Below are 139,932 nucleotides of genomic sequence, written 5' to 3' on the forward strand. Positions count from 1 at the left end.
CGCTGGGAGGCGGGCCCGGGGGTTCCCGGCCGGGCGCTGGAGGTGCGGGAGCAAGCCCAGGAGGGGGCGGCAGCGGCGGAGTAGCGAAGTGGCTTCGGGAGCATCTGGGCTTCCGCGGGGGGAGCGGCGGAGGAGGTGGGGGCAAGCCGGCGCCCCCGGAGCCCGACTACCGTCCCCCTGCGCCTTCCCCGGCCGCGCCCCCCGCGCCGCCCCCAGACATCCTGGCCGCCTACAGGCTGCAGCGGGAGCGCGACTTCGAAGACCCCTACTCCGGGGGATCGTCCGGCTCCGTAGCCCTTGCCACCCCGGTAGCCCCCGGCCCCACGCCGCCCCCGCGCCACGGTTCGCCCCCCCACCGCCTTATTCGGGTTGAGACCCCTGGGCCCCCAGCTCCCCCTCCCGATGAGCGGATCTCTGGACCCCCATCCAGCAGCGATAGGGTGAGTGCCGCGCCGGGAGGGGCTGGCCAGGAGGGGAGTGGTTGGAGGTCTGGAGGTTGTGAGAGGGACAAAGGTGGCCTGGCCGGGTCTCTTGCTGTCACGGCTCCTGGCGGACACAAGCTTAGTCCCTGACCCTGGGGCTCAAGAGTCTTAACCCACCTTTGTTCAAATTCTCGACCTGCTAATCCGAGATGGGGGCCCCCCCGAACTCTGCTCCTATCTCTTGATGAGACCTCAGGACTAGTGACCCTCCCCCTCTTGGGTTCTGCTCTTGGTTTCGAAGCCCCCAGGGAGCCTGATCCTTGAGCTTTTATTCTAACGGGGATTGAAAAGCACACCACCCTCCTTGCTGGTTTATGGCCTTTCTGCCCCTCAGAGCAGAAGCTCACTGCCCTTTGATCTCTGACCTCTCCCCCAGGGCAAAACCTGCACAAAGCTTTCTCCTCCTGTTTCTCCTCCTCCCCCTCTTCCTTCTCTCCTTTCTTTCCTTAGAGTCCAAGCATCCTTGCAGGTGCTGAAACCCCAGAACAGAGGTGAAGGCTGGGGTTTCTCCTTGTGGACTCTTTGCCTTACCCAGTGAGATTGGAACTGGACGGGCTGTTCTCAAGAGGCCAGGATGGGCACTGTGCAGCTCTTACCAATGATGTTGACCACTGGGGTCCAGGCCCACTCCTTCTCTTGTTCCCCAAGGGCAGTCCCTCTTCAGGACCTGTTGCCCAGATAGGGCCAAGTAGCTGAGTCCATGCTTTCTCTCCTCCTGCCCTCCTTCTATCCAAGTCCATTCTGAGAGAGACTGGAGTGGTTTTATGGATCTGCAGGCACTGGGGTAGGAAGGAGAGCAGGGCAGTCACTGTGCCCCAGGACATCTACAGTGTCTTAGAGTCCTTCTACCCAGTCAACGTTGGCCTTGGCCCTCCCTGACAGAGGAACAGTTGAAAGCCATGCCCAGGTCTCTTAGCTCTAAATCCTAGGACCATGACTCCGTGAGCCACCCTGGCCCTCTTGTCCTTCTTTGTTAAACCCTAGGAACTCAGTTCTGGGGCTTATTTCCCTATTTTCAGCAGAGGAGAACATTTTTATTTTTATTTGATTGGAGAGCAAAGTTGTTGTCTAAATCCACTGGCTCCAGGATTGAGGCTTTCAGCCGAGAAAGTGCCTTTCTGCCCAATTTCCTGGATGAGAGAGATGTGTCAGGGTCAGAACAGAAGCCTCAGGAATGTGAATAATTTTTTCTGTAGTTCCTGCCATGGGGCATGACTGCCAATCGTGGGCCAGGATCCTTAGTCTGCAGAGGAAGATTCAAGGGTACTTTTCCCAGGCTATGCTGTTTCCTTCCTAATTGTCCCTGTCGTTGTGTGATGTGCTGGTGGCGGTGAGGCAGACTGGAGTACTAGGCCTTATTTTTACCGTGGATCAGTTAGTCTCCTCCTCTCTGACCACTGCCTGTTGGCATGTGGGCCTAAGCTGTCCTTGGCCCTTCTCCTCTCCGCAGTGGCTTAGAATGGCCTGACATGCTACCCACCAAGCTGTGGTTCCTCCAGGACAAGGACTGTGTTCTCCTAATATCTGAATCTCCCAAGTGTTTGACACAATGCTTGGCATAAAGAGGGGTACATAAATATGTCCTGAATGGTGACTATACACTACCAGGGTGGCCTGAGGGTCAGGGGCTGCCTAGTAGCAACCCTTGCATGTTTTCCCAAAGATCCCTAAATAAGGGACTGTACCCACTCAGTCATGTAGACAGACCCCTGGTTTCTTCATGCCTTCACTTGGGTCAGCTCTGTGATCTGTGGGCTGTTCAGACCTGGGGGGGGCCAAGAGATGTCTGACTACTTTGTCAACCACAAGGACAGGAATGAAATCCAGCAGGCTCTCCCAGGAGCCACACAGTCTGTTGTTTCTTTAGTGGGTGTGATGAGAAGGACTCAGGATACCATCTGAACTGTCCTAAGGGCAAGGACACTGCCTCAGTGGGCCCTGACCTCGGGATTCTCACCACTTTAAGGAGTGGAGTTTGGGGGATTCCAGAGTCTTTCCCTAGGAAGAGCCCAAACAGGGTTCCTAAGCTTTTACAGTAACCCCAGCTGTCTAAGCACCCCTTAGGCCTACTGAGTGACCTGCAGATCGCACACAAGATGTTTCCCCTGGATAATGAGCACCCCTCTCTCCCTGCACCACCACCCCCCGCCCCTAATGAGCTAGTGTTTCTGTGGTGTGTGGCTGCTTTCTCCCTCCTCTCAGTTCTGCAGAGCCCTTTGACTTGTTGCTTTGGGATCTTTCCTTAGGTGAGATGGGGACTGGGGACCTGGATGTGCCTTGGACTGGCCTGTTCCTGTCCTTCTATTAAAGCCTGGCTACTTACTGCTGGAGGATGGGAGGGATCAGCACTCTGAGAGGGGTTGGTCATGAGGTTTGATGAAATGGGTGGAGGTATTTCTGTGATGAGACTGAGGGTAAAGGAGCCTTGTGCATGTGGGGGCAGGAGAGAACAGGGACCTGGACAAGACCCTGAGAAACCCAGGGGGCTCAGGACCATAACCTTTCTTCCCATGCAGGGTTATGGCTCCCGGCCCACCCTGAAATCCACTGCTGTAGTTGGCAGGTGTGCAAGGGTGACCATCTGGGCAAGCCTGGCAGGGCAGGTGTGGGAGCAGCAGGAGTGGCACCCTGCAAGGGGCAGGCAGGGCTCACCATCTGGCCTCAGGAAATACTCTCCCTCTGGTGCTGGGCCCTTGTCCCGCCTCCAGGAGGTGCTCTGGCAGAGGAACACGAGATCGGGGCCTTCCCTTGATTTGCTCACATTTCTCTGAACTTCAATAGGAAAAATCTGGTGTAATGAGGAAAAGGGATGGATATGGAAATGGTTGAAGCTCTGAGCTGCCTATGATCATCTGCACAGTATGTCCTTTGCCTCTGTCATGCAGAGATGTATGGGTTGGCAGGCAGGGAGTAACATGGCAATAAGATGGTCATGCACCCCATATTGAAACAAGTGCTCTTATTCTTAGCTTATGGCAGAGGTCCTAGGGTTCATGACCCTCTAGCAACTGTGTGTAAGTATATCCCATTTTTCTAGGGAAAGGCTTATAGCTCTCAGATTAGGGGTTTATAGCTCCCAAAAATACAGTCTTAACATTTAAAAACAGATATACCTTATAGATGTAGTCCACATGGATTTGGATCCTCCAGGCTCCAATTCAGAAAGAAGCGAGCAGACAGGTAGAAAGAGAAAAATGAGGGAGGCAGTCGGGAGTGTCTGAAGTCCTGCTCCGAGATTAGGAGGGTGGCTAGAGGCCAGCAATGTAGGACCATTAGCCAGTGTTCATTGGGTGTACTATGTCATTACGTGACACTGACCTAGATGCTTAAAGGGACACCTAGAAGAACTCGGTCCTTGCCTTTTTGTAGTTTGTTGCTTTCATTTGCCTTCTATGGCCTCCATATAGTCCAGATGTCTGATCTGCTTATCTTGCATGCATTCTCTGATAGAAATAGAGAGAGGAGGAAAATTGTAGGAAGGGGAGGGAGGAAATGGTAGAGGTCCAGGTAGAGAGACGTTTGAGGACTGGTTAGACAGCCCTCTGTAGCCTGGGCTGGCCATCTCTGCTATCATGGGTGCTTCAAGGATGGCTGAGACCTGTGGACTACTGAGAGATTATGTCTGGCCCTTCCACTCTACCCAGTACTGCGGCATCACACTTTGGCTCTCATTCTGTCTGGAAGACATCTGTACTGGTTTGCTTGGCTAATAAGTGACTCGTCATGCCTCATCCCTGGCACTCTGCCTGTTGGGAGCTAGGAACAGCTGGGACCCTGAGGACCATGAATTGCTGGCTGGGTCGAGCAAGCCCTGGCTGGGGTCCAAGACTTGAAGGGGTACCTACTGCATACTCCAGTTGCCCTCACCCCAGAACCAGCAAGATGTTATGTGAGAGTAAAGGTGGGGTCTAAACCCTGCATACTGTAGGCTTGTGGGTTCTCCCAGAGCACCCTGAGGCTCTTTAATCTCTTGGAGTTTATTTTGTGTCTGTATGAGCTCCTGAGGACTCCAAAATATGGTCTATTACTCTTTAATGATACAGTGACTGACATTTACTGAGCACTTACTTTGTGCGGTACCATTTTGAAGCATCTGATAGGTATTAGACCAGTTGATCCTTACAGCAACCCTAGGCCTGGGGCAGTGGCACACATATAATCCCAGCAGCTTGGGAGGCTGAGGCAGGAAGATCACAAGTTCAAAGCTAGCCTCAGCAGTTTAGTGAGGCTATAAATAACTTAGAAAGATCCTGTCTCAAAAAAGGGCTGGGGAGAGGCTAGGGTTGTGGCTCAGCAGAGGGGCACTTGCCTAGCATGTGTGACGCACTGGATTCGATCCTCAACACCACATAAAAATAATAAATAAAATAAAGGTATTGTGTTCATCTATAACTAAAAATATTTTTAAATAAATAAATAAAAGGTATTGTGTCCACCTACAACCCCCCAAAAAAATATTGAAAAAGGGGGGGTTGCTGAGGATGTGGCTTAGTGGTTAAGTAATCCTGTAAGGAAGACTCTATTACTATCCCTGGGTTATATATAGAGGAATGCAGCACAGGAATTTGAATGCATGATTTCTCAGCTAGCAGGAAGAAAACCAAGCTTCACAGCCTGGAGGACTGACTCCAAACTGAGCACTATGCCTAGGTCCTCAGTACTGATCACCAGGTGCCCCACAGAGAAGAACTGTTCATGAAGCATATGCTAATGAACAAGGGGAGAGGATCCTTAGAGAAGAGATGAGGGGCATTTTCTGTGATAAATTCACCATGTTCTGAATCCTGGAGATTACCAATCCTGAGATGGTCCTAAGTATCTTAAGAGTTGGTAGCATCAGTCACGTCTGTGACGTTTGAATGTTTTGTAAGCATGGCATTGCTCTTAGAATTAGAAAAGGAAAGTAACAAATCTCTTTCACAGTGAAGGAGTTTCACAGAGAAATAAAATAGGAGAGGGCATTCCAAGAAGTAGGAATATCAGCTACAAAAAGTTTGATCTTGGGAAAAGTAATCAAACTGATTGGTTAACAGTAAGGAAGGGTTCCCATGATTAAATATTTAGGGGAAATACTAAGTTAAACGAAAATTAGATTGATTTATTTGCTGCAGAACTTCTCAGAGGTAAAGTTTTTTTGTTTCATTTTTTCTGTGTGGGGATTGAACCTGAGGCCTTGCAATGTTAGGCAAGTACTTTACTACTGAGCAATATTCTCAGCCCCTAAATTTTAAATTAAAATTTAAATCTACAAGTAAAGAAAAAAAAAAGATGCTACATTTTTCAAAGTTTTAGAAAATCTATCACAAGGTACTGAGAGTCAGGAGACCTGGGTTGTAGTCTCATCTGCACTGCTGACAAGCTGTGTGCCCTGGGAAGCACCTAAACTGTAAGGCCTTAATACCAGAATATAAAAGATTATCATCAGAGCTAACACTTATGGAACACTCACCTCACTCATGTGCCAGCCTGTGGACTATGAATTGTTACAAACTTATTTCCCTCTTCCCTACCCTCTGATATAGGTATGATTGTCATTCTCATTCAACAGATAAAAAAGACAGGTTTCCAGACACTAAATATAATATAATGTTCACTAAAGAAGTGACAGAAATGCAGTGTGGGTAGTTTGGGGACTGTGCAGAACCAACATCCTGAAACATGTGCTCCTTGCTCTGCCTTGGACTTTTATCCCCTGGAGCCCCATGGGTAGGGACATGTTCCCATCCCAACTGCAGAGTGGAAGACAGAACCAGATGGTGGGCCTGCTGGCTACCTCAGGAGAGGCATGGGCAGGAAAGATGCAAAGTAGACAGCTGCTCTGGGAAGGGCACTGCCCATTTGAACAGAAGAGTAGGTCTTGGAAATAGCCTGCTGGGTTCGGAAAGGAGAAGGATATAGGGCCCTCTGGGTAGGAGCTGTTGTTACCCACTACTTTGAAAATATTGTTAGCATTTGAATAACATTCTGATTATACCAGAGGATATATGCCTAAATATCAATCCTGGTGTTGTGTACCTTTCCCAAAGACCTTTGGCTGACTGTCCCTCCCTCTGCCTTTGAGCTAGAGGCTTTGATCCTATTCTCCTGAGAGCCTAATGTTGCAGCCATTACTAGTCAGTCAGAGGTCAAAGTGAATGGGGATCTGGAAGTTGATGTCACTCCAGAGGATGTCGCCTGGGGAGAAGGAGGCCTTCTAGGCAGCCAGTAATTATGTCTTGAATATACTCTGTGTGGAGGGCCCTGGGTTGGTTGGATGGAGGACACAGCAGTGGGGACATCAGAGGGGGCCGAGGGGCCACAAACAAAATAACAAATTGTGGTAGATCTGAAGTCTAGGGGGCGGGTTCTCCCACTGAGCAGTTCACCCTCACAGACTTAGAAACACTGTGGAAGTAGCCTGGGCTCTACTGGGTTCCTTGGTGCCCTTGTGGTTGCCACATCCTGCTAGCCTTCCCAGCTGGCATCTCTGCTGCTGCTCCCTTTCTGAGCCCTGTGGGTGGCTCTTCTGGGCACTCCAGCCCAGGGCGAGGGGCCAGGGCTTCCTGGAGTAGGGTGTGGAGCCAGGAGTGGAACAGAGGAGCCATTGAGCTGCCCGCAGAGCTGCCACCTGGTTGCCCACAGGCACTGGGGAGGCCCCCACCAGCCTGGGAGGGGTCGCAGCTCCAGGAACTAGCCCAGGATTCCAGTGGGAAGCTGGCTGCTGCAGCTCTGTCCATATGTAGTGAGGGATGGGTGAAGGGGCTCTGTGTAGTGGTGGGGTAGGAGGGCTTGCACTAGGATCCTCTGTTCACCAAGGGGTGCAGTTTCACTTGGAAAGACAGTCCTCCTTTATGACTCCACCCAGATTTATGCTTCCTCTCTATTCTGAATGAACAAAGAAAAGAGTTTCATTGTCCCTTCTTCCTGTTTTATGTGAATGGATGTAACAGATAATTACTAAGAGTTTACAGGCACTGGATATTTAGCAATAGACTTGGGCCCTGCCCTCAGGAAGCCCACAGTCTTCAGGAAGATGTCTATTAAAACAAATATTTACCACAGTGTGACAATAGCCCAGCACAGAGGCACCTCACAGGCAGGCCTGTGTGAGCATGGAAGAGTTTTCTAAAGAAAGAAAATAATGAGTAAGGGTTGGTCATGCCAGAAGGAATACGAAAGAGATCTAGGCAGAAGGAAGGCCTCTGAGGTAGAAAAGAGCAGAGTGTTCAGGGAACAGTGATCCAGGGTTGGTAGAGAGAAACCACAAAGGAAAGTGGAATCTTACATCTCTGTTAACTGGATTTTTCTTAAAGCAAGAGAGCTATTATAAGGTCTAAGGATAACCCGTCAGATGATTCAGACCCTGTTGAGTACCTGCCGCAGATGAGTGTGAGGCTGGGTGCTGCCTGGCAGAGTTACCAACAGTGGGCTGACTCTAGAGCGCCCTTGGTCAGGGGTGGGGTTGTGGGTGCCATTGGCCTGGGAAGAAGCAAGCAATAGGGTGCAGGTGACAGGTAAGTGGATTTCATATTTCTGCTTTCTGGAAAGAAGCGGATTAGGGGTGAAGAGCTACAAGGGAAGATAGGAGGTGAAGGAATAAAGACGTTTTTCCTAGTGCCTACTATATGCCAGCTGCTTATTGGAGCTGAAGAGACAAAAATGATAAAGCGCTCCATGCTGGTGGATGATCTGGTGGTGGTGGTTGCAGAGGCAGGGTGTGAGATGGGGTCATTCCAGAAGTAGGCGGAAATGCAGGGGATGTAAAGGAGCCGAGGTTTGACTGGAACAAGGTGGGAGTGGAAGACCTGAGGGATGACATGTTAGCAGTCTTTGGGAACCTCAGAATCCTTTAGAGGGGCCATCAGGGGTTGAAGGAACTTGCCAAAGGGGTCTCTGGGAGTTTCCTTTCTCCATTTCTGCCTTTCTAGGGGTCACCATTCCTATATCCTTTCACCCAGGCCAGGGTGGTCATCCAGAGGGACTTCCAGCTCAGCTAGCTCCTACATCCCTGATCCAGCTCAGAACTAAAGTCTACTCTGTGATTTGGGGAAAGGTAGGAGTGGCCCTTCCTCGTAGCACAGGCCACAGAGCCATCTTGTGGAACCCAGTGATGTGGTACTCTTAGAGTGCTGACAGCCCTGAGTGGGTTGGGCTGTCTCCACCTCTGCTGGCCCATCAGGAAAAGCCCATACCTAGCTTGGAGAAAGACTCTATTGTCCTTAGCTGTGCCCTGCCCTGAGCATCTTGGGCACCTTGGGCACCTCTGCAGGGTGTGTAGCTTTTGGTTTGTTCTGCCTTGACTGGATATGGGGACAGAGATGTGGCCATGAGCCACTTGTATGGGATAGAGGGGCAGCTTGAAAAGTAGAGGGATAAGGTGGGGACTTTCTTATCTCTGTCCCTTAGTACCAAGGGAATTTCAGCATAGCCTCAGGGCTTCCCCAAGCCATCTCTCTCCTAGGTCAGCTGAGATGCCCACTGATGTCAGGTTGGTGGCCCTTTGCACAAAGGGCATGAGTTCCAATCTATTTCCCCACTTACGCAAAATGGTATTGGACATGTTACTCCCTAGCTGCCCTGGGCCTCGGGTGATAATGATACCCACATGACGGGGACATTGTGAGGATCAATCTATAGAACTGTGGCAAAGTGAATATTCAGCTTTCCTTCCTTGAGGGCTGGCATCTATTTATATTTGTTCAGCATCTGGAAGTGCAGTGGTGGGCATGGACCATGCTAATCTCTGAGTTGCCTCACCATTCCCTGCTTGCTTTTTAAACTCTTCTAATACCATTGTAACCAGTTCTCTGAATTAAATTCTCTCTGTTGAACCACTTGGCGTTAAGTTCTTGTCCAGCTTGGACCCAAAGGCATGGCACAATAACCTCACCCTGACCATTTAGGCTAGGACGTGGTCCAGAGGTACAAAATCAGCAGAAAAGAAAGATGCATCACTGTGGCAGCCTATTTTAGGACCCTGCAAAGGAAGAGTGATAACTAATCCCTATCTAAGCTCAGAAACTTCTCTTGGTAGCTGGGACTCTGGGTTTGAGGCAGCCTACCCAGGACTAGCATCAATGGATGGAGTTGGGAGAAGCAGACCTGCCTCAATTGTCTGAAGGCCCTGTCTTTGCCCTTTTCCCACAGTTGGCAATCCTAGAAGACTATGCGGACCCATTTGATGTTCAGGAAACTGGTGAAGGTTCAGCAGGACCTTCAGTAGCCCCAGAGAAGGTCCCTGAAAATGATGGCTACATGGAGCCCTATGAGGCCCAAAAGATGATGGCTGGTAAGTAACAGAGGGAAAGGGGAGGTGCTCCCTGAAGCCTGGCCTCTGTGAAACAGGCTCTGGGGCCCCTCAAGTCTAAGGACTCCTTGGTCCCTAGAAAATATGGAGAAAGCCTTTGCCAGGTCCTTAGGAGTGATAGCCACTGCCTTCAAGGTAGTCTTTTTTGGAGGAGGAGCTGTGACTTTTGGCTCTGAGGCCATAGAGGAGGCCATACAACCCAAGGTCAGATAGAGGCATTCGAGATAGGAAGGGCAATATAGTGGTGGGAGGTCAAGGTTCCAAAAAGGAATCTAAAAAGATTTGAAAAGAAAATCATGAGCTTTTGAGAAGGGTGATGAGTTTGAAAAATATTATATCAAAGTGAAACATCTTTATGGCATTGGAAACATGACTAGAAATATAGTGTAGGTGCCATGAGGCTGGGCAAAGAGTTAGGGTGGGGAGAAATGAACAAGACCTGGCCTTGGGGAAAAGAGGCCAAAAGAGGATCTGGAGATGGAGTCCAAATGGGAGTGATCAGAGAGAAAGACAATGATGGATCAATCTAAACCAAGATTCAAGCCAGGGTGAGAGAATATTGATTTAGGGGAAAATACTGTTAGTCCTTGGGCATATTGGGAGTTAAGATGAGATACCAAAAGGACAGTGAAGCACTTCAAAGGTAGGAATGAAGAGCTTGGATTTGGTTCAGAAGGGGGAATAGAGTCACTATGAATTCTTGAGCAAGAAAGAAATGAGATAAACTATGGTGCAGTTGTGCATGGCCTGTAATTCCAGCACCTCAGGAGGCTGAGGCAGGAGGATTGCAAATTTGAGGCCAGTCCTATCTCAAGATGAAAACTAAAAAAAAAAATTAAAAAGGGCTGGGGATATAGTTCAGTGATAGAGAACTCTTGGGTTCAATTCCCAGACTAAAAAAAAAAAAAAATGGTGGGGATAAATTGGGATTACTGAGGCTTTAGTGTGCAGAATGAACTGGAAGAACTGACATCAGTACGTTGAGCAAAGTAAGTTAGCAAACTGGTATGGAAATTGCTGGAGTTTTAAGGACCAATACTTTAGATCTCTTTCTTCCTTTCCTGGGCTTGGGAATAATTGAGGAATAAGATTAAAGAAACAGATGGAGATTAAAATGTCTATTACTGATAAAGTTGATTGGAGAATATTACCTCACTACAATCATCACAATGGGCTCCTTAATACTTTGCCACAGAATTAAACTTGCCCACTCAGACTTGGGCAACAAAGGACAGCCATAAGCCTCTACATGGAGGCAGGCCACTCACTGCAAGGAAAAAGTAGCCAAAGGCAGATATAAGTAAGAGAATGAAAATTTATTAGCCAATCAAACTGCTCTTCCTCCAGAGAGGTAGGTAGGAGGCAGAGAGCCTCTGGAGTGTTATCCCAGGAGTATTGTTCCCAGGAACCCTGAAAAAACAAGCCTGTGAAGTGGAGGTTCACCTTGGCAGTAATCTAGATATGTAAAGATGAGGGTGAAAATCATCAGGAATTGGCAATGAACCATTGGGATTTAGATAATGACAATGATGGGTCAGGTTCAAGGAAAATAGTATAGTGGACAGAAATGAAGAAAGTGAGAAGGTGGTACCTCGTTGAAGTCAGAGGGGTGTGGACCATGAATGCTCATATATATATATATGGTGGGGAGGGTACTGGGGTTTGAACTCGGGAGCACTCAACCACAGAGCCACATCCCCAACCCTATTTTGAATTTTATTTAGAGGAAGGGTCTGACTGAGTTGCTTAGTGCCTTGCTTTTGCTGAGTCTGGCTTTGAACCCATGATCCTCCTGCCTCAGCCTCCCAAGACACTGGGACTATAGGGATGCGCCACCACGCCTGGCTATATACATATTTTTTGATAGTAGCTATGTAGCTTTTAAAATCAGATTTTCAGTGGGGTCAGTGATCCTGAAAAGAGATTGACTAGTTTGGAGGAAGGTGGTGAGTTTGAAATGATATGATGTCAAAGCAAAACATCTTTTTGGCCTTGGGTATATGACTAGATTATAGATGCAGTGGGAGCCATGAGACAAGTAGTTTAAAAGTTAGGGCAGGAAAAAATGAATAAGACTTGACTGTCTTGGAAAACAGACCAAGAGAGGATCCAGGAAGAGTCCAAATGGGAACGATTAGAGAAAAGACAATCCATGAAATTGATTTGTGGAAGAGGAAAGTTCACAGTGGGGTTGGTCAGAGTGCCTGAGTAACAAAGAAGTGTTTCCTGGTTTTAGTGAAATAATGTCACTTGGGATAGGAGGAAATGAATGGAGCTGGGCAATGAGGAGAAGATGAGGTAGGGGAGGACCATGACCCAGTTTCCTAAACATTTCAACTTCATCTGCCCAGTCTTGCTGACTGTCATGGGATCCTTTTTCTGCCTTTCAGTCTGATGCCCATGTGCCTCTGTCTTTCTTGGATCCCCTGCTTGTAGAGCCCTGGAACTGTTTGACTTGGAGGGTTCCCCCTCTTTTTTCTCTTGGTGCTAGGGTTTGAGCCCAAGGCCTCATGCATTCCAGAAGTATTTTGAGGGTGAGGAACCCAGGATTTCTGACTCCTGAGTTCTTCCAGAGCCAGGACATCTCCTTTGAAAGAGACCTGGCTCATGGTGAGGAGCATTGCTGGAGAGGTGCCCTGGTCACAGGCATCTCTTCCTCCTTGCATCTCTCCCTCCTTCTTGCCCTGGCAGAAATCCGGGGCTCCAAGGAGACCGCAGCTCAGCCCCTGCCTCTGTATGACACACCCTATGAGCCAGAGGAGGAGGGGGCCTCCCCAGAGGGTGAGGGAGCCACTTGGCCCCGGGAGTCCCGCCTGCCTGAAGATGATGAGAGGCCCCCCGAGGAGTATGACCAGCCCTGGGAGTGGAAGAAGGAGCGGATTTCCAAAGCCTTTGCAGGTGAGTCTTGATGGGAAGGCAGATATGCTGGGGATTCTGAGCAGCTTCTCAGACTCAGGAGAATGAAAGGAATAGATCCCAGGAACCCAGGGAGGTCCAGGAATGGGTCTTCAGGGCAGAGTTGAGTTCTGTACCAAGGATAATGAGGACTTGGGCAGTGTAGACACACACTGAGCACAGGGTCAGGGAATGGAATGGGAAAAGGATGAAGGCATTTCCCTGCATCACCATCTCTCAGAGGACAAGGCCATTTCCATCTTTTAGGGGCTGGATATACTTAAAAATAAAGAAATTTCAATACAAAGCTTATAAAGCTTGTGGTGTATATTAAATACATTTAACAAAAGAGGGCATTTAATACTTCAGACAATGAAAATAGCTGTGGCAAAGTAACCTGAATTCTAGGACTGTGTCTTCCAGTGGTAGGCCCAGCCCCAGAGGGATCTCTGAGCTGCAGTGGAGGCTCTGAGAAATCCCCTGATTGCTGAATGAAGATCAGATTTCTCTTGTCCTAACCACACCATTGTTGGTTCTCAGTTGGGATTCCACCATGGAAAAGTTCAGGTTGGCTGTCAGAGATGGGCAGAGGTGGGTGGAGAAATACCCCCAGTAGGGAAAGGGCTTTCATTCATGAACCTTTGAGGGCTTAAACACCATTAGACTTCATTCTTGTTCCCATGTCCCCTCACTCCTCCTTGGACAAGAGGCTCATCCTGGAGCTGGACCCAGCCCTCCACTCTGCCCTCCCCACCCTGGCAGCCAGACTGGGAAACCTCAGTTTTCTAATTTGCTTCCTGTAAAGCACACACCATTGAGGATGGGCCATTTATCTCCAGAAGTCTCCTTGGAGAATCAATACTGTTTGGATTGCTTAATGGGAAAATCTATGCTGATCATTAGGAAACCTCGTTAGCAGTCCTGCAGCCGAAGGTGGCGTCACTTTTCTTGAGGTTGGGAGGGGCATTACATTTCAAAAAACATCTGCCCCCAAGTCTGAGTGTTTCTGACAACATGAAGCTAAGCTGTCACATTCTCACTGCCCAAGAATTCTCAGGCTGGGGGTGAAAGAAGAAGGGGAAACAAGGCTGGGAATGTCAGGAGGATGTGGAAGCCCGCGTATAGTACCAGAGGTGTGGGTAGCTCCTGATACCACTTTTTTTCCTTTTCTGGTCCCTTTGGGGATTGGGGGTTTAGATAGTTCAAATGAATGGGGCCCATGGGGCTGGCAAAGAAAGACTATGTCCTGCTGCTTGCCACTAAAGCCTCCCAGGCTTTGACCAGGGCAGCCTAGTATGTGGTCCGTAGTTGTTCTGTCCAGCCCCTAAGTGAGTCCTCTTCCCTCCCCAGAAGCTGCCCTTGCCTCTGCTCTCCCCCTTCTCCTTTCTAGGCTGTCCTATATCCTAGCTCTGGGTTTTGGTCTCAACCTCTGCCTCTTTCTCTGTCTCTGTCACTGTCTGTCTCTCTTCTTCCTTCTGCTACTGGCTCCAGTTGACATAAAGGTCATCAAAGACCTACCTTGGCCTCCGCCTGTGGGACAGCTGGACAGCAGCCCCTCCCTGCCTGACGGGGACAGGGACATCTCCGGTCCAGCCTCACCCCACCCTGAGCCCAGCCTGGAGGACAGCAGCGGTGGGTCCTGTGGGGGCTTCTGGCCAGGGTGACATGTCCTCACCTCTTAGACCCTGTGGGTTTGGGTTGGTGGAGCTGAGAAGTGGGGCAAGGTGTGGAGAATCCAGGAAGAATTCCTCTTGCCCTGGAGGGAGAGGGAAAAGATAAAATGCATATTCCTCCCTCCTCCCTCAGCATCTGTGGTGAAGTGTCTCCTTAGGGAGACCCCTTTCTAATATGTTCCCAACTGTGCCACAAAGATCTACTGTTTTTTAGTCGGCTTCTTTGGTTAGAGCTTTGCCTGATAGTGCAGACCCTTATGAGGCATGGGGGAGGTGCTGGCAGAAGAAGCTCTAACTGAATAAAGCAGAGGATCTGGTGACTGAAGGACAATAAAGGCTTGAAAGTGCTACAAGGAGAAAGAGCCTAAATAACGAGGGGGGGGTGGGCGAGGTACTGAATTTACCTTCTGTGTTTAGTTTTGCCTAGAATGGGCACCCAAGAGTGGGTATGGACATATGTGTATGCACACAAGTGTGAGCATCTGTTTGTACCCTTGTGCCCGAGAGTTGGAGGTCTTTTGTAAATGCAGGTGCATGTGTTCATGTGGCCATATGACCCACTGGGGTGGCCCTCTCTTGTGCAGGCTCAGCGGTCAGACTGCCTGGTCTGGGACAGGCAGAGTCACCTCCCTGGGTTTCCATGGGTGGGGGAGGGGAGCCCGTGGGCAGCGACCTTGGGGCGGGTAGGGCAGGCTGTCTGGTGGCTTTGGGCAGGATTAGCCTGTCAGGATGGCACCAAGGGGAATCGGATAATTGTTCTCAGATCGATAAGTCATTTCTACAGAATGGCTTGGCAGGGTGATTTGGAGAACGGTAATGAACTCTGAGGAGAAGAAAGAAACAATATTATCAGCACTGAAGCCACCCTGAGGGGGATGGAAGAGGGGAAGGCAGTCAGAGGCTCCTGGGAGAGCATCTGAGTGGTTTCTCGTGTTGCTCCCCTCTATCACCTCCCTGTGTGGCACTAGAGGCTACACCTTCCCCCCACCCACCCAGGATGGGCCCAGGATGATGTCCCTAAAACTGGTCAGGACTGTGAGTGTGTACCACCCTTCCAGAACATGCATTTGGCTCCTTAAAGGCTTGGAGGAAATGGGGCAGGGTAGTGGCTTTTCAGTAGGGCATTACCTCCAGGGTCTTCAGAAGCCATGACCCCTGTGTTCCCTACAGCCCAATTTGAAGGATCGGAGAAGAGCTGCCTGTCACCTGGCCGGGAGGAGAAAGGACGGCTACCTCCCCGACTCTCTGCAGGGAACCCCAAGTCAGCCAAGCCTCTAGGCCCAGAGCCCAGCAGCCCTCTGGGGGAGTGGACAGATCCAGCACTGCCTCTGGAAAACCAGGTGTGAGTGTCTGTGTCCAGCTGGGGACTCCCTCACCTCTCCTCCCTTCCTGTCACTGGCTTCCCTGCAGGGGACACCCACAAATGGGTGGACCTGGACAGCGAGGGACCCAGCAGGGATGCCCCCCTTCCTCTCTCTCATCCTCAGCTGGTACCACGGGGCCATCAGCCGAACAGACGCCGAGAACCTGCTCCGGCTATGCAAAGAGGCCAGCTATCTGGTGCGCAACAGTGAGACCAGCAAGAATGACTTCTCTCTCTCCCTCAAGTGAGTAGGGGATGCTGCAGGTGGGGGCACAACCCGTGGGGCAGGAAGAGACTCCAATATTCTCCCCCCATGCCCAGCAAAGCTGGAGAGGTTCCTATTCCCCTTGAACAACTGCTGACTCCATGGCAGGCATCCTGACATGTCTGAGACTCATTCCCTGCTCTCTCGGAGGAAACCAACAAGCTGCAGCATCCAGTTCAGAAGGGTTCTGTCATTCACTAGCTGTGTGGCCTAGGGCCCCCTTAACCTCTTCAGGCCTCAGTTGCCTTATAATAAAAAGGAATAATAATATTCATCTTATAGGGAAGGATTAAATGAAATAATATATGAGAAGCACTTAGCATGGTGCTCAATAAATTATCACCATCACCATTGTTAATGGAAGTACGAGATGTTCCAGAAGCACAGACAAGGAGATAGAAGAGCTTTGCCTGAGGGAGTCTCAAGGGTAAGATGGGGGGCTGGGGCTTGGGAGGAGGGCAGAGCAGTGGACACAGAGCTACTCCTGTTTACTCTGAGGAAGTATATGTTTGGGGCAGAGTCCTGGAAGAGGTAACAAATTGGGGCAGAGTCCTGGAAGAGGTAACAAAGGCTGGGCCCTCCGTTTCCATTAGCCATGCTCCCTAGGAGCAGATATGCACAGCCCAGCCTCAGCCTTCCAGGTTCCCTGGTGGACCAACCAACCTTCCTCTTGGTGACCAGGAGTACTATAGCCTACATAAGGCCGCTGTCCAGGGCTTCCCTGCTTCACCAGCAGACACCTACACCACTTCCTACTGCATTCTCTGGAGGCATTAGATAACAGGTATTATTCCCCCACCAACACCACCCCCACACCTCCCAACTTTAAGTAAATCCAATTTGTGGAAATGTGGGATTACTGAACCTTATACATTTAGGGGATGATTATTTAACTTTACTAAAAGATTGTGGAAAAAGTACAAAAATATGGTTAAGTAACCTGAGTTCTCTTCTTGAGTTTGATAAAAACTGTGTGACCTTAGACAAATCACTTAACCTCCTGGCCTTGGTTTCTCCCTTTGCAAATGTCTTAGAACACTCAGATTCCTTAAAGCTGTCATATTCTAGAGGTCTGCAGATTACAAAACCAAAGGAGCACTTTGGGAAAAATTCATTTGTCAAGATTTTGATACACATAACTTTAGGTGGTATATTTCTTTAAAAATTATAGTTAAAATTTATGGAGCATACCCAAGCAGCATGTATACCATCTCCAAACCAACTACCATCCTGCCACTTAGATCTCTTTTATACACATAGATTCAAGAGGTTTGTGACTTGGTCAAGGTCCCCAACAGGGAGGGCATGGTCATGCTCACCTATAGGCCCATCTATTCAGGAGGTAGGCTGAGGCAGGGGAATCAAAGACCGCCTCAGAACAGCAAGGTGCTAAGCAACTCAATGAGACCCTGTCTCTAAGTAAAATACAAAATAGGGCTGGGGATGTGACTTAGTGATCGAGTGCCCCTGAGTTCAATCCCTGGTACCCCCCTCCCCCCCAAAAAAAAAAACACAGTTGGGCTGAATGGCTCCACCCCTCATCAAGTGCTGTATGCCTGCAGTCTGTACTGTCCAGTGCAGGGAGAGACACCAGTGTCTGGCTCCCTGGAGTGGAACTAAGGAGTAGAGCTAAGCAGGAGTAGGGGGCTGCCTTTTACTGGGGAGTAAAGAGAAGAGGCCCTCCTGGACTCCTACTCCAGCCCCCAGCGTCTGTCTGCCAGAGCCTCGTTTGCATATAAATGGCTTCTCTGAAATACAATTATGGTTTCTCTTCTCTCCCTAATGGAAGGGCTTTCACTGGTAATTAAACAGCTTCCTCAAAAAGCCCTGCTAGCCTTAGCCCTGTGGTCAGCTGGTCCCACCCCAGCCCCACCCCCACCCCTGAGTGTCTGGCAAGGGCTTGGGTATGCTCCAGGTCCTAATGGACTCTTGGGACTTGTCCTGGAAGGTTGAAAACATAGTCACCCCTCTCCCTGTGAGGTCGGTTATGCAGGTAGAGCTGAGATCTCTGGCCACTTGTTGCCCTTCTTGGCAAATCTGTCCCTTGAGGAGAAAATATAATGTACAGTTTTGGGGAGAGGCCCCCAAGTAGACTGGGAGAGGGGGTCATTTCCAAACTGGGAGAAGGTGAGGGAAGGCCTGGACCTTGGCATGGAGCACACAGGGGAGGGTGACTGCTCCCTGCCTTCCCTCTCCTATTCACAAGGGCTCTACTAGCCTCAGGACTCCTCCCCTCCAGGGCTTGTGCAGTTAGTCAACCCCAGGCATTATTGCAGTTCCACAGATGACCTGACACACACCCTGGGGCCCCCAGCCTTCTCCCAGCAGGCTTCTAAGGCTTCAAGTACTGAGAGGAGGCAGGGATGGAGTTAGGGGTCTATTTTTCTCTCCTCAGTCTCCCCACTCCCTGATTTCTCACTTGTAGGCCTAGTGAAAAGGGTCCAGGCAGAGCCTTCTTTGCACCCAGGCAGAGAAGGCAAGCGGTATTCTTTTCAATCCTTACCTCTCAAAGAATGAAGGCCTCAGGATGGAGGTTATCCCCTTGATGTTTCTGCTTCCTACACTGGCTTCTTAGCCCTGTCCTTTTCCCCAAGTGGTCTCTGAGTAGGCAGCAGCAGCCAAGTCAAGCTTCAGGACTCCCCCAAACATTCCATTGCCTGTGGGTGAGTTTCAGACCTGGTGCCCAGCAGACCAAGTCTGTGATAGTTTAGACAAACATTTTTGCTGGCATGGTTTTGCAATCTCTCTGAAACTCAGAGTGCCCACCTGGACATTTAGAGCTGGCTAAAGTTTTGCACAATGACATCCCTGTCTGGAGGGCAGGGCCAGCACCAATGCTGTTTTCCAGGGTGGTACAGGGACACGAGAAAGGCAGTGGAGCCCCTCCTCTCTAAGAAAGGGAACAGAGCTACAGCCTGGAGGTGATGTCATTCTAGGCCCAAGGGCTGGATGGATGAGTTGAGGCCTTGGCCTAAGGCCCAGATAGCAAGAGGGGGAAGGGATGTCCCCAGGAGGAGTCAGCTGAGCCTTCCTAGATTTGGGAGGGGACTTCCAGATCAGCTTGCTTTCTCCCCCAGTCTTTGCAAGGTAGAGCCCCAAACAAGATTTGGTTACCACATCTGTCCACCCACCTTCCTGCCAAGGGCATCTGTGGCTCCACATGAGTCATCAGGAGCCCTCACAGGTGTCATGCCATATAGCTCAGGAAGAATGAGGCTAAATTGGCCCTGGTTCCAAAATCTGAAGAGCAGGGGTGCTTGGATTCCAGGGCTGGGGGTACTGGTCACTCCACTTTGCATCTGCACACACCCTGTACACTCACTTTATACACAACATTTATATGTTACCTTGATCCAGTGCCTAATGCTACTTACCATACCAGCAAGAAACCCTCCACACCCCTGCTTTCTAGACTCCCATCATCTCCCACCCTCAGCTGGCTTGCATTAGGACTGGGAAAGGTTACTGGATGGCCAGGTGGGGAAACTGAGGAGAGTCCCCACTCACCAGGGTGTCTTTCCCTTCCCAGGAGCAGTCAGGGCTTCATGCACATGAAGCTCTCCCGGACCAAGGAACACAAGTATGTGCTGGGCCAGAACAGCCCACCCTTCAGCAGCGTCCCTGAAATCGTGCACCACTATGCCAGCCGCAAGCTGCCCATTAAGGGGGCCGAACACATGTCCCTGCTGTACCCCGTGGCCATCCGGACTCTGTAGATGTGAGGCCAGGGCACCATGATGGACCTGGACCCAGACCTGTCACCTGGCTGAAGGCAGTGTCTCTTCCCAGGGACATGAAACCTTTCTTCTCCTTGCCCTGGGATCTAGTAGACGCTGGAGGTTCCTTAATTTATTCTAAAGGGGAAAGGCTACTGGGGCCTTTGAATAAGGGGTTGGCTGGAGCTGGAGCTGGAGCAAACCCTGGAGAGAAAGGATAACCCCTGGAGGAAAGAGACTCCAGAGCTGCTGGTCTCCTGGGGAGTTTTAAGATTGGCATTTCCGGCCCCTTTCCAACCCAATGGAAGAGGTAGCCACCTTTCTCACCACCCTCTCCCTACTGGGTCAGTGCGGGGTGAAACAGGACGTCCACCCTCTCTCCACCTCCATTTCCCCCTACCCCAAGCACCCGAGGGATCGGCCCAGAGTTTGGTGCCGGGAGTGGGAAAGGCAAACGCCTGGGTAGGAGACGCCTGGGGGTGGGAGGGAGAGATGAGGAGAAGGGTTAGGTCCAGAGGGAACTGTGCAGTCCCTGGGCCGCCCCGGCTCCCGGCCAGAGGCAATAAATAAACCCGATCCTGCCAGGCACAGCCGCGTCCGCGCCTCCGGCGCTGCCCCCGGGTTGACAGGGGAGGGAACGGGAAGAGAGCACAGATTATGTTTATAAATCAGCTCTGGAGCCGACACAGGCCGGCTGTGAAAAGCATTTTCGAAACATCAAGTTCCTTCCTTTGACGAGATGTCAAAACATCCCCCTCCGCCCCTACCCAGGCTGGGGCTCCCAGGGCCCGCTGGCCACGCGGCGACCCCTCCTCGCCGCACTGCCCAGCGCGGCTCCCCAAGAGCGCGTCCAATTTCCTGCCAACAGCCATTTGTCTGGGAGGAGGGGAGACGCGCAGAGACAAAGAGGCAGCGCGCCAGGCGGGAGGGAGTGGGGCGGCCCTGCCACGCGGAAGACGCGCGCCCGCGGAGGCGGGAAGGCGGCGGGGCGGGCTGCGGGGGTCCAGCCTCGCATTCTTTCCGCAGTATTCTGGGGCTGGCCGCACCTCCCTTAGCCCCTGATTGACAGGGCAGTGCCTGGCAGCCTGTGGGCCTCGGCCCGAAGCTCCCCACCTAGGCTTTTGTCGCGGGGTTGGCCGTGGGCGCCCCCTGGTGGTCGTGCTTCGAACCATCCGCCCGCGACGTGGTGCCACCCACACCCACAAGTTACCCTAGCGACGCCCCTGCCCGCGCTGACTTCTGGAACCTGCCAACGCCTGTGGGCCCGGACCTTTAGAATACCCACTGGGCCGTGGGGCAGAGCGGAACTGCTGGCCGGCTCTCAGTTTCCACAAGACAACTGAACAGAAATTGATGGACAAACACCTTAAGGAAAGGGCTCCCTGGGAGGGCAATTTGAGGACCTCTTCCACAACCCAAACATGCAGCTCCGAAGTGTGCTGTGAATCACAGAACTTGGGAGTTTCTCATTCTTTTGATCTGTCAAAAGTAGGAAATCCGTGGAGACGAAAAGAATCACTTGAAATTGGGCATTGTTTCAGAAATTCCCTCATAGAAGGCTGCCCTATCTTGAGGTAGACTGGAGAGCATCAGTCATTTTGCATACGAAAACAGAGTCCTGAAGAGTTTAGGTGATGGGTTCATCTGTCTCCCAGCTGTCATCTCGCTGCCTGGAAGATCCATGTAGGCACAGGTGCCCCACTATCCGTTGCTCAAAGAGGAGCAGGGAAAGATGAGGTTTTAGAGCAAGCCAGGCCAACTCTGGCTTCCTATAGGGTCAGATTGTGTCCCGTCCCCCTTCCTTCTCTGCCAAGCCCACCTCCTCCAGAAACCCCACAGCCTTTCTCTGCTCCTCCTGATCAGGCTTCAGAAACTTCACACCAGCCTCCCCGTGAGCCCAAACCAATAAGGGCACCCCTGGGCTGAGATAGGTTTCTCTGACTGGTACTTGGCCTTAAGTGGTTCCTTTATTCAGTGGATACTGGCTAGCTCAGAGAGATATCTGGACCAGCCTGGTGAGCCGGCTGGGTGAGTATTTTCCTCTGCCTGTGCCTCACCCTATCCTGGGGCAGAATAAAGAAATCTTAAATGTGGAAAAGTGATTTATTTTTAAAAAACAGAGACTACTGGATCTGGGAGAAGAGGGCTGAAGAGCACTGCATAGATCGGTATCAGGTCTGGGTTTGACTACACTACATATTTTAAAACTTGAGAGAGAAGGTCAGTTGTGCTGTTAGGCTGGGATGCTGAGGGAAAGTTTGTAAATTTCAAACTTCTTGCTATGGATCCAGCCTCTACCTGCTTCAAGGCATTTGCCAGCCCTTTTGAAATTGGAGAGCCTAGAAGAGGGGGAGGTCAGGAGTGGGGAGGGTTCTAAGATGCCAGCATCTGTGTCCCCACTTCATCTTTTGACTCATAGTCCCCTACACACTCTCTCTCTCTCTCTCTCTCTCTCTCTCTCTCTCTCTCTCTCTCTCTCTCTCCTTGTAAGCTTGTCTTCTGAGTTGTGGTTTTGTTTTGTTTTCCTTAGTCTGGAAGAAGAGGCTTCACTGCCCCAAACCAATAGCTCCCTTACTTCCCAACCTCTAATTCCTAGATAGTGTCCCTGATTCTCCAGGCTGAGGCTCTTCCTGAGCCTAGGGAAACAGCACGCATGTGATGATGACTGAGCCATCTGGACCAGGTTGGGAGGTCAAAATGAGGAGAGGGTTGAAGTATCCAGAAGCAGACAGGCCCAAACCTCTGCTTTGTTGCGCTGGGCAGTGGGCAGAGCCCCAGGGGATGTGGTCCTAGAAGTTCTCATAATGGTGGGAGAAATGAGTCCGGTCCTGCCTGTTGATGAGCTGACAGGCCTTTTCCACATTCTTGGTCATGCCAGGGGGACCACAGCTAAATACTCCAATCTTCCGAACCTATTTCAGAAGGAAGAGGTGAAGACTAACACATTGTTCAGAGGCAAAAACAGCTCAGTGCTCACAAGGAGGGCCCGATCAGTGTTCAGTGGAATGGCTAGGTTCATGTTCATGGTGCAGGCTAGTTCCTGGTTTTTTTGGTTAAAGACCAGCAAGAGCCCTTCCAGTGCTCCTGATGAAGGTTTACTTTGTACCATGCATGGTGAAATGTTTGTAAATCCAGCTTGGTTTGGGTATGTGCCAGACCAGTGTTTCTAAGAAGGGCTGGGTTAATTAATGTTCAACTTGAATGGTAGCTCAGTGTCTCACTGAGGTCTAGCCCAGTATTTAAGAGAGCAGTGGCTAGCCCAGTGTTCATGGTAAAGATTAGCTATGTCCAGGATGAAGGCTGACTCAGTATTAATGGAGAAAGTATCGCTAAGGTTATGCCAAGGACTAGCTTGATTACTGAGTTCTTGCTTTAGGACAGTGAATCTGGCTTAAGAGTCGGTTAAGTCCCTATTGCCAGAATCCTTCCTTTAGCATTCAGGGTGACCCCCACATCTGTCCTTTTCCATTCCATTATCCCATCCCAGGGGATAGATTCTCATCAATAGCCAACTCTCTTCCTGATACAGTAGGGGTTTGGGAGCTTTGCTCAGATCCCAGACAATAAAGGTGAATACAACCTGGATATGAGATGGACCAACCTGTGGGTGGACCTCCTGCAGGGAGTTGAAGAAAGGCTCAAAGGGGGGGCGGCCAAAGTGGGTGACAGAGCGCAGGCCCGTGAACAGACTCCGATTCAGCACTTTCTGGAAGTGTCGCTCACAGATGTACTGGGGAGGGAGGGATGGAGGAAGGTCACAGCCAGGCACACCAGGGTCAACTCCTAGCCCAAATGGTGGCTCACCTGGTCTGCCTGGCTGGCCCTGACCTTACCAACATGGTGGTCCTGAGGTCAAACTTCTCAGCCAGCTGGGTGATGTAGATGTGCACAGACACCAGGTCCTGGCAGTCATTCTCCTCTACCTCCCTGATGATGTCAGCCAGCCACTCGAACTGCCGCTGGGTCCGTGTCACCCAGATGAAGTAGATCTGGGGGCACAAGCTGGAGCTCAGGACCTCAGCTCAGGATCCCTGCATGCCAAGGTTCTCCTCATAGACAGAACTCTTCCAGCCTTAGTCAGCTTATGCCTCTTCCCAGACAGCCTGGGTTCTGAAGGTCAGAGGTGGAGTTGCCCCAAAGGATGGAGAGGTAGAAGTAAGAGGTAGCCTGGAGCCAGACAAAAGGACCCTCTGCAATTGAGTGCTGAAAGTCGGTTAAGTGGCAAGCAGCAGTCTCAGACTGAGCCTGTCCTAGCACTCCTTCCAGTGAGCCCTGCTCTGGCCAGAAGCTGCTCACCAGAGGTTTCCCAGAGGGAGAGCTTCCAGCTGAGGGTTTTTTGTTTGTTTGTTTGTTTGTTTTTTTCACAGAGCTGCCTCAGGGAAGGCCCACCTGCCTGAAAGGAATAGGAATGAGCTCAAAGACATTCTAGTGGGGGAGCTCACTCCAGCTTCTGAGGGGTAGAAGCTGGGCTAAGAGGTGTGAGTTTAGGAGCAGAGGCAGAGCTGACACTGAATAGAGGAAGGGAGCTGTCACTCTCTGAGTGCTGACAGCATATGGGCTGGGCTTCTGCCCTCCACATTCCCGCACCCCTGACTCACCTGCCAGGCCCAGAGAGACAAGCAGGAGCCTGCCACTGGGTCCAGCCTGGAGTGAAGAGGCCTGTGAAGAGGGGGCCTTAGGGCTTGGGCTGTGTTCCTGGGGCCAATCCCATCCACCAGCCCTGCCTTGCCACTCCCCCTCCTCTTCCTTTTGAGAGCTGAGTCAGTTTCACTTATGCCCTACCCCAAACATGTCCTTCCCTCTCCCAGCTAACAATGCTCCAAAGGCTGTCCTCCTTTGTAAGAAGGAATAGATTTGTTTAAGCCCTTCCAGTCCTTCTTGGAGAGAAACTCCCAGAAGCAAATCCTGTGTGGATCACCCCATAACGGAGAGGAGTCCTTGGAAACCAAGCAGGAACCTGCAAGCATAGCAAACCCATTCTGTCCTTCAGGATCTGGGGATACTCTGCCACTTCCCCACCTACCATCAACCCCTGGATTCAGGCCAACTTGCCCTTGCTCATTGAGTATACCAAGAATAAGAGGTCCAAGAAGAGAGTCAGGAGAGAGAAGCAAAGATGGGCCCAATGATGGAGGGAGTTGTAGCTGTGGGAAAGGGGCACTCACCTTCTTACAGAACACTTGGCAGCTGACCGATGACTTGAAGACTAGGTCTTTGAGAATGGAGGCAAAGGGGGTGACCCCAATGCCCCCTCCCACCAGCACTGACACCTCAAATTTATGCCACTCCTGGTGACCCTCTCCAAATGGTCCATCCAGGTACAGCTGTAGGGAGGGTAGTAGGTTCAAAAGGTTTTAAAGCCAGAAATGGTAAGCAAGGAAAGGCAGATAGGGTATGGAATGAGGGGAATGTGGAGGGGCAGTTGTGGCATTATCTAGGGAAAAGGAGGGACACAGTGGGGAGTCTGGTGCTACAGGACCTAAAGGGACATGGGAACATGTGGCACATCTGGCCTGGGTCTGAGCACCTTTGGGTATCTGGCACAGCTGTCACCCGTTGGGGGTGAGTAGATCTCCCTGAGGCGAGTGGTCCAGGGCCCGGCCACCCGGATATGCAGGCTGAGCGTGTCCTCATGGGGCGCAGAGGTCAGTGTGAAAGGGTGGTACTCAGTGGTCCCCAGAGCCAGGCAGGCAATCCGCACCCACTGCCCTGACTTGTACTCAAAGCCCCGAGGCCGCTGGAATTGCAGGTGGGTCACTCCTGGGGAGGGATGGAAATAAGAGGCTGCTACTCTGAGCCCAGTGACAATGTGGCCTCCAGAGTTCCTCAATTATTGTCTCAGATCTGCTTCTGGAATATGACAAGGAGGCTTCCCCTCATGAAGATGACTCTGAAGAGAAGGTGGGGGTCAGCAAGGCAAGGGGCAGCCTGGCCTGGGCTTGTCCACTCTATGGTGAGAGAGGCTCAGGTCCCCTGGCAGAGAGCATTTCTCACCAGATTCTTCCTACTATCACCCCCGTTCCCTGCTTCCCTTACTGGGCCTGGCCAGGAGACTGTGTCTCAGGATCTACCCCTGCCCTGTTGGCTGCCTCAGTGCTACCAATCTGGTCCCCTAACAGCTTCCAGGCTGGTACCTGAAGGCAGCAGCTCTGCTTTCACCACGCTGATCTCCACCTTCTTCCGGCTCAGGCTCACCAGCTTGTCTCCCACATAGATAAGTGCTGGGACCAGGAAGAAGATGTGGAAACGGGGCAGTTGGATCAGAGCAAAGCTGCCATGGATGATGAGCTGGAGAGAGCAAAGAGCATAGCTCAGACCTAACAATCTCCACAACAGGGTATGGTGCCAGCTCAGGCTTTAGACCCCACATCTCTCCCTGGTACAGCCAATACTGGTACACCCAATCCCACCTCACCATGCCACACTCCTTCCAGTTTCTAAAACCCAACCACTCCCAATTCCATCCTCCAAAGCATTCCATAGGAATGAGACTATTTTCCATGTCCTTGTCACCACCCTAAACCAAACCACATCAGCTCCCACCTGGACCCACGCAGTAGCCTCCTAACTGGTCTTACCCCACTTCAAACCACTCTCTTGAAGGCAGCCAGTGTGACTTTTTGGAATGCACTAAAACTTAGAAAGCCTTAGTGACCTTCCACTACACTCTGAGGCTTTGCAGTGTTCTATATCTGCCTGCCAGTCAGTTCCCTGCCCCGTTCCTCAAACACAGCAGGTCCTTTCTGCTTCAGGACTTTCACTCCTGTTGTGCTGTTGCCTGGGCTAACCTTCCGCTGGCCCATGACTACCTTCATCTGTCTTTTCAGGTCTCAGTAGAAATGCCACCTTCTAGGGCCTTCCCTTGGTCCTCACCATCACATTTCCCTGCCAACTCCCTTAGAGCATTTATCATCATCCACAGTCATCCACAATCGCTTATAGGTTTACTGTTGTTTTCCCCACTGGACTGAAGGGGTAGTGACTATTTGCCAGTATACTCTTAGCTCCTAGCATTTTGGCTGGCACGTGGTAGGTACTCAACAACTGTTGGAGAAAAGATTTTACCCCTTTGGCACTGGGAATTGAACCCAGGGGAGCTTTACCACTGAGCTACATCCTCAAGTATTTTTTATTTATTTATTTATTTTTTATTTTTGGTAGTACTGGGGATTGAATCCAGGGAAGCTTTATCACCGAGTACATTCCCAGTCCTTTTTATTTTTTCTTTTGACAGAGGGTCTCACTAAGTTGTTGAGGGTTTCACTAAATTACCCAGCTGACCTTGCACTTGCAATCTTCCTGCCTCAGCTTCCTGAGTAGGTGGGATTACAGGCATGCATCACCATGCCCGGTTACCCACCCCCCTTTAGACACTAAGAACACTAACTGGTCCCCTACTTTCCCTGAAATGACTGACAGTTACTGTCCAGCTCTGGTCCTTTCCCTAGTAAATTTTTCTGTGGTTAGACACTATGTGCCCCCATTCTTCCCACTCACTTGCTCCTGAGTCTGGCTGGGTCAGTGTGGCTCCACATCCACTTGTCCTTAAGATCTGCTCACTGAGGGCTCACCAGCCCCACAAATGGCCAAACTCCAAGGTATCCTTTCAGACCATGTCTGTTCCCATTTTTGGCAGCCTGTGGCACTACTGTCTACCACACCTCCTCGCTCCTCCCCCCATCCTCCACCACTTCTGTGACAATGCTCTACTGGTTCTCCCTCTTTGCTTCTCAAGTCACTTAATTTTCAGCTCCTCCACTGGCTCCATTCCTTCTGCTTCTCCCATCATGGGTGTTACCCAAGCCTGGTTTCTTCATCCTCTGCTGTTTTCTGTCTGTGTTCTAGCATATATGTCATGACCTCTGAGCTGAGCCACAGCAACCTCATGTCACTACATTGTCCTACCACCTAATGCTCTACAGCCATCCATGGCCAGGCCTGTTGCTGCCTCTGAATACCCTGTCACCATTCCCACCCCCACACCTGTGCTCATGCCTTTCCTTCTACCTGAGCCACTCTTGAAGTTCCACTCAGCCTTGTCACCATTTAGATGATCTCTCCTAAAGCCTTGGCCCAAGTCCAAGCTTCTCCCCCAAGTATTCCCTAATCAGTTTAGCCCAAGTGAAACTCTCCTCCCTGAGTTCCCATTCCTAATTGTTGGGAACACTTGGCTCAGCAATTAATCCTCTGTTGTGTGTTCACTCTAATCCTTTCAAATGTGGGCACTTACCTCTGCAGCAAATCCTAAATTCTGAAGGGTAGGGGTTAGAATTTCCTCCTCTGCTGGGCCTCCCACAGGTATATGTTCAACTGAACTCTGGTCTCTCACTCAGGAATCCCTTCCCCCAGCTGAGTGTTCCAAAATTCTTGAACCTTCCCCCATAAGACTAACCCTCTCTGAGCTCTTTGAACCGGCTCTGCTTTCTCCAACTTCCTCTTTCATCAAGGAGCACACACCCAGCCCCAAGGCTCCAAAGCCTTGGCTCAGTACATCCAACCAGGCTCAGTACAATGGTAGGGTGACTTCATCCTCCTGTTATACACCCCATTGTGTGTTGGTTTTCCTTTTATGCCATAAAGTGCTGAAGACCCCTGGCCGGCCAAAGGGCCTTGGTGGTAGATGGAGCACCTCTACTCTGATATGCTAGTCCCACCTGCAACAACCCAGATTAGGAGCTCCGACATTCTTCCTCAGGGCCTACTCTACATTAGGGTCCTATCTGCCCAAAGTCAAGTGGCCAACCCTGGGGTAAGTGGGAAGCAAGAAGGTGCTTTGCCCCTGACTCCACCTAGGTGAGACACTCTCAAGCTGCCTGAGTAGCCAAGTGTGGTGGCACATGCCTATAATCCCAGCAGCTCAGGAGACTGAGGCGGGAGGATAGTGAGTTCAAAGCCAGCCTCAGCAAAGGTGAGGTGCTAAGCAACTCAGTGAGAGTCTGTCGAAAGAAAGGAAGGAAGGAAGGAAGGAAGGAAGGAAGGAAGGAAGGAAGGAAGGAAGGAAGGANAGAAAGAAAGAAAGAAAGAAAGAAAGAAGGAAGGAAGGAAGGAAGGAAGGAAGGAAGGAAGGAAGGAAGGAAGGAAGGAAAGAAAGAAAGAAAGAAAGAAAGAAAGAAAGAAAGAAAGAAAGAAAGAAAGAAAGAAAAATACAAAATAGGGCTGGGGATGTGGCTCAGTGGTTGAGTGCCCCCTGAGTTCAATCCCAGTACAAAAAAAAAAAAGCTGCCTGAGTAGGACTGTCCAGCAGAGCTGTCTGTGCCTTTCTGAGCCCCTGAGACTTTCCTGCTGGCAGTAAAGGTGGTTCTGAACCCTAGTGATGCTCACAACCCAGGAATGAATCAGAAAGGGTTCTTGGCCTTAGGAGCCAAGCTGGCCACTCTTCTGGGTCTCCCCACTAGTTTAAAGAAACTGCTTGATCGCCAGGAACAAGAATGTTGTCCCCACAGCTAAGAAGCAGTAGTCAAGGATGCTAGGGCTCCACTCATCACTGCGAAGGTGGGATAGAGGAATAAATGAGCTATAGCTCCCAAAGAAGGCAAGCAAACATCATCAGTTCTCAGAAATATCCTAAGTCAAGGTTGGGTAGTTTCCTCAGAACCGTGAAGGGCTGAGTCACAGGCAAGATGGAAACAGAACCTCCTCCCAGCTACTAGGAGGAGGCAGGTCAGACAACAGGAGCCAGCCTGACCCAGGCAATGATGTACACTCTCTTTGTCTCAGAACAAAGGAGACCCCTGTGTGTAGTTCTGCCTAGAGATAAAGAGGGTAGTCATAGGGGCTCTGGGCCCCTTGAATGCTGCTAATCAAATCATCAACTGATGGTGACAGCTGGGGCCTTGGGACTTGGTTTAACTTCTCAGTGAGGCCCTAAGGGTGCTCCTTGGGAAACTGCCTGTGTCCCTGAGGAAGGCAGGTAAGCAGAGCTAGTCAGTGACTAGCTCAGGGGAGGGTGAAGGGAACAGGAGTAGGGAGGGAATGGAAAGAAAGTGTGATATGGGACCCAGGTTAAGGAGAGGGGATAGGTGGTATTTTAAGAATCTGTCATAACAGCAGTTCAACTGAAGTTGTTTTGAGGGAGTTTTATGGTGGCAATTATCTGGGTGGAATGGCTAATGTGCCCCAAAACAGGGTTAAAGCAAAAGTGGCAGAATGCATTTAAGTTTCACTGAAATGGTGAAGCTCTGTAAAGTGCAGGTAGTCTGTCTACCCACGAGCCCAAACCAGCCACCTAAAGGAAGGAAAGACTGGGCAGCAAGGATGTGGGCATATTTACAAGGAATGTAAATCAGCTTGGCAGGGCTGCTACTGCAAAAACCATGCCAGGAAGATCTTCCAAGGCTGCAAATTGTGTCAGCCTACTGGAGAGGCCCATACTGTAATCTCCATCTTCAAAGAGGTGTGTGGAGAAGTGAAGAGGATACTGGAAATAACTAAGAGGTGGAGAACTAATGTCTCAACCCTCATTGCCTCCCTGGGAACATCCTGCCCATACCCTGCTGGCCTGGCTCACAGCCAAAAGCTCTCACCAGGATGTAGAATAAGACGTAGAGGTGGTGGGTCAGCCAGAAGCCCCGGAAGCTGCGGCGGCGGAAGTGGTGGGAGGCGAAAACATACATAATGGCTAGGACCAGGAGCAGCACGACCCCCGTGAAACCTGCAAAGTGAATAAGAGTGTGAAGGGCAAAGGAGCAGTGACTTGCAGAGTTCTAAGGCATCCAGGATCAGGGTTCCTTCTCTATTTCATTAACAAAAGTAGGGGTGGGAAAGCCCCAGCATCTTCCTCTGTTCTTCTCCCTCCACACCAATGATCACAGAATCTTTCATTTCAACTCTACTTATCCTCCAAAACCCTTGTCACCATGGCCATTTTCCATCTGTGTCATAACGTTTTTTTAAATGTCTGTCACTTAGCTAACTCTCAGGTCCATAATCAAAGGGTCTGGCTAGGCTAGTTCATCATTAGCCTAGTGCCTACTGCAGGGCCAGCCACACCCTAGGCCTTGTATAAATATGTACTGAATGAATGCACAGGCTACTCTGGCTCTCTGGGCCAGATACTGGAAATTTCAGGCCCTGCCTTCTTGAGATCAAGGCTTGTTCCTCATCTCTGTTCCACTCCATGTGGCTGCCATAGCACACAGCATGAGTACTGGTACCATTAGTGTGTTTATGGGACCACACTGTCCCTGTTCATCACCAGAACGCCTGGGTTTAGCCCCAAGTTGGTAGGAAGCCTCTTTTTTCATAGAGAATCCCAGGCCAGGCCAGCAGTACATGGGAGGCTAGTACCAGAGCCAGGGTAGGGGTGGGAGAACAGAGAATGGTCCCTCAGGTGATCAAGGGAGAGAGAGGCAGAAATTAGGAAGATTAGAGTCCTGCAGTATGGGAAAGCAAAGGTTAAGAAGGGATCTATCCAAAGCCTGTAAAAGTCCTGATTGGAGAAGAGAGCATAAACACAGCCTTATCCACCAAATCCCAGTTTGCAGGAATTAGCCAGCAACTTCTGAAGTTCAAAGCAGAGCATTTTAGGATTAAAAAAAAAAAAATCCATGCTGTGTTTCACAGAGTAAAGCCAGTATAGAAAATGTGTTCCCCAAGGAGGGAATCAGTTGAAAATACAAATAGATTCAAGAGGAGTTTGAATAAATTCACAGCTAATAGCTCTAAAATGGGTGATTAAGGGAGTTAGGAATATGCCTCTAAACAGTCCTTGTGAAGACATTTTACAAGGAGTGGTGGGCTTCTGTCTGGCTTGACAAAGAGCCTGATCCCTCTCCCATTTATCTGGGGCACAGCATTCCTCAAAGTTGCTGACACAGTAGATGTGTATGTTGGAGGGAGGGGTCCACTCCCATTCCACTGAGAACTAGTCTACAGTAGGAGTTAGTTGGCCCTTACTAAGGGAGGAACTAGTCCCAGATAGGGGAGGACTGAAATGCAGAGTCAACCAAATCTCCTACTGCCCAGGAGGGTCCTCAAGGCCAGAGGGCAGAGCCTGGCTCACCTTGAAAGTGGAGTAAGTCTGGGCTGCCCTGTAGCAGGTAGAACCCAGGTCAGAAATTCACAGAGCTGGGAGGGCTCTCACCTGGTACAGTCTGGAAGAACCACCAGTAATACTTCTGGGGGAACTCAGACCTGTGTGGAAAGGACAGCAAGAAAGAACCCTGAGAAGAGTGCTCTGGGTCTTCCAGAAGGGACCCTCCAGAGGAGGCTCCCAACCCAGCCACCAGTAAACCCTTCTGCTGGGATTGAGGGCTCATGCTGGTTATTGTCTGCCCTGGAATCTGGAAGGGGACACTCTCCTCTGGGCCAGGAGGATTTGTTTCTTTTCACTTGCAAGGACTCCCCTCTCCAACCCCCAGTCCCACCTACTCACTGACCCATCATCATGGAAGAGGCCAGGAAAGAGGCATGAGAGGACACTGAGTGGGCTGATGGAGAACAGGTACACATTCACCACATGGCCTGCACTGTGTATGACTAAAATAGAGCAGACAAGGGGTGGTGAGGCCAGGGTCAGCCCAAGATGGAAAACCCCACCACATTTCAGGGGCCTGAAAGCCCTTAAGGGTCTGGTTGTCCAACCTGCAATCAATCTCATGGTCCTCCCCCAAGACTTCAATGAACACAGCACATGAAGCCAAAATTATACCATTAGAAGTTCATTCTTTTAGTTTCACTCACAGAGTCAAGTTTAGAAACATACTAACTGGGATAGATATGCTATGTACACTTTCTGGAGTGTAACTTGTCAGCTGGAGGCTGTGAGGTGCCCTCAATTGCGTGAGAAGAGGCACTCAGGGCAATGCGGGGCTCCTGGGATTACTTCACACCATAGCCAGGATTAACTCCATCTTCATGGAGGACATCCAAGATTTGCATTAGTTAAGTGCTGGTAGAAAGGAGGGTCTTAAAGAGGAGGGGAAGCCAGTAGGGGGCGGGAGGGCAGTAGAGAATCCCCAGAACACCCTGGCCCTGCCTGTGAGGACAATGGCTGTGGAGGCAATGAGGCGATGGAAGTCCACGGCGGCGTCGAAGGGCACGTATCGATTGAGGAAGGTCTCCCGCAGGAAGGTGATGAGGTTGCGGCACATGGTGAGCAGGATGTAGGAGTACATGAAGGAGATGCTGGCTGCCGTGCCCCGCGAGAGGATGATGCCCACTCGGGTGGTGTCCGTGATACCCACGTGGTGTGCTGCAAAAGCGTAGTCTGCGGATGGAGAAGAGTGCGGCCGACAGTGAGCTGGTTAGGGAGGTCATCAACCACAGGCCCTGGGCCGCTGCCATCACCACCGGCGGGCGGGCGGGCGGGGCCGGCCAGACGTCTTCATTCAAGCAGGCCCCACCCAACTGGTTGCCTTCGCCCAGGGCAGGCCCCACCCCAAGGCTGTCAAACCCAAGGCCCCGCCCCAGGGGTTGTCTGTCACTCACAACAGGCTCCACCTTCAAGGCCATCATTTATCTCCAGCCCCTTCCCCAGGCTGGCCATCACTCACAGTAGGCCCTCTCCAGGAAAAGCGCCCAGGCGATGGCGTAGAACACCGCCACGCAGCCGATGTGGCGTCGGTAGTTCTCGATGAAGCGCTTGAACTGCTGCACTGTCTGGTGGCGACGGCTGCGTTGAAATTTCTCTCGGTGAGCCTCGGTGAACAGCAAGGGCTGGAATGATGTTACCCTGGAAGACAGGGAGCCTTAGACCTTGGCCCCATCTGACTGAATGCTAGTGGGGCTCCCCCTTCCACAAGGGGAGCCGCCAAGCAGCGAGGGAACAGTTCCACTCCCACTTCCCAGGAAGGGGTGTCCAGTGACACACAGAAGCAGACGTCAGACCCCAAAGGTTCTAGCATGCTCTGCGTGTCAGTGGACGGCCAAGTCATTTCATCTTCCCCGGTGTCTCCTCACACTCAGACAGCTCCCTCCCCAGTCTGTAGCTCCAGTTCCCACAGGTCCCCTCCTTTACTGGAGGTTCAAGAAAACTTTCTCCATGAAGGTTTCTCTGACCTTCCAGGCAGACGTGAGACCTTCCTTGACCTCTGAAGCCCCTGCTCTTACCACCATTATACCATTCAGCAGGACATTGTAATTATCAGTGGACCAGATTATCTCATCAGACTATGACATTCTTGGACAGGGACTATTTATCTGCTTGCACCCCTATCCTTGAGCACAGTGCCTGGTATCAAGTAATAGATGTTGTTGTATGTATATAACATGTTGAGGAGGCAGATGGACTGCCTGGGCTTAAGAGGAAGAGCAGGCATACTTCTTGCCAAACCTCCGACGAATCTCCTGGGGAGGGTCTGTGTCCATTGGGCACTGCAGTTTCTGTGGTGTCAACTCAGTCTCCATGTTGTTGCGGGAACAGCGAGCACCAACTCTGGGAGAGGGACTAGGAAGGAATGGCAAGTAATAGGATCTTGGCCACCACAACCATTTGGATTTCTGAAGCTCCTGTCTAGCCTCCAAATCCACTGTGTCCAGGAAGGATCAGAGTACTCAGTGAGGAGGCAACAGGATTCCCATGGAGACCCAGAGAGAGAATGAGCTGGAGGTCCCACCTGAGAACTCTGCATATGCCTGTGCCCTGCACAAGGGTGTCTGGCCCAGGAAGCAAGGGAGTGCTGAAATCAGCAGGCTCTCTGCTTTCCCTGGTACAGGACTGGGTCCACTTGGAGTAAGGGTTGCCTTTTTTCTAATTTGTATGAAGGTGCTACATAGTGGTGTCTCCAATCCCGGCCATTCTGGGGAGAGAAATGGCAACTCCTCAACACTTCCCTTCAACATTCCCAGATGGAGGCTCACCAGATCTTCTCCTGGCTGATGTAGGAGGCTCGCCGGCAGAGGTCCTTGATAACTTCAGGTACCTCCACACCTACAATGGTGAGGCAGGCCAGTGAGCAGCTTAGAGCCCAGAGTCCAAGAGGGTATGGCGAATGGACAGCAACCCCACCTTCCCATGTTCAGACACCATAGCAGATCCCTGTCCAGTGGAGGCCCTGCCTCCAGTAGATTCAGCCCTTGTCCACAATGGAAGCTGGACCCAACCATAGGTGGGCAGAAAGAAGAAAGACCTGAAACTAAGTTGGCCAAGCAGGCTTCCCTGAGAGTAGGTCACCTTCAGTCCCACTCCTGGGGGTAGAGTTCAGAAACTGTATGTAACCTGCCTGCTAAGACCATTCTGCCACAAAAACTCTGCTTAGGGCCCTTCTGCTTAAACTCTTCCAAGAGTTAAGTGTAGAATTTAGGTGATAGGTATATGGGAACTTACTCTAAAATTCTTTCTACTTTTCTTTTGAAAATGTTCATAATAAAATATTGGAGGAAACCCTCCCAGGGGCCACCCCATTGTTTCTGTCTGGGTTGAGTGCTGAGGCTGGAGCAAGACTGAGCTGCAGATCCAGGTTCTTAGGGGAGTCCCCGAATCTCCAGGTTACTTTCAAGTGTTGCACCAACCCTGAAGATGACTCTCATCTGTAGCTAAGGCCAAAAGTAAGAAAGCTGATTTAAATGAAATCTGAGTGTTTAAAACAAAGTATAGCTTTCTATACTCTCAAATGGTTCAGCAAATAGTTGATGTGGCAAACAGCAAGCAATGGCAAATCTAGGTGAAAGGTGAAGAGCTGTCTGTACTGTTCTTGTTCCTTTCGGTTGTTTAAATTTTTTTTTAAATAAAATGTGGAGGAAAATATAAAATAGGGCTGGGAATGTTGCTCAGTGGTCAAGTGTCCCTGAGTTCAATCCCCAGTACCACCCTAAAATAAAACAAAATGTGGAGGAAACAATAAAGCATAACAATGATTAAAAGCCAATCAAGACAAGACAATACACAATGCTAGCTTTCAACTTAAACCTCATCAGTCCACAAGCCTGTTCCTATCAGGGATGAATGTCCCTGGGATTCTGTGGCTTTGTTCAGTTTCAGGCACCCTCCTTGTCTCAGCCCTCAGGCCCAAGTACCCGCTACCCTACTTGCTTGGAAATGGTGGAAAGATGAAGAATCAGGAGTGTTAGTCCCACACCCCCACCCCCACCTCCACCCCGTGCACCCGGTATCAATTCCCTTTACCCTAGGATCAGGGGAAGCCCTACCCAGAGGTTCATCTGTTTGCTGTCTAACTTGCTCCTGTCCCCCATGGAGGCTGCCCTGCCCTCCTCTTGTCATAATTCCAGGAGGACCTGGGTTTGGTCTGAATGTAATGTGCCCCAGTGAGACTCTCAAGCTAAGAAAACACTGTAACAGCTCAGAGCAGGCCACAGACTTCCCTGCCTGCTACCTGGCCCCTTCCTTACTCAGATTCTTTCTAGCCTCTGCCCACTTGAGTCAGAGCAGTAGAGAAGGTATTAGGCAGAAGGACAATAGAACTAGGTCTTGAGGCACTCAGCAAACATTTCCTGAGCACTTAACCTGAGGACATAGTGGCAAAAAATCTAAGAAATACCACCCTACCACCCACAACCAGACACCTCAGTTGAGGGGAACATGTCCTGGCCCAGCTACGGCTATAACAAGGAAACACTGTCTCTTCCCTGCCCTGGGCTCAGGGGGCAGGGGAAGCAGAGTTCCAGCCATTTCCCACCCATCCTGACCCTACCCACACCACCAGCAAGGCTGCATCGTGACTTCCATCGTTTTCATGTACTTTCACCTTCTTAGGCCACTTTCCACACAAAAACAAAAAATAAGTTTTATACTTGTGTTGGTATTAAAAAAATATAATCCAGGCTGGACACATTATAATACATTCATTATTATGGTCACCTTTTCTTCTGATTTCAAAAGAAATGAAAACAATTTTGTGAACTTCCAAAAGTATGTGAACATTGTGCCTAAGAGATAAGGCAGCCCCACCTTCCAGGCAGCCCCACCTTTGACGCAGAGCTGTGTGAAACGGAGCTCGCTGTCATGATCCCGCAGCATGAAGTGGAAGTCTTCCCATGTCAGTTCCTCTTTGTCCTGGAAGCCTGACTCCCGGAACATGGACTCTACCACCTCGGCCAGCTGGGCCTTGGACAGGCAGTTGTTAGAGATCTCAATGAAGGACCTGGAGTTGGGGGAAGGGCACCATCAGGCCCAAACACAGGGGCCTGCTGACCATCCCACCAGGCCTTCAACACCTATACGATGGGGCCCCAATTGGCTGAAGCCCAAATGCCCTACAAGTTATAATACACTCTGGTTTCAGGAGTAAGAAGTAGGTCCCTACTTACCCTTTACCTTTTTGCTCTCCCTTTCATGTCCCCTCCTTCCCCTGGCAGTCCTGCCCCAGCTTACTCTTCTGACTGTCCCAGAGGACCAACCTCAGCATCCTGATGAACTCCTCCTTGGAAATGAGGCCATTCCCATCAAAGTCATACATGCGGAACATAAGGCGAGACTTCTCCTCAGGGGAGCCTGGGAGAAGGATTTCATGAGGAAGGCTGTGGCCCATCTGCCTAAACCCCCAGGCCAGGCAGAGGGGACATACACTGGTGTAATGACCCATGTTGGACACAGTAAGGGTCACTCTGCTTCTTAACTGGCATCTGGGCATTCCTAGGTGTGACCATGGCTGGAGACCTGGCCCCAGTGCTCCCCACTTGGAACAGGTCAGCCACATTCCAGTCTCTGTCCAGTCTCTCCTATCTGAACAATCATTTTTCCTCCCTCACCTTTCATGAAGACCACCAGGATGTCCAGGAACTCCCGGAAGGACAGGTAGCCATTACCATCCTTGTCAGCCAGAGAGAACATGGACTCCACAAACATGTCCTGGGGCTTGAGGCCCAGGGACTCGGCAAACTCAGCCCTGCTCAGCTCACAGGTCAGAGCCTCCCGAACCTTCTGGGATGAGTCCAGGGGCAGGGTCCCTGCATCTGCCTGGTCGATGTCCAGCACCTGCACTTGGGCAGCAGCAGAGGGAGGGAGAGAAGGAGACAAGGCTTCCTTGACCTGAAGGAATTTATCCAGCATGCCTCCAGAACAGCCCTGTGAGTGGTCCCTGGGGCCATGTTTGTACTATGGAGTCCTGGACCTCTGCCTTCTATGATTGCACACCTGACCCAAGCTGGCCATTTGGCATTGGAACTAAGAGGTCCCAGATATGTCTTGTCCTGAGCACAAGAAAGTTCAGAAGATGTGGATTATTCTTTTCTTCCAAGTGCTCTGAGACAGGGTAAAGTAGAGGCACAGAGAAAACTGAGGCAGTCTGAGAGAGGAGTGACCTTGTTTTTGACAGCTTTCCTTTTCCCAGGCCTTCCAGGCCAGGTTGAAGTCCTCCCTGTAGAATTCCCAAGACAACCTGGATCCTCCGGGACAACTGTTCCTTTATATGGGTTTCTCTTACATCTAAAAGAGTTGTAACTAGGACAAGGGTTCACCTGGGTTTGGGAAAGGGAAATTCTCCTTACATGCCATCTCCAGCCCACCCATGGATTGCCCCAGCAGGAAAACAAACAGTAAGGGAAACAGGCAAGCCACAGGCCACAGTACCTGACTTTCCTGCCTATCAACTAGGCTGCTTAGATCAAGTCTGGTTGTGGTTCTGTGAGGCAAACATTGCAGCTTCAAACAAGATACTTTAGTGGAAGGAGCCCAGAGCTGGAGGCAAGAGACCTGGGTTCATGTGCTAACTCTGCCACCTGTTTGCTGCATGACCCCAGGCAAGTCTCTTCAGTTGTCTGAGATTCATTTCCTCACCTGCCCTACTTATCTCACAGGGTTATTATGAGAATCAACAAGAGAGGGTGTGTGGAAAGTATTTGGAAAGCCGAAAGCACCGTGCAGCTATCAGGGATTGTCAGCCACCTCCAGGGAGATAGCAGTCCTCCCACCTCCAAGCACCTCCATAGCTTGATGGATCCTGGACTGAGTGGAAGTGCCTAGGTCCCACTTTGGCCCTGGCAAGGAGCCCCCTACCTGAGGGTCCCTTAGTTCTTGTGTCTAATCAATGTTTAACTTGTTTGAGAGTTAAATTTGCCATAGGGTAAATGTTCATTAAATGGTAGCTTCCCACAAGAATCCTCTCCCCCAAAATGTTTGATTTTTCTCAAACATTAATATTTTGCCCTTCTGTGGAGCACCTTTGCATATACCTTCTGGCCCTTTCTTCTGAGCCAACACTTTTCCATCTTTTAGTTCTTGCTAAATCTCATTTCCATCATGACCTTATAGTGAAGGCTTGCTATCTTTTCTGAACTCCTAGACCCTGTATTTATTGGATTACTTTTTTTTTTTTTTGCAGTAATGGAGATTGAACCTAAAGGTGCCCTACCACTGGGCTACACCCCAGTACTTTTTTTTTGAGACAGGGTCTTGCTAAGTTGCATAGGCTGACCTTGAACTTATGATCCTACTGTCTCAACCTCCTGAGTAGCTGGGATTACAGGTGTGCATCACTACAACTGGCTCCTGGATCACTTTTGTAGCCTTCATCCTTTACCAGTTATCTTTCTTTCTATGCATATCTCATCTTCCCAGTAGAATGATAAACTTCAATGAGGGAACCATGCTGAATTTACCTTATATTTCCCATGTTTCTCTACTCCTCTGATCCAAGGCTGACTATATATTTATTTATTTTTAGTATCAGATATGGACTTCAGTCTTTGAATTTTTCATCCTCTCTTCTTTCTTAGATCCTCTCACTATCTCTCAGAAGTTTGAAAGTTAGACATTAATACTCCTTAGAGCACCTTGGCAGCTGTGCTCCCTATGGATGAGTGAATCACAACTCTCAAGGGCCCACACTGCCTGTCTTGCTCTGCCTCATTCCTGGGCTTTGCCTCCCTGGAGTCTTACAGCTGAGGACAAGATTTCAGTGGTGGCAGGGACACCTCCTTGCAGTAAAGTCTGGTGACTTGCCCCAAATTTTAACAGTTGATTGTCATTTGAGAACTCAGAATTGCTGACTTCCCCTGGAGCTACACCATGACCTCGTGCAGGTAAGGATGCTACCACAAGTCCACAGTCACATGGACAGATCTGATCCCATGTACACACCTGGGAGAAAAGGTGCCTGAAAAAGGTCTCTAGGAGATGGCTCCGCTGCTCCCGTGTCACAGCTGCCCTCATCAGCTCCTGCTCCCGCAGCTCCCACTCCTGGAAGCTCAACCCATTCTCCTTCAGAGCTGCCCGGAGGTTTTCTACCAGCGCTTGCCGCTCTTCCTCTAGGTTAAACAGCAGCACCTATGGGACCAGCGGGTGAGAATAACCATTTGTTAAGGCCTCTTGAAGTTAGACATTTTACATGGATTATGTCAGAGGGACTACAGACATACCCTTACAAAAGAGATATCTCATATCTCTTTTTACAGAGGAGAATATGGGCTCAAGTGGCTTGCTTACAGGTGCAGAGTGAGTTCAAAAGCAATTGTACAGCCAGTACACACACCTCCCAGTGGCTCAGGAGCCTGAGGTAGGAGGATCAAGAGTTCAAAGCCAGCCTCAGCAACAGGGAGGCACTAAGCAACTCAGTGAGACCCTATCTCTAAATAAAATACAAAAAAGGGCTGGGGATGTGGCTCAGTGTTTGAGTGCCACTGGGTTCAATCCCTGGTACCAAAAAAAAAAAAAAAATGTACAAAGTCATTATTCCCTCAATTCCATGCTGAAGAAGTGAGGGGAAGACAGGGAGACCAGAGGATAGAGGGGACCATAAGCCAGGCAGAGTCACAGCCCATGTTCGGCCTCCAATTTAGCTTCCCTCCAAAATATCTACAAGTTCACTAGATCCTGAAATAAGGGAATAGGGAAGAAGGCTCAGCCTCTTCCAAGGATTCCCATCTAAGATCTGTGAGGGCATCCTTAGAAAAGGAGGAAGCTAACTGTGGCTGCAAGAGTGAGAAGAGTAAACCCCGTCATTCAGCAGGCGCAAAGCAGGATAAACGTGTTAGGTTCACCTGTTAGTTACTATAGCCTGGGACTAGAGGCTAGCAGCCCTACCTCCTGGCCCAGTGCTTCTTCCCCTCCATCTGACTGCTTCCTTTGCTATAGCTTTGGACAAGCAGGCAGGGGCCACCTGGGCCATACCAGGTCATACTCCTTGGGGATCTTGAGCAGCAGGGTACGACGACCACGGTTGTTGGACAGGATGAGGTTGACCTTCTGTGGAGGCCGAAGCTGGATTGTCCGGAGCACAGTGAGCCTGCCATCTAATACTCGAATCTGTCCAGGCTGTAAGTGCACAAGCACAGGCCGGCAGGGCTCCTTGCGGCCCTGCCATTCCAAAGCTGAGGGAGAGAGATGGGGCTGGGTCAGCTGGGTTTGGATCAGCTGGGTGCACCAGAGGCACATTGGGAGGAAGAAGGCCAGCTCAAGGCTGGTTAGAGCAAGGCCTCCACAGCTTCCTGTCCCCTTCCTGGGCACTGAGAGTCATCCCTTCCCCAACAGTACTACTGTGCCTCTAGCCCAGGAGGAGAATAGTGAATACCATTTCCTAGTGTTAACTATTTACTCAGCAGAGTACTTTACATGAACTATTTCATTTCATTACAAACCTTTAAGGTAGGTGTTATTATTATTTCTTTTAAGAAAAAATAGGCTGAGAGACATTAAAACATCTGCCTAAGGTCCAATAATCAGCCTATAGTGGTGGAACCAAGATTCTAATGCCAGTCTGACACCAGACCTTCATTAGTCACTGCTCTGTTGCCTATTATTCCAGTATGAGATGCCACAAAGCAGCAGTTCTCAGGGATTTGTGAGTCATAGTAACCTGTAAAATCTAGGCAGAGTCCTACACCTTTTTCATGAGTCTATCACATTCTCTTCACTGGGATCACTGGGAGGAGCTATGGAGGTTGGAGGACTGCAGGTCCTTTCACCTAATGCCACTGTAGTTTTCCCCATTTGATCTGGCCTAGCCTACAGCCCTAGAAGAGGGAGCCCTTTTCCTGGGATAGAGATGGGGACTGCAGTCCTGAGTCATGTCCTCCCCTCCACCATCCTGGCCAGCCCCAGACCTACCTTCCACACCTCCCACAAGTTTCTCTGACATGATGCTCTGGCGTTCCTGGCCTTGAAGCCTCTTGAAATTTCTCATCCTGAGCCGGGCAACAATCCAGGCGTTGAGCAGGCTCACTGGGAAGGTGGAGGTAATAGGTGTTCAGGGGAAGGTGAGGCTCTGGGAAGATGGAAGTGGTTCCCTTCCCATCTCCTTTCTTTAGCAAAACCTCATGCTTTCTCCACTCCTGAATCTACTGATCAATTGTTTCAAACTGTGCAGCTCTGTGGGAAGAACTGCTTTGCATCTTCTGGTAAGCTTTGGGTAGCTTCTAAGATTCCTGTCCAGCCTCCTTAGTTTCCTCCAGTGAGTCCTCAAGCCACAGGCTAGACCCACCATGCCAGACTGCTGGTCCACCCAGACATAGCCTTGCCAAAGACTAAGTCCCAAGCCCTTGCCCAGCAACTCCTTCTGTCCCAGCTCTGGTTCTGAAAGGAAGTTTACCTCTGACAGTTCTCCAGGGCCAGACTTCTGCAAACAACTTAGGGTTGTGAACTTCCCCAGGTTTCTGACCAAGTTGAGCCCTGGTGAGTTGCAGGGGTCATGGATCCCAGGAGAAAGGGAGGCAAATCTCCCTGGAGCCAACTTATCGGCAGCTTAGACACTCCTTGTGTCCCTTCCCCTAATATTTCCTTCACCTGCCCAGGGGGGTACTCTGTATGGTTTATTGTCACAGATAGAACCACCCTGAATCACTCCCTAGCCTCAAACTGCCCACTCATCACTTTTACCTAAGGGGAAGCAGCAGAGGGTTCCAATGGTGAGCCCAAAGCCAAATCCGCTGCCCTCAAAATAGTCCCGGATGATGAGGGGGACGCAAGCTGGCAGGCCCTCCGTGTTGAGCTGTCTTGGCTGTGGACAGGGGTCTCCTGGGGAGGCAGAGGGAGTCAGTCCTGGGTGTTGGGCCACAGGCTCTGACACAGGATCACTGAGAAAGGTAGGGTGGCAGAAAGGGAGCGAGGGTGTTCTGGGTAGCAGAGAAGAAGGGGCTGCTTAACCTGTCCATGGTAGCAAGGTTGTCACATTTGCCTACTTGAGTAACAAGTGGGGTAAAAAGTGAACCTCTATCTCTTCCTATGTGCTTACTCGCTCTATCTCCTCTCTCTCATACACACACACACACACACACACACACACACAGATACACACACACAGCATTTCCCTCATCCTGTCATGGGCAGGAAATCCTCACAGCACTTGGCCTTCCTAATACTCCACTCAGCTCCAGCCCCTTCCCAAGTGAATGTGAGTCTCCTCACCAGGTCTCCATGGCATTCAGTTCTTCCTTCATTCAGATCCTTTCCTGAAGGAACCCACATATCTGTACATGGTAGCCCTGGCACCCAGAACCAAAGTTCCCAAGGGCAGAACTATAACTCACTGCCTGCTTGGATCTGCTGCCCAGGCATACTATGTCAAGCCCACAACCAAGGAGAGACAGGCTCCAGACCCAGCACCCCTCCAGCCCCTTGGGCACTCACCTGCAAGCCAGTAAAAGACATTGGGCTGCAGGGCACTGGGGTCCACATTGGTGATGGCCACTAGAATGTCCCTTAGGGAAGTGTTTCTGATCTCTGCAATCTCTCTCTCAGAAAACAGCCTGAGGGTGGGAGAGGTGGAGAGCTGAGGTGATGGGAAAGAGATGCAGGCCCCAAGCCTAGTGACCTGAGGAGGAAAGAGACTCAGAGTGGCTGGGGAGGGGGTAATAGGAGGGTCTGGAATCAATGTGGGTTGCCTAAGGCCAGATAGAGGGTCTGGAGCCCAGTCCAAGGTAAGTCTGAGGTGAAGGCCTTACCCATTCCTGGTATTTTCAAACCAGTAGCGGTCTCCATCCCGTAGCCGCACAAACTGGTCAAGGATGATGGTGCTGAAGAGGGGTCCAGGGTCCCCATGACTCTCCAGGAGCCCCCCTGGCAGCAGCTCCAGCCGAGACAGGTCCTGGTTGTACAGGGCAGCTGTAGCCTCCAACACCTGGAACCAAATAGGGGCAGGAGTATGTGAGAGGACCGGGCACTCAGCCTTGGGCAAAGAAGTGGCTCCCAGGGATTAGCCCCAGGAATAATAATAATAAATGACAGTAACAATAACTCTCTCCTCCAAAGTGCTTATTATGCTCCAGGCACTGCTCTGAGTGCTTTGCATAAGTTAACTCATTTATGAGAAACTCACAGCTGCCTGTTGTATGAAATTGGTATAAAACAGAGAGTCAACCCCCTACATAATTTGTTCTTTAAAAGGTGTGAATGTTCAAAAGGCAAAATTAGAATGTACAAAGTTGAATGATAGAATGATGTCATAAAAGGTTTCTATTTTTTTGGAGCAAAAAAAAAAAAAGTTTTTTTAAAAAAAATCAAATCCCTAACAGTATACTGCTTTTCAGGGACAGTCTTCAATAATATATCCTCTACATTTTATACCTGATTTTTTTCTTCAGTTCTTTTCTTCACAAGGTAAATAAGCACCTGTCCAGATAGTTCCAAGGAGACCCAGTGGGAGCCAAAGATTTGCTCCTTGGGGCATTCCAATCCAAGGTAAGTCTGAGGTGAAGGCCTTACCCATTCCTGGTATTTTCAAATTATATATCCATAGATATTATAAAGTTTGTGGGCGCCCTGAGCACATCAGTTCTTTATGGGCCTTCCAATTCTCTTCTTTCCAACAACTTTATTAATTAGTAAGCATAAAGTTCAGTAAAAGAGGCACTGTAGAAACACTGCTGTGCCAAGATAGTTAGGCAGCCAAAGCTGGTAGGTTGGCCCAGGCAACACCACTTGCCCAGGTGATAGCTCAGGGAGTGAGAGCTGACTCCCAAAAGGCAGCTGGGGTATGAGTACAGAAAAGTACAGCTTGTTTCTAAGTAAAGGACTTTCTATTCCCACTTGGGGGTTGTTGGGAAGAGAAAAGGAGATAATGTCTACTAAGTGCCTGGGATGCAGTATATGCTCAATAAACATTTGCTGGATCTGAGAATTCTGAGTCAAAAGCCAGTCAGTCCTGCTGCTCTGATAATCTCCATCCTGGTGTGTGAGATTGGGAAAAGTGACCTGGGAAAGCCGGTCCCTCTCACCAGGTGCTTATTTCTGATACCCTCATCTCACTACCCATTTCATATCTGGGAATGATGTGCCTTGGTCCTCCTATCCCACCCTCTGGGTCCTGACCCCTCCTCACAGTGCCATCGCTCTGGGAGAGTGCAGGGTTGATGTCCTTCCAATGGGAAATGGGAGGGAGGCCCAGTGCTGCCCTGGCCTTGGTGTAAGAGGGCAAGCCCAGATCCCGGCCCCTTTGCAGGCAGCTGGCCAGGTAGTCTGTGCGGGAAACCTTCAGTGGCCCAGGCCAGAAATCTGGGAATGAAAGACCAGAGGGTTAGAGGGAACTCAGGGCCAACCAATGTGGCCTGTAGCCCAGATGACTCCAGTCAACTCCAGGAGCACTTGAACCAAGCAGAGGGAGAGTCAGAAGCTCTCTCAGCAGTAACTGTGCTGCAGGCTCCCAGCTCTGGATCCCTCCCTTCCCCGCTCTAGAGATCCAGTCTAACTGAGATCCACAGCCTGTGGGGACAGCCGCAGGCTTACCTTGCACATCCTCAACTACCACATGGTCCTCTTTCTCAGCAATTTGGGAGGCCATGCCCAACAGCAGCGCGTCCACATCTTCAGCACTTTGTAGATTTGGGTTCTTTGGGGATGGGAGAATGGAATCAGATGTTAAAACAGCCAGGCTCCCTCCACCACAACTTTCATATCCTTGGGCCCATCCAGGCCTGTCATTAACTCCTAGTGGGACAACCCTTTCCTGCAGTCAATTCCCTACTCAGAGTGAGTGATGTTCCTATTCAAAGCCCATGTTGCTGGAGACAGGTCTCTACAAGCAGAAAGGATCACAAAACTCTACTTCTACCTCAGACTTAACTTTGTTTTGCAAAGGCTCTACAACATCTAGGTCTTCATTCTTGCTCTGTTACTAATCAGCCATGTGACCTTGGGCAAGTCAAATGGATCTCTCCAAACTCAGTGTCCTCCCCTTAATAAAGAGACTTGGGTGAAAGGTGCAACTTAGTGGTAGAGTGCTTGCGTAGGATGCCCAAGTATCTAAGGCTCTAGCTTTTATCCTCAGCACCACACACACAATGGGGAGGGGGTGGCACTCAGATTAGGAAGACACTGAGGCTTCTTTCAATTTAGCTGCAGGACTGATTCTACACCTTTATCTTCTCTCCTTGGCTCTCCCGCCTTCCTCCTGCCTTTGTAAACACTCACGCAAAATACCTGATTTTGCTTTAAATCAATGGTCAAAGCTCTTTACCCACTATCCTGGTTTGGATGGACAGATTTTCCCCCATAACTCTCAGAATCCCTTCTTCTTCCCAACTCCACACATACACACACATTCACTCACTTCCCAGGTTGTGTCTAAGTGGGAAGTTTCCTTAAGGGTCTGGTATGGCTGGAGTATTTTCAGACACCCAGATCTATCAAGGAAGAGGAAAAACTCTAGGAGACAGCAATAAATGTAGAATCACACCTGTGCTGCACAGTCTCTTACACAGCCCCAAGCTGAGGGTAGAGAATGGATTTTTGATCATGTCCCCCAGACTGCCTCCTTCCCCTCAGCCCATCCCTGCTACCTGCTCCAGCCCTCCTGCCCTCCTTACCTGCACACTCTCAGACACAAACAGACACAACATACACACATATACCCACCCATATATATGCCCCCAGCCCTAACCTTTCGATTCCAATAGCTGTTGCAGACACGAAGAGCTCTGGAGAAACTTGTGTTCTTATTGACAATCCTCTGGAAATAGCAGCTGGCATTTCTAAAATGAAATGAGCCAGGGAGTGGTGACTTGTGATACAAGATTCCAATGTCAGGCATTAGCTCTGGTCTCCAATACTATAGCTAGGGGACCCAGGCTTCCCTAAGGTAGTGACCATCTGACCTTGAAAGGTCATAGACAATCTGACTTTTGGAAGTTCCCTCCCCTCACATCAGACCACAAATCTAAAAATTAAGTAAGTCATAGGAAGTCTATACATTGGCTTGTTGGAGCATTGCCCATGAAACAAAGAAAAGGAGAGGAAAGAAATGCAGTCTGGTTGTACATTTTCAGTAGGGAAGCATCTTTTTAAAAAATATTTTCAATCTGAGGTTGATTGACTCCTTGAATGGGGAACCTGCCAATTTGGAGGGCTTAGAGTGTGTCTGCATGCAAATTTTTTTTTTTTCCAGATGAGGTCCTCCTATGTTGCCAAAGAGTCTCAATCTCCCTAGTAACTGGAAACATAGGCACAAGCCACTGTACCTATATGTACACATTTCTATTTGTATTTTCATGTGTGGTGCTGGGGATTAAACCCAGGGCTTCTTGCACACTAGGCAAGTGCTTTACCACTGAGCTACATCCCCAGCCCTATATACACATTTTTAAAAGATTTTAAAATTGTTCTTTTGAAACTACTTATCTATGGATAATTCAATTGTCTATAATTTTTCGGCTTTCCTCAAGCATACTCAGATATTGTTCTAGAGTAAGAAAATATAAGCTATCAATTGTTTTAAATTAAAATTCAATTATTAAAAGTACAGTAAATTAACATGCTTCATTTAATATATATTTGCTTTAATATGTATTTTTATTTTAAATTTCCCTTTGCATTTATTTTGAAACCAATATTTTTCTTCAGATTGCACACATTTTTAAAGCTCTTTCCAAAAGCTTGTAAACCCATGTTCTGGCTTATAGCTAAAAATGTCTCCAGCATATTGCCAAGACCTCATGTTCAGATGGTGGGCCTTATGACAGACACCCTTTTGAGCCTCAGTTGCTCACATTTAGTTGGGAGACAGATATCTACACACCAATTGCAGGATAATGTATGTCAATATTCTTAAAAACAATGGTATAAGTTCATAAAATTATTTTCTTTCTCCTTTATATTCACCATTGCCTCCACTTCAGACTGAACACCCTGTCTTGAGGGCTACTGGGGGAGTTTTCCCAATGGATAACCTTACTCCTCCCAAAACACAAACATTTGAGCCCACTCCCTCACCTCATGTAGACACCAGGGGGCACCATGGTGGAGAAGAATTGCTCAGAAGCCACCACGAACTCTGGAGAGATGCTGGGGTCCAAAAAGGAGCGGTATCCTGAAGTAAGAGAAGAAGGAGGGACACTAGAATTCGGTTTTTAAATGATTCACCATTCCAGCCCACAAAGAGAGAGAGAAAAAAATATATATATATATATACATATATATATCCCATCATCCTCCCTTTGCATTCCCTCACCTGCATATTTCGGGGGCGTTTTCTGCAGGAAACTGGGCAGCCACTCATACAGAGCGATGTTCTGAGGGTCAGAAAGAGGAGATGGGCTGAGGTGAAGAGGGCAGTCTGGGGGACATGATCAAAAGTCCATCCTCTACCCTCAGCTTGGGGCTGTGTAAGAGACTGTGGGACCTGTGCAGCACAGGTGTGATTCTACATTCATTGCTCTCTCCTAGGTTTTTCCTCTTCCTTGGCAGATCTGGGTGCCTGAAAATACCCCAGCCATCCCCTCCCCCAAGGAGACTTCCCACTTAGACACACCCTGGGCAGTGTGTGGATATTGTGGACCTGGTGGGGCCACCAGAGAGCTGAGCCCAAGGAAAACAGGTGCAGAGCTGAAGACTCAGCAGGGGCAGTCCCTGGAGAGGCAACGCAAACAGGAGAAGTACCTGGCCTGTGCCCCACAAGGAACGAGAAATGGGGGTGGCAGAGTCGGTAAAAATAATCACAAGCAAAATCTCTCCTGTAAGTAGCACTGGGCCTCCTTATCATTGATAGGGGCTTTTACTAGACATTAGCTCCCAAAGAAGAGGAGCCTCCAGGAAAGCAGCATTTCTGGGTGTGGGTGGTCGCAGGGTGAAAAACTGTGCCAGGAAGCAGAATCTCCAGTGGACTTTCACGTGGGTGGGCAGCCGAATGAGAGGTTGTGCTGACCTGGTAGGTGGCGATGACCTTCTTGCGTGCATGCTGGAACAGCTCCTCGTCCCCCCAGTGCGGGTGCTCCTGGGCCAGCCTCTGCGCGCACAAATTGTGGTAGCGGAACCAGAGCAGGCCCAGAGCCTGCAGGAAGGGCTCCCGGTTCCCTCGCTGGGCTCCGAAGGCTGCAGATGTTGGCATGCACACCAGAAGATGAGCAGCTGCGCGACCGCGGGGAGCCCAAACACAAACCCCGGCCCACCCTCGCTCCCACCGACACGGGGCACCCTGACGCCTCCACTTCGCGCCCCTATGAGGCCTCCACAGCCTCACCATACAGTCCCTGATGTCCCCGCTGCCCGGTAGCGGGGTCGGGTGCCGTCCACATGAGCAGCGGGTCCTGCGAGTCCCGGGGGAAGGCGGGGTCGGGCCCTGACGCCAGCTGTCCTCCAGAGAAGCTCCTCAGAGCATCGTTCCAGGAGTGAGAGGAGCCATAAATGGCGCTGCCGTCCAGCCAGCCGGTCACCTGGTTGGTCTGCGGGGGCACGGGGTGGGCGAGCAGGGGTCAGGGAGCAGAGATGGGCAAGGAAAGACCTGCGGGTGGGGAGTGGGAGCCTCTCCCTGGCCCATCCTGCCAGGCCTGAACCCCAGGGAGCCACCTGCCCCAGGCCTAGCCTTCCAGTTGGCAGCCTGGCTGGCCTCACCAGGTCCCGGGGTTTGCTAGGGCTCTGCCCCGTCTCTGGGTCCCAGCGGCTCCTTTGGAAGGGTAGCACCACATCCCCTCGCTGGTTGGGGTCGAACACAGGGTCTCCAGGTGGGACGTGTATATTGAGGAATTCGGCGGGACAGCCAGGAGTTTCCACACTCACCAGGTCTGACAGCACGTGGTAACCTGCAGGAGGCAGTGCTAGAGTCAGCTGTGGGCCACTCTCTTTCTTGCCTCAGGTATCTAGTCCTTCTGCCTCTCTTCAAGCTTCAAGAGTCAGTAGTAGCCTTTATGGGCAAGTCCAAGCCTTGACCTTCTTGCATTCCCTTTCAATCCTTTGTCTCTCCAGACCTGCCTGTGTCTACACCTGATCTAAGATGTTGTCATTGTCGGTTTGGCCTTCTCCTTGGTAACTGGGAGGTGCTCACTGAGTGTGCCTAGGCAAAGAAGGTGTCAGCACCAGCTCCAACATGCGCAGCTGGGAGCCTCCCTGGAGGGCCTGACAGCTTCTGAGGGAGGTTAGATGGGGGAGCTTGAAAGAGCAACCTGAATGGCCAGCAGGAGGCAGGCCTGCCACCTGACCCCTCCCCCACATCACTAAGGTCCTGCTGGCTAATACCTCTGTTAGCCCTCTCTGTTACAATGGGAACACTTTCCTGAGCCTGTCCTGTGAGCCACTGGGGCAACAGGGTTCCATGAAGAGTCCCTACCAAATGATTTTCATGCTCCTGCTTCCAGTTGCACCTCTATTCTATCAGCCCAATAAGGGAAGGATGTTCCTTTTCCCTCTGCCCACCCATCCTCTTCCTTCAGGGGACAGATTTATGCCTCCCCCCATCAGACTTCACCTCACATGGATCATCCCTCCCTCTGCCTTACTCTTACTCCATTGCCTCTTCCTCCATCTCTCACCCCCACTGTCAGACCCTCCCCTCCATCACTTCTATCCCCATCTCCTGACCCCTCCTCAGACACAGAGGTGTCCAGCTAACTCCCAGTGGCCTTCCTCCTGAGAGGCTGACTTCCTCACCAAAGAAGAGGCCCAGTACAGTTCGGTTTCGCAGAGAGGCCTGCCCTGCAGGGCCCCTCATGGCAGTGTTACTAAGGTCTCGGGGGTTGGGCAAGTGGGGTTCTCCCAAGGGCTGGTACACGCCATCTGCATAACTAGCTGGGACCAAACGCTGCAGCCGAGAGCCTGATGGAGGAGAGATAAGAACAAGGGTAAATTCTCAGGGAGCATACTTGACATCTCTCCTAAGCTTCCCTCCATACCATGGATCCTAAAACCTTAGAAATGGATGGCCTTTGCTGATACTTACCAGTTCTCACCCTATTCTAGTGAGTACCAGCCTGGCCCTGGGACACTGTCCCCACTTGGCTCTCACCTACCTTTGCTGCCCCATCTGTGTTCCACAAGGTTGTTGTACCATCCATCAAAACGCTGCACCTCCCACGCAATGGGTTTCTGGGCTCCTGGGTGAGAATGGAAGGAAGGGGATGGCTGGGCAAGTCAGTGTGTGAGAGGCCAGGCAGGCCTTGCAGGGACTGGGTCCTGTGAATCTGGCACTCAGGACAGCAGAACTTGGACCTACCCCAGAGGTGGGAGGTGGGCATAGAGGGAGAGACAAAGGCAAAGTCAGGCCAAACTCAAGCCCCATCTTTAAGTTGCTCAGTGGACAAGATACTACCACTAAAATAGAGTAGCTGGATGCAGTGCCTGCTGACAGGTGGCTTCAGAAAGGAAGAGAAGGCTAGAGAAGGACAGTGGCTATGTGGAAGAGGATGCAGGGGTCTCCCACTCCCTTCATGCTTCAGATCCTTGGTGATCATAGCAGGACAAAAAATATTCTCAGGCTGGAAGACACCATAGAGAACAATCATTTTGACTTCCTTAGAGCCCCCTCTGTTAAAATTAGAAACTTCCTTCAGATTGTCCTAGAGCCAGTGGGGCAACAAAATTCCAGAAGAGTCCCTACTAGATTATTTCCATGCTCCCGCCTCTACTTTCACCCCTACCCACCCCCACTCCCATCAGCCCAATAGGGAGTCAGTTACACCCCATACCTGGGAAGGACAAGTCATTCTGTGACCCATCACTGGGCATGGACAGTCTAGAAAGGAGCCTGGCCCTTTCCAGCTCAGCAGAGCCCAAGGCAAGGGTGCAGTACTGCTCTACTGGTCTTTTTCCCAGTTTCTTGGGTGGGACCTGAACTGGACTGGTCATGTAGATGACCTTGCCCTTTTCCCCTTCTGGGACTTTTTGTTCTGCATAAAATTCCTGCTCTTGATGCCATAATACTTTCCAAAAAGTAGGGTCTAGGAAGGAGCATTCAGCTACTGGGGGCAGAGCAAAGGGAAGGGGAGAAAAGGGAGGATCCAGAATCAGGTGTGGGATGGAGATCTTTCTGGTCAGTAAACCAGACCATTTCTCATCCCAGAAAACAGAATAAAGGCCTGTCATCAGCCAGAGAAGACAAATTCCTCTGATTATCCTCAGACCAAGGACAGGATCTCTAAGCCACCCTCCTGCCCACGTGTGTGCCTCCTCCGCCACCCACGACAGCACACTCACTTACCAGGGGATCAGGGAAGGAAAATGACTGAGGCTTTGATGTTTGAGCAAAGGACACAGGGGCAGGGACGAGGACAGCCACACACATGTGATCTCTAAAATAAGATGAACTGGTGGTAGAACATCCTTTAGGGGAGCATACAGGGTGAGTGTTTCTTAGAGATAAGAGGCAAAAGATAAGGAGAAAAGGAAACCCCAAAGCCAAGGAAAGGAGACGGCTGGAATGAAGGTGAATATGACTAGCTCTGGCAGGGAAGAAACTTCAGGGGACATGTCATCATCTTGTCACCTCCAGCTGGCACAGATCATTCCACAAATTTTCTCCAATTCCTATATTTGCATTTCCCATCCCTAATGATCAGATTTGCTCCTTTTAATCTAACCTGTGGCACCCTAAGCCCACTTCCCTCCTCACACACCCAGACTACAGAGAGTAGCCTCAGATTGTAGTAAGAAACTGTCCAAGGCTGAAGATTACAAGATTCAAATCTTCTGGGTCATATTGGTTTTGGTTTTAAATATTGTTTGAAAACACTAGTAACTCCCCTTCAGTTTGGGGCCTAATATGATCCCAAGACCCTTTATTGTCTTGTATCAATCAATCTTTTCCTATTTTGAATCAGAGACCCTTAGTTTATGAAAAAAGAGAGAAGATAGAGGAGGGAGAAAAGGCCCCAAAACTGGAAGAAATGAAATAGAAAGTGCTGACACATCAGCTCCCTAATTCTGTATATTTGGTAATAATTTTCATTCCATTATCCATCAATTTATTCAACAGCTAGAAACGAGCACCTACCTACCATGTACAGGACATTGTATCAATAGGGCCTAAAGATATAGACATGATCACTACATAGCTGCTATCCTTGGGGGAGCCCAGAGGATGCTGGGTTCCTCTGCTCACAACCTTGACTCTACTCCAATCTGTACTTACCCACGGGGGTCCATGGCCCAATCAAGAGGGTCCATGCAAGAGCCAGGTAGAAGCCCATGATAATAGAAATTCAGCTGTTAGAATACCTCAAACTGGAGACCCTAGAAAAAGAAAGGACAAAGAGAATGAGCCCAACTGTTCAGAGAATCAAGCCAAGGCTGCTCAGGCCCCTGTGAATCTAGAACAGGTAACAAAGAACAAGAGACTAATTTGCTCCCGAGATCCTGTCCTTGATTCAACAAATACTCATGAGCACCCACTATGTACCAGAAACTGACCCAGGCACTGGAGAATACGTGAAGAACAAAATAAAACTCTGCCTTCATGGACTTTAACTTCTGCTTAGTTGGAAAACCTTGCTTTGACCCAGCTGCCTACAGAGTGTGTGTTCCTTGGACAGAGCCTTGCTTGGGGGCTGAGAGACTGAGCTGAGGTCTCAGTGCTGCTACATGGGCTTCTGAACAAGCCACTTACCTGACTTGATCCCTGTTTTCTTCTTTCAGTTATGGGAATAAATATACCTGAACTATTTACTTCCAGCATGGTTGCCAAAATCAAATGTGAGATTAAGGTTGAATTCAAAGCAAGAAAAATGACAGGTGTTATGCAAATGTGATATAGAGTAGGCTGAATCTTGGCTCCTCTACGAAGCCTGAAGAGGGGTACAGTGCCAGGTGCTCGTGTTTCAGGGTTGGCTTTCTGCTCTCCCCCTGCAGGCCAACAAACCACCCAGGGACAACAGGGAAACAGAGGTAGCAAGGGACTCAAGCTGAGACTCCTGAGTGGCACAAGGAATGCCTAAGGCCAGTGAGAGCCTCCTAAATGCAACCTGGAGATTGAAAGGGAGGAGGTAGGGGCTCAGGGAAACCAAACCTCAGTAGGACAGGTCATCTAGTCAGAAGAAAGAACCCAGGAAGCAACCTCATCCCCACTCCCATATCCTACAAATAGAAGAAACCTAAGCCCTGCCACAATGTAAAGGCTCAGTATTCCATCCATTCCATCTTGCAGAGTCTTCCAGAGCTGGCCTTTGATAATATATAAAGAGCTGGGCTCAGGATAGTTGGAACTGTATGGCTAGATATGCTAAGGTCACCACACTGGTCCTTCCCTAATCCAAATTGTCCTACTCCTTCCCTTCTACCATCATGTTTTCAGGCTCCTGGGCACTAAAGACTAATGTACCACTCAATTCCAAAGGGCATGCAGTAAGTTTTCAGGCCAGGGTGTGAGAACATCCTGGAGAGAAGGGCAGGCATGCTTAAAAACTATTCTTTGTGGGTGGGTAGCCCTTAAAGATTTACACAGCAACGTGGGTGCAGTAGCTTCCCAGTAGTGGGTCAGAGCAGTTAAGCCTCAGGCGGTGGCATAATCAGGGAGAGAACACAGGCCTGCCTGGTTCTTATCCCACATGGCCACTCTTCCTAGAGTAGTAACCCTGGTGGCCCTGGGATCAGAGGAAGATGAGCTAAGGTTATAGGGATTCCAAACTAGTCCCAAGAGAGGGGCTAGGGGGAAAACTTGGACCCTCAGAGCCCAAAGTTCCCTCCCTGATATGATGTGCTGGTGCCAGGAAGGAGATTCTCAAAGCTCAAGCAAACTAGGCCACCCAACATTCCAAGGTCCAGAAGAACCCTGTCTCTCAAAACTCTGGTGGGGCAGAGGACAAGGCCTAACAGGGTCCATTTTCGCATTAGGATAAGATTGGAAGGCGCAGTGAGGCAAGAATTCCCTTTCCCTCAAAAACATAGCAAGATGGGGCTCCCTCCCTCTACGCCCTGCCCTTGGAGTTCCCTCCCTCGGAGCCACCGGGCCACGGGCTGGAGAAGTCCTCCTGGATCTGACCTTGGCCTTGTCGTACCCCGACCCTTGGACTGTGGATTGGCTCCGTCCTGGCTCCCAGCTGGGCCGGCGAAACGCGCTGCGCTCTCGACTGGCTGCCTCTCCAGCTCTGAGCTGGGGCGGGCGGGGCTGGGGGGTGAAGAGGGGACGCGTCCTGGCGCTGGGGCGGGGCGGGGCGAAGTGGGGCGGGATAGAAGCCGGCGAGCCGGGACCCGCCAAAGTGCTCAGCCGGGACATGGGCGCTGGAGGTGAGAAAGCGTGGGTTCGCTGGGCTCAGGTGGGGGATGTCCTGTTGGTGCCCAGGGCTCGACTAGTGTGGCCCTGTGGGCGGAAAAGGGCAAGTCTGCCTCTACGATTCGGATGGGGCTGAGGGTGGAAGACGGAGAGGGTGCGGGGCGGGCGGTGGCTGAGCCCCTACCTCCTCCCTTCCAATCTCCAGTTGCCTTTAGGAGGCTCTCACTGGCCCCAGATTCTTTCCACACCGTCGGGTCTGGGTATCAGCCAATGCCCATCCACAGATCAGGTCAAGCGTTAAAAGGAAAGCACGACCCAGGCTAAAACTCTCTAAGTTTCTGCTACAACACCTTGCCCCATAGTTTGGGGTGTGATCTCTGGGGGGGTCTTACTGGGTGCGAGCCGCATCCCATCAGAGCCAGAACTGCATCTGTAGGTTTGCGGAGGTGCTGCCCTGGGTGCCTGGGATGGGGACAGGGAAGTGGTAGAGAAGGAGGGGTTGTAGGGATGGCTGCGGAGGGGACATACCCAGGGAGAGCACAGTCCTAGCGCGCCGGTCCCTCCCCCTCGAGGCCGGGTGGGAGGCAACAATGCAAAGCCTCGGGCGCGGTCTGAGAAGTTTGGGAATGACTTGAGGTAGAGGGCGGGGAAATACCCGGTGGTTTGTCCGGCCACAACTTGGTCTTTAATTGAGTTAGGAAAGGAGTGGGGGCTGGAGGACAGTCACGGCGGGAGAAAGGCGCTTTTGGTGACAGAACGTCTGGATCAGGTTTCTCCCTACTCTTACCCCCGGGAGCACAGCGTGTGAGGTTCCACAGGAAGAGGTGAGCGACACGCAATGCCACGCACGCGCTATTTGGAAGAGGAGAAGGCAGGGAACCGTGGTCGGAGAGTGGGTGGGAAGTATGTAGCAGCTGAGGTCTATGCAGTCCGGGTGGGTTCAGAGGTCTTGAAGTGCTGCTCCCTCACCCTCCCCTAGGGGCGCAATTCTCGAGTCCACCCAAACCAAATTCACATTAAGTGGGGTTGTTTTTATTTTTTAATTTTTAAAAATGTGGTGCTGAGGATTGAATCCAGTGCCTCACACGTGCTAGGCAGGCGCTCTACCACTGAGGCACAACCCATCCCTCAAGTGGGGGTTCTTAAAGGAGAAAGTCTGCTAAGAAATTAAGGCAAGGAAAACCTCACAGGATCACGAAAGTCACAAAGTTTACAGATACTGAATCACTGTCCTCTCTAAACTGGAGTCTGGGAAGGTTGGGTGCATGATTCCCCACCCCTGAGTTTCTTAACACATCAGCCTTTTCTGGGGAATCTTCCCAATCCACTTTTCAGATCTTGTTCTATTTCTCCACCTAATGTCTCCTTTAGTGCAACAACAACAACAACAACAACACACACACACACACACACACACACCTTTCTTCAGAGAAAAGACAGGACAGGAACTCCTGACAGGTCCCCTTAGCCAGCCAGAGCTGGTGTCTGTCTCAACCAGAGACATAAATCATCACATTCCAGGAGCTATGCATTGCCAATCAGGTCTCTTGGCAACTTCAGGCATGTCATTCACTCCTCCTTTTTAGGGGATTAGTAGTTCTTACTCTATGGATTCCCAGCAGGGGCAAGACTTCAGGAAGAAGTCCCATCAAACTCCAAGAAAGGTCACAGAGCAGTAACAGAGCACATGACTTTGAATGATGAAAACTGGAGCAGACTAGACTGATTTTCTTCATGACTGTAACTTTATCTTGTACCCACCCCTCATACACAGACCAAAACCCCACTTCACCCTGTGGTAGGTAAGGACTGGATAACTGCATCTGAAATACAGCTGAGCATGAGGAAAGACTTTAGTACCTAAGGGAAGTACAGGAAAAGAGAATGGTGCCTCTCTCATGCAAAGTGCACTAATTGGCCCATCCAAAAGTGAGAAAGTATCCCAATTTTATCACAGGGACCACTAATGGAATAACATAGAAGTCTGTGTTACTGAACATGTCAGTGTTTGGGTGCCTCCTTCTTGTGTCTGTGTCTCTGTTTATGTAAAGGTGTAGGTGTGTGTTTGACTGTATCTTATGTCTGCTTATTTATATCAATACACACTATGGCTATATAGCAATCATGGTGGCGAGCTAGGGGAGAAGTGGGAGATTTTGCCAGAATAGAATCAATTCTATTGGCAGACTCTACTTGTCAGTCAGGGAGAAAGATGGTCCCAAGGGAATCTCAAACTTTGTAAGAAAAGCAGGATTTCTGGGTGTAGCGACTTCTCATTTCAGTCCTACCTCTTCACATAGGAGCCCTGTTAACTTAATAAAGAAACTCAAATTAGGATTGGAGTCATGAAATCTTAACTTTAAACTGAGCTATCTAAATTAAGGAAGACCAGAACCAGAAGAGATTAAGCAAGACAAATTTTATTCACCAACTGTCTTTTTGCTTTAGTCATCTTTAATAGGTATTTTGGAGAACTGGAAATAAATTAACAATGCCTTTCTGTACTTTAGGTATAGAAAACCTTTTGTTAGTGTTTCTTTGAAGCATCATGTTAAGAGAGATGAGCCATTCTTGTAAAATATTTATAACATCTCATTAAAATAAATGCAGGAATAATACTAATAAGCACCTCTGACCAAAATGCATTATATTATTTATTATTTGCTTATATTGCAAATATTTGTTTTTGACCTTCCAATATATAACATGAATTCCTTGCTGTCAGTAACCTTGTTTTATCTGCCTATCTTGTTAACCAAGATATTCTACATTTTATAGCCCTTCCTCCTATATCCTTTCATAAAAAATATAATGTTTTCATCTAGGTGATATAAATAAATTATTTATAGGTGATATAAATAAAAAATTCTCAGACCCATAAACATCTCCTTCAAAATAAAGGTTCCTATCACATATTTCACAAAACAACTTAATCCACAAATTCTTAATCACTCATCTTCAGCTAGTATCTTTCAGATTCAATTAAACATGAACACTTACGCTTGGGTCTTCACTAGTTTGGGAGATGCCAACTATTGGAAGAGATTTTGTGAAAAATTTTTGAAATCACTAAAAATTGAGAGTGAAATCCCTTCTTGCCAGCCCTTAGTCCTGCATTGGTGATAATGTGGACTGAGTATAGTGCAATGACAGAGCATAGCTCCCCCTTGTGTAAGAAATCAGAAGAGGTCTGTGAGAAGAACTCATTCATATTCATTCTTTTGATCCAGAGCCTGATTAGTATATGCTACATGCAGGAAAGATGGAAAGATTAAGTCCCTGCCCTCAAGGAAATTGAGTCTAATGGGGAGACATTATTCAAACAATTAGGGTACACTGTAATTATTGTGATCATGGAGATAGGTTCAAAATGCACTCAGAATGTTAGAATAGGGAACATCCACATAGGCCCAGTGGCATCAGAGGAAACTTCACAGAAGAGATAAAACAAGCTGAGACTTGATATGTGCCAGGTGTTTGCCAAGGGAGTGAGAGCATTCTGGGCAGAGGAAATAGCATATACAAAGGCAAGAAGCTTGAAAGAGAATGTCAGATCCGGGGAGAGGTGAACAGTTCAAAGTGGCTATAGAATAAGTCGGGCAAAGAATGGAAATGGAGATAAGATGGGTGTGGATTTGTGGGGGTGACAACCAGATCACAGGGTACTTTCTATTGGACAGTGAGAAGATTAGAATTTACCCAGAGAAGAGAAGAAAAATAATTATTATATTTATTTATTAGAAAAAAATATTCTGGTACCAGGGAGAGGACATGACTAAATTAGGACAGAGGCAGTAGGGAAGGAAATATGTGGATGTTTCAGGAACTATTTAGAAAGTAAGATAGTCCTGGTTCTAGCTTATTTGATTAATGAATGGTGATGCTGCCAAAGAAAATGAGTAACACTCAGGTAGACATGGTGCCTTCCATTTGGGACCTGTTAAATTTGAGGCAGCAAAGAAACATCCAAGTGAAAATACCCAAGAGGACCAAGACAGAATCCTGGGGAGCATAAACATTTAATAGGGAGGAAGAACTAGCAGAGGAGCCAAGAGGGATGGCCAAAGACAGGAGGCCAAGGAGAACATGGTGTCATAGAGATCCAAGGAGTAAAAGTATGAAGAAAGAGAATGTGTTCTGCAGAGTCAAATACCACAGAAAGTTCAAGAAGGATAAAAAGTGAGAATTTCCCTTTGAGTTTATCACTTAGTAACTTAATGGAAAAGGCAAGGATGATAAAAACATTGAAATAGGTTGAAGAGCTAAGGCAGTGGATATACCACCATACACCATTCTTTCAAAAAGCCTGCTGTGAAAGGAATAACAGTAGCTTGAGGGAACCCAGAAGCACAAGAGAGAAGGTTTCTTTGTCGTTGTTGTTGTTTTCTTAAAATGGAAGAAATTTGAGCATATCTTTGAAAGAAGTAGCTGGCAGAGATAAAAAATTAGAAAGTTATGAAGGGGAGAGGGAATAATTGATGATCAAGGTGGTGGAGAAAGCAAGCAGGAGTGGGGAGAGCCCAGAAGGGTGGATTTGCAGAAATGGAGAGAAAAGTAACACCTACTCCTGTGGGATGGGAGAGTTGAACATTTAAGAAAAAAGCAAAAACTTTATGTTAAGACTGAGACTCAGAGCTTGTATGACTTGCTCAAAAGATAGGATTAAATGTTAAAGCTGGGGCTGGGGTTGTAGCTCAGTGGTAGAGTGTTTGCCTAGCAAATGTGGGTTTGATCCTCAGCACCACATAAAAATAAATAAAATACAGTTTTTTCTTTCTTTCTTCTTCTTTTTTTTTTTTTTTTTAGGTTAAAGCTGTCTGTCCCTCATTTTTTCCTGGACAACATACAATCCCCTCAGACTGCACAAGGAGGTAACCAGCTTAGGAAAGGGGTAGGTTGAAAGCTGGAGTGTATTTATTGTAAGAGAATCCCAACAGTACAACTAGAAGGAATCTGAAGTTCATCATATCCAGTTGCAGATGAGAAACCTTCAGACTAGCGAGATCATCCCCTGCCTACTGTTAAGCTATTAGTGAGTAAAGAACTGAAACTGAACTCTGAAATAATTCCAGTCCAGGATTCTTTCCAAGAAAAATTGGAGAAAGAGATAAAGGGAGTAATAAAAATGTCCTAATCCAGAAGTTTATTTGTTATCAACACTAATCTTAACACTTTACATACACAATCTTGTTCTCATAATGACCCTGTGAAGTATATGTTATTATCTCCATTTTTCAGCAAAACCAGATCTCTGTAGAGGTCAAGAAGTTGCAAGACGCAGAGGCAGAGGCAGAATTCAAACTGTTTGAAGCTGCTTGACTCCAATGCTTATTCTTTTCACCATATCACTAAATAAGATAGTGCATGGAAGACTAAGTTACAGAGTCTCCTGAGCAAATTGAGACCGCAATACAGATCACAGCAAAGTGAGCAGAAGTTGGATTTATAATTCTAAGATGTTCCACACACACACACATTTTGACATCTCTGAAATTGAGGTGTGTCTTACCAACCATGGCAACCATGGTTTAATTGGCAGTACTTTTTTTTTTCTTTTTTTGTGGTACATAAACTATTAATGTATCTTGCATCCAGTTCTGTCTGAGACCTAAACACATTAGGCTCAGGTGCCATTTCCCCAATATCCTTAAAGAGACAATCTGAAGTTAAACAAGTTCTGAGATCAGGGAACAGGCAGAGAAATCCAAAGCCAGATCTTGAGCTGAAATGGCCTGGGAATTTGAATTGAAGAGAAGGCTCAATGTTGATGACAAATGGAATAGAAGGACGTGTGGGCCCAGCACTGTGCCTGGTAGAGCACAGATGCCCTTTTGGTGCTTATTCAGGTGGACTCAAGCTCAATTGTTCTGGAGTCACCACAACAGGAGCCAGGATGCTTGAGAAAGCTGGATAGAATGATGTGGACAGTGCAAGGTCTGAGAATCAGTCCTTTGCTATACATGTAGCAGAACTGTTTGGCCTTTGCTCCTTTGGGGTCCAAAGCAAATCTTTTTTTTTTTCTTTTTTGTAATCTGTATCATCTTTTACCCTTATGCCATCACTTGATAGTAAATATGGCTCTTTTTATGCTCTGTGATCTTTAAGCTTGTGCTAGAGGCCTGAGGGAAATAAAGGAGAATTATATTTCTTAAGACAGTCCCAGAAGAAATAGAGAAGCCTCAAGAGTAATGGTGGCATTGATTTAGGGGACCAAGGGATTAGGAAGGCAGCATGGGGCAGCAGAGACTGATTGCCAGTGGCCTAATTCTGTCACAGCCAAAAGATGGGGAGATGGATGGCTGAGGGGTAATAGAATGTCAGTACGTGGTAGAGACTGCTAAGGCACTAAAAGGTAACCTTGAAAGAAGAGAGATCTGATCTGGTTTATTCCTTGCTTCATCTCCAGCATCAAGAATAATGCTGGTACATAGAGAGCACTCAGTAAATGTCCACTGTTTTTGTACAGCATTGGCTTCTCCACTAACCCCCACCACAATGGCTGTGTTTGGACACGTATTCCCCTTCTATGCTGACCCCAAGCCAACCTTCCCAATGGACACCACCCTGGCAGTCATCATCACTATCTTTCTGACTGCACTAGTCACCTTTATCATCATCCTGCCTGGCATTCGGGGCAAGACGGTAAGAAAAAATCACAGACCTGGAGACCCTGCCCCAGAGAGACCTCACCTTCAGAATAAGGGATCTAGAGGGTCAAAATCCAGACTCAGACCTATTATGTATCAGACACTCTGATCCCAATTGACCAAGTGGCCTCAGTTGTAGAATCCCTGCCCTCCCCAAGTGTGCACAGAGGAAGGGTGGACTTGGAAGGAGGGCACTGCTTACTAAACCCACCCACCCTGTGACTCAGAGGCTGTTCTGGCTGCTGCGGGTGGTGACCAGCTTATTCATCGGGGCTGTGATCCTAGGTGAGTGCCAAGGACCGCTGACTTGGGCAGCTGCCTTCATCCTGTGAAGTGCCCTTAGCAGCCTGCTTCTCCTCTCCTTGTTTCTCCACAGAGGCCTCCAGACCCTGCCCACACCCCCTCTCTCACCATGGCCTCATCCCCTTAATCTTCCTCTTACCCTTGCCCACTGAGGTGCCAGCCAGGAAACCCTGCAGGATGTGTCTCCTCAACTTTTTTTTTTTCCCAGTTATAATGAACATAGGCAGAAAGCCTCAAGGGACAGGTCCAAAGAAAACAGGGGAGGGCTGCTTGCTGACCTTTGGTGATTAGGCAAAAAGTTTCTATGTTAAAGTTATCTGTGTCTGCCTGTCATGGTTTAGGTTAATGCTTCCTCCTTCCGCTGCCTGAGTAACTGTCTTTAAATGCAGGTGGGGAAGAGCAGAATTTGAGCAAGAGAAGTCTTAGATTCTGACCCATTTATTTTCTGACCCACTTATTCATCCTACATCAGTGGTTGGCAGGCTAACTATGAACCAGATCCCAGGCTAGTTAATAGGCATGCAACTGTGACCAATAGAGACATGTAGCTCTCATTTTCATGAACCCAATAATGCCCAGACTTCCCTGAGTTTTCATATATCCAACTCCCCAACCCCAGCTGTGACTTTCAGTTCTGAGTGGTCTGTAGGCCAGGTCAGCACCAACACAACATACAAAGCCTTCAGTCCCGAGTGGATCAGCGCTGACATTGGGCTGCAAGTCGGGCTAGGAGGAGTCAACATCACACTCACAGGTGAGGGAGGGCTCTTACATGGGAAGGAGGGAGAAGGATATGCTCTGTACCTTTGACATGGATCTATTTTGGTATGGTCCAAAGAACTATAGCATGCCTGGCACAGGGTTTAGGAGGGTATTGGGTACTGGGGTATGGTGGATTCAGAGCTGACTTCTCTCGGTTGAGATCCGCTCCTGTGACCTTCTGCCAAGTGAGGGTGAGCTGCACACAGCTGCACACACCCAGGCAAGTTCCCTACTTGAGATCTTGAGTCCCTGCTGAGCACAGCTGCCTTATTCCATAGGGACCCCGGTGCAGCAACTGAATGAGACCATCAATTATAATGAGAAGTTCACCTGGCGCTTGGGTGAGAACTATGCTGAGGAGTATGCAAAGGCACTGGAGAGGGGGCTGCCAGATCCTGTGCTCTACCTTGCTGAGAAGTTCACTCCTCGCAGCCCATGTGGCCTGTACCACCGGTACCGCCTGGCAGGACACTATGCTTCAGCCATGCTGTGGTGAGCATGGGAAGGGGATGGGATGGGGTCCCTACTGGCTTAGTAGGGACCCAGAAATAAGGTTTCTACCCATCTCTTCTCCATTCATATCCCACATGGGATGGGCTGACTTCTGTCACCCTGGTGTCTGGTTGGGAAACTCATGGGCAGGAATTCCTGCTTCACATATTTGGGGTATCTTTGGGTCCCTTGGCCTCCACCTTGTTCCTTCCGGCCTTGCCACCAAGTGGAGGTACCTGAGCCAGTCTTCAGTGGGTCCTGGCTTTCCAGGGTGGCATTCCTCTGCTGGCTACTGACCAATGTGATGCTGTCCATGCCTGTGCTGGTATATGGTGGGCACATGCTGCTGGCCACAGGCATCTTCCAGCTGTTGGCCCTGCTCTTCTTCTCCACGGTCACATCACTCACCCCACCTTGTCCCATGCACCTGGGCACTGCTGTGCTGCATACTCACCACGGGCCTGCATTCTGGATCACACTGACCACAGGTAAGACTCCCCACCCCAAGACAGACAGTGAAGGGCCCAGGAGGGAGCCAGGGACCATAATGTTGATGGATTTGAGGGTCCTTTTCTAGGGGCCAAGATGCTCTTGCCCTCTTTAATTCTTATCCCTATTATATCTCTCATCTCTTGCGTTGCTTTCCTCAATGCCACTTCCTCTCCCTCCTTACATATGCTCCCTTCCCTGTATCTTCTGTATCTGTCATGTTGCTCATCCCCTAACTCTCTCTCTCTCTTTTGCAAATCTTCCAACCACCCTCTACTTTTCCCCAAACACACTTTTCTATGTCCCCAATCTTAGAATACTTGTATGTCCCTGTTTCACACAACCCTAAATTGTTCTGTCATGCAGTTTTATTTCCTCCTGTCTTCTCTCTCTCTCTCTCTCTCTCTCTCTCTCTCTCTCTCTCTCTCTCCTTCTTGGAATACAACTAAAAGAGCACTGGACTTGGAGTCTGGAAAGTCAGGACAACAGACTCACAATATCCATAAGACCCTAAGCCATGTAACCCCTGTGAGCCCACGTTGCCCTTAAGGAGGGCTCTGGGCCTCCTTCGAGTTGTTCAATGTTTCTGGGAGAAGATGTCCTTGGGAGGGTGTTACTAGCACTAAGGCAAGACATCTGTTGCTCTCACCCTCAGGACTGCTGTGTGTGCTGCTGGGCCTGGTCATGGCAGTGGCTCACAGGATGCAGCCCCACAGGCTGAAGGTTTTCTTCAACCAGAGTGCAGAGGAGGACCATATGCTGGAGTGGAGTCCTGAGGAAGGAGGGCTCCTGAGCCCCCGATACAGGTCCATGGCAGAGAGTCCTGAGCCCCAGGACATTCCTCTGTCAGAGGCTTCCTCTGAGGCATGCTGTAAGGAGGAGCACCCTGGAGAGACTAACTGTGCCTTATAAGTCTCCTCTTCCCTGGCGGCCACCTGGATTTCCAACCTGGCTCCAGACCTCATTGGTGCCCCACAAAATCACAGAACTGTTGTCAGGGTGGGTTCTGTCAGGTCCCCAGCTCCCATCTGCAGGTGGAGTGGGAAAGGATGCCTGTACCTATTGATTTTTTTAAAAAAAATGAAACAAAAATGTCTTAAGGTGCTGAAGAGATGTTGGGCCCATAAACACTATTGCCATGTAAGACCAATCAGGGGCAGCTCCTATTTCTGCTCAGCCTTTCCTGGATGATTTGCCTCGTGAAGGTGCCATTAATTGCAACCCAACGTCACTCATAAGGAATGTGTGGGGAGGGACAGGAGTTATAGTGTCATTCTCCTAGGGACCCCTTCACTCTTGGTTCCTCTTTTTTTTTTTCTGGGCCCCCTTTGTTCTTCTTTTACTTTCCTGGCTTGTGTGGCCCCTTGATCTGTATTGGAAAGAAGAGGCCAAACATCTTATCCCACTTCTAATATTAACCAGCTGTGCCACTTTCTTTTTGAGCTTCAGTTCTCAAATATGCTAAGTGAGATTGTAGGGTTTACCAAGGACCTTAAAAAAAAAACAGTCCCAGGGGACTGGGGTTGTGGCTTCGTGTGAGGTGCTGGGTTAGATTCTCAGCACCACATAAAAATAAATAAATAAAATAAAGGTATTGTGTCCTACTACAACTAAAAGTAAAAAATAAAAATTAAAAAAAAAAAAAAAAACAGTCCCAGGATTTATATTTTTTGCTTTGCTGGCACTTACTTTGGCCCTCAGATACTACCCCAAAAGAAATCAATGGTAAGAGTTAGTGAAGAAACTCCAAACTCCTATTCCCTCCCAGTCTAGGTGGGAAGCAAAGGGGATTCCAGGTAGGAGCATGACCTGCCTAGTTACTCAGACCTACCCACCCACCTTGGGCGGCTCAGGACAACGCTGGTGCAGGTCGGTTCCCGTTCGGCCTGCACTAGAGGGCGCCCCTCTCCCAAAGCCTAGCCTGGGTTACTGTGGTTTCTCCAGCTGGAGAGAATCCGGTTTCGCAGCAACTAAGAATGCACAGTACTAAGCTGTCTCCAGCCCAGCAAAGCCTCCTGAGGGCTTGTTCTCTAAGAGCACAGAGAAATCATGCAAATTAGTGAAGAAAGAGGGTTTTTTTTTCTTTTCTTAAAAAACAGTTTATTTACAGCTCATTCGGAGACTTCTTTCCTCGTGCGTGCGGCATGTCCAAGGCCGCTCTTCTTTCTCGGCACCACAGCTCAAGTCCCACACCCGGTGGGCACTACCCCCGCCCCCTCCCCCCCGCAAGGTGCCAAGGTGGGTTAGGAGTCTGGAGTCGAGTTCCTTTTATAGATTAGTAGTGATACTTAAGTTTGGGGCCCCGAACTGCTTGTGCAGTGGATTGTTGAGGACGAGAGGTGAGCGCCTTTTCTCCTGTCCACTGCAGTCCCTGACGCTTTGGTCCAGAAAGATGCGAAGAGCGTTGGGCCCAGCGTAGTGGAGAATCACCACCGCCCCTCCGAGGAGGAGGCACAGGATGCCTGCAAGATGCAGACGCGGGGGGAGGGGATGGTGGGGGGGATGGTCAGTGCTCCAGGCCAGAACTGGCTGCCTCAGTCCATCTTTGGGGGCCCAACCGTTGAGTTGCAAACACAAACGCGCGCGCGAGCGCACACACACACACACACACACACACACACACATACTCACACTCACACATTCACATTTACAACCGCAGGAAGACTTCTAATACGGATTACACAATTCAGGGGTTCTCATGCAAGATACTGAACTCTTCATTCCCTATTCTCATCTATAAAATAGCCATAACAGTGCCTGTCTCTGAGAACCACTCCGAGGAGCAAATTACATAATACCTGTGAACTCATTTTTTAAACTGGAAAGCACCACCCAGCATCAATCTGGTCCAACTCCCAGTCGCCCCGCGCAGTTCCCCTTAATTCTCACCGGTTGCCAGCGTGACCCAAAAGGCGGCGCCATAGTGAGGCATAAGCGTAGAGGAGCCCAGGCGGAACCGGCAGAGTGGCACGCTGGAGACCGAAGCGAAGGCGAAGATAGCGAAGAGCGTGAAGGCGCCGGTGGTCAGAAGCGCCAGACCTCCGTAAAGTGGGGCAGGCATGGAGAGCAACACGTTGGAGAGGATCCAGAAGCAGAACGCTACCCTGCAGGGGAGCAGGGAGGCCAGGCAGTGAGCGGGATTTTCCTTGTGCCCCGCGTCGGAGGGAAAGCTCGGGCCCTGGAAGGCAGAGTTGCGGGGAATCCCCGGGATAGGGCGGGTTCCCAAGCTCTGGGCCTTGGCTGAGCCTCTCCACATTCTCACGGTTTGTGCGGACCCGAAGAGTTTCTGATTCGCAAGGCTGTATCTCCAGTTCCGAACATGCCTTGGAGGCCTCCACCCTTCTGTTCGCGTGCACCCCCACCTCACCCCACCTCGCCCTACTCACTACTTTAGTTCCAGCGCTCACCAGAGCGTAGCTGCAGCATAGTGTCCTGCCAGGTGGTACTGGTGGTACAGTCCGCAAGGGCTGCTCGGTGTAAACTTCTCCGCCAGGTATAGCACTGGGTCTGGCAGCCCCTTCTCCAGCGCGTCCACGTACTCCTTGGTGTAGTCTTCGTCCAGACGCCAGGTGAACTGCTCATTGTAGTCAATGGTCTCATTTAGCTGCTGCACTGGGGTCCCTGTGGGAAGCAGTAGGGTTATGGGAATGTGTAAGACCAGGAACCCGGAAACTAAGCAGATTCAGATAGGGAAGTAGGGGCGGGGCGCCTGTGGCTGGTAGAAATGGGTTTAGGATGGTTGGGAAAATTCAAACCCATGAAGACCAATTGCTTTCCCAGCCTGAGAGATGTTGAGACGTCCTTCCATCTACCCCTGGCACACACCCCCAACCATGGTTATCTCCCAGCCCCAACAGTTCACTTTGCCCCAGCCTCTTCACCTGTGAGTGTAATATTAATGCCCACGAGGCCCACGTGCAGACCAACATGGGCTTGAACACGGGCCACACTGAAGGCTTTGTAGGATGTGTTGGTCCAGACTCTACCAACGAACCATTCTCCACTGAAGTGCACAGCTGTGGGGAGACAGGGTAGGGGAGGGAAAAGCTGAAAAGAGGAAATAGGAGAGGCGATGGGAGGTGAGACTCTGCAGACTGTGGGTCAAGAGGTCTAATGGGGTTGCATGGTGAGGGCAAAAGAGTGGGCATTAGAAAGAGCTGGAAAATGGGACGAGGGAGCAAAAAACCAACCCATTCCCCATTTTCCCAGATGCCCTCTGCCCACCTCCTTCCTTACACCAGTTTCTCCCCTCATGGGCTGCACCACACACTCACCCACAATTTCTGCACCTATGAACAGACTGAGAAGAACTCTCACCAACCAGAACCAGCGCTGCAGAAACAGACATTCAGGTCAGGCTTGGGCACTACCTTACCAATCCCCAGGACCTCCCTTGACCTCACTCCACCTTAATCTTAATTACATTCTTGACCTTTTGAGGTTGATGTCAAACATGCCTTTCCTTCAAGTCCCTCTGGGCCACTGATACTTCTGATGTTTTTTGGCCATATGCTTCCACCTCCCCAGCTCCATTTCCGGGTCCAACTTGCCCCACACTCTTCAGTCACCTTCACTCCCCTAGCTCTCTGGAGTCTGGTCCCTGCCCACTTCCTACTCCAATCACTGCATGGTAAGGCTCAGTGAGTCCAGAAGTACTAGGCAGGCAGGGGTCACCTCTTCCAGAAGTGGGAGGCCCCAGGGCATAGAGGCCAAGTAGAGGAGGTGGAAATAAAGATATTCCCAGGTCTGCCAGTTCCCTGAGAAACCACCAAAGATCCAGACAAAGAAAGACTGGGACCTTCTAGACTTGGAAAAATGTACAACCTGGGTTCTGGGGGAGGGAAGAGACTAAGGAAATACCCCCAGAATGCTACAAATTGGAATCCTGTGTAGTATCTTCTGAGTCTTTAGGATGAGGCACCCATGCACATACATCTTAACCCAACATAAAGGAGAAACAACAGTCTGAGCTACTAGTGTTTGTCCTTTTGGCCCAAACATCATCACCCAGAGGACAGGATAGGAGTGCAGCTGCTGTCCAAGAAGAGGTAGGAGTCCCTTGGAGACTGTGAAGCCTACAATCAACTCTAGGATTAACACACTGGGTGCCCATTCTCTGCAGTACCCTTCCAAATGATCTTGCTGGAGTCCTTTTCCAGGATGTCTTGGACAGGGAACTCTCTCTTTCTTGAGAAGCGCTGCACCAGACTTTTGAATTTGCTCCACCTGACCTTCAGCTTGACTATTCTTAGAGACCCCTTTACAATTCTACCTGTCCTCTGTCTCCAAGAGACATGATGCCCACGACAGACCCCCACCTCAACCCCTGACCCGAGCTTCCAGCATCTATTTACCGAGTGGCCACGGATCCCAGGCAAGATGAGCAGGAAGCTGGCGGCCAAGGCCAAGAATACTAGAATGACTATGAGCAGCGGGACGCTGAAGCCGGCAGCATGCCGCGGCTGGGGGTAAAAAGGCAGTACATCGTTCCACAAAGTCATCTTGCTAGCGGATCCAGAACTTCACGCCGGCAAGTGGGCAGGAGAGCTCGGATTACCCCAGAGAAGGAGGGTCAGGTCTGAGCTCCGTGCTCCCCTCTAAGGAAGTACTGAGGCAGGCTGTCCTGAAGCGCCCATGGGTTATCCAGCGAGCGGAATTATTTCCCACAGGCAAGTTATTTTCCTGGCTCTGTGGTGTTCTCGCTGTGCTTGGAAGTCGAGCAGCACCTAGACCCCTTTTATAGGGGCGTGGGCAGGATGCAGCGTAGCCAGCCTGGCAGCAGGGTCCTTGCGGGAAGAGGTCATGCAAATGAGAGGGACGGAGGTCATTATGCAAATTATGCGAGCCCCTCCTCTACAACTGGAGGGCGAGCCCCAGGTCTAGATACTCACACCTTTTGCGGTTCTGGCCGGAGCTGACACCCGAGACTGAGGACCCTGAAGAAGGGCGAAGAGCGTGCCGCGGGGAAGGCTGAAGATCCGGAGCGCTGGAGTAACGGACTGAAGACAGGAAACAGAGTAGAGAACTATAGATTCCAAGAAGAAATAAAACGTCTGTCACCGACGGGGCCCCTAAACTAAGAGGTTGGACCCCCTCTAGCTCTCATCCTTCATTGCGGAGGGAGTGAGTGGGCTATTGTTCCTGGGCTCCCAGCTCATTAGCCTCTTTACCTTCCCTATCACCTCTGGAGAAGCAGTATGGGGAGATTGGGGGTAGGGGATTCCAGTCTTTGAGTTAGGGCTCTGGAAGGTTGGGTTGTTCTGCCTGTAACTAACATGTCCCAGAGGACTCACACCTGGATGGTTTCCGAGGTCGAGGTTAGCTCTTCGATGGGGTGAAAAGTGAAGAACAGCTTCAGTGCCTTCATAGTTGCAAGTTATTCTGTAAAGAATGAGGGTCCTCCTTGATGCTTCTAGAAGTTTTGCTCCAGAAGTGGAAACTGCTGGAACTTCTACAGTATCTGCTGTAGGAGAGTGAATGTCCCTCACATACCACTCCCTTTCCCAGACTGCAAGGTCAGTATGCTCCGAGCAAGTCCAGAGGCACTAGTGCTCCTGGGAGCTCTGCTGACGGGACTCCTGGATCCAGCCAGTAAGTATCGGGTTTCTCTAGCTGCGAGGTGTTACCCAGGGGGGTGTGAGAAGGAAGAAGTGCAGGCAAAGCGGCTTCCAGTAGCTGGAATATGGAGTCAGATCTCTGTCCAGGCCAGCTGGATGGGATACCCAGGACATCGCAAGTATCGCCCCTTGAATCCCGTTGGGGAGCTTGGCGACATGGCCAAGCCAGTCGGGTCCTGGAGAGGTCACTGGAAAGCTAGTGCTGAGAATGCTCCCTGTGCCCACAGGCGGCCAGGACGCACCCTCACTGCCCTGGGAAGTGCAGCGCTTTGATGGTTGGTTCAACAATCTGAGGCACCACCAGCGTGGTGCTGCTGGTAAGTCCTGGGGCCCAGGTGGGTGGAGCGCAGGGGCGCAGCAGCCCCTGTGAGAAAAAGCAGTGCAGTGTTGGAAGCGGGACACGCGCCACACTTATGCACTGCTGGGATCAGGAGACCCCAGGGGAGATGGGATCCTATCAGTAGAGGTGGAAGTTTGAGGGAGGCGAAAGGCAGAAAAGAGAGAGAGAGAGAGAGAGAGAGAGAGAAAAGAAAAAAAAATGGTTGGAGTAGAAGGGGGTCTGAGTGTTTTGACAGAGCCGGGTTCCCTGCGTTTTGCAGGGTCTAGGCTGCAGCGTCTAGTACCTGCCAATTACGCTGACGGGGTATATCAGGCTCTGGAGGAGCCGCTGTTGCCCAACCCGCGCAGGCTAAGCAACGCAGCAACACAGGGCAGAGCCGGCCTGGCATCGCTCCGCAACCGCACAGTGCTGGGGGTATTCTTTGGTGAGTGCAAACACCAACAAAAACCCGCTGGGGTTAACCGGAAGCTCTGCCTGGGGAGAAGGTCCCCAGTACAAGTCGGAAGGAGACCCGAGATTCCTACTTTGTCTCCCACCTTACCCTACCCGCAACATTTGAGTCTGCCTTCATCTTGGAAGTATTCGGGGTGACGATGCAGGGATACTTGTTTCCCTGATCTTTCTTTTAATCCTACCCTAAACACATTAGCACCATTGGACCCCATTATAGCTCTAAGAACTGAGTCCTTCGCTACCGCTTTCCTCCCCAGATGATGATAACTACTTTGCCACTAGAGGGTGGGGACTGACTTGGGAAATCACTTATATTAATCATTTCATTTGGTTCACGCAAAAACATTGGGAAAGGATACTGTATTTTCATTGACATATTAGAAAATTGAGGCTCCCTAGGGCTAAGCCTCAAAACTGACGGCAGAGCTTGCTTTCCGACTTGTGACTTAATTCTTTTAGCTCCTGAGAACCCTTGGAGGACTCCCTGGTCGTGGGTAGGGCGGGAGAGTACAGTTTAACTCACTTGTTTGGCCCCACGCTCCCAGGTTACCACGTGCTGTCAGACCTGGTGAGTGTGGAAATGCCCGGCTGTCCCGCTGAATTCCTCAATATCCACATCCCGCCCGGAGACCCCGTGTTCGATCCAGACCAGCGGGGGAACGTGGTGCTACCCTTCCAGAGGAGCCGCTGGGACCCGGAGACCGGGCGTAGCCCCAGCAATCCCCGGGACCTGGTGAGGCCAGCCAGGCTGCCAGCTGAAGGGCTGGATCTAGGGCAGGGGAAGCCTCCCATTCCGTCACCCTCAGGTCTTTCCTTGCTCATCTCTACTCCCTGATTCTTGCTCGTCCACCCCGTCCCCCGTAGACCAACCAGGTGACCGGCTGGCTGGACGGCAGCGCCATCTATGGCTCCTCTCATTCCTGGAGCGATGCTCTGAGGAGCTTCTCTGGAGGACAGCTGGCGTCAGGGCCCGACCCCGCCTTCCCCCGGGACTCGCAGGACCCGCTGCTCATGTGGACGGCACCCGACCCCGCTACCGGGCAGCGCGGATCCCAGGGATTGTACGGTGAGGTTGCGGGGGCCGCGCAAGGGTGCTAGGTGGAGCTGTCAGGGCGCCCGCGGTTGGTGGGAGCCAGGGCGGGCCAGGGTTTGTGAGTTTCGGCTCCCTGAGGTCACTTAGCGCCTTGTCTCCTGGTGTGCACCCCCCATGTCTATGCAGCCTTCGGAGCCCAGCGAGGAAACCGGGAGCCCTTCCTGCAGGCTCTGGGCCTGCTCTGGTTCCGCTACCACAATTTGTGCGCGCAGAGGCTGGCCCAGGAGCACCCGCACTGGGGGGACGAGGAGCTGTTCCAGCATGCACGCAAGAAGGTCATCGCCACCTACCAGGTCAGCACAACCGCTCATTCTGCTGCCCACCCACGTGAAAGTCCACTGGAGATTCTGCTTCCTGGCACAGTTTTTCACCCTGCGACCACCCTCACCCAGAAATGCTGCTTTCCTGGAGGCTCCTCTTCCTTGGGAGCTAATGTCTATTAAAAGCCCCTATCAATGATAAGGAGGCCCAGTGCTACTTACAGGAGAGATTTTGCTTGTGATTATTTTTACCGACTCTGCCACCCCCATTTCTCGTTCCTTGTGGGGCACAGGCCAGGTACTTCTCCTGTTTGCGTTGCCTCTCCAGGGACTGCCCCTGCTGAGTCTTCAGCTCTGCACCTGTTTTCCTTGGGCTCAGCTCTCTGGTGGCCCCACCAGATCCAAAATGCACCTCTCCTCTCTCCTCTCTCAGAATATCGCTCTGTATGAGTGGCTGCCCAGTTTCCTGCAGCAAACGCCCCCGGAGTATGCAGGTGAAGGAATTGGGGAATACCTGGGCTGAAGAATTGTGGGGAAAAGAAAATAGGTACAGGCATGTGGTTGGAGGATGAGGGGGTAAGGATCCTATCTCCTTTGTGACCTGTTTCCTTCAGGGTACCGTCCTTTCACGGACCCCAGCATCTCCCCTGAGTTCGTTGTGGCCTCTGAGCAGTTCTTCTCCACCATGGTGCCCCCTGGTGTCTACATGAGGTGAGGGAGCATTGGCATTGGGAGCAGCACAGTTCCCTGCAAGAGGTGCTAAATGAGCAGTCTTCTGGGCCTGGGACCTTTCACACACCTCCACTTTTCACTGAGGAAGAGAAGCAGAATTTGGGAGCCTGACACAGGACCCTGTGGTGGGAGGTTTGGTCTTAGGGAAATCTCCCCAGCTTTCCTAATGACAGAATTTAGGCTGCTGAGTGTAGGATTTGTCCAGCAGTTGGGTCACCCTCCTTCCTCCCAGCCCTGGGCAGACAGAGCTCATTCTGTCTTCAGTAAAGATATATTGCCAAATCCTTGCTATGCTCAATGAAGTTAATGGGACATCCTTCGATACTGGCCAACCCCCACTGAGTCCACTCACCTGATTCAACCCCATCTTAGCTTCTGACCTGAATTTCCTTAACTTGCTCTTGATTCCCCATTTCAGAAATTCCAGTTGTCATTTTCGGAAGGTCGTGAACAATGGTTTTGGCAGTTCTCCAGCTCTCAGGGTCTGCAACAGCTATTGGACTCGTGAGGTCAGCTTGGGGTTAAGGAGGGTATGGTGGGTGGAAGACAATCTTCACCCATTTAGAAAAAAAAAAACAATTTCAGTTTTCGGGTGTTGCTGCTTCAGGTTGGTGGAAGGTGAAGGGCAGAGAAAAAATTATTTTGGGATAATTGCTCAAGAGAATCTGGGAGTACTGAGCACAGTGGCATATACCTGTAATCCCAGCTACTTGGAGGCTGAGGCAGGAGGATCACCTTGAGTCCAGGAGTTCAAGGCCATCCTGGGCAACATATTAAGACCCTATCTCAGAGAAGGAGGGAGGGAGAGAGGGGGAGAGAGAGACAGACAGACAGACAGAGACTCTGACTCCAACTGACCAAGGGCCTTTAGAGTGCTGCAGTGGTCCAGGGTGAAGACTTTGGGAAGGGGCTCTGTAGTCTATTTTGAGTGTATTATTTACTTCCAGAACCCCAATCTGAACAGCGTCCAGGAGGTGAATCAGCTGCTGCTGGGAATGGCGTCCCAGATTTCAGAACTGGAGGACAGGATAGTAATTGAAGACCTGAGGGGTAAGCTCAGATCCAGGAGGGATAGGGGCTAGAGGCCAGGGAGACTAGGGATCAACAGGTAGACCTACAGTAGCCATAGGGCAGAAACATAGATACACATGCAGACTTCAAATAGTCATTAGAAGAAAACAAACATTGAGCATTTTTCTTAGTTTTGGGTTGCTTTTATTTTAAATTAATTATATCTGAGTATGGGGACAGGGATGGTACCACAATCTTTTGGTGTTTAGTTAGGTCTCTAACGGTTTTAATCCAGCCCTGTCTTGAAGTTAGGGAGGAATAGGGCAGGGAATTTTCCATTTCGTGTCTAGAACCATCTTGAGTCTTAGAGGAAGGCTTTTATCAGAAAAACTGCCTTGATCACACATGGTGACATTGGCCCCACATCAAGTCAAGATTAGTATGAACACAGACTTCATATAGGAGACTGCTGGAGCCTGGGGTTGGGGAGAGGGTTCAACAGCCAGATGTAGGCTGCAGGGAAAAGAAGGACTGGGAGAACTGAGTGTGTGGTCTTGTCTCTCCTCAGATTATTGGCCTGGCCCTGGCAAATTCTCCCGCACGGATTATGTGGCCAGCAGCATCCAACGTGGCCGAGACATGGGGCTACCCAGCTATACCCAGGCCCTGTTGGCCTTGGGATTGGAGGCCCCAAAGAATTGGAGTGGCCTCAATCCCAATGTGGACCCTAAGGTCAGGAGTAGTAATAATAATAATAGCAGCTAAAGCTTTCCTGTGGCAATACTGTTCCAAATTCTTTATATAAACTATTCATTTAATCCACATAAGAATATTTTAATGTCTATACTATCAATGTTCCCATTGTAATGGTGAGTTCTAGAGGCATGATTTAAATTCAGCCATTTGACTCCAGAATATGGTCCTTGCTACTACCCTGTACCACTGGGGAAGAATGGCCCCTCCGTGGGGTACTATAGTCCTTTTCCTTCAGGGTCCTACCTCATTAGGTTGGTGGCCATGAAACTGCTAATTATAGTGGCCAGGCAGTCTGAGTAGTAATGGTATGGTCCTCAAGTTCCTGACAAGGGTCTTACCATGGCTAGGGACACAATGGTCCTCCCACCAGACTGTGACCACCTGATGGGGGCTGCCTAGGAACAGGAACCTCTTTCCAGGCCTGAGTAGCAGGCAGCTTCTGGGGTTCTGTGTCTGAGGGATGGGGCAAGAGTGGTTACCCTTTCCAATATAGCACACACACACATACATACACACACGTTATTTCCAGGTGTTGCAGGCCACAGCTGCCCTATACAACCAGGACCTGTCTCGGCTAGAGCTACTCCTGGGTGGGCTCCTAGAGAGTTATGGGGACCCTGGACCTCTGTTCAGTAACATCGTTCTCAGCCAGTTCGTGCGGCTACGGGATGGCGACCGCTATTGGTTTGAGAACACTAGGAATGGGTAAGGCCTGCCCGGGGCCCACCTCATACTCCATGTTGGCCTGGCCTTAGAATGCCCCCATAGGCCCTTGATTCCCAGTTGGCCTACCACACCATTTCCATTCCCTTCAGGTTTCTTTTCTTTTCTGGGTCCTTGAGCCTGGATTGCTGGAGGCCTGCATTCCCTTCCCACCCAACTCCATCTTTCCCCAACTCAGGTTGTTCACCAAGGAAGAGATTGCAGGCATCAGAAACACCACCCTGAGGGATGTGCTGGTAGCCGTCACCAACGTGGACCCCAGTGTCCTACAGCCCAATGTCTTTGTCTGGCATAATGGTCAGTGGCCCTGGAGAACACAAGTGAAAGTAGCCAGAGAAGGATCCAGATTGTGGGGGAGAATCACTCGGTGCAGTCCAGGGTTTGACTGAGAGGTCTATATTAGGCTGGTCCCCATAGAGTAGACAGGACTGCTAGGAGGACTGCACCCTGCAGTCAAGCTATTTGGATGCAGAGAAATGGGACGTGGAAGGGATCTTTCAGAGGAAACAAGTTTTAAAGAAGTGGGCCTGGGGAGGGTGGAGGACACCTGGGTCCTTTCCAAGAGGAGAAGGAGACCTGCCCAAGGAGTATGACCCTTGGACTTTGAGGTCTTCATGCCCTCTTCCCCAGGCTCACCTTGCCCGCAGCCCCAGCAGCTCACAACCAAGGGCCTGCCCCACTGTGCACCCCTTACCGTGCTTGACTACTTCAAGGGCAGTGGTCCTGGTTATGGCCTCATCATTGTGGCTCTCTGCTGCTTTCCATTAGGTGAGCTTTTTGGCCCTTCCCTATTTCTCTTCGTCTGGCCCCCTCTTCCCCACAGACTGGCCCATCCCCTCATTACCTGTTGACCTACAGGGCTAGCTCCTGGGCACAGTTTGAGGCCATGCTCAAAGGCTCTTAGGAAAGTAGGGGCAGCACCCTCTTTACCCACTGAAGCTGTAGTTGAAGGGTTCTCCTCCCCACTGACCTCTTCTGATTCCTGTCAGTGAGTTTGGTTATCTCTGGGATGGTGGCTCATTTGCGGAACCAAGAGCGCAAGAAACTACAAAAGAAAGGCAAAGAGAGTGTGGAGATAGAAGCAGTCAAAGATGGAGTGACAGGTGAGATGAGGCTGAAGGAAATAAAGGAAGATGGGAGGATGGGAGGCCTGAGACAAAGAACCAAGTTACAAAGTGGGGCAAAAAAACAGGCTTTAGGGTATCTGCTCAGATTTGCAGAGCAGTATAGGCCTAAGGATGTCTGCTTAATTACTGCCAAATCATCCCTTCCCTAGCAATGGAGTGGCCAGGCCCCAAGGAGAAGAGCTGTCCCATCACCATCCAGCTGCTTCCAGACAGGTGCCTACAGGTCCTTGACAGACGTCTCACTGTGCTCCGCACCATCCAGCTGCAGCCCTTGCAGCAAGTCAACCTCATCCTGTCCAGCAACCGTGGGTGCCGCACTCTGCTGCTCAAGATCCCCAAGGAGTATGACCTGGTACAGCTTGTCCTGCCTCCCTGACCTGGGCTGCTTTTGCACATCTCTCCTCTCATAAGCAAGTCCTCTCAGGCCACCTCATCCTCAACTACAGAGATCACCTGTAAAGGGCTATGCTGGGAACAGGGACTCCTTTCAGAGGCCCCAGACTCAACTTTACCCCTTAGGCCATTCACTTGGTTCAGCCCAGATAGACCGGGAAGAGCTTTTCTCTCCTTCCTTCAACCCAGTGTCCTTCAAGGAGAGGCTGGACAGGAAACTTGAACTCCCAAGTGTGGCAGGGTCTTTCTTTCACCCAGGTGCTGCTATTTACCAGTGAAGAGGAGCGGGGTGTCTTTGTGCAGCAACTGCAAGGCCTCTGTATGTTCTGGGCTCTGGACCTCCACGTGGCTGAGATGGGAGAGAGTGAGCTGTTCAGGAAGGCTGTGACCAAGCAGCAGCGTGGGCGTATCCTGGAGATCTTCTTCAGACAACTTTTTGCTCAGGTGCCATGCCTTGTGCCTTTGGAGATGGGCCCAGACCAGGGGATGGGGCCAACCTAGGCTGGATAGGACCCCACTTGAGTGGACTAGCTTCCACTCTTTGGGCTGGAGACAGACATCCTTGTTTGGATCTCAGCTGAGCTGCTTACATGCTACATGATCATAGACAAGTTACATTATTTTAGATCTGTATCTCTACTTCTTCACCTCTGAAAGAGTGATTAAAATTGTATCCATCCCACTCTGGTGGTGTTGTGAGGATCCAGTGAAATAGTTTACATGGCATGCTCTCAGAGGTTGGCCCCTGGACCGGCAGCATCAACCTCACCTGGGAACTTGTTAGAAATGAAAATTCTCAGGCCCCTCTCCAAAGAAACTGAAGGAAGCACTCTGGGGGTGGGACCCAGCAGTCTGTGTTTTAATAAGCTCTCCTGATCCTTGGGCTAGCTCAATTTTGGAAAACACTGTTCTATATGTAGTGCTTAGCTGATGTGCTTGGTAAGTCATAGGTGTTTAAAAAAATGGAAGTTACATGTAACTTTTAAACTCTTTGCACATGGGCAGAGACAAAATCATAGGTACATGGCAGCCCTATCTGAACTGGCATGAAAGCATAGCCCCAGTCTCTTCCTGCCTGTTCACCCTGTCTGTGATTAACATCTGTCCCCAGCATAGGCTCTTTCAGTTTCCATTTCCCAACTTTACCACTCACCCCTGCTCTCCACTTTCCTTCTGTCATCACCACCCCCATCATATGGTGCTTGATTCCAGGGAGAAGTGGGCAGGATGCTAGAGATTCAGTCCTCACCCCCACCATAGGAGAGCAGAGGCTCAAGTCAATATATCTAAGCATCTAGGCTCAGCCTTTCTGAAATGTACCCTGGGGAAATGTGAACAGTCACTGAACTGCTTCCAGTCCAGGCCTTATGCCCTTCTCTCCCTTCCTCTGCTGTTGCCCAAGTACAGGTGCTGGACATCAACCAGGCAGATGCAGGGACCCTGCCCCTGGACTCATCCCAGAAGGTGCGGCAGGCCCTGACCTGTGAGCTGAGCAGGGCTGAGTTTGCCGAGTCCCTGGGCCTCAAGCCCCAGGACATGTTTGTGGAGTCCATGTTCTCTCTGGCTGACAAGGATGGTAATGGCTACCTGTCCTTCCGGGAGTTCCTGGACATCCTAGTGGTCTTCATGAAAGGTAGGAGGCCAGGGACAGCAGGCCATCTGAGTTATCGAAGGTCTCTACATGGGGAGGTGGTTTGCATCTCCCTGTCTCCCCCAGGCTCCCCGGAAGATAAATCCCGCCTGATGTTCACCATGTATGATCTGGATGGGAATGGCTTCCTCTCCAAGGATGAATTCTTCACCATGATGCGGTATGAGGTGGGCCCTTCCAATCCTGAGACGTCCTGGACATTTTAAACAGAAAAACAGGTCAGGTCAGAGGAGGGCAGGAGAGGCAGCTAGTTGGCCATCTATGTTGAAAGGTGACCTGGACACTGCATGCTAGATTCTTAGAACACCCGGCTTCAAAGGTTTACCTGCCTCAAGCAGGGTCTATACCTGCACTGTCAACAGCAGCCAGGAAAGTCTCCCTACTTTTAAACGACATGCAAATAAACAAGCCAAAAAAAAAAAAAACAACTAATACCAATATGAACAACAACAGAAGACTATTTAATCCCTTTAGATGCCTTTGGGTCTCTGTAAACTCTTTTACCACATAACCAAAACTGCTTTACACAACGAAATAATGCAAGGATGACCTTGGTCACTCTCTAATATCAATCACCACAATAGGAGAAGAAACAATAGGAAAGTTCCTCTATATTCGAACCCTTCTTTCTTCCTGTTTCTTAAGCCATTTCTGGTTTTGGTGTGTTGATAAAGACCAGCTTTGAGTATCATCGATTTCTCATTTCTGAAGATAATACCTTGCCATAGGGTGAGACTCATCTCTCTGTGTTCCTTGTTGAATAGGCTTCCTCCACACAGAGATTGACACATAGCAAGCATTCCACACATGGTTAACTAAATAAGACAAAGTGAAATGAGTAAATGAATAAATAGCATAAATACAGCAGCCTAGATTCTTGTAATAATTCTTTTGTTTTGTTTTTGCAGGGGGGCTGGTTTCTGGGGATTGAACACAGGGCACTCGACCACTAAGCCACATTGTCAGCCCTAGTTTGTATTTTATTTTCTTTAGAGACAGGGTCTCACTGAGTTGTTAGTGCCTCGCCATTACTGAGGCTGGCTTTGAACTCACAATCCTCCTGCCTCAGCTTCTCGAGCCGCTGGGATTACAGGCATGTGCCACTGTGCCTGGCAGATCTTGTAACAATTCTATTCTCTTTCACTCTTTTCTTTCTTTAAGCATGCCCCTTACCTGCCAAATTCCAGATACCCCAACTAGATGTAGGCTTCTCAAAGCTAATTTCAGTCTGTACCTCCCTTGTGTGTCATTGCCAGCCCAGCCCTCAGTGCTTCACACAGCTCCTAGGAATGCAGGAGAAGGCCCTGATCACCGAGGGCTGAGTTCCCACTTTCTTGCCCTGTAACTCAGTATGGTTCTTGCTGAGCCTCAGTGAGATGATGCTTTTTAATGTGATGGCAGTTCTTGCCATGTAGCCCAGGTCTTTTTCTGGTGGATTTGCACATTCTCGCCTGGTTGGTTTTTGTCCCAAAGCACAACCTAAGGAAAGAGTTTGGCCACTGTAGCTACCACTTGGGTGCTGTCAGATTAGGTGTGGAGACACACCTGCCTGTGCCCTAGAGTGTTGCCCTAGGAAGCAGTAGCCATCACAGCTATATCTCCCCACCCTACTGTCTGGTGCCTTCACTGGAATGTCAAAGTGGGAGCCCAGGGGTAGCTATGGGAAGTGGCAGAAAGCCCATCATGAGACAGGGCTGTGGCACACAATGGATATGTCCACGCACTAAGTGGATATTTATTCCCAGTGGTAGATGCCCTCTGGTTCAAAGGCTGCTTTTTCTTACTAGTCAAGGTCACTTTCAATTCTGTTCTATATTTTGAACACCCTAACCACATTAGTGTCAACTTCAGGCCAGATGAGCATCTTCTCAGGGCCATTTCCCAGGTCACTTGTAGTACACCTTAGGTAATCTTGAGCTGCCTCACCCTGCACCTGTCCAAGTCTGACCTCATTGGACTGACCTCTGTCTCTGGTCCTCCACAGGTCCTTCATTGAGATCTCCAACAACTGCCTGTCCAAGGCACAGCTGGCTGAGGTGGTGGAGTCCATGTTTCGAGAGTCTGGCTTCCAGGACAAGGAGGAGCTAACATGGGAAGACTTTCACTTCATGCTTCGGGACCATGACAATGAGCTTCGCTTCACACAGCTCTGTGTCAAAAGTGGAGGTGGAGGTATGTGAGTGTGTAAGGAATTGTTGGAGTTAGGAAATGGCAGTCTTCAAAATAAGAACTCATGGTGGACAGTACCTAGGTCTTATTCTTCTGAGTCCTTGGTGCCTTCTGAGCCAGGCACATGTATTCAGGGCATCATATATGGATATACAAGTTGTATACTGCACGAAGATGCTTACTGAGGCCAAGGGGCAACTGAAATCCAGCAACACACTGCTAAAGCCACAGGCATTGACCTGAGGTGTATCTGGCCAGTGAAGGAAGCACTATTTTTTTTTTTTACACAAAGGACATATAGGATTGCATCTGCCCAGAGGCTCCCTCTTTTTCTGATAGCACAAAGTTGCCACATTGTCTTCCCAATGTACTGCGGGTGCTTTATGTGGAAAGAGAGCAGAGCAGGGTCAGATATGACTAAGTCACCAGCAAGTGCCTTGGTAGCCTTTGCAGAGGGATGGGGAGGAGAGGTCAGTCTTCCACCCTCCATCACCCCACTGCCCTCATGGGAAACCCAGTCCAGCCTCTGTTCTCCTTTCCAGGTGTTGGAGATATCTTTAAACAAAACATCAACTGTCGAGTCTCATTCATCACTCGGAATCCTAGGAAATGGTAAACAGGAATAAGGAACAGGGAGGTCTCCTTAACTAGGTATCCTGCAGAGAATGAAGGAAGTAGGGCTGGCCAATCAATCCCCAGGGTCAGATATTTGCCCTCTGAAAGTAGTTCTTATCACCATGGTCAGTTTCAGCCCAAATTACAGCTTCCTCCCACACCCCATACTGCTCAGGACTTTGTCTCTCTTCCTGCCACTCCAGGCTGGAGTCATCCTACAGAACAGATGAGAAGACTATAGTCATTCTCCCCTTGCTCCCTGGTTTGCCTCTGCCCCAAGCTTTGAACCGACAGTTTCTTCTCCTGGGTATTAAGACACAGGCTCCATTTTCTTTTTTCAGCTCCTGCTCCCAGGAACCGGGACTCCCTGCTTCAGAAGCTCCAGAGTTGGGAGGCTCTGGGATAAAGAAGAGGTTTGGCAAAAAGTGAGTGTTTTCTGGATCTCTGGGGCCAGAAAGACATGAAGAGAAGTCTCAGGGCCTCTGGGTCCTGCCCACATCTCCTTGACTAAAAGGGATCATTCTGAGGCTCATTCCACTTATCCCACTAGATGACTGGGGCTAGAGTGTCAATCTCTATACCCGTTCTTCAGGCAAGGGCCCTGGCTCAGAAGCAACACCAAGATGGTAGTAAGGGGTCACCTGACTCCTGACTCCTTGGGCACAGTGGTGGGCCTGTATAGGGAGCAGGACAGGGGAAGGACAAAAGAAAGAGGAGAAGGAAGAAGAGGTAGAGTTATGGAGAAACAGAAGAGGGGATGGATAGAGCAAGTGAAGATGGAAGTAGAGTTGGGGGAGTGGGAGGCTGCCTTTCTTCCTTTGTCCATCCTGACCCTGGTTCTCATAGGCACTGAGGGAAGGCCAGGGTACTCCTCTCTCACCAGCACCCTGCCTCCCACCGGTACAGGGTGATGGGGTCCTCTCCCCAGCTGTACACAGAGGCACTACAGGAGAAGATGCCACGAGGCCTCCTGGCCCAGAAGCTGCAGCAATTCAAGCGCTTTGTGGAGAACTATCGGCGCCATATTGTTTGCATCACCGTTTTCTCAGCCATCTGTGTGGGCCTGTTTGCAGAGCGTGCCTACTGTAAGAGCTTCAGGCTGTGGGCAGTGGGCAGGGAGCAGGCCCTGCCCCTCAGGGAGGAATGGAGAGCCCTCTGGTTGTTCTTCCTGGTCCTCAGTGCCTGGATGGAAGAGGCCAAGTGTTCTGACTTGGGCTCATGACCATGCATCTTGGGCCATGCTGATCTACCCATCTCTGGCCCCAGACTATGCCTTTGCCTCACCACCCACGGACATTGAAGAGACCACCTATGTGGGCATCATCCTGTCACGAGGAACAGCAGCCAGCATCTCCTTCATGTATTCCTACATACTGCTAACTATGTGTCGCAACCTCATCACCTTCCTGAGAGAGACCTTCCTCAATCGATACGTGCCCTTTGATGCTGCTGTGGACTTCCATCGTTGGATTGCCATGGGTGCTGTTATCCTGGCCAGTATGTGGCTCCTGGCCTTCTCCCCTTTGTTTCAGCCCCATAGGTCTAGTTTGGGGGGAAACAGTGAGAAGGCTGGAGCTCTTTATACCTCTCTCTCTCCTCTGGTGCTGTCTCTCCCACTCTGGACTAAAGGTAGAGTCAGCCCTGGCTGGCACCTCTCTCTGATATTGTCTTTTTCAGTTTTGCACAGTGCTGGCCACGCGGTCAATATCTACATCTTCTCAATCAGCCCTCTCAGCCTGATGGCCTGTGTATTCCCCAACGTCTTTGTGAATGATGGGTCAGTTCTGGGGAAGGTGCTCCCTGGGTCTCCTGGGTGGGCTGGAAGGTGTAATAGAAAAGAGATAGCCAAAGATCCTCAGATTCTCACTGAGTGAAGATGCAAAGTTATCCCACTGAGGGAAACTGAAAGGTGATTTCCTTGCCTTAAGGAAGCTGACTATGATTGGCCAGGAAAGATGTGACACACAGCTTGCCATTTCCGCTTACCATCTATTCATTGGGCAAACATTTATGGACCATGTCCTGGGTATCCAGCCAGGTGCCAAAGAGTAGGGATGTTAAGATACATGTAATCATTCTACACATACTTACTGAGAATTTACTGTGTGCCTGGTATAGCTGTAAACCTAGGGATAGAGTGGTGAACAAAACATAAATCTAGGGGCTGGGGTTGTGGCTCAGTGGTTGAGCGCTTGCCTGGCATGTGTGAGGCCCTGGGTTCGATCCTTACCACCACATATAAGTAAAGAAATAAAGTAAAAAATCCACTGGCTACTAACAAAATTTAAAACAAAAACAAAAACATAAATCTCTGTCTTTATGGATACAAAATAATGAACCGAGCACTCAAGGAAACAAGAGTCAACTGCAGTAAGAGAATTTAGGATAACATGGGAGGAAAATTTGCTGAGCGTGCAAAGGGTAGAACTGGGGGAGGCTGGGTGCCATGTTCCTTGGAAGAATCACTTGAGATATACTAATTGTCATCTAGGTGGAGGCCTAGTAACCTCAGCAGTCAGGGCCAGCAGGAACAGTTAGACTGTGTATGACAGCGGTGGAGCCCCTCCTGCCTCAGTGTATCTCAGAGGCTCAATGTGTCTTTGCCCCACAGGTCTAAGCTTCCTCAGAAGTACTACTGGTGGTTCTTTGAGACAGTTCCAGGTAGGGACTGGGGCTCTATATGGGATCTGGGGATTCTGTCTGAGGGCTTCTACTTTTGCCTCCATTTCCTTATATACACATGGGTCTTTACTGGCCACTGGTTCATTTTCTAGCCTGCTGCACAAGCCCCGGCTCTAGCCTCTCCAGGCAGGCCATTCTAAGGATGAGAGAGGAAGGAGGGCAGAATGGGGAATATTCTGTGTCTATTTTCAGCCCAGGCTGAGATACTGACTAGTCACTGAACTTGTCTTCTTGTTCTCAGGTATGACAGGGGTCCTCCTGCTCCTGATCCTGGCCATCATGTATGTCTTCGCTTCTCACCACTTCCGCCACCGCAGCTTCCGGGGCTTCTGGCTGACCCACCACCTTTATGTCCTGCTTTATGCCCTGGTGAGGAATTCTCTGGGCAGCAACAGGCATGGAGGAGAGTACTCCGGATGGGAGTGGCAGTAAAGGATGGAGCTGGGAAATTAGATCCAAGATCTCAGACTGAGACCCTGAGATCTGAAACCCAGACTCAAGTATTTGCAGCCCCATCTACCCTGGTGCCTGGGAGGGAAGTAACCGGGCAAGAGGCGGGGTGCAGGGTGGGGACCTGACTAGGCTTGAGGTATACTAACTGGCCCTGTCTGCAGCTCATCATCCATGGCAGCTACGCTCTGATCCAGCTGCCCAGTTTCCACATCTACTTCCTGGTCCCAGCAATTATCTATGGGGGAGACAAGCTGGTGAGCCTGAGCCGGAAGAAGGTGGAGATCAGCGTGGTGAAAGTGGAACTGCTGCCTTCAGGTACCAGCCCGGCTTGACTCCAGCTCCCCAACACAGGAGAAGCACACTAGTCCTTCTGATCCCCATCATCATTTCTGATACCCACTTTGGGATTCCTGAAGCTTTCCTGATAGAAATGCAGCCTCAGAAAGGGCTGCATTTATCTCCAAAAGAGACTTGCAGACAATGAGAAGTGACTATGGGAAAAGATGCCTGAAAGAGAAGCAGAGGGGTTTAAGAATGAGAATAACCCCCACATGTGTGGCCTGGGTGCAGAAGTACAGGGCAGGGAACCATATGTCCTCTTAGAACAGCACCTTCAGAGACAGCCAAATGGCCCTGATTGCCAGCCTGTTATTGAGGGTCAGGGTTAGCCTAAGTGAGGATTCATATTACCGTGGAGGGTGGTGGATGATGATATTAGGTGTCCCAGGTTGTCTAACCTTCAAGACTCATACTGCAAGAAAATTAATCTCATTTCAATCAAGATTATTTTAGGACCAAGTCTGGAAGTGGTGTAGGTATGCCTTTGATATGCTTCAGTATTTGCTAGCTTCCTTTTTCAATAAAGATTTATCAGACCTGAGACTCAACTGTAGCCAGGCAACAAACAGTACCCAGCTGAGATTTGGTAATAAAACACGTGGCTTTCTACTCAGCACCTTACCTTAGTGATAAAGTTTCTCGTCAAGATAAATTGGATTGAAAAATAAGTCAATTTAAAGAAAAACATTAGATAAATGATACGTAGCAGGCACGCAGACAGGACTCATCACAGTGGTTACCCTCAAATGGAGGAGGTATGATAAACACTGAGATGATCCCTGGAGAGCCTAAGGTCCCTCCACTCCACCAGCTAGAATTCAGGGCCTGGGCCTTTGCAGGGAGAGGGCGGTGAGAGGAAGAGAGGGGCTGGAACAAGGGAGCAGAGAAGCCCAACTCTTATGTTAACCAGAAAACAGAAAAGGGGATCTTCCTACTCTCAGACACAAGAACCCATTCGCCCAGATCATGTGACCATGTAACACTCCCTGGGCCTAGGAGCATGTAGAGAACAGATACCTGTCAGTCCTCAGGTACTAGGAGCAGGCCTTATCATCTATGCCTTTTCTTGCCCATGACTTCCAGGAGTGACCCACTTGCAGTTTGAGCGGCCCCAGGACTTTGAGTACAAGTCAGGGCAGTGGGTGCGGATTGCTTGCCTGGCTCTGGGGACCAATGAATACCACCCATTCACGCTGACCTCTGCGCCCCATGAGGACACACTCAGCCTGCACATTCGGGCTGTGGGGCCCTGGACTACTCGCCTCAGGGAGATCTACTCACCCCTGACAAGCCAAGGCTGTGCCAGATACCCAAAGGTACCCATCACTGGGAACCCCACTTTGAGGCCTTTGCCATCAGTAGAAGGTCCTTGCCTTCCCTATCCTGAGAATAGGTACTCTAGACACTTGAAGGTTGGGTTGGGAGGGGGCTGGGGTGTCCCAGAAGACACTAGGTGCTCTGTCCCCATCCTTCTTCTGCTTCCTCCACCATCTGTTTCTGGTCTCAGAGCTGGAGAGTGGCTGGGCTCATCTCATCTTCCTCTTCTCTTGACAGCTGTACCTGGATGGACCATTCGGAGAGGGCCACCAGGAGTGGCATAAGTTTGAGGTGTCAGTACTAGTAGGAGGGGGCATTGGGGTCACCCCCTTTGCCTCCATCCTCAAAGACCTGATCTTTAAATCAGCCTTGGGCAACCAAATGCTCTGTAAAAAGGTGAGCATCCCTCTCCCATTCTTCAAATGGGGAACAGGCATCCTGATTGTGTTCCAGAGTCTCAGCAGAAGAGCATGAGGGAAAGGCCCTGGCTTTTAGGTGCAAGTCTAAAAGCGTTCATACCCAATTTTCCAGCTGCTAACTGAGGGAAGGTAGGGGGATAGCCAGAAGGATCTGTCCCCAGCAGATCCTCAGAAGCCTGGCTGGGATCAGAGCTTTCTTGTATGTGGGCAGTCTGAAGCTTCCCAGCCTCTCAGGTGAAGGTCCCAGGGATGCAGGGAGCCTGAGCTGAGCTGGTCCTGAGCTCTGGCTTGTGCCCCCAGATCTACTTCATCTGGGTGACACGGACCCAGCGGCAGTTCGAGTGGCTGGCTGACATCATCAGGGAGGTAGAGGAGAATGACTGCCAGGACCTGGTGTCTGTGCACATCTACATCACCCAGCTGGCTGAGAAGTTTGACCTCAGGACCACCATGTTGGTAAGGTCAGGGCCAGCCAGGCAGACCAGGTGAGCCACCATTTGGGCTAAGAGTTGACCCTGGTGTGCCTGGCTGTGACCTTCCTCCATCCCTCCCTCCTCAGTACATCTGTGAGCGACACTTCCAGAAGGTGCTGAATCGGAGTCTGTTCACGGGCCTGCGCTCTGTCACCCACTTTGGCCGCCCCCCCTTTGAGCCCTTCTTCAACTCCCTGCAAGAGGTCCACCCACAGGTTGGTCTGACCCCTCCTTCCCTGGGACTCTGGTCGTCTTGGCCCTGAAGCATCCTGCAGCTCTATCCTGAATAGAGAATTCCACTGGACCCCAGGATGGGGTAAAGTGTTAGAGGAGGACTTCCCCCACAGCTCAAGCCTCCTCCTCAGGGCCTGGGGTAGATCTCAGGTCATTCTGGCTAAGTTGGAGAAGTTTCTTCCTCAAAGAGTGAGCATCACAAGGCTCCAGGCCTCTCCTTCTCTTTCTAATTGCCTAACAGGTGCGCAAGATTGGGGTGTTTAGCTGTGGCCCTCCTGGCATGACCAAGAATGTAGAGAAGGCCTGTCAGCTGGTCAACAGGCAGGACCGAGCCCACTTCATGCACCACTATGAGAACTTCTAAGCCCACCTCCCTGGTTCCTGCTTCCAGTATCCTGCTCTCCCTCTCTGGACCTCAGTTCCCCAACCCTGCTGGCAACTTCTCTCACAGAATCCACTCCAGGCCTTACCCAGAGAGCTAGAAGAACCCACCCCTCAATGCCCCATCTGTCCTCTGTTCTGAGAAGTTAGAGAAGCCTCCCACCCACACCTCCAGCTCAAGCCATGGCAGCATGTGAAAGCAAAGTTGGAAGGGGACAGCCTCTGCTTGTGACAACTATGGAGGTGAAAAGATACAAAATCATTTACCTCTGATAGATCCCATTTCTCTATTGCTTTGGTATTTTCTTGGCCAAACCATTTTGAGGGAAGAGAAGGTGGGTGTACCTCTGAGTGAGAATTTTCCCAGAGCTCAACTCAGAAGCTGTGATGCTTGAGAGCCTGAACAGCCCGACTGCCTCAGCTCAGCATAGGCCTTTCCCCTCCAGCTCCAAAGTGCAACCCCTCCCCCACGTTTCTCACTCCTAGAGGGTCAGGAGCCTTTAGAACACCAGGGAACAAAGATGCCTCATCAGCCCTGATGTTTGCAATGTCAGTGATGCTGGTTGCCCTAACCCCTTTGAGCTATGGGAGTGATTCCTGAGCTCTGGGACCAAGGGAGTCTAGCCTCTCTGCCACATATCTAAGACTTTCTATCATTTCCCAATTCCAGAAGAGTTAGGTGACCAGATAACTCTAATTATAATGTGATTTCTGTCACTTTGTTTGGGTCATGCTGAATGTACTCTTTTAAGACTGTTCTCTTTCATTCACCACGATGCCTTTGTGATTCATTCATGCTGCTGTATCAGTAGTTTGATCCTTTTTATTGCTGGGTAGTATTCCATTAGAGAGATGTACCACAGTTTGTTTATCCATTCTTCTGATGATAAACCCTGAATTGTTTCTGTATTTGGGTGATGATAAATAAAGCTGCTATGAATCTTCTTATACTTATCTTTTGGTGAAAATGATGCACTCATTTCTCTTGGGATATATCTAGGAGTGGAATTGGTGAGTCATGGAGTTCTCTAGACAGTATTATTTGTAATCAGGCCATCTCCACAAACCTATCAGGTTCTTCTCCTCATTGAATTTATTCAGAGGCCAGATGTCTCTGGTTCCTATCCCTCTATATTAAAAGTATCTCTCTGACAAAGCTGAATAAACAACAGATCATGACCCAAGAGACCTAGGATTTTTGCGCCAATTTTATCTGTAAATGTTTCAGAGGGAAAAATCCCTTAATTTCCCTTTTTCTTCATTTATTCAAATGTCTGGAAGGGTATTGGGGAGTCAGATAGCAATAGTCCCAAACAATTATATTGATGAGAAAAAGTGTAGGAATATATTAATTACAACGTATGATGATTACTAGTCCATCCATTTATGAACAGCATCATGCCCCCCAGCCTCCAGCCTTCCTGCGCCTCACCAAGTATACACCAGTAACTTTATTCCCAGATCTTACCTATCAGTGTCCTCCCATGCCTTTCTAAATATTTATTATTATATTTATTTATTATATATAAAATTTATATATATTTATTATATATAAAATTTATTTATTATATATAAAATATTTATTATTATATTTATTCTAAATATTTATTATTATATTTATTCAAAATATTTATCTGTCCCATCCTAATTCACTTGTCCTTACCAGACTGGAGAATGGTGCTAACATGGCTGTCATGTTAACATAACCCATAATCTATAACACTCTGTCCTCAGCCCTGTTCTCCCTTCCATGTTAGGGGAAGTGATCACTGATGAATGAATCTCTAGTCAACTTTTGCCCTGACTCTAGGCAATGTCAAGTGCATATCTAGCTGGACAAAGGGACATGCCACCATGATCTTGAATAGCCTCCGGTAGCACTTAGACTGCCTGACTTCAGTCCTGGCTCCATTCCCAGCCAGGCTTTAGATATTAGCCCAAAGTGTCTATTCACAACCTGGATGTACTATATAACACCATGCTGATTCCCAGAGAGCCACCAAATGAGCAGGATTAAAGTTAAGGCCTTAAAGAGATGATAGAAGTCTTTTCAGTCTGTCTGTTTGCCAGAATCCTAAACAGGTCCCATCCTTTCTGGAGCCTGAGACAGATTCTCCTTGGTCAGTCAGGAAGGCCCAGGATCAGGTAACCATCAGGCAATTCACACTTGGGTTGAGAAAACAAAGTTATTAACTGTGTAAACATGTGGGGAGAAGAAGTTATACTCTGGAAAATATGTAAACAAGGTGGTCTGAAAAAATGTCCAGAAAGCTAGGCACAGTGGCTCATGCCTGTAGTCCCAGCAGCTCAGGAGGCTGAGGCAGGAGGATTGAAAGTTCAAAGCCAGCATCAGAAATTTAGCAAGGCCCTAAGCAACTCAGTGAGACCCTGTCTCTAAACAAAAAGAGGGCTGGAGATGTGGCTCAGTGGTTAAGTGCCCTTGAGTTCAATCCCCTGTCCCTCCGCCCCCAAAAAAATGTCCAAAGAAAGAAGCTATGGGGAGGATGACTCACAGAACATATTATAGTAATAGTGTAAAAGGAAGCAAACATTCTCTACAGATGTTGGTCTCAGGCCCTGGGATAAAGCCCGACTCAACCCTGCCTCATAGGGATAGGGATGAGAATGAGATGGAGAAGAAACAGCACAACGATAGGACTGGGAATGGAGAAGATGAGGATGAAGATTAGGATAAGTGGATGGCAAGGCTTTAGGGCCAGGTGGGAAAAGAGAGTGTGAGGACCCACTGGGCTCTGTGGAGAGAAATGGAGGCCCCAACACTGTCTCTTTTTCCAACTTTACAGCCCAAACTTGTGCCCCAACCATAGAGGAGAAAGTTGACAAGACATGGCATCCTTCCTACTTAACTTGCTAAGAACTTTGAGTAAGAGGAGCCAATCCACCAGAGTATTTAAGAGCAAGGGCTCTTGAATCAAATCAGGTTTGAGTCCAGGACAGATGACCTCGAGCAAACAAAGGAAACTTGGTGCCTCTATAAAATGGGAATAACCTGAGTATCTGATTCATAGGATTTGGGAAGATCCAATGAAATAATTCAACTCAATTCAACAGGCCCAGCTTCTATGAAACTTAAATATATATTTTTTTAATTTTTGAATTTGTTCTAATTAGTTAAATATGACAGTAGGATGAATTTTGACACATTGTACACAAATGGAGCACAACTTCTCATTCCTCTGGCTGTCCATGATGCAGTCACACCAGTAGTATAATCATACATGTATATAGGGTATTAATGTCTGTCTCATTCCACTGTCCTTCCCATTCCCACAGCCCCTACCCTACCCTCACTCCCCTCTGTTCAATCCAAAATTCCTTTATTCTTCCATGCCCCCTCACCCCCTTAATGGATCAGCATCCACTTATCAGAGAAAACATTCAGCCTTTAGTTTTTTGGGACTGGCTTATTTCACTTAGCATGATATTCTCTAGTTCCTTCCTATGGAACTTAAATGTTAATGGAAGCAAACAGACAATAAACAAGTTAGGAGGAGAAGATCCCCAATTCTAAGTACTTTGAAAATAATCTAATGATAGTGAGTGACTAAAGGTGGATTTTTTATTTTCTAATTGAACCCAGGGCCTCATACATACTAGGCAAGTGCTCTACTGAGCCACATCCCCAACCCAAGGGATACTCTTAAGATAAAATTATTAAGAGAAGACCCCTAAGAAGATGACAATCAGATTATAGCAATCTATGTACACAGAGCTTGCTGTGCACCCAGTCTCTTATAAGTGCTTGGAATGTATTAGCTTACTTAGTCCTTAGGACAAACTATGAAGTAGTTACTATCATTATTACCATTTTTCAGTTAAGAAAATCAAAGCACAAGAAAGTTTAAACAGTTTGCTCAAAGTTACCCATGTGAGAGGACAGATTTGAATCTGCAAAGCTTACCCAAAGACCATGCCCCTTAGCTACCACTTTATCCTGTCTCTCAAAAGCAGGTTGTGAGTGTTCAGGCAAAGATAATGTATGGGCAGTCCTTAACTGTATCTGGAATATTGTCATTAGTATTTTACTATGAGTAAGAGAAGTTGAGGTTCTGAAGGCAGAACTCCGTATTCTAGGAGTCTGGAAGTGTTGAGTGATGTTAAGATAATTGATCCTATACTAGGCCTATTCCCCTTTTGCTAAGAGCCAAGTATATGATGCATGGCATTTTTGGTCGAAAGGTGACGCCAGCTAGCCATTGAGATGATATGATTATGTTAAGATTTGTATTCATATGGATATTGGACTCCTGCTGTTCACCTAGGCCGGCTACGGGACTCCTGGAGAGTTCCCATTGGTTGGGGAAGTACAGTAGGAGGGAGTTCCGGGGGAGGAGCTCTCTCTGCGGTCCGGGAGGAGGCCGCGTGGGTGGAAAAAATCTGCCCGGGCGGTACCGGACATTGGCGGCAGTTTCAAAAAATAAACTTTGTTCCTGCTTGAGTGGCTCGTGATTTTGTGCCCAGCCAGACTGCGGCACCCTTTCTGACCAGGTCCCTACTTACTCCCTCTGTGTCCCACCAGGGTCTGTCTCTATGGAGAGGGAGGAAGAGGCCTGCTCTACCCCACAGAGACAGCACCCCCCACACCCATCATCTGAAAGTCATTCATTGCCGCCTAGCTTGGCCTGGTCTAGAATGGAAGGTGGCAGGGAGAGCAGTCTGCTGTGACCAGCACAGCCAAACCAGCAGATTCTAGTGAGAGACTATGGGAAATTAAAAAAATAAAGACTCACATAAGCAGATTTTTAAGATAACAGCTGGGATTCGGTAGAGCGCTGCTCTCTAATGGATAAGGCAGGTCTAAAGAATTATGCCAGCAGTATTTATTTATATTTGTTTCATTAATCAGATTAAAGACTATGCAAGCATTATTCTTTGTATTCACGAAAGTTACAGAGTTAGCAATATTATGCAATTTATTCCTCAGTTACATTCTATAGTTGCAATGTGCAATGTTAGGAGCTTTGTGTAGCTCTCAAGAAAGTCCATTGTTTGAAGTTACTCTTATGTGGGCAGTTTCAGGAGCAGCAGAGCTGGTGAAACATTGTGGTTGTCTAGCAAAAGAGTTTCTTTATTCCCAGGAGCTGTGTGCCTGAGTTCAAGGTCAAGGCTGATAAGACTTCTAGCACAGAGCTTCCACATGAAGGGCATTACTGTAGCAGCTAGACATCCTGCACCTTTGCACAGAAACTTTTCAAGGCATCAAGCATGCCACAGCCATGAAGTTATCAGAGACCCCAGTCTCAGACACTGCTCTCCCATTCTCTGCCACCGCTCTCCACACCAGTCTGCTTCCCAGCCTAGTTCTCAGGAAGCTGCAAAGGGCCTGGGAATCTCTCCAGTTGATCTCCGAGGAAGGCTCATTCTTAGACAGTGACCTCATGTACTTTAACATGAAGTTTCCCCCTTCTCTGCAAGTGAGAGGCTAGCAGTGCATTCTAGGAAAGACTGCCCACCATGCACTGAATGCTGGACTCAGGGGACCCAGGTTTTCTTCCCAGCCCGGCTACTGACACCACTAAGGAAAGTCCCCAAGGTATCTGGGCCTCAACTTTCTCACCAAGAAAATAAAGAATTTTGGCTAACACCCCTCTAAACCTAAAATTTCATACTTCCCTTCTATGCCCATTGTCACCAATGAGTAGAAGTTCTATTTTGGGGAAAAGCTTGCATTGCCTCTTATCCAAAGTCTGCAAGAAGGAAACTAACATTTACAGGCTTACTTTGTATTAGATCCTATAATATATTAACATGAATAGCCTCATTAATTCTTAAAATAACTCTTCAAAGAAAGTAACTTTGCCCCCATTAGTCAAAAAAGCTCATGAGGCTCAGAGAGTAACTACTAACAGGTACTAACAGGTAAAATCAGCTACTAACAGGTAAAATCAAGATTTGAACCCAGGCCCTCTGACATCTCAGTATTTGCTCTTTCCAAACTCATACCTCTAAAAATGCAGACTCATAAGGAAAACAAGAAGAAATCAAACATTTTCATAACTTGTTTTCTATTGTTAGTTGCTCTGATTCTACTTATTGCAAAACTATTGTGAACATAGATCATGCTAAGTCCTAAAAGACCCCAAAGGAATGCAAGACACATTCTGAACTTTCCAGGAGCCAGCTCTGGGAGAGAAAGTACAGTGACTGGCCAGCACAGTGCTTGCTCAATGGCCCTCTTTCCACTTCTGCTATAAGGCCCTGAAGGGTAGGACCTGTGCCTTTGCTGTTCACTGTTCCTTCTTCACTTGTTAGTATAATGTCAGGCACAGAGCAGATTCTCATGGGCTATTTGGTAAATAAACTATATTATGTGATAAGCAATTGATTAATGCCAAAATGAGTGGGAGAGCTGTAGGGGCTGGAGGAATTCAGAAAAGATCCCTGGAAGAGGGAGATTTTGAATTTAACCTTGAAGGATAAAGAAGATCCATTGTTCAAATTCATTTCTGGGCTAAAGCCTATATTATACTGGCCCACACTTGAACTATGTTCTCCCTCCACAGCCAGATTTTTCTAAAGATGGCATATTCAGAAGGAAAGAACACCTCTGGATTCCTATTACCTCTGGATCTGCCAACACCTGGTGTGAAACACCTCTGTATTATAACCCTGATGAAGGGTCATCCCTTCAGTACACCACTTTCTGGAAATAAGAGTCTGAGCTGGCCTTGTGCTGTGGCACATGTCTGTAAATCCAGCAACTTGAAAAGCTGAGGAAGGAGGATTGTAAGTTTGAGGCCAGACTTGACAATTTAATGAGACCCTGTATCAAAGTGAAAAATAAAAAAGGACTGGGGATGTAGCTCAGTGGTAGAGTATTCCTGGGTTCAATCCTCAGTACTGGGGGACAGGGGAAAGTGTCACCCCATCAGGGTTCAAAAGAGATTGACACCTTTGGAAGGCATCTTGCAGTGGCCCCAAGATGGTGAGGGGAGGCCATTAGGGCTGAGTTTTCTGGAGGACAGGAATCTTACTACCTGGAGTGGTTGAAGGAGTGAGTAAGCAAGAGAACAGCAGTGGAGATCCCTTCTGAGTCAGATCCAAGTAGGGTTTACTATTATTCTCTCTGATTGAATTCTCTCAGCAATCTTATGTGGTAGCCATGATCATCTGGTTGTCCAACAGTAAGAGAATGGTTAAGTAAACTATTCAATCAAATGAAATATTATATAACCATTTACAGTGCAAATTATTAGATGGGCAATCTCATTCAGGAAATTTGGCAAAATATCTTAAAAGTCTTATGTTTGAGCCCCTCCTCTTTTTTTTTCACTAATTCCTCTTGTAGGAAACTGTCTTAGGAAAATAATCATAAATTTAGACAAATATTTGTGTTTATAAATGACAATGCACCAAAAAGGTAATATTGGTTATTTCTAGGTGACAATGTGGTTGATTTTATTTTCCTCTTTATATTTTTGTAGTGTTTACTCAAAAATATACAAATATTCATAGTAAAAAGTAAGAAATAATCATCAAAAATGGATTCCAATACAAACAAAAGTATTTTTGGAGAAAATATAGTGAGAAAGATTTTATGAGCACATAAAAATGGTTAAGACTTACTATTATGGGAATGGGGGATGTAGCTCAGCAAGGCCCTAGTTCAATTCCAGTACTAAAAAACAAAAAAGATTTATAATTAAGTGAAAATAAATTGTAGCTTTGTTTTGATTATGACTGTGAAAGTATTTGTAAATTGTTAACAGTGCTTATCTCTGGAGGTGGAGTAGAACTAAGAGTAACTTTAGTTATCTATGTTACACATATCTCTGATCTTTAAAAAATAAGTATATAGGAGCTGGCGTTGTGGCTCAGCGGAAGAGCACTCGCCTAGCACATGAGTAGCCCTGGGTTTGATCCTCAGCACCACATAAAAATAAATAAATAAAGATATTGTGTCCAACTAAAAAATAAATATATATTGCTTTCATAACCATAGATTAAAAATAGAAATATTTTAAAATTATAATTATACATGTGCAAAGGCCAACACAGAAAAACCCAAAGTTGATATGTTATGGGGATGATTGTTGTTGAGTTCTAATTTTTATTGCTTTTTAATTTTTCATTTTGATTGTGTCAAAATAAAATTTTAAAAATCAATGTCTCATCACTAACACAGAAAGGTGATTAAAAGGAACCTGAAGAAGGAAGAAATATTGGGGGGAGTCCTGAAGAATTACAAACATATGTCCAGCAGAAGTGATAGCATTTACCCTGAAAGAAAGAATAAAGGAAAATAATTCCTACACCTCAAGGGAGCTTTTGGGTGATGTTTAATAATTACGTTAATAGCTTTCAGCATAGATGCATGATGATATACAGTGCATGGATGTTGTGTGCAAGGCATATTATATTTTATGGGTACCCATTCAATGGATGTTATGATAACATATTATCATCAAAAAAAAATGTGATCCATATGTACTGATATGAAAATGTATATAACCAGGATATGATCTTATTTTTGTAAAATTAAATCTATGCACATGCATATATGTACATGTAAAGTGTAGAGTGTGTATATACATATGTAATGTTGTTATCAATGGAGGCCTCTAGGTAAAGAGGGTTGAGGTTAAGGTAGGGACTTTTAATTCTTCTATTGTAGAGGAGAGCAAATAATTAGAAATGCCAAGAATACTAGCATAGAAAATCTAAATAGAGCCAACTTAAACAAAGATTTGCTCATAAAACAAAACAAAAACCCAATGCATCTAGCAACTAATCAAAGAGAATAACAAGATACAGGGCAACAGAATAACCGAGACTATTATGAAAAAAGTACAGCATCATTGTGGTTGAGGGAATGGCCAGTGGATCTCCATCAGCCTGGAGCTCAAATCCTACTATGATAGTTGTCTTTATTCAGGTTCCATTACTATTCTGAGCCTCAATTTTCTGCCAAATGTGAGAGTAAGATGATATATTTGTAAAGCTCAGATAGCAATATGATCCTCTACGACGTTTCCCTACAAACCTATTTGCCATCTCTGAATTCAGAGATGCCATCAAATAGGATCATAAACATGGGTGTGGTATTTGGTGATTACAGGGAGTGGGGGTGATGATGACTAGAAAAAGATTTTTTAAGAGACTAGAATAAAACATCTTTGGGTATCACTTCTCAAATCTTGGAAAAAGAGAAAAGTCCCACAATCTGAGGAAAAGGAATTAGAAACATGAAGCAAGAATCCCAGTTATTTTTTCCCCCTTTGGAAAAATATTTCAAGAAACAGAATTCTTGAAAGAATCATTGCCGGGGCCAGGTGTGGTGGTGAATGCTTGTAATTCCAGCAACTTGGGAGGCTGAGGCAGGAGGAACACAAGTTCAAAGCCAGCCTCAGCAATTTAATATGACACTAAGCAACTTAGTGAGACCCTGTTTCAAAATAAAATAAAAAGAAAAGATAAATAAATAAAATAAAAGGGCTGGGGATATAGTTCAGTGGTAGAGGGTCCTTGGGTTCAATTTCCAAGATAGGGTAGGGCTGGAGCAGGGGCAGGAAAAATCTATTGACAGGGGTTTACAGTTGCAGAAGTCATCATTAGGAAAAGTGGGAACATGAATACAGAAAAACGATCTGAAAAGCTCACTGTGAATAGGTCTAATGGTATGAGAGCTAATTAAATGGTATGTTAGAAATGATATTGTAAGGACCACCAGGGGAGTCAATGGGGAGATTCAATGGTGTATTTAGACAGGCCTGGGTTCAATCCTCACAACTGCACCCCCCGCAAAAAAAATTAATAGTAGGAAACATTGTTTTAAATCTTTTCAATTTTTTAATGGTAAAAACAATTTTAAAAACTAAAAATATAAGGTAAAGTTTTCTTTTGAGCTCATTTAAAAGGACCCAGAAAAAGAAGTCCTCTACAGAAACCACACACAGGGGAAAGGAAAGCAAAAGAAGGAAGCAACAAATGCAGGTCCAGAGGCGACAGAAGTACAAACATCATAATCACAGCCATAAACAAATTCCTCCGAAAATAAAAGGATCATTGACTTGATTTAAAAACAAAGCTTAGTGACACAATCCACAAAACATGGCTGAGTCCAGAAACGCAGACACACTAACCTAAAGGGAGGTGCCAAGGACTGCTCTGTTGTGGGTAGTTACTCAGCAGTGAGCAAATAAAGTAGAAAATTAGTTTAAAAGATCAAGAAATAGTGGAAGATGCAGCCTTGCAAGCAGCTGACCCCTTTCAGCCAGTATTTTTAGGGACTTGTTTACCATACTTTTTACCATATTTTTAAATATACATTGTTTATAATGGCTTTTGAGGCTTCACAATTGGCCTGTGGGCTCTGTGACATAGCAGATGGCCCTGTACTGGCTGGTTACCTAAGGTCTGCAGGGGTTCTAATGTGAGAACCTGGTTCTCTCCCTCTGTCAGCTCCGAGACAGGGGCTGCAGCCAAAGGCTTTCTGGGAACAAAAATGGTCCTCTGCCCTGGGAGTCTATGTCACCACTTATATTCTTCTGCATTTGAGTCTGAAAGCCACAGGGAACTATGAAATTCTTATTAATTGTCTTAATTTACACAAGTGATGTGTGGTCATGACCAAAATAAGTTTCAAATAATATTAGAGGAATCTGAACTGTAAAAAATGAAAGTCTTCCTGTTCTCCTGCCTTCTGACAACACAAAATCCCCCAAATCCTCTCCTCCAGAGTTAACAACTCAGTTTGCTGTTCATTGTAGCAGACATTTTACATGTTCAAACATATGTATATGTGCAGGGGTGAAGGGATGGGACCTGGAGCTAATTATTTAATCTAGAACTAATAATTTAACTATTTAGTTATTTAATACCTCAATTTTCTCAACCATAAAATAGGGGGAATGATATCAATCTAAGAGCGTTATAGTGAGAGTTAAATGAGTTCAGATATCTAGCATCTCAGAAGAGTGTCCGGTTCACAGCAAGTCAGATTGTTAAGAATAACAGTTGTAATCACTCCTTCGTTCTTTCTCTTAGCAGTTTAGTATTTTATTGATAAGATGACAACAATAGCAGGAGAAGTTCCAATGACTTGCATTGCAGATGGTCAAGAACATACATAGGTTGGGCTTGGTGGTGCACATCTCCAATTCTGCTTGGGAGGCTGAGGCAGGATTGCAAATTCAAGACCAGCCTCAGCAACTTAATGAAACCCTGTCTCAAAATAAAAAGGGCTGGGCTACAGATCAGTGGTAAAGCACCTGCCTAACATGCGGGAGGCCCTGGGTTTAATCCCCAGCACCACCAAAACAATAACAACAACAAAAACATAAATTAAGTGTCTCTTCTGAATTTGGAAGGGTTGGACCCAGAAATCAGGACTCTGCCTCTGATCCAGTGTTGTTCTTACAACACTACAGGGTCTGTACAACTCTCCCTAAAACCAGAGGCTATAGGGAGATACTGGTCCTATTTCTGGTCCTTCAGTGAGATCCCCATCTTGTTTGGACCCTAGGCTGTCTCTGATGGGTCTTCAGGGGAGGGGTTGCTAGCCAGGTAAACTCTCCTCTTGCTGTGGTCTCTGCACCTGCCACTCCTAGCCCTCAGAGTTTGGCTTCCTCTCTATAAATAAGTCACCAGATACTGAAACTGTTTCTGAAGGACAGACACCCTGATGTTCCTGGGTCAGGTCAGATTGATGGGCAGGAGGAGAATGGCTAGGAGCTAAGGATGAGGGCTGGCTGTTTATGAGGCTACAGACATTCCAGAACACCTTCCATGTGGACTAGGCACCATGGCAGTCTGTGAGGGATTTCTCCATAATGCAGTGTAAGACTTGGCCACAGCTTTTAACAGTCCCTGTCTTGTGGGGGCCAGCCATACAGGCCTCCTGGGCCCAGGGATTCCTCTGGGTGGTCCCAAAGGCTTTCTGGGGGGGAAATGGGAATTCTACTTTTCTGCACTTGAGCCTGAAAGCCACAGGGAGCTCTGACATCCTTATTAATGTTCTTAATTTACACAAGTGATGTATGATCATGGCAAAAAAAAATTTTTTTTTAAATAATGGGGGAATCCAAATAGTGAAAAATGAAAATCTTCCTGTTCTTCTGCCCAAAACAGGTAAGAGGGTAGGCAGGTAAGAGTAGATTCTGGTTGTTATTTGGTCCGTTTCCTCTACACTGCCTGGCTTCCAGGTCTGATGTCATCTTTCATGCCCTGGCACATTTATGGAAGAGCTGAGGATGCTGGGTGATGGCCAGTCTTAGATCTTTTCTGATGCCCTGGGGACCTCTCATTCAGTTTCAAGCACCTTTGCAGGCTCCAGGATCTGAGATGGAAAAGTCTTGGGGATCATCCACCCTGCCCATTTAATAGGAAAAGAGATAAGGTTTGGTGAAGGGAGGACAGGGGCATGAACACATATAAACATAATCATAGTGACACTCTTGATGCTAATTACTTTAAAATGGGTTCATTTGTCCCTGAAGTAGGTATTATTTTTTCCAATTTAAAGGATGAGAAAGCTGAGTTTTTAAAGAAGTCAAGTGAGTCTCTCAAGGTCATAAGGCCTAATGTGCACCCACCTCTTTCTTACTATGTGGAGCCCAAGACATCCAAACATCTAGTGGCCTCTTCCTTTACCACCTCCTCCAAGTGCAGGGGTGCATTTCCTCCACTCAGCTTCATGGCCACAAGACATAAACTGGATGACAGGTGTTTCTGGCTAATCACCCAGCAATGTCTTTCTTCCCCTTGTAATCATCAATCTTTCTGGATCCCCATCCTGAAGGCAGCATGATGAAGGCAAGCAAGGACTTCCTGGGGACCTCGTTTAGTTGGGTGTGCAGTAAGTTGTGGAATTCAGTCTGTGGTACAGGGGAAGCCAAGCTGGGGTTTGCCCAGGAAACTCTGGTTAGAGCCTGTCTGTCCCTGTGTTGTCCTGAAAGCCCAGCCGCTTCCTAGAACCTGCAGCCCCAGCCCCCAAAGGTCACGTTGAGTCATGTTTTTCACTCTGCCCTGGATTAGTAGTAGTTCCTTGCCTCTCAGCTTTTTCCTCATTCACTTTCTATCAGATCATTTGCTGGCTCCTACTTACTATTAATAGTCTTTCCAAGAAGTTCTTCAGAATCATCAACCCTTGATAAACTCCATGCTGGCAGCCCAATCCCATCCCATTTGATGAGTGACAAGAGATGCTTCAATTTGATGTTTCTGAAAGTAGCACAAATATGCAAGCACACTTGAAAGTCTGTATTGTTAAGCTACGTAGGCAAATATTAAATATACATATGTAGCAAGATAATAAAATAGCATGAGACAATTATATTTGAATCACTCAGAACATACATTTCTTAAGGGCCCTATAAATTTCCAGGCCTCTCAGGGCCTGGAGAATCCAAAATGTGTAGCTTAAAACCTAGTCCAATTCATTCTATGCTACATGAATTTGTACCTACTTCGAAGAGTCCAGAACTGAAAAAGAATATTCTACACACAACAGCCTTACAATGTTATCAAAGTTAACAAATGCTACCCAGTGTTTCCTGGCATTGTTGTGGGGAGGCTTCCAGTACAAGTTCCTGGTGGCCCACTTCTCCACAGTAATTAGACTACAGATTCCTATGAATCCTATGCCAGCCCTTTAAAGGGGCTGTTTATTGTCCTATCTTGGTAATAGTCCCAGAGCCCAAAGCAACCACTGATACTACCAATAATGAAAGGCCTGAAGACATAGTGACCTGTCCAAATTTTGGATAATGAAGCCCAAACCCAGTTTTTCTCTGGTTGGCCTGAAGCCAGAAAGCCAATGGCTTCATAGCCCCATCTTTAGCAAACCTTGAGAGCTCCCTTAGACCCCAGAGTCCTCCCACATTGTACATGGCCAGAGGCACCCCCAGAGATTTTCTTAGTCTCAATATCAATACTCTGTTTTCTTGCCTATCCAGGTTAATTTTAAAGTATGTATTCCAGAGCTGGAGATGTAGCTCAGTGGTAGAGTGCTTGCCTAGCATATGTGAGGCCCTGCAAAAAAAGGAGTGTAGCCTCCAACCCAGCTCTCTTCATTCTAAAGTATAACTTTAGAAAATAAATCAGAAGCACAAGCACAGTCTCACCACAAAGATCATCATCACAATTATCATAAGATCAAAATTCTACAAACTATCCAAATGCCCAAATTACTGTGACTTGCTTTATAAATAATAGTACACCCATACAATGGGATATGGTAACTTACAAATGATGATGTGGTTTAAACATGTGACTTACATGATGATAATTGTTGACATAGAAATTTAGCAATTTAGGGCTGGAGTTTTGGCTCAGAGGTAGAGAGCTCGCCTAGGATGCGTGAGGCATTGGGTTCAATCCTTAGCACTACATGAAGCAAAAATAAAGACATTGTGTCTACTTATAACTAAGAAAATAAATATTTTAAAAAAAGAAATTTAGCAATTTATTAAATAAAGAAAAAAGGTAGGTTTACAAAATAGTATCTAAGAGAACAAAAGACCCAGTTTCTTCAACATTAATGGCATTTAAACCAAAATGGAGAATGATCACAGATTAAAGGAACCATATCAATCACCAGTAAGGTGTTTGTTTAAATTCCAAGAAAAGCAGTATAAAAAAGTAACCTTTATTTTTAATTAGGGAAAATTGATTTGGTATGAGATATGAAGGAATGGTTCATTTCATTGGTATAATAATGGGAATTATTTAATAATTGTGATTATTTTTAAAGCATTTATTACAGGTGATAGAAAAATAGTAGTAAAAGTACACTTTTATTATGTTCATAAATACATGTTTGTGTTTTATATGTGTAGAGATGCATAGGAAAGAACTGGAAGGAAGTATCCCACACTCTTATTATTGAGGAATGGGAGGAATGGATAATGCTTTCTTTCTTTTCTTTATTTATTTTTATTTTTTTACTTATCTGCCTTTGTTAATTTTCTTACAAGGCACAAACTTATGTGATAGGGAATATGGCTACCGCCAGCGAATTTGAAGAGCCTCTTGAGATTCCCAATTCTCACCAGGGAAGAGCTGTGAGGCAGGACTACTGGAGAGGCCCAAGAGGGTTAGTAGCCCATAGTCTCATGCTCATGAGTCTGTAAGGTCCGAGTAGAATCCATGCGGTTTCAGCACCATCTACCTGAAGCCTGGGCTGGCCCAAGAACTGCACTCATACTATTACCCAACTTGGGTTTTTGGATCCAGAGGTGTAGAAATGAACAATGGACCCAGAATGAATTTAGGCACGGGCAAGCCTTTATTAAGGACTTTGAGTCAGAAGGGACACAGCTTTGAGGGATAGAGACCCCAGGCCGGCTTCAGCAAAAAAAAAAAAGGTGGGGGGAGTTTTCTACCTGAAGCAAAAGGGAGATAGCACAGGAGGGACTAAGCTCCCAGGCTGATCTCAAGCAAAGAACAAAGGGGGAATAGCTTTTGTGACATCTATAGGGTGAACTCCATCTCTTGATGTCATCTCATGTGGAGTTGGGGCTTTAGCTGGGCCTACACTCCCTTCTTCATGCATCGCATGTCTCATTACCATTCTAAGTGTCCACCCAGGGGTGTGCATTTTACTATGCTAATACGGTAAAGGATTACTGTGGGTCACTTTGGTGAATAGTATATGTTTTCCCTTGTCACTGAAATTGTCCTTATCTTCTGGGAAAGTCTCTAATATTGTTTTCTGAGTAATGTAGACCCTGCTTTGACTGGCATTTCTGCAGACCACATGCTCTCAGAAGACTGAGTGTCCCAGCCTCCTATCTCTTGGGGTGTTACCTCCCTTCCATAGCCTTGAAGACTACTTACACTTTCATCTCCTAATTTTCTAGTGTGGCTGTTAACACCATAAGATTGAAAGTTAACCATGCTGTCTTCAGAGGTTTTCTCTCTTACTCCTAAGGGGTTGTTTTTCATGCCTCCCAGTGGTGTTGGGCCCAGAACAGGCTCACCCTATGTGAAGGCCTACCTTCTCCCCACAGCTCCTTCCTTCCTACGAAGGGACCCAACCCAGAAAGGCTGTGTCTCTGCCTCTCACCTTATGTGGAGCATAGAAAACCAGTAAATGACCATGGCAGTGAAGAGCCTGACCTGCTTGCACCCATCTCTAGGCTCTGCAGACCCCTTAGGACAGGGATGCTATGGTCAAGCAGAACAAGGGGAGGAAACAGGCTGATTGGGGAAGGGACTTATAAATTTCATGGTAAGTTAGTGACTGCTCCAGGATTAGACAGAACCCAGGAATCCCTATTAAATGTTACAACATGCTGCCTCTCAGAGGACAAAGGTTGCTCAGCCACCCCAACTTGTAACAAGCATCTCCTACTAACTAGAAGACTTACTGAGCAATATCTTGGAGGTAACTACCTGAGCCACTTTCAGGGGAGACACTCAGTATCTGACTCAGCCAGGGCTTTAAGAGAAGAGGAAAGCTGGAGGGGCAGAAGCTGTGAGAGTGCTGCTGGGTGGTGTCATTATGGCAGCAGCTGTGTCAGAGAACATCTATTGACATCTTGAAGGCACTTCCCATAGACCATAAGCTCATCACCAAGCCATTAGACTGCTGCCTCTTCTCCATTCTGCTCCTCTCTGAGCCCTTGAAGAATTTGATGTATAAATGGAAATGGGGATGGTGGAGACCTCTCTGCCACCCAGGGATGTGGGCCTTAACCAGGACTTGCCGAGTGCAGCCTCTGTCCCAACCAGTTGCCCAGGGCATTTCTTCCTTGTCACCTGGCCTCTGTGCCCCAAGCCTAGACTGACATCATGAGCAGGGGACAGTTCTAGGGGAAGAAAAATATGCAACACATCCTGTTCCCCTGATCCTGATCTTCTGGTTCCACCAATGCTTAAAAAACCTTTTTTGTGCAAAACAGAAACCAGGAAAGAAAAGGCAAGACTGAGCTACACAAGAGACTGGGAGGAGATGAACAGAAACCATGTGCAGTGGCCAAAAGTACACCACAAAAGGGAGTTGCTGGAGCCAATGCACACCCCCTTCCTTTTTAGGGGTCCATAAGGCAGCCTCTCTCTTCCACCCTTGGGGTTGCCTCTAGGGTCCTTCTTCCCAGCTCTCCACTCTTACACCCCACTCCACTCATGTGCTGGGAGTGCCTGCTGGGCGGGGTCCTCAGTGTTGACTGAGAGTGAACCAGTGCCGGGCACAGGTAACAGAGCACACAGAGGCCACCAGGCCTCCCAAGGTTGGGGAACTTGCGGGAAATTCATATTCATCTTAGTTCCGGGACTGATTCACTGAGTCAATCAATGTTTATGGAGAACTTTGTGGAGGTGGTGCTAAGAAATTAATTCCCAGGCTTCCTGCAGCCCCTTCCAAGTGGTGCAAGTGCCATCTGAACAAGGATGAAGAGAGAGAGTCTCGGCACCAGCTCTGTAGTGCTCTCACCAAGCTGGTCCCCCACACTACCTCTGCTGCCTCCACTCTCTGCCCTTGTGATGTGCGTGGGAAGCAATAGTTTGAGAGCTGTGGAAGACCTTGCAAATGAGGAGAGTCCTCTGAACTGCTATTTTCAATTGGCCCATTTGCTCTTTATAATTGCACAGGCATCCTGAAGCCCACCTAAGAGACCAGAAAATGGAGATGATGTTGACATTGATAGACATTGGCTTAGAAGATCAGGCTCAAACACAACTATGGAAAAAGTGATATGTCTTTGTCCTTGCTGATGCTACCTTTCCTGCTGTCCCCTCTGCAGCTCTGAAATCCTTTTCAGGTTCAGTGTCCTCCCTCCATCCCGCCATAATCAGAACTATAGCGGCTACTTGTGAATTTAACAAAATGAAATCTGCCCCATTCAAGAGTAATTTCTATTAGAAGTCTTCCATCTAGAAAGTCTTCCATCTCATTGATGAGTCTTCCATCTCATTTCACATTAAAGAAACTTTGGGCACCACTAAGCTGGAAGGAGAGTTTTAAGAGAAGACAAGTGGCAAGTCTGGCCCCAACTATGTAGAAATAAGAGAAGGAAGTGCAAGTGGGTTGGGCTGCGTGGCTGCTAAGTGTGTGTGCACAGAAGTCTCTCCATCCCTCCCTTCTTCTGATAAAAGAAAAGCAGTGTGTGACCTTAATCAAATTACTTTTCTCTATTTCCTTATCTGTAAATAGTCATTATACATTTGGTTTGCTGTGAGGATTATAGAAGATTTATGCAAATTTCCAGCAGTCAATGTAATTGTATTTAGTGCAGAAAATGTGTCCTCTGGAAAAGTCCTGGGATTATTCCTTCTGTTCAACAGGCAATCTAAGTCCACTCTTCCTTAAAGAGGCATAAATGGCAGCAGGAGTCACATATCAGCAACAGAATTTATTACCTGAACCAGTTTGAGGAACTACAGGCATTGGCCATGGCCTTCCCTGGATATAAGAAAACTCAAGCATCTTCAGACTCTCCCTTCACCCACCACTGAAGCAAGGGGGAAAAAAGGCTGCAGTTGTCATAGCTATTACTATAGCCTTACCCTTGATTAATAATCTCAAAATCACAAGGAAACATGTTGCGATTTGGATTCAAACCATATACAGAAAAACTCCATGACTAAAATAAGACAAGTTTGGAGATATCCTTCCAATAGATGGGAAGAGACAAGAGCCTTAATTGGCTATGAGAAGAGGTAAGTTTTCTGTCTACAACAATCAGAATTAATGGAATTGTCTAATAATCATCATTCAGTGAGCCTAGGAAGGGAGGCTAAGGCTATGGGGTAGGGAAATCAGGCAGTCAGGTGTGCTGGCCAAATCCTCCTGGGCTGGTCCGAATTTAAGGACTTCCTGCCACTGTCTTTAGGTGGGAGCCTCCTGGTTGCCTAGTGACAGGCACCATACCTCAGGATAGGGGTGGAGAGAGTTGTGAAGGTAGTTCTCTACCTTGCAAATGGAATGACAAGATTCTCAGGAGTTGTAGAGGCGATCTGTAGAGCTGAGATGTGTTCTCACTAGTTCTACATTTGGGGAATGCAAGCTGGTTTGACCTCACATGAGATTTTTATTTTATTCATGTGGTTGGTTAAAAATTACACTAGATCCAGGAAGTTATAGTCTCTTTTCTTATTCTCCTTTTATCGTCAAACCACAGGGAATTGTGCTCTGAACTACAACTGCTGATAACTCTCAACCCAGACCCTGAAAATCAGCCTTGGGGCTGGGTACGTCTTGATAAAGTTGTCTCTTCATAACTCAGCTCCCATCCCCCAGCCAGTCATATTTGTCTCCATATTTGTCTCCTTACCCAAAGAAGGCCTGGATAGAAGGAGAGTTCTCAGCGGCTGCTTGTTAAGCTCTGCTTTACTTGCTGAACTTTGTTCAGCATGAGCAGGTCATTCTGGCTACAAGTTTCCCAAAACCATCCCTATTTGTGTCTTTAAGGCACACGAACTCCTCTATAAGACTCTCTCTTTATAATGAATTATTTTAATTATTCTTACCATTTGAAACAAAGTTCTGCATTCAAGGCAGATACCTCCCCAGCCATTTAGCCCTGAGATGCTGAGAGGGGGGATGAGGGTACAGCTTAATTCACATCAGGGATTCTGGTCATTGGGGTCACACTTGAGCATGACTTTTATCCCCAATCCCTTTTTGGATGTTTCAAAGGCCTCCATGGCTTTCTCCAGAGGAAACCTATGGGTGACTAAAGGCTTTACATTCACAGACTTGGACTCAAGCATCGAAATCGCCATTGGCCACCTGTAAAAGATACAAGCATTACATTCAACCTTCAGAAACAAAAGACCAGGTTCCCAAAGGTATCAAGCGTAAGAACTGCTTGGCCATATTTCTTTCTAGCGCTGTGCTTCAGCAAGGCCAGTTTTACAGACCAACAACAGGAAATGACTTTGTGGCTTGTAATTTGCAGGCATAAAGACTGTTTCCAATTGCTTCCTTACCTCCTATTCCCTCATTTTGCAATGCCTACCATGAAACCTAGAATTCCTTAGGCTGAATGAGAAAGACTATAGAGGCCGCTACAAAAAGGCAGCAGGCCTCAAGGAGGCAGTTCAGGATAATCAAGTCACACCATTGCCAGTTCAGGTTGGCAGAGCTTATTGGAAAAATGGTACTTAGCTGAAGGTATGGAATTATAGATTCTTAAGCTGGGAGTAAGGGACATTGCTAGAGCAGGATGTCCCAGACAGTGGGCCCTCAAAGGGGAAAGGCTGAAGGTGAGGAACAAGGGTGAGGTGAATTAAGGCCCTCTAGTTCCCCAGGATGGGCCCTGGAATTCAGAAATGAGGGCAAAGGGACTTGATTTCTTTTCTTTCTCTCTCTCTCTCTCTCTCTCGTCTTCCTTTGTCTCCTTCTTCCCATTAAAGAGGGAAAATGGAGGTCTGGTCTCATAAGAAAAAAGAAAAGAGAGGGCTGGATGATGAGTGGCAGACATCTAATAAGAGCATGCTTCAAAATCCCCTCCCTGTATGTCCCTCCCTCTGTTTGAGAAGTACATGTTCTCTCTTTGGATCTCTATCATATCACACAGCAGTCAGTGTGGTCAGGGAGTGCCCCTCATGAATAAACAGGTCCCAGACTCAGTGTGGGGCCTGCCCCGGTATTGCTGGCAGCTGGCCACCCCGGCTTACCCACAACATACTCACGTGTTGCAATATCGAAATACGCCCTTGATATCCACCTCTCGGATGGCTGCATGCACTAAGGGTACAGTGGTCATCTCAGAGCCCATTCCCACAAGTACCAGAGTCCCACCAGAACGAGTGGCCTGAAGAGAAAGTAAAACCAGGAAAACTCAGAAGGTAAGAGAATGTGGATATACAATTTATGTTAACACACTATTGTCACACAAATGTCTTCTGACTGCATCAGGTGAATATCCAAAAATTTCAGAGAATATAAGTCCTGCTATGCTGCAGAACATGAGAAAAAAACTCAACAAAGCAAACATTATCATCTTTAAATAACCTGAAATACTACACTTGACCAAGAGAACATCTTACAAAGCTTTATAAATACAGCACCAAATACTAGCATCAGTATTTTTTTTTAATTTTTTAGTTGTAGATGGATATAATATCTTTATTTTATTTATCTATTTCTCTATTTATTTATTTATTTTTACGTGGTGCTGAGGATCTAACCCAGTGCCTCACACTTCACAGGCAAACGCTCTCCCACTGAGCCACAATCCCAGCCCGATTTCCATGTCTTGACACTTGCTCTTCCTACAGACCACCCCTCCACAAGGTAGGCCTTTCATACACCTCTAAGCAACAACCCTCTGACCTCACCAACAGTAAAAAACTACCAGCTACTGTACAAATGGGCTTTTGGAATTATAAAGTTTAAAAGCATCTTCCTACAAGCAGGTTTGCAGAAATGTTTTTGTTCCAGAGGCATTCATCCCAATAGTCCCAGCCATAATGGATTTGGTCTTCCCTGAATATTTATCTGGAAAATGAGTGCTCTGCTAAGGACACGGAATTATAGATTCTAGTAACATACTCCCTGGACCACTCAAAGGAGGGTCAGAGGTGGCAGAATTTCTCCTGACAATTTTCATGTAACTCCACGTGAGTATTGTGCCTCCTCCAGAGCTTTCTGGGGATCACTGTGCTCTATATTGTGAGAGACAGAAAAATGGACAACCCATTCACGGTTAAGTTTTCATGATAGTCAGAAGGAGCAACAAGCACTTACCAGAACTATTCTAAGTGATAAACAGAATTACACAAAGGCGCATGGCCCAATCCACTCTTGGAGGGGAAGGATACACCATGAAGAGAGGCTTGCAGTGTCAGGAGCAAAGGTAGGGCTCTAGGTTGCAGCCATGTGCACTGACTCCTAGCACTGCAGCTTCTGAGTTGGACTTGTCCTCTCAGCCAGTCTCTTGTGTGTAACAATCACAGTGCTCAGCTAGTGTGGTCTCAACATTTGGCTGTTTTGTGTTTTTATTGATACACAGAATTACTTACAAGCCACCAGGGAACATACATGAATCAGGAAGATGCTGCTGTTCACATTGGAATATGGGAGAAAGGGGTCAAACTTGTGGGTAAGCCACAAAAGCTATTGACTGAGAAATTTTCCAGGAAAACTTCTTCCCCATCAGCAATTCTCTACCACAAACTAGCCACTCCAGGATGCCAGGGTCCAGCAATTGCTGATCATAGGTCAAGGAATGCTCAGACTACCTGACCACTCTGCTGTGGGTGTGATGTCTGGACCAAGGTGACATTAATTCTACCCCAAGGCATAATGCCATACCTCCTCCCAAACACCATGCAGTTATCACCTGCGCAGGAAAGTGATGCTCAGGTATGTCTATATTTGGTGCTACTCCCTAGATCAGACATCTCTTCAGGCCTGGTAAGGCCATAGGATTACATTCATCTCCATGCCAACCTCAAGTAGCCTGGCAGACAGGCCCCCACTGGCAACAAATGGAGATGACACACATCCCATCATCTGAGTTTTGGATTCTCTTTGCCCTTTCCCATATGGCAACCTGTCTATACCAGTGAGCAGAGGGCTAGCTCATTCCAGTTGTAACTCAGGACAGGGTAAAATGCTACTTGCTCCTTCCTTCTACTATGTCCTTAGCCCCCAATGCCACTGGGCATTTTGGTAGGAGGAGGGCTAGGTAGCTCTTCCAGGATGCTGGGCCTGAGGGTATGCCATAGCTGTAGGTGTGAGTTTACCCAGAATATCTCACATGCTGCAAAGTAACCTTGTGTGACTCAGAAGGAAGGCAGAAGCCCACACTATTGGGAGGAAGCAGTCTGGAAGGTGGGGGCAGGGGTCCCTGGCCTGCTGCCCTCCCCAGCCTAGGCCCTCCCATCCTAGCACATTTGCTCATCTACTCTTTCCCTTCGTCTCCTGAGCAGCAGGGCAGAATAGGGGAAGCTTAGGCCCTGGAGCAGGCAGGATGTGCTTGAACCTGACTCAGCCACTTACAGTCATATGCTTGAAGCAAAGTCTACAGGACCCTCTCCACATAAAATGATAAATGATTTTCAGAGCTATTGCACAGATTAGGCCTCATGTATATAAAGTACCCAGAAGAGGACCTGGCATACAGTAAGATTTGGAATCTAGAAGTTATTCTCTTTCTCCCTTTTTCCTCATACTCTGATCTGTCATTGCTCCTCCCTCCCCTTACCTACAACGCTTGTCAGTTTCCATGAATTGCTGATGGGGTGGGTCCTCAAGGAGCATATCAGACATATGCAGCTTATACGTTCCAGTTCTAGGAAATAGCACAACACTAGCCACTATGGCCCTGAAAATTCACCTCACCTTTGTGACTAACTTAATCAATGGCTGTCACTTTGTATCAGTGACCCAAAAGTACAGTTTTCCTCAATAAAACAAGATAGGGATTTACCACACAACTAAGACATGACTAGCTGTTCCTCCTGTTGATGGTTTTACCAAGAGGGTACCTTAATGACCACGAAATGACCTTGAAGGCAACTCCATTCTAAAGCTGCAAGCTACTAACATCATTCATGTGTGTCTGTCATTGTGTTGGGCACCCTGTGACTCCATGATAAGAGTTACTATCTCTGCATTCCAGACAAGAAAACAAAATGCTGAGAGACTAATCAATTCTGCTTGGGGGTCAAACAGCCAGTGGGTGGAGAATCCTGACAGTGGGACTTCTCACTTCTGCTCCCTTCACTGCCCTACGCTGATTCCCCAAAGCAGCCCGACAGTTTGTCGCTCACAGTCCACTCACATAGATGCCCGTCTGGATGCAGGACTCTGCCCCTGTGCACTCAATGGTGACAGCTGGCTTGCACCCCAGTAGATTTTCTATTTTACTGGCGATTTCCTGAGGGCTCTCCTTGGAGACCTGAAGAGTGAAATCAGCCCCGACTTCCTTGGCTTTGGACAGCCGAGAGGCAGACAGATCTAAAGATGAGCAAAAGTTTCTTTTAAACTGAGAAATCAAATGACTGATTAGAAAAAAAAATAAAACAGAAGTGCAAGCTCCAGTGTAGTGAGTGGTGCTTCTGACCCCTACACACTGCTGCACTAACACACACACACACGTGCGCATACACACACACACACACGTTCATAAATTCCTTCTCACACAAGACACATAATCAACACCCTTCTACATCTTCACAAAGCCCCACACATACCACACAGCTACACACATTTTCATACTTTTTACATACACACACACGCACACATAAAACCTTATGTATGCAGTACATATGGATGGATGGGTATATGATGCACACCACCAACTCCCCAATACAAATACATCCTCTTGATCTCCTAAGCTTGGCCAAACAGACCAAGAGCTAAGTTTCCTTTTAGAACTGAGAGGGAAATAGGAGGTCCACACAGAAAGAGACACAACCTCTTCTCCAGAGTAGCTACTCCCTCCTTTCACAAAAGGCTCCATCCTGAGTTGGTCATACCTATGTAGACTTTTCAATCCTAAAACCCAGAGAAAGAAGGAGCCCCCTTAGAATCAGAACCCATTGTTTGGATGTGGTTTGTCCCTGAAAAGTTCATGTGCCAGAGGCTTGGTATCCTACACAGTAGTTTGGAGGTGGGACCTAGTACAAGGTAATTAGGTCCTTGGGAGTGCTGCCAACAGAAGGGATTAATGCTGGTCTTGCAGAGTGAGTTAATTCTCCTTAAAGTAGTGAGTCTGACCTTTGAATCTCTCTGGTCTCCTGTCTCATCATATGATCTCTTTCACACATGCTCCAGCCACTGTGATGCTATGGGCCCAGGGGCCCTCACCAGAGGCCAAACTAATGGGGCTGCCCAATCTTGGACTTTCAACCTCCAAATGGTAAGCTAAATAAACCTCTTCTTTAAAAGTACCCAGTCTCCAGTATTTATTTTATTTTTTTTTACAGAAACAGGAAATAGACCAACACAGGAAGGGAATGTATCTCATGCCTCTGCCCTAAACTGTGGGTCCAGCTGTTTCACCCTCAAGGAGATTTTAAGAAAATCTTACCAGTCACTACAACTTTAGCTGCTCCCATTGCCTTGGCCACGAGCAAAGTGACCAGCCCAATTGGCCCTAAGCAAAACAGAAAAAGGGAGAAGTTTGTGTATTATTATATATCAGCTCATTCCCTTGCCCAGGCCATGGCCAAGAATTGCATCTTTTGTGTTGCTAGCATTTAGCCCAGCACCTGGCACATATTAAGACCTTAACAACTGTTTGTGAATGCAGAGGTAAATGTTCTCTACATGAAACATGCTCCTAGCACTAGGTTCTACTTGATTTTCTTATAACTCAGCACTATAAATTTTCCACTTATACTGGGGCATTGCTTGAAGATAAATTCAAAGACCCAGAGGATTTATACTTTTTCAGCAAATTAGAACCAGAAGGTTCAGATGTTTTCCTACCCTAAACTTCATAAGAAATCATCATGTTTCCCCATGAGAAATACCCTTTCTGGGTGTCCTCCAAGGATCCTCTGGAGGGAATCCTTAAGTGGGGTGGCTCTCTGGATTGACCATCTTCAGGATATTCAGGTATCCAAGAACTAGCCCCAAATCACCTGTTTCGCCACAGAATCTACGTATTAGGTGACACTGTGGCTTTAATATAAAATCTAGAACCACAAAATGGAGCAAAAAAGAATATCTTTTGGGTTCATGTTTTGTACACACCCTTGAAACCAACTTTATGAGCTCCCCTAGGAAAAAAAAAATACATTCATTCACTTCTGCATTCACAGTTCATGGATGGGGCTTGGCCATCACTTTTCTAGTGTGACTCCAAAGTTCCAAAACTTATCCTTTCCTTTAATATCAAAAGCATTTTCCTAGGTTTGTCACAGGTTCAAAAACAATCATTGAATTCATTTTTGGGGTGGATACCAGGGCTTGAACTCAGGGGCACTAGGCCACTGAACCTCATCCCCTGCCCTATTTTGTATTTTTATTTTAGAGACAGGGTATCAATGAGTTGCTAAGTTCCTGGCTTTTGCTGTGGTTAGCTTTGAATTTGCAATCCTTGTGCCTCAGCCTCCCAAGCTGCTGGGATTACAGATGTGTGCCACAATGCCCAGTAGAATTCATTCTTTTTTTAATACTTTTTTTTTAGTTGTAGTTAGACACAATACCTTTATTTTATTTATTTATTTTTATGTAGTACTGAGAACAAAACCCAGTACCTTGCACATGCTAGGCAAGTGCTCTACCACTGAGCCACAACCCCAGCCCCAGAATTCATTCTTAAAATGAATAAAAGGGTTATGTTGCCTAGGAAATCTAATTATTATCATGTCTGCAGACATTTTAGTTATTCCACAAAGTGCTAGTCACTGAGGGAATGAAACACTATAATCCTACCCTACTCATAAAGATTCTAGAACTAATCCCAGCCTTTGGAAGGGGAATAAGATGGACAAGGGGTCCCCATATCCTCAGTCACTGCATCCATAATAAAGTGTCAACTGTTTCTTACCAGCTCCACACACAAAGACTTTCTTCCCCAAGGAGATTCCACCTCGCTGGCAGGCATAAATTCCCACAGAGAGTGGCTCAATCAAGGCCCCTTCCTCAAAGGTGACATTGTCAGGAAGCCTGAGGAGTCATTCAACATGCACAGTTAGATCTTCTAGGTTAAGTATAATAGCAACAATAGCATTAATCTCTAGGATATCTAAAGAACTCAAAAAACTTAACACCAAAAATACAAATAACCCAACCAATAAATGGGCTAAAGAACTAAAAACACTTCATAGAAAAAGAAATACAATCAATCAATAAATATATGAAAAAATGTTCAACATCTCTAGCAATTAAAGAAATATAAATCAAAATCACTCTAAGATTTCATCTTACTCCACTCAGAATGGCAATCATCAAGAATAGAGGCAAAATTAATGTTGGTGAGGATGTAGAGAAAAAGGACTGCAAATTGATGCAACCACTATGGAAAGCAGTATGGAGATTCCTCAGAAAACTTGGAATGGAATCACCATTTGACCCAACTATCCCACTCCTGGGTTTATACCCAAAGAACTTAAAATCAGCATACTATAGTGACATGGCCACGTCAATGTTTATAGCAGCTGAATTCACAATAGCTAAACTATGGAACCAACCCAGGTGCCCTTCAATAGAAGAATGGATAAAGAAAATGTGGTATACATACACGGTGGAATATTACTCAGCTTTAAAGAAGAATGAAATTATGGCATTTGCCAATAAATAAGTTGGAGAATATCATGCCAAGCAAAATAAGCCAATGCCAAAAAAACCAAAGGCTGAATATTTTTTCTGATATGTGGATGCTAACTCACAATAAGCGGGGGCAGTGTAAGGAAAAACAGAGTTATTTTAGATTAGGTAGAGGGGAGTGAAGGGAGGGGAGGGGATAGGGAGAAGAGGGATAGTACAATGAAACAGACATTATTACCTTATTACATATATGACTGCATGACCGATGTGATTCTACAATAAGTACAATCAGAAAAATGAGAACTTATACCCCATTTATGTATGATATTGCAAAGTGCATAAATGAATCCTACTGCCATGTATAACTAATTAAAACAAATTAAAAAATTTATAAAGTAAAAAATTATATTGTATATGTCCAATGTCACTACAACAGTAACAATAGCTAACATTGAGCACTTATTAATGTGTAGAGCAATACATTAAGCACTTTACACACATTCACTCATTTCAATCTCAGAACAGTTCTGTAGTAGGTACTACTATTTCCATTTTCAGGAAACTGAGTTTAAAGGGTTAAATGACTTGTCCCAAAGGTCCAAAGATAATGAGGAGCTCACAAAATTCCAATTAGAAGTAATGTCTGATTCCAGAACCCATTTTATTCTTTCCCCTATGAAAATGATTTTCTTTGGAGAAATCACTTCAGTGAATGTGATCACACCATGCTTTAATTTGTTTGCCTTTTGTGGTGCTAGGGATTGAACTCAGGGTTTTGTGCATGCTAGGCAAGTGCTCTACCACTGAGCTACACCCCCAACCCACATTGTGATTTTGTTTATTTATTGGTTTGTTTTTGCAGTACTGAGGATTGAACTCAATGGCACTCTACCACTGGGATGCATCCCTGGCCCTGGCCTTGAAATTGTGATCTTCCTACCTCAGCCTTTCAAGACACTGGGATTATTGGCTTGTGCCACTGCACCTAACTCCATATTATTTTGTAATGTGCTACTCAAGCTAAGGTATGGAGTGGTTGTCATTAATAGAAGTTCATTTAACAAGGGGTTAACATAGCCAACATTCCAGCATCTCATCATCTTTTCAAACTTTCCATGTGTCATGCTTCACTTTAGCAAACAATCTCAACTATCAGCAGCTTCGAAGATCAGTGACTTAACAGTGGGCATCATTCTGGTACTTGTCCCCATTCCAGAAAAACCACATCTGGTGACAGCAGCTGCCTGGCTGTCCCAGGAGTGGTTAAGAAGGGAACAGGGCCTGTTCCACATAGCTGATTAAATGCTATATCACTTTCACCACTGGGTTCTTGGTTTTCACTTCTGAATCCACTGGCATCTCCACCTCATCAACAATCCCACTGATATAGACAGCAAACATTTGCAAAAGGCTTTACGGATTAGACAGTTTTCTCGTCGTCCATTATCTCATCTAATCCACAGGATAACCCTGTCAGGCAGGAAGGACAGGCTTTCTTTTTATCCTTATTTTACATTAGAGGAAACTGAAGCTCAATGACATTAAGAGACTTGCCCAAGGTTACAAGGTTGGTTCTAATCAAGACTTGAACCAGTGTCCTGATTCCACACCTTCTGCCTGGCCCACATCAGCTCCCTCTTGGTACAAGCAGTTCTATGGCTAATAGCTAATTTTTGCTAATTCATCATTGTCCAGTATTTACCTAATGCCCTCAAAATCTCTACACAGAGAAACATAAAAACCTTCAACTTATAAACAGAAAATCAACATGGTAGCCCAACATTATGTTCATCTCCACAGTCTTTTTGTTATTGTTACCAGTCCTTGACAGAATAAATCACAAGGCCTATGTTCAGCTGGCTTCTCCCCCTTCCCTCCCCTCTGCTTCTCTCACATAATTTCCCCCACTCCAACTCATTCTCATTCTGACTGCTATTCAAACCCTACTCACCCTACAGGTGCTGATTCCATATAAAGGAAAAAGGTTTATAATGAAATAATAAAGACTCTTAAACCCTTTTAAGGAATCCCACTCCACACTCTCAGACACAATAGCTTGCCTCCTCACAGCTGGGCCTCCCACAGAGCTCAGAATGGCTTTAAACTGAGTGCTCCTGGTATCTTGTCTCTGACTTCCCTTGGAATAAGAACATCAAAGAGCAGGGCATGGTGGCGCATACCTGTAATCCCAGCTACCCAGGAGGCTGAGGCAGGAGGTTGGAAGTTCAAGGCCAGCCTCAGCAACTTAGCAAGACCCTATGTCAAATAAATAAATAAGGTTGGGGATGTACTCAGTGGGTTCAACACCTAGTACTACAGGAAGAGGGTGGGGTGGGGGGGGGGACCAATAACAAAAACAAAAAACACCAAAGAAAAGTGGGTGGAGGTATGGATGGGAATGGTGGTGAGTTAGACTGTCACCTGGTTGATTAAGAGTTCTACCCATCAGATAGAAGCTGCCTCCTCATACCTGTACCCAACACAGCCAACTATATGAGAAAACCTCTTGGCATGGAGGCAAAAACACAGAAGGCATGAGGAGTGCTGGGGCTAGCCCCTCTGCCATTGACCATGGGAAGGTCACTGGGTCTTCCCTCCCTGATATTGTCCAGTGGGAACTGACAGGGAATGGGAATGACAGAACTCCAAGTTTCTTTCTAGCCCTAACTTTTCTGGACTTTATAAACACCAGAGAATAAATAGCAAGGCAGTTTGATGATTTTACAATAGTGTTTGGGGAACAGACAAAAGTGGTTAAAGGATGATCAAGAAGCCAAGAGGGAGCATGAAGCAGACTAGGGCCCAGGGCTATGCTAGGGTCAGAGGAGAGGAGAGGTGAGCTGTACATGACACCCAGAGACCTTCTTCAACCCTCCTATTGCCACTACTAACCAGAACCCCCTCACTACCACACACTATTCTCTACAAACTACCACCACCCTATCCCCAGCACAAGGCTCCCTTCTCAGACCTAATCCTATACCTCCGTCCCCCAGACCACAAGACCATGGCTAAGACATACCTTGGTGTCATTTATTGAGCACCAGGCTTTGTGCTGGGTACCTACTATTTCCTTCTCATTAAATCTTATCAACTGTTCCGTGAGAATGATACTATTATAATGTCCATTTTACGCCAATGATATTGAGATTATAAAATTTAAAGAACTTGCTTGAGGTCACACAGTGAGTAAATGGCAGAGACTAGTGGTTAGTCTTGAGCTTTACCACTATGTTCTTCCTCCTTCCATGAAAACACTGTGTACACCTTGATTTGGAAAGGGCCCAGGAAAAGACAGGCTGATTCAGGAACCACTTGCTGATAGGTGAACTCGGCCCACAAAAACCTGCTTTCTTCTGAAGTAAGCCAGGTGTTGACTTAAACTCATCACAAGGTCTCTGGCCTACAACTCCTCTCAAGGCTTCCAGTGAGCACTAGAAAAACTCAGATCTGTTAGACTGCCCCTGGGACTGGCACTCGGTTTCCATTGGACAAGCCCTATATTGGCTGACAGCCACCACTGGGGCCAGGCTGGGATAGAAGGAAAACATACTTGGGTCAGGTCAGAGGAAGAGGAGGCCATCAGCACCCCAGAGCTCCAAAGCAGAAACTCATGAGGACTGTGCAACACCTTGTTTCTCTAGAACACAGCTTCTTAACTCAAAACTATTTCAGGCATGAGTTGTAGTAGGGTAGTAGACACAGGGCATAGGGATGTCTGCCTCCTGGCTCTGCTCTATACCTGAATCCATTAGCCTTCTTCTGCCTCAGTAAACGCTTGTGTAAAAAGTGCAAAACAGCTTACTTGCTTGGCATATGTGAGGCACTGGGTTCAATAAATAAAAAAAGGTCTATCAACAACTTAAAAAAATATACTTAAAAAAAGTGCAAAACAGTGTCCACCTCACCATTACTCCTGGGAAGGTTAAATAAGATTCACATATAAAGCACTTATTAGCATAAAGGCAGGCATGTGGTAATAGTAGATGTGGCTTTACATGCACTGCCCTCTTTAGTCTTCTGGTGATTAAACAGTGAAGCAGGGGAAGGTTAAGTCATCTCCCCAAAGTCACTCACAAGGAGGGCCTGAATCCAGGATGCCAAGACTCAAGCCCTGGCACCACACTACACCTCCTCAGTAAGCCTCACTGTCACTGTTTGCTGTTGTTGTCAAGGTCACTGTTATAGTTTCCCTTTCTGGTGGCTGTAGAAGAAACCAAAATGAAGGATGGATGATGGCAAGTTCTCTCCAAGATGATTATAGGGCTCAAGTGATTTGAGTTGCAATTTTCTATTTTTGCTCCAAACTAAAAGATGATAAACCAATTACTGTGAGTCAATTTTAGTCCCTTCATCAGTACCACCAAGAAGGGCACGCCTGCCAGGGAAATGCCCCATGTTTAGAATTTGAGCTGAAATCACCACAGGAAACTAGAAGAAAGAGCACTAAAAAAACAAAGGGAAAGAGGTCCCAAATGGCACAGCTGGATGGTGAGCACTCACTTGTAGCAGAAGTCAGCATTGTGCTTGTAGAATCGGCAGAGGTTCCCATCATCAGGGGGTGTGGCACAGAAGAAGATAGATGGTGACAGATTGTATCTGCCAATCTTGCAGAACTCATCATTTTCTCGGGGAGCACCAGGCTCAATAGCAACACGATCACCTGGAGAGGAAAATATGGTGGCACCCTGTCACCTGACCCCTCCTTGGCTTCTTGTTTTCCAACCTTTGAAAACAAGAACAGGATAGAGATATGGTGAAGGCATGCCAGCTCCTAGGCTGATGCCAAATGCAAGAATCTAGCCTAAGGAGCCACCCTCCTCCTTGGGGACCCAGGGTACCCTAGACAGGCCGAGCCTGCTAGTGTTTCCAAAAGGAACACAGGATGCAGCAAAGGTTCATATTCTGGGAGGAAAGAGCCAGCCCACTTCTCCAAAGACTGGTTTGGCCTGCCTTGTGACAAGCCAACCTGCCTCTCCAGCTCCACAAGCCACTTTCCAGCGTGGGAAACACAGAACCAGTCCTATATCTAAGGCAAACCAGGTCTGGCTTCCCCCTCAAATCCACTGTGAAAGGGGCAGCTAGTGCATGGAACATGCAGACATTTTTTCTTCACTTGTTTTGAAAACACAGGACAAGACCTCTACAAAGACAAGAATTATAATTATAGCCTGTTTTATGTTCAGCATGGTTGTGTTTATACAATAATTAGGAGTCAACTGATTCCTGGTTGGCAGAACTGTGAGGGCCAAGGACCTGTAGAGGCCCAGACTGTACAATAGAGGGTAATATATTCAAGGCTGGTGAATAGCTAGTCTGTCATATTTTTATGTCTCATTATCCTGCTTGGAAACCTAGCCCAAGAACTGCTCTCCAATTGCTTTATCCCCCCTATATTTTTATTATGAAAAATTTGAGACATACATCAATGTTCAAAGAATTGTTTAAGTAAATATCCAGATACCTTCTACCTAGGTTCTTCAAGAAGCATTTAGCTATGTTCACTTTGTCCTGTATTTATCTATCCACTCTCCCATTGCATCTACCCATCTCTCCTCCAGCCATCAATCTTCTCTCTGAATAAGCTATCTGCTGTCTTTCTGTGTTCCATCTTGCGGGCAGCCAACATAGCACGTGATCAGCGTGACCAGCGTTTGTCTTCCCTTTTGATGGGTGTGGTATTGTCGGTCACCTTGTGATCTGGTTTCCTAGGTAATCATAGACGTAGCCCCGCTCACCTGGTAGTCAGGTAGCTATGCTCACCTGTTCCTTTGTGATATTACACCTTGCCCTATTTGGAATTGAATGTTCCATGGAAACGCCCTTTGTGTGTCTCCTTCTCTTATTCTGCCTTTGGGTGTGGCCTTCCTAGATGTCAGTCAACCTGCTGACAACAGACATCATGAAGCTAGACTCAGCCCCTTGAAACCTGACTCCTTGCCTCATTTGAATGGCTTCTCCTCAATAAAAGGGGTCAGCCAGTGCTCTCTCTTTCTTTCTGCAGACCCTTAAGGTCAGAGGAGCCGTCACAGTACCCCCAAAGAAAAAGGTACTTCTTTCTCTTGTGTGGTTATTTCATGCAGCCCAATTATTTCAGTTTCCCTGGAGTGACCCCTGAGTATTTAAGTCGCCGGGAACACAACACAATGTATCCATGGAATAGTGTAGATCCTATTAAACATCTGGTATTCATTAGTAGCAGTGATGATAATAATAGTGACAGTAATATATAATAGTAGGACACTTATTTTTATTGTATTTATCATTATTATAATTATCTGAACTGGCATTATTGCAGAGGAATTTCAAACTATAAGATAGTTAGATTAGGGGGCTGGGGTTGCAGCTCAGTGGTAGAGCGCTTGCCTAGCAATGTGAGGCCCTGGGTTCAATCCTCAGCAGCACATTAAAAAATAAATAAATAAATAAAATAAAGATATTTTTAAAAAAGATAGTTAGATTATATATGAATTAGAAATATTTTCATGCCTTAGATTTATCAGTTTACATTATGTAAACAACTATTAAGAAATATTCAATGAGTAGTTTTCTTCTCTTAGGATTAGTTGATTAGAACTTGAAATCAAAATTAGCATATGAGCAAGGTGCAGCGGCACATGCCTGCAATCATAGTCTTAGCAACTAGTGAGACACTATCTTATAATAAAAAATAAAAAGGGCTTACAATAAAGTACTCAGTGGTATAGCAACCCTGGAGGGAAAAATTAGCTCATGAATCATTTTAAATAAAAGCTTTGTATTCTAAAAAAAAAAAAGTACTCACAGAAATCCCTTGAGACCACTATAATGCATTCCTCACCTGTACGTCTCTTCCTTCTCCCTCTCTGACTCCCTATACTTTCTCTGCTGCCCAGTGAACTTTCGGCAAATTATACCATTAAGGGTGATGTCTCCAACTTGACATTCAAGATTTTCCATGATTAGGTGTAGTTTTATATTGTTCAATTTTATTACTGAATAAATTATTACAGTAATAATTTATATTACTATAATTATTTTACATTATAATAATACAATTCACAGTTGTACGGTGTTTTTTTAAAGAGGAACTTTGATAAAAACTATGCAATTTTATCATCTCCACTAACTCCCCAACCAAAAACAACTGCTCTGAGAAAAAGAGACATATAAGCAACCCAGACAGGTTAGTTACTATAGCCTCTGTAATCTCATTGTTCTGTTCCTCTTAACCAGAATATTATTTTATGACCTCTTCATTGACTCAAATACAAAACCTTCTTCAAATCTAAAGATGCTGGGCAGCCTGATGGTTCTGAGTACTTGCTCTAGGGTCAGAAAGAACAGGGTGGGAATTTCAGCTCTGAGACTAACCAGTGTTTGACACTGGGACAAAAACCAAGCTCCAATTTCTTCATCTACTAATAAGCAAAATAATGCCTACCTCATAGACTCGTTTCAAGAATGAAATAAATAATTGTCTCTAAATGTTTAACTTGGAGATTAATGAATAGCAAATCAAAAATTCTGACCTTCTTATTATTGTTACTATCATATGTCCAGCTCCAAGACCTATCTCCTCCAGGCACCTTCTTCAACCACCTCTGCTTATAGCAATTGCCCTTTGACTTCTAGGGCCAGAGTCTTGTTCTCTACTTGTTGGTACTGGTATAAGTCCTAAGGTCTGGTCTCCCTAACTAGATCTAAGCATCTAGGGATCATATATTTTCTTTTCTTATCTCTCTCTTAAAGCACCTGGCACAAGACTGGACCTAGACTAAACACTTGTTAGAATTTACATTTAGCAGACACCATTCCATGCTTTAACTTACATTTAGATACCTGGTCTCATAAGAACCAGTCATCAGAGATTGTTGGAATTTATGGACTTTCAACTTTAGGAAAACCCTGTAACACTACAGTTTCCTCAGCTTCCACTAATGATGAAGGGAGGCCCTGTCCTAAGAATGCTAAGTGGGACACATGTATAATTTCTGATCTTGCCAATCCCCTTCCATGTGGCTTAGAGGCTCTTATGACTAACACAAGATGGCACATACTGCTAACCACTGTCTTCCTCCAAGTGATCTGACATCATCTCCAGGACATAATGACATTGTTAGCAAAGGAAAGTTAAAGCTAACAACCGGGTACGTCAAGACAATTCAGATTTAGTTCACTGGTAAGGGAACAACATAGTCTGCCACAGCTAAAAATTCCTCCCCTCAGGCAGAATGAATTAAGCAAATCTAGGGAAAATATTGGTTATTTCCCAATCCTCCAATAAAAATCACAGATTCCTGGGCCTGAGGTTGTGGCTCAGTGGTAGAGGGTTTGCCTAGCATGTGTGAGGCACTGGGTTCAATTCTTAGCACCACATAAAAATAAATAAATAAAAATAAAGGTTCATCCACAACTAAAAGGCATATTTTTTTTTCAAAAAATCAAAGATTCTATCTAAAGCCTTGATTCTAGGCACACGGAGGTAGTTTGTGGCTTTTGTTCCTGGAACATTTTCTCTATCCCTTTATCTGGTTTATTTCTCACTTGGCTTCAGGTATTGGGTAAACTGCATCTTTTCCAAAGGAGCCAGAGGTCTAGGTAAGACATGCTGATTACACCCTGCATTCTCTTCCACTGCCCTTAACACACTGCCACAAAGGACCTGTTTGTCTGTCCAGGTTTGTCTCCTGCTATGGAAGGTAAGGTTCACATGTGTAGAGACCAACACTATCTTGTTCATTGCTGTGCTCAGTGCTTAACAGAGTGCCTGGTTGAGAGGAAGCACACACAAATATTATGTGGAATGAATACATGTATCAGTTAGCTGAAGGATTTTGCTGACCTGGTTTTAGGTGCTTTACCAATGATCCCACTTTTACTACTGTTCCTGAAGCTTCATGCCCCAGCACCATTGGCTTTTTCACAATAAAATCCCCAATTCGACCACGCTGCCAGTAGTGGACATCTGAGCCGCAGATTCCAACAGAATGCATCTTCAACAGCACTTCTGATAAGAGAAAGGAGAAGGAGAAAAAAGTGAGGGAAAAAAAACAACCCCAGTATCACTTTGAAGAGCCCTAATGATTTCTCTCTGGATAAAAGATAGGCTGGGTCCAGGTACAAAATTTAGACCACAGAGGAAAACAAGCTGAATAGCAATCCTGATTAAGTCTGGCAAGATAGAAGAGTTTCCAGAGAACAAGTGAACTGTATGTGATGGGTGATTTTATGTGTCAGCTTGGCTACGGTATGGTGCCCAGTTGTTTGGTTAGTTAAACACCAGTCCAGATGTTGCTGTAAAGGTATTTTTTAGGTATATTTAACATCAGTAAATTTTGAGAAGACCAGATTGTTCTCCATAATGTGGGTGGAACTCACCCACTCTCAAGAGTAAAGACTGGGCTTTCTTTCTTTTATTTTTAATATATATATATATATATATTAGTTATAGGTGGACACAATAACTTTATTTTATTTTTATGTGGTGCTGAGAATCGAACCCAGTGCCTCACCGCACTAGACGAGCACTCTACCACTGAGCCACAACCCCAGCCCCTGGAGTTTCTTAAAGGAAAAGAATTCTCCTCAAGATTGCAACATAGAAACCTGCCTGAGCTGGGGAGCTTGGGCAACTTAGCAGGACTCCAACTCAAAATTGAAAAGGCTGAGACTGTAGCTCATGGTAGAGCACCTTCCTTACAAATGCAAGGCCTTGAGTTCAGCCCCCAGTACTGCAAAGGAAGAAGAAGGAAGGAGGAAAGAGGAAGGGAGGGGGAAGAAGAGGAGGATAAGGAGGAGGAGATGGGGAGAAGAAGGAAAAGGAGGAGAAAGGGGAAGAGGAAGAAGAAACCTGCCTGAGTTTGTAGTCTGCTGCCCTGCCCTGCCAACTTCAAACTTGTCAGTCCCCACACCCACAATCACATGAGCCAATTCTTTAAAATAAAATTCCCTCTTCTTCTCCCTTTCCCCCACCTCTATATATACACTCATACATATACATACATTCATATCTTATTTGTTCTGTTTGTCTGGAGAACCCCAACCAATAATCACAGTGTAAATAAGATATTATTAGGAGGAAGAAATGTGCCAACTTCTTAAAAGAACAAACTGTTTTTCAGGAGGTAACTGTTTCCAGACAATTACTACTCTATCTGATTCTTATTTATCCAAAAGAATAAGCCTGACAGAATCTCAGTTTGGCAATCCATGGTGAGCTATCAGACTGAGTTCCTCATGTTTCTTGTTTTCTAAAAAGCCGCAGCTTTACTTAAATCATCCAAAGACTTCAAAAGGCATTTCCCTCCAAGGGTTTAAACAAAGTGGGATTTGGTGGTATCCTTGTTGTCAGTTTTCCAAGTTTAAGATAATGATACTACTGAGCCTCTCTGCTGAAATAAGCACTAAAGGATTACAGACTTGGTCTGACTGAGCTGACCACATTACAAATATCTCCCGAGAAAAAGCTCTGCCTTAGAAAGACCGAGACCCTAAAGCTCTGCTATGCTTTCAGACACTTTACACACTGCCCTTGCCACAAACTATGTCAACTTATGGAAGGTAAGGTTCACATGTGTAGAGACCAACACTATCTTGTTGTTGTCAGTTTTCCAAGTTTAATATAATTTTTTTCCCATTCTGGAGATGGGAGAGATTAGAAAACAATTAGCAGGGATCTTCCCTAGGCAACTGGGTGGTATGACCACCCCAGCTAGACGCCACACCAGGAAATGTGTCAGCTCACCCTGAGATGAGCTGACACATATATTTATATATTTAAAAATATATATTAAAAAATATATATAAATATAAAATATATATTTTAAATATATATTTTTAAATATATATTAAAAATAAAAGAAAGAAAGCCCAGTCTTTACTCTTGAGAGTGGGTAAGTTCCACCCACATTGTGGGGAACAATCTGGTCTTCTCAAAATTTACTGATGTTAAATATACCTAAAAAATACCTTTACAGCAACATCTGGACTGGTGTTTAACCAACCAAACAACTGGGCACCATACTCTAGCCAAGTTGACAAAAAAACTATTGGCAAAATCCAGCAGATGTGGCTCAAGAACATTCTTCATCTTTGGTTTTCATGAACAGAGAAAGAAATAGCAGGGTGAATTCTGAGATCAAAGGTAGGGAAGCCAGATGTGGTGGTACACACCTGTAATCCCAGCAACTCAGGAAGTTAAGGCAGAAGGATCACAAATTCGAGGCTAGCCTTAGCAACTTAGAGCGGTCCTAGCAACTTAGCAAAATTCTGTCTCAAAATAAAATATGAAAAAAAGGGCTGAGGATGTGGTCCAGTGGTTAAGTACCCCTGGGTTCCGTCCCAGTACAAAATATAAAATAAATAAAAAAGACTGGGCATGTGGCTCAATAGTTAAGTGCCCCTTGGTTCAATCGCCAATACTCACCCCCCACCCCCCAAAAATTAGGGAAACATTTGAATTAGGATAACTATCTTAGAGTTTTCTCTTTTGAAGTCACCAATTTGTAGCAAGAGATTAGATCTGACTTGCTAGGGTGCTCACTAAAATATGTTCTTTCCCATTTCCAATTCAAGCATAACAAGAGACAAGAAAATGAGGAAAGATTCAGAGAGAAGCTATACTGGGATTCTTCTGAATGCAAGATGTATGGCCCTTGTTTGGCCACCTGTGGAACCAACATATCAATACCAACATATCAGGACACAGAGAGGTGCCTCCTTCACTTCTCTGAACATGGTATCTTGGTGTGACTCTATAAACCCTGAAAATACATCACTTGCTAAACACTGATAGAAAGAACTATTGACTGTATCTTATCACTGAAAGTCAATAAATTCAACCGACCTTTGAGTAGCAAACCTCTAGAGCCACCAGGAAAGCTGCCTTCAATCTGATGTTCACACAGAGGCTGCAGTTCTGGGATGAGGTGTGGCAGGGTGGGGGAGGACATCCCAACTCATCAAGGACAAATGGAAAGGGGGCCTAATTGGCTGGGTATGACCCATCTATAGATACTCTAGCCCACGATTCCCAGTTACTTCAGGGTCCTGCAGATTATAAAGAAGTAGGATTCTGGAGATGGGAGAGATTAGAAAACAATCAGCAGGGATCTTCCCTAGGCAACTGGGCGGCATGACCACCCCAGGTAGACGCCACACCAGGAAATGTGTCAGCTCACCCTGAGGGCTCACCCACTGAGAGGCCTGCAAGGAGTAGAGCAAAGGTGCCGGAGCCCTGCCCCAGTGTGCTCACTTTCAGTACTTGGTTGATTTAGGCAGGGGGCAGGGCTCCTTGCAACCCCTCCCCCAGCCACCTGACAGGCTTAGACTGCTCCACTGGCCTTCATGGGAATACTAGCAAGATGCTCTCTTTGCTAATGATCAAGTTCTGTAGACTGCTTTTCAATGTTTGGGCTAGCGTTAAGACATGATTTGGCAATACTAACGTGGTAGATAGGGTAATTGGTCATTAAGTCAAAAGAGGAACAATTCTGCCTTGGGTTCATGCACTTTGCATCAAAAACTCCCTGAGACAAGTCAGTAATATGATTCAGTAAATTTTAATTTTCTTTACATATTTATTTACTTTTTGATACTGGGGATTGAATGCAGGGGCACTTTACTACCGAATTACATCCTAGATCTTTTTATTTTTTATTTTGAGACAAGGTCTTGCTAAGTTGCTTAGGGCCTTCCTAGGTTGATGAGGCTGGCCTTGAACTTGTGATCCTTCTGTCTCAGCCTCCTATATCGCGGATATTACAGGTGTGTACCACCATGCCCAGCTAATATAATTTTTTTCTAGTTCTGTTAATGTTTCTTTTATTTAATGTAGCAGTCAAGATAAACCTACCCATCTAGTCATATTGTAGAAAACAGACTAGGTTCTCAGCCTAACAAATGCATAGTCTTTGGTTTGTTTTTAATGAAGGCAAAAGTAATAAATTTAGGAAAAAAGTGGGGCAGGGAAATAAGGCACATGTCTCCAACATAAACAATAGGAAAAAAATACCAGTTCAGTTTTGCAAGGACCTACCATTCGGGCCTGGTTCAGGAATGGGATAGTTCTCCTAAAAAAAGAAAAAAGAAAAAGAAAAAGTCATTTAGCTTGAATAATAACTTTACCTTATGAACACTTTCCATTATTAAAAAGTTAAAGTGGAGTTTCATTTAGTCTTCACAAAATTAATGTAAGCTCAGACCATACTGCTGCCGGGCTGTAGGTGTATACTGAAGGGCTCATCGAATGGCAGGCTAGAAAAACCTACCCAGCTCTTTACCACTTTTCTAACAGAGCAAATGATCCAAACAATGGCATACATCATATGTTCACAATCTTACAGAGAACCACACTGGCTGTCACCAGTGTCATGTCACAGGATGGGATACTGTTCCGATGCTGGGTTCCCTCCCAGGGAAACTGCCAACTGCCCTAAAGCCAAAGGCCCAATTCTGGTAGAGAACTTCAGGCCCAGGAAGAGCTGACTTTAATTTATGACCTCATCCACCCACCCAACTTGCCCAGGACTAAGAAAAAAGTCTACTAGATGTGCCCTCAGGCATAAAAGAAATCTGGGCTGCTTCTGGGTCTCTGGATCTGCTTTCCATATCAGAATCATCTATCCTGGAAAAACACATTCTTAGATATAAGTTTGTTTCTGGCAAACTCCTATAAGGAAAGCATGAGAGCATTTCTAGCAGGTGCATGTGAGGACTGTTATCTCAAGACAGGAGAATGTCTATGCTGCCACCCCTTTCCCTTTATATTAGCACACAGACTGATAACTGGTACTCTATCTTCCAAACCTCCTGGGTAGAGTTTTAGAGGCCTCTTGGGAACATAGAGGACCTGCATTCTGAATACTCTCACAGGTTCAAAAAGCAATCTGAGGGCTGGGTTTGTGGCTCAAGTGGTGGGGTGCTCGCCTAGCATGTGTGAGGCACTGGGTTTGATCCTCAGCACCACATAAAAATAAAATAAAGATATTGTATACACCTAAAACTAACAAAATAAATATTAACAAAAAAGCAATCTGAGCCAGTACAGTGGCATACACCTGTAATCCCAGCAGCTCAGGAGGTTGAGGCAGGAGGATCACAAGTTCAAAACCAACCTCAGCAAGAGTGAGGCACTAAGCAACTCAGTGAGACCTTGCCTCTAAATAAAATATAAAATATGGCTGGAGATATGGCTCAGTGGCTGAGTGCCACAGAGTTCAAGCCCCAGTACTGGGGGGCAGGAAGCAATCTGAACAGGAGTGGGATTATATTTATAATCTCAGCTACTCAGGAGGTTGAGGTAGGAGGATTGCCGAATTCATGGCCATCCTAGGCAATTTAGCAAAACCCTGACTCAAAATTTAAAAATTTTTAAAAGGACTGTGGGTGTAGCTCAGTGGTGGAATACTCCTGGGTTCAATCTCCAGCAGCACCAAAAAACAAACAAACAAAAAAATAATCTGATGTAGAAGAAAGGTGGATAAGGCAGGTTTTGGTTGTTTTGTTTTTAACCTCAATTTAAAAAAGGGAAGGGAAGGACAAAAGAAAGAAGAAGAGACAGAAAAGAAGGGAAGGAAAGAAGGCAGGCAGTCAAGAAGGAATTCCATCTAAAAATGGCCATTTTAGGATAACTGTCACCAAAACCTTCCCCAATGGAGTCACTGGTCTCATATCTGACTTTTCTCCTTGCAATACGGGGATTGAACCCAGGGACACTCTGCCACTGAGCTGTAATCTCCAGCCCTTTTACTTTTTTATTTTGGGACAGGGTCTCACCAAGTTTCTGAGGCTGGCCTTGAATTTATGAACCTATTGCTTCAGCCTCCCCAAAGTTACAGAGATTACAGGCATGTGCCACCACACCCAGTTCACATTTGACATTATATATCAGAAAATATTATGTAAAGTTGTTTCTGTTATATTGGGTGAAATTTTAAACTGCAAGTTAAATTGAAATAAAGACAAACATGGAACAGTATTCTACCCTTCCACCAATTGTGTTATTAGGCAAACTCCCAGGCACTGAGAGACTATTGATTACACAGCCTAATCTTCATATTCTTGCCTCTATCTGTATTAAGTTTGAATACTGCATTTGGGGTGGGGAGTTAGGGAGATTCAAACTCAGAGCAATAGTTGGGTGAACCAAGTAAGCCCTCGGTCACTGAAATGACCACTGTAATCTCTGAAAAAGCCCTTTGCTCTTACCTCTCTGAAAAACCTACAGTAACTTCTCCAGGCACTAGATGGTGCTGTACTAATAATTTGTTTGTTTTTTTTCTTGGTAGCAGAAACACTTCATGGAGAACTTCAAATACTTTCCCTGTACTGCCACCCTTTCTTTTCCCTTCTCTTTCTTGCTAACTCTAATCACCTTTATAATTCAGGCTTGTTTACTGCCTCTCATCTACAGAAGACATGCTACCTGAGCACAAGCCCATATTAAGATCAGCCCATAAATGTGTAAATATTGTCTAAGCACCACCGTGGAGCCCACAGGTTTTACAAAGTTGTCATACACGATTACTAAAAATCCTTGCTTTTTTATTGTGGTTCTTGGCATGATGTTGGTTAAAATCCCATTTACTTAATCTCTTTTTCAGTCTTAGATTTCAGTGGTGATATGCTTTCATTTACCCAATTTCTTATCTCCCAAGGCTTCTTAGGGGCGTGACTCAGGGGTAGAGCGCTTGCCTAGCATGTCAAGTTTTCCTAAATAGGATTTCTTACCTTTCTGTGAATGATAGTAATGAGAAGGTAAAAAAGAACTGAGTAACTTCTTTACTGTAGTTATGTTAGTGTTCCAATACTTTTTTTTTTTCTTTTTGTCTTTTCTTTTTGGAGCTGGGGATCAAATCGATGGCTTTGCACAGGTGAGGCAAACCCTTTTCCGCTGAACTACATCCCATTCCGCACTTTTCAATTCAAATTAGAAATACCTATCTGAAGCCAGACATCATGGGACTTGCCTATAATTGGAGTTACTGGGGAGACCAAGGCAGGAATATTGCAAGTTCAAGACCAGTCCCAGCACCTTAGTGAGGCCCTAAGCAACTTTAAAAAAGAACTAGAGATGTATCACAGTGGTAAGTGCCCCTAGGTTCAACCCCAGGACAAAGAAACAACAACAATAACAAAATCCTGTCTGGATCTCATACATATTCTCCCTCCTATTCTTCTCCTTAAGCTCACTCACCCCCTGACCCCCCGCCTTACACAGTAACTCATGGAAATACTCAGGGAAGAATTCTCTGGACACATGGGATCATGCCAGGTGCTCCTTTCATCCTAAATGTTATCTCACCTTCCCTAAATAGATGTTTGCAAATAATCCTAAATGTACCCTTATTGGCCCCAATTTCTCCACTTCTACCAGCACAACTGAATTCATTCTCTCAAAGTCTTGCATGCATTGCAGCCACTGCCTCAATACAAGGAGAAATTGGGGGAAGATGCCTTTTCCCTCCTTCAGCCAACCTGAGTGGGACCATGAAGAATCAAGACTCTGGAATCACCTGTCCACATGCATTGCAGGCTCCCCAACACCTGCATGTACCTCTGGCAGTTATGTAACCTTGTTGTGCCCTCAATTTCCTCTTCTGTATAACAAAGATAACCATAAAAAGGAGAGCCAACTCATAGTACATAAGTTCAGGCTTATTGCAAAAGAAATAACAGGGCTGGGAATGTAGCTCTGTAGCAGAGCACTTGCGTAGCACGTAACAAGCCCTGGATTCAATCCCCAGTGCAGGAAGGAAGGAAGAAAGGAAGAAAAACAAAAGAAATAACAAAGTTCTGTAGAGACCATTATGTTATGCGATATAAGTCAAACTTGAAAAGTTAAGGAAAATAAGTCAAACTCAGAAGGTCAAGGGTTGTATGTTTTCCTTCATATGTGGAAGCTACAGAGGAAAAAGAAAAAGTGATGGGGGGGAGGGGATTTTATGAAAATCAAGGGAGATCAGTAGAGGAAAGGGACCAGGACATGGGATGTGGGATGTGGGAGGTGGGAGGGACTGGGAAGTGATATTGGCCAAAGTATATTGTTATATTGTGTGCATTTACAAATATGTAGCAACAAAGTCCATCATTTTGTACCACTTTAATGCAACAAATAGAATAGGTGGAAAGAGGAAAAAAGGAAATAACCAAGTTCTGTTTCCATAATTACCTCACACTATGGTTGAACCAACTGTGGATAACCTTGCCCCTTTGAAAAGTACTTTAAATTGTTTGGGGGGAAAAGTTGTTTTCCCATTGTTTTTATGTCAACTTTAGAGAAATCTGATTGTTCTTTGAAAGGCCCTAGTCTTCAGAAGAAAGTGAAGTTAAGATGCCAGCAGTGTTTTTAGTCTTGCTTCTGACAGTTGTAGAAAAAGGATAAAGCCACCCTCTCCTGCTGTCAGGACAGAGTGTGAGGAAGTCAGCAGCCTGGCCCCAGGTCCTCAGCAGCATCTCTGACACCTGCTTCCACATGCCAGGCCTCCTGTGAGCCTTGTGGGGCTGTCCTGCATGCTTACAGTAAACAGGAGACCTTGTTTTGCTTCCTTCTCCCTCCATATTCCCTTTCCATTGAGTACCTGAAGGGTGTTTTAAGGGAAATCCAAAGATTTCCCAATTGGCCGTTTTGTCATAAGAGGCTTTGTTCTAGCTGCTGGTCCTGGCACACTCAAAGTAGGGGGTCAAAGTAGGGGGTTGGATACTCTCCAAAGTCCACTGAGCTGGTTCCCTGCCCAGACTCTCCCAGCTCCATCCAGTCTTTGTTCTGCTGATAACAATCTTTCTAAAATGCAAATCTGCTTGCAGTCCCCAGTGGCCCTAAACCACTCACATGGCAGCCACTATGTCTCCATCTTACCTCCAACCTTGCCAAACCCTACACTGGGTCACCCTCACAGGGAGCCTTTTTTCCCTCTCCTTCAAGATCTCACAGGACATAGGAAGTGAAGCAACTGGAAGTGAGGCATCCTAATTCCTGTGGGAACTCAGGGAGACTTAGGTTTGGATGTGTTGAAATGAGGGGTCTAGGGACATCCAAATGGATCTGTCCATTAGGCAGTTGTATTCCTAGAACTGGTGCTCAGTCATCATCTCTTACAAGAAACCTTCCCTGTCATACCAGACTAGTAAAGTAACTACTTCTTGAAACTTCCTTCCACCTAACACTAAAACCACACAGGGTAGTTAAGGAACTATTTACTTCTCAGCAGTGATAAATGTGTAAAAACTTCCTTCTAACCAAACATATAAGATCATAACCATTAATTTATTATGAGGATCTTTATCTTAAGGAAAAATATGAAATCTCTGAGCTCTGTTGGATGCTCTGGTCTATTAAAACATTTATTAAGTACTTACTGTGCTCAGGTCTTTGTAATTGAATATTTATATGTTTTTTACTTTTTTTTAGAGACACATTTATTCAGCGTCTGTTTTTTAAGTTGTTGAAGTGAACATCACTTTGCAAAATTTGAACATATTTTCCCCAGTTATCAATGTTTTTTTGTGTAAATCTGGTTGAGGGGCTGAGGCTGCAGCTCAATGGCACAGCACTTGCCTACCTTGTGTGAGATCCAGAGTTTGATCCTCAGCACCACATAAAAATAATAAATAAATAAAAGTATTGAGTCCATCTACAACTAAAAAAAAAAAAAAATTAAATCTGGTTTTAGACTCAACTCAAAGTGGATCAAGGACCTAGGAATTAAACCAGAGACCCTATGTCTTAATAGGGTAAAAGCAGGTCCAAATCTCCATCATATTGGATTAGGCCCCTACTTCCTTAACAAGACTCCTATAGCACAAGAATTAAAATCAAGAATTAATAAATGGGGTGGATTCAAACTAAAAAGCAACAGAAACAATCAGTGAGGTGATTAGAAAGCCTACATCTTGGGAGCAAATCTTTACCCCTCACACATCAAATAGAGCATTAATCTCTAGAATATATAAAGAACTCAAAAAGCTAAACATCAAAAAAACAAATAACACAATCAATAAATGGGCCAAGGAACTGAACAGACACTTCTCAGAAGAAGATATACAATCAATCAACAAATATATGAAAAAATGTTTAACATCTCTATCAATTAGAGAAATGCAAATCAAAACTACTCTAAGATTTCATCTCACTCCTGTCAGAATGGCAGCTATAAAGCATACAAACAACAATAAGAGTGGGCGAGGATGTGGTGGAAAAGGCACACTCACACATTGCTGTTGGTACTGCAAATAGGTGCAGCCAATATAGAAAGCAGTATGGAGATTCCTTGGAAAACTGGGAATGAAATCACCATTTGACCCAGCTATCCCACTCCTCAGTCTATACCCAAAAGACTTAAAAACAGCATACTATAGGGATACAGCCACATCAATATTTATACCAGCACAATTCACAATAGCTAAACTGTGGAGCCAACCTAGATGCCCTTCAGTAGATGAATGGATAAAGAAAATGTGGTATATATACACAATGGAATATTACTCAGCAATAAAATCATGGCATTTGCAGGTAAATGGATGGAATTGGAGAATATAATGCTAAGTGAAGTTAGCCAATCCCAAAAAAACAAATGTCTAATGTTTTCTCTGATATAAGGAGGCTGATTCACAGCGGGGTTGAGAGGGGGAACATGGGAAGATTAGACAAACTCCAGATAGAGAAAAGGCGAGGGATGGAGCAAGGGGGTAAAAACAAGATGGTGGAATGAGATGAACATCACTACCCTACGTACATGTATGAAGAAGACAGGAATGGTATAAATATACTTTGTATATACATGCATAGATATGAAAAAGTGTGCTCTATATATGTAATATGAATTGTAATGTATTCTGCTGTCATATATAACAAATTAGAATAAAAACTTTTAAAAATAAATAGATTAATAAATATATGGCAGCAAAAAAAAAATGTGTTTGGGGGAAATTTCCAGCTTTAATATCCATGCTCAGAGACTTCTAAATTGGATGCCAATACTGCATATATGTACCTATTTCTTCTTCTTAATTTGTCATGCAATTTTAGAAATCTCCCCCACACCCATAATTCTAGTTTCTCCCCTAAGAATAGAGTTACTTTTACAGAATGTTAAAATCCTATTACTGACGTTGTTTACTGCTCCTGCTGCTTTGAGGGGAAAAATGTTAGCTTTGTGTCTCTTGGCCTTTTACAGACAAAGACATTGCCTTTTCATAACAGCTGACAGAGATGGCAATTTGCTGGACTTATTTTCCTCTTTTGAATTTGAAATTGTTTATCTGGTTTTATTGTTGAAACAATTTAGATAAAGAGAGGGGATTTCTTTGGGCTATTTGCTACTACTTAACTCCCCTGTTACTGAAGGAGTTTGGGATTATGTTATCACTGGAAGTTACCTCTGACTGATAAGATTAGTTCAGATACTAAAGGGTTAAGCAGCCTGTTTCTTCTCCCTCCAGGTGATCTCTCAACTGCTCATTAGGACTATCAGTGCCCTTTAATCTGTTCATATAGAAGTAGCTGGCTGTCCACTAATTGCAAAACTAATCAGGAAAAGAGACATGATGTAAGGATTGGAGATACAGCTCAGTGGCAGAGCACTTGCCTAGCATGCATGAAGATCCTGTGTTTGATCCCCAGCACCACAAGGAAAAAAAGACACATGATGCATGATGCCTAGAAGCATTTGAGCTGCTGGGGGTTCATGACACCTCATTATACAATCCCATTCTCCTCATTCAAAAATCCTAACAGTAAAGCATAAGTGGCAAGGACAGGACACTTTTAATGTGTTGTATTAGATACAGAATTGTCTTGTTTTTTAAAAAACTATTGACATGGAGTATATTACATTTCCTCAAAGAGCAAAATCTCAAGAAATATCTTTAAGAACTCTGATTAATCTCTAAATTTGATGTTGATGCATTATTTTCTCTGTTATAATTAAATAATATCAACTCATAATTATTTTTCCTTTACCCTGCCATCTACTCATATAACTAATCATAAAACAAAAATCTGACTACTTCCCCTCCAGGGTGCTCAGGTCCCTGGAATGGGGAAGTTGTTTTATTCCCATTCTTCTCCCTGTCCAGATGTTCATGCCTGAAATTGGAGAAAAGCTGATTTTCAGAAAGAAGGGATATAACATGCACTTAGAAGTGGTCCACGAACTGTTACTTATGATGAACTGTTATTTACTTATGCAATACATAAAGAAGTGGAGAGGTACGCTTAAAAATGGTTATAGCAGTCTGATACTACACTACATCCAAGTGCAGCCAATGCAAGCATCAGTCCGTGGTTAACTGGAAATACAAATAAAATTGAATCTTTCATAATAGAAATTCATGAAGCACTGTATTAAAGTCCTAGGACATGCACGGAATGTAGTAGGCACTCAAAATGTTAATCCCCTTTTGTTAGTTTCCTTACCATTCTAGCAAACCCTAGAGCATTAAAATTATAGCACATTGCTGGGCATGGTGGCACACACCTGTAATCCCAACAACTCAGGAGGCTGAAATAGAAGGATCACAAATTTGAGGCCAGTCTCAGCAACTCAGTGAAACTCTGTCTCAAAATTTAAAAATTTAAATATATATATAACTCATCTGTAAAGCATCTCTGGGTTCAATCCCCAGTACCAAAAGCAAACAAACAAACAAAAAAAGCCTACCTACCACCACCAAACAAAGATTCTGCACAGAAAAACTAATTTGAATGTTTTATATCCCAGCTTCATGAATTAGTAATTCACTTCCCAATAAAAAGCAATTTCTAGGGGCTGGGGCTGTAGCTCAGTGGTAGAGTGCTCACCTAGCATGCATGAGGCACTGGGTTCAATTCTCAGCACCGCATAAAAATAAAAATAAAGGTATTGTGTCCAGGGGCTGGGGTTGTGGCTCAGCGGTAGAGCACTAGCCTAGCATGTGTGGGGCCCTGGGTTCGATCCTCAGCACCACATAAAAATAAATAAATAAAGATATTGTGTCCAACTAAAAAATAATAGATATTTAAAAAAAGTTTCACATCTTAAAAAAAAATATTGTGTCCACCTAAAAATAAAATATAAAAATAAATTTTAAAAAAGCAATTTCTAAATTTCTCTAGACTGACTAAATAATCATAAACTATTAACAGTTGAATATGAAGTAATTGCCCGGCCCACATTAAAATAATTTGGCTAAAAATCATCTGCGTTTGAATGCCTCTAGCCTGCTGCCTGCCTAACTCCACAGTTAGCATATACTCTTGATAATGTGCTAGATGCTGTGCTGGGCCTTTCACATTCATGATGCCATTGAATTCTCACACAACCAAAAGATGAATACTACTATTATCCCCTTTTCAAGATGGGGAAATTGAAGCAGAAAATAATTTGTCCAATCACACAACCTGCAGCAATAGAGCTAGAACTAAATCCCACTCTGATCCCTCACCTTAGCTTTGACCTTATTATTGTTTCCATTTAAAGACCTCAGCAAACTGATATTGTTTGCTGATTGGATGTTTGCTTCTTTTTTTAATATTTATTTTTTAGTTGAAGTTGGACATAATACCTTTGTTTTATTTATATATTTTTATGTGGCTGAGGATCGAACCCAGGGCCTCACACGCGATAGGTGAGCGCTCTATCGCTGAGCCACAACCCCAGCCCGTGGCTGTTTGCTTCTTTATGAATGTTTCCACACCTCTCCCTCCTACTCTCTGGAAGCCTTAAACTTTCTCTATTTAAAATGGGGAGGGGGAGCAGAAGGTTTTAAATCTCAGATTTTTGTTTTATTTTCCTCATTATGAAAGACTACAGCCAATCTCTCAGTATGTTTATGTCCTCCCTCCCTCCCTTTCTCTCTCTCTGATTTACCACACAACTTATAATGCTCCCTCTTTGCTGTTACCACTAACCAACTAGCAGGCAAATTTAAGTTTTGTTTCCTGCAGCTCCCTACTGCATCAAGAAAGAAAAGGGAGTCATGTCTTCTCCACAGGCAAGAGGGATTCTGGGTTAAGGTTTTGATTCTACTAGATAGAGTGAAGTGGCCCAGGTCACATTTTCCCACAGAACCACCCCCCTGAACAGGCAGGTTCCTGGTTTTACATGAAGCAGGAAGGCAGCACTGGCAAAAGCTGAGCCCTCCTTCTTGCTTCAGAACCCTGCAGAATCCTGCTTCAGGTTTTAGGAATAGAAATTTCCACAAACAATTCCCTTTACATGAGTTCTTGAGGCAAGGATCATTTTTTTCAGGGGACCAACCCCTGATACACCTAAATGGGCACTGGGCCTCAATTCCCAGAGTGAAAGAGTTTTAAATTTATTGTTTGGTGGTCTTATCCCAAAAAGGCAAAACAGCTGGGCATGTTGGTGCACACCTATAATCCCAGTTACTGAGAAGGCTTTTGGGATCTCTTCTAAATCCCAAATTCAAAGCTGACCTGGGCAACTTAGTGAGAATTTCTCTCAAAATAAAATTTTTTAAAAGGGGCTGGGGATGTAACTCAGCTGCCCTAGTACTCATGCAGTAGCCCTGAGTTTAATCCTCAGTACTCAAGGGAAAAAAAAAAAATGCTGGGGGTGAGGGACATTCCAATTCTTCCCCCTTCCCAGTCTTCTCTTCTGTAATTCATATTCAACCTAGCCTATGGCTTTTCAAATGTCACTAATGACTTACTCTATTATTAGGCTCAGGAAATCCTGAGTTCTCCTATAGAGAGAACAGGTCTCTTGCCCTCAAAGATTCCCCATGATGTTTCTTTCTGTCTCTATCTCTGGTTCATTACTGGCACCATCAACCCAATCCTAGATCACTGAGCCTATTCACCTCAAGGAAGAGGGTGGATAGGCAGAAATACTTTACTGGGGGGAAGGAGCCTTATGGAGGAAACAGGGAGAAACTATGCTTGGGAAGGAGTACAAGGGCCCAGAAAGCCTGTGCTGTGTTGTAGTCACCCCTGAGGAGTCACGGGCCTCTGTTTAGTTTTTGCTGACAACGCTTATGTCCCTTTCCCTCCAGTATTGGGTATTTCTCCAGAGTAATGTCTCCTGCTTCTTTCCTTCTCCTCCTACATGTTCTGCTTATATATGTTCTGTTCAGCCATCCACAATTTCCTAATAGAGCACTATTTAGGACAGGACAATTCTTTATTGTGCAGGACAGTGAATCCAATAAATTCCAATAAAATCTATCAGCTGTTGCCCTCAATCATTGTGACAACCAAACCCCCTGATACATTTCCAAATATTTCCTGGGGAATGGGTGCAGTACGCTCAGCAGAGAAACAAATGACTCCTAAGTCTACATCACCAGCCCAGGTGCATTCCTGTATCCAAGGGAACCACTCAAAGTTAATCTGTAATCTGTCATGGAAACATCTTAAACTCAAATTTTCAAAGCTAATCTCATTATTTTAATCTATTCTTCTGACTAGTAAATTACTCACGCACCTACAAGTCTTAAAACTAAACCTGGGAGTCCTCCTGGTTATGCCCCTGAACACTTTTACTGTGTACCAGTCCCACAACTGCACATAAAATTCTCATGTTTTTTAGAGCCGTTAGAACACAGTCACCTCAACCCAATCCCCATTCTAATCAGAGTGGGTCCTAATGCAAAACCAATGGAGGAAATTTAAGGTGAGCTCCCTCTTAAAGGGGGGGTAGTCTGCCTGAGAAGTGGGAAAGCATGAGTTTAGGAGTGAAGGCAAACAGAACCTGGGGTTATAATTCTAGGGCTTCTACTTATTAGGTGCATGGCCTCAAGCAGGCTCTGAACAGATAGAGGGCCAAGGGCTAAAGGCCACTCCCAGTGAGACCTTTACTCATTGCCATGACCATCAAAGCCCTCACATTGCTACATTGTTTACTTCAAAAGTTTACTTCATATCTGTCTCCCTCAGTAAACTTGGGAGCTTTCTTCCTCCAGCGTTCTGGTCCAGTGCCTGGCACATGGAAGGTAACCTCTTATAAATGTTTGAAGGACTGCATTTGAAAT

At 46.9% G+C, this 139,932-nt stretch overlaps 6 protein-coding genes and 2 long non-coding RNA genes across 18 annotated transcripts in view; 3 read left to right on the forward strand and 5 right to left on the reverse strand.

The window, feature by feature from the left end:
• Positions 1-307: 307 nt before the first annotated feature.
• Shf (Src homology 2 domain containing F) lies at positions 308-19,897 on the forward strand. 2 transcript variants are annotated; one of them, XM_048793782.1, is made up of 8 exons: positions 308-440; positions 9,609-9,750; positions 12,460-12,666; positions 14,155-14,295; positions 15,507-15,678; positions 15,824-15,943; positions 16,247-16,391; positions 19,494-19,629. In XM_048793782.1, the coding sequence occupies exons 2-7, from the start codon at positions 9,717-9,719 to the stop codon at positions 16,320-16,322; spliced, it is 750 nt and encodes a 249-aa protein (XP_048649739.1). In that variant the 5' UTR covers positions 308-440; positions 9,609-9,716; the 3' UTR covers positions 16,323-16,391; positions 19,494-19,629. The 2 variants fall into 2 exon arrangements, with proteins under 2 accessions (XP_048649739.1, XP_048649740.1); XM_048793783.1 differs by lacking the exon at positions 16,247-16,391 and having other exon boundaries at positions 15,507-15,676; positions 19,494-19,897.
• Positions 19,898-22,092: 2,195 nt separating this feature from the next.
• Positions 22,093-54,807, reverse strand: Duox1 (dual oxidase 1). Its single transcript, XM_015480702.2, has 34 exons — positions 54,684-54,807; positions 52,839-52,939; positions 50,722-50,805; positions 50,363-50,527; positions 49,331-49,518; positions 48,960-49,161; positions 48,645-48,811; positions 47,952-48,012; positions 47,714-47,810; positions 46,386-46,476; positions 45,233-45,335; positions 44,829-45,001; positions 43,453-43,628; positions 43,139-43,257; positions 42,389-42,526; positions 41,621-41,734; positions 40,685-40,884; positions 39,656-39,841; positions 37,327-37,552; positions 36,976-37,069; positions 36,544-36,719; positions 34,480-34,549; positions 33,941-34,066; positions 33,174-33,352; positions 32,657-32,887; positions 32,058-32,157; positions 31,763-31,812; positions 30,204-30,331; positions 25,815-25,968; positions 25,208-25,440; positions 24,846-25,004; positions 23,514-23,669; positions 23,282-23,410; positions 22,093-22,592 (listed from the first exon to the last, which is right to left on the reverse strand). The coding sequence occupies exons 2-34, from the start codon at positions 52,894-52,896 to the stop codon at positions 22,470-22,472; spliced, it is 4,656 nt and encodes a 1,551-aa protein (XP_015336188.1). The 5' UTR covers positions 52,897-52,939; positions 54,684-54,807; the 3' UTR covers positions 22,093-22,469.
• Positions 54,808-54,828: 21 nt separating this feature from the next.
• Positions 54,829-65,214, forward strand: Duoxa1 (dual oxidase maturation factor 1). 9 transcript variants are annotated; one of them, XM_015480703.2, is made up of 8 exons: positions 54,854-54,928; positions 59,721-59,805; positions 61,381-61,556; positions 61,789-61,846; positions 62,484-62,618; positions 62,905-63,118; positions 63,389-63,606; positions 64,263-65,212. In XM_015480703.2, the coding sequence occupies exons 3-8, from the start codon at positions 61,410-61,412 to the stop codon at positions 64,517-64,519; spliced, it is 1,029 nt and encodes a 342-aa protein (XP_015336189.1). In that variant the 5' UTR covers positions 54,854-54,928; positions 59,721-59,805; positions 61,381-61,409; the 3' UTR covers positions 64,520-65,212. The 9 variants fall into 9 exon arrangements, with proteins under 9 accessions (XP_048649732.1, XP_015336189.1, XP_015336190.1 ...); XM_015480704.2 differs by having other exon boundaries at positions 54,868-54,928; positions 59,721-59,785; XM_048793777.1 differs by lacking the exon at positions 54,854-54,928 and adding an exon at positions 55,592-55,738.
• Positions 65,215-65,847: 633 nt separating this feature from the next.
• Positions 65,848-69,294, reverse strand: Duoxa2 (dual oxidase maturation factor 2). The gene is made up of 6 exons (XM_015480706.2): positions 68,962-69,294; positions 67,882-67,939; positions 67,489-67,623; positions 67,015-67,228; positions 66,497-66,711; positions 65,848-66,069 (listed from the first exon to the last, which is right to left on the reverse strand). The coding sequence occupies exons 1-6, from the start codon at positions 69,106-69,108 to the stop codon at positions 65,876-65,878; spliced, it is 963 nt and encodes a 320-aa protein (XP_015336192.1). The 5' UTR covers positions 69,109-69,294; the 3' UTR covers positions 65,848-65,875.
• A 213-nt stretch (positions 69,295-69,507) lies between these two features.
• Duox2 (dual oxidase 2) lies at positions 69,508-88,799 on the forward strand. 2 transcript variants are annotated; one of them, XM_048793094.1, is made up of 34 exons: positions 69,508-69,690; positions 70,115-70,198; positions 70,452-70,541; positions 70,824-70,988; positions 71,563-71,750; positions 71,882-72,083; positions 72,237-72,403; positions 72,804-72,864; positions 72,985-73,081; positions 73,521-73,611; positions 74,050-74,152; positions 74,682-74,845; positions 75,399-75,574; positions 75,771-75,889; positions 76,223-76,360; positions 76,582-76,695; positions 76,869-77,071; positions 77,371-77,556; positions 78,520-78,745; positions 78,830-78,923; positions 80,748-80,935; positions 81,475-81,544; positions 81,889-81,972; positions 82,454-82,632; positions 82,814-83,044; positions 83,225-83,324; positions 84,159-84,208; positions 84,471-84,598; positions 84,844-84,997; positions 86,105-86,337; positions 86,576-86,734; positions 87,058-87,213; positions 87,317-87,445; positions 87,706-88,799. In XM_048793094.1, the coding sequence occupies exons 2-34, from the start codon at positions 70,129-70,131 to the stop codon at positions 87,826-87,828; spliced, it is 4,638 nt and encodes a 1,545-aa protein (XP_048649051.1). In that variant the 5' UTR covers positions 69,508-69,690; positions 70,115-70,128; the 3' UTR covers positions 87,829-88,799. The 2 variants fall into 2 exon arrangements, with proteins under 2 accessions (XP_048649051.1, XP_048649050.1); XM_048793093.1 differs by having other exon boundaries at positions 78,520-78,923.
• LOC125613309 lies at positions 78,523-80,835 on the reverse strand. Its single transcript, XR_007343837.1, has 3 exons — positions 80,726-80,835; positions 79,482-79,578; positions 78,523-78,956 (listed from the first exon to the last, which is right to left on the reverse strand). It is a non-coding gene; the product is annotated as an uncharacterized LOC125613309 (long non-coding RNA).
• A 10,040-nt stretch (positions 88,800-98,839) lies between the features above and the next one.
• LOC107138137 lies at positions 98,840-102,066 on the reverse strand. The gene is made up of 2 exons (XR_007343949.1): positions 100,912-102,066; positions 98,840-100,175 (listed from the first exon to the last, which is right to left on the reverse strand). It is a non-coding gene; the product is annotated as an uncharacterized LOC107138137 (long non-coding RNA).
• A 4,073-nt stretch (positions 102,067-106,139) lies between these two features.
• The window catches only part of Sord (sorbitol dehydrogenase), a 35,272-nt gene continuing 1,479 nt past the window's right edge, over positions 106,140-139,932 (reverse strand). The window contains exons 2-9 of the mRNA XM_015480709.1: positions 127,997-128,030; positions 123,803-123,967; positions 119,482-119,641; positions 114,260-114,378; positions 112,793-112,858; positions 111,542-111,717; positions 108,444-108,565; positions 106,140-107,538 (exon numbers count right to left, since the gene is read on the reverse strand). Of these exons, the coding sequence (XP_015336195.1) occupies positions 107,373-107,538; positions 108,444-108,565; positions 111,542-111,717; positions 112,793-112,858; positions 114,260-114,378; positions 119,482-119,641; positions 123,803-123,967; positions 127,997-128,030 (1,008 nt within the window). The 3' untranslated portion in view covers positions 106,140-107,372. The remainder of the gene's footprint in view (positions 107,539-108,443; positions 108,566-111,541; positions 111,718-112,792; positions 112,859-114,259; positions 114,379-119,481; positions 119,642-123,802; positions 123,968-127,996; positions 128,031-139,932) is intronic.

Source organism: Marmota marmota, unplaced genomic scaffold, assembly GCF_001458135.2.
Source record: "Marmota marmota marmota unplaced genomic scaffold, marMar, whole genome shotgun sequence".
NCBI lineage: Eukaryota > Metazoa > Chordata > Mammalia > Rodentia > Sciuridae > Marmota > Marmota marmota.

Bases quoted from the DNA above. Each gene is read 5' to 3' on its own strand.
- Shf (XM_048793782.1), top strand. From the start codon at position 9,717: ATGGAGCCCTATGAGGCCCAAAAGATGATGGCTG. The intron at 12,667-14,154 runs GTGAGTCTTGAT...TACTGGCTCCAG, and splicing joins GATTTCCAAAGCCTTTGCAG to TTGACATAAAGGTCATCAAA. The intron at 15,944-16,246 runs GTGAGTAGGGGA...TTCATCTTATAG, and splicing joins GACTTCTCTCTCTCCCTCAA to GGAAGGATTAAATGAAATAA.
- Duox1 (XM_015480702.2), bottom strand. From the start codon at position 52,896: ATGGGCTTCTACCTGGCTCTTGCATGGACCCTCTTGATTGGGCCATGG. The intron at 49,162-49,330 runs GTGAGGCCAGCC...GTGCCCCCGCAG, and splicing joins CTAGCAAACCCCGGGACCTG to ACCAACCAGGTGACCGGCTG. The intron at 48,812-48,959 runs GTGAGGCTGTGG...CAACATCTGCAG, and splicing joins GGGACATCAGGGACTGTATG to CCTTCGGAGCCCAGCGAGGG.
- Duoxa1 (XM_048793774.1), top strand. From the start codon at position 56,649: ATGACTGTAACTTTATCTTGTACCCACCCCTCATACACAGACCAAAAC. The intron at 59,786-61,380 runs GTAACCAGCTTA...GTTTTTGTACAG, and splicing joins CCCTCAGACTGCACAAGGAG to CATTGGCTTCTCCACTAACC. The intron at 63,607-64,262 runs GTAAGACTCCCC...TCTCACCCTCAG, and splicing joins CTGGATCACACTGACCACAG to GACTGCTGTGTGTGCTGCTG.
- Duoxa2 (XM_015480706.2), bottom strand. From the start codon at position 69,108: ATGACTTTGTGGAACGATGTACTGCCTTTTTACCCCCAGCCGCGGCAT. The intron at 67,940-68,961 runs GTAAATAGATGC...CTGTTTCTGCAG, and splicing joins CTGGGATCCGTGGCCACTCG to CGCTGGTTCTGGTTGGTGAG. The intron at 66,712-67,014 runs GTGAGCGCTGGA...GCTCCCCTGCAG, and splicing joins TATGCTGCAGCTACGCTCTG to GGTAGCGTTCTGCTTCTGGA.
- Duox2 (XM_048793093.1), top strand. From the start codon at position 70,129: ATGCTCCGAGCAAGTCCAGAGGCACTAGTGCTCCTGGGAGCTCTGCTG. The intron at 83,325-84,158 runs GTCAGTTCTGGG...TTTGCCCCACAG, and splicing joins AACGTCTTTGTGAATGATGG to GTCTAAGCTTCCTCAGAAGT. The intron at 84,998-86,104 runs GTACCAGCCCGG...CATGACTTCCAG, and splicing joins AGTGGAACTGCTGCCTTCAG to GAGTGACCCACTTGCAGTTT.